The following is a 144,179-nucleotide window of genomic DNA, read 5'->3' as shown; positions in this document are numbered from 1 at the left end:
TTCTACTGTATGCATTTGTCAGTGCATGTTTTTGAAAAATGTAGGAAGAAAAATTACACTAGCTTTGTAAAATGTACTTTGAAGTTTGTAAGAAGACACTTCCTTGCTGTCACTGATCAACAGTGAAAAAGTGAAAAGACTGCAAGTAAATGAAATGAGTTAAAATTCCTCTTTCAATTTTATTTTTATGTACTTTCCATTATTAGATTACCTCCTAACTAAAAGAAATGTTAAAGGTGATATCTAAAAATAAGACTTAGTGGATTAGTGGATTTGACCCACTTTGCCAAGCTTAATTGAACCTTGCTTCCAAATTGCAGCTATCAACTCTGATCTTATCAGATCTCAGAAAGCAAGCAAACCTGAACCTAGTCAGTAGTCAGGTTGGAGACATGAAGGAAAATTAGACTGCTGCTTGATATCGATTTATTGGACCAGTTCATGGCTCTCTTCCCACTGGACCAGAAACCCTTCAACAATGCACAAATGCAGTGCCCTCCAAAAGCATCTGGACAAAAACTTTAAACTGGGAATTTCACTATGAACTCTCAAACAATTTTTTCTTATGAAAAATGAAGACTGATAAGTACAATTCCTATTTCAGTTTTTTGGTCAAATTACAATTTCAATTAAATGAGCTAACAAATATTGTATAAAAGGCTAGTGAACGTCATACTTTAGAGTTTAGTGTTAACTCATCTGACTGAAGGAACGACAGCCCTGAAAATAAGGTCAGAGCTGTCACTATCCCTCTCAGTTACAAGGAATGAACCACGAAATGTGCTGCAAGGGTGAAGATGCACAGGAAGGAGATATGCTAGAAAAGATGTGTGTTGAGTTGTGGACAGCAGGCAAATATTAATAGTTAATATATACAGAGCAGTAAAAGATTACAATTTGACGTCCCCTCAAACTTTGTTTAACAACACCAGTTAAGTAGTTTATTAATTACGATGGAAAATGCTGACATTCATAAAGGTAAAGTGTGTTTGGTGTTAACTTGCCTGGTTGAGGAAATGGCAGCTCTGTCCAGAATAAGAGCTCTAACAACTCCCAAACAGTATTAAAGGAGCCTCAAAACACTGATGCACTGGAACAGAATTCAGCAAATAGGTGGCAGTACAGCCACTTAACCGTAGATCACTTTGTTATGCTGTGGTGACTAGAAAAGAATAACCTGAACCTAATAAATCATTTTGTACTTCATTGCAATGCCGGCAGCTCAGCACCCTAAAGTGAAAAGTTTGCCTTTTTTACAGAGAAAAAAATATTACAAAAGCCACATTCTGTAAGACAGGAAAATTATTTTTTTTCTTCTGCTATGCACTATGTATGAGATAACACCTTTCTTGTCATCACTACTACATTTTACTAATGAAAATACTAGTGAAAATAGCTGAAATAGGTGAAAATATCATCACAAAAGTAAAATGTTGCCAAAATATATATAATCCAGTGCTTTACCTTAACTATGTTCAATTAATTCAAATAAAATCCAAATTACATTTGTAGTAGTCATTATACGACTACAAGGGTGTGGCATTATGTAGGGGACGTGCCCAGTGTGGAGGTAGATTCCTTATCTCTATCACTTTGCCTCCTACAAACTAGAATGGTTGTTTTTAAAGCCTAAACACCATATCATAAACACTCCAGCATTGCCAGAAGCTCAGTAATAATAGAATTAAAGGACCTTTAATTATTTTTTATAATTTAATTATAATTTTGTGATTTTATTTTGGAACATAACCATGTCAGGACCTGGCTTTACTTTACATCATGCAGATTTGTTTTATCATTGTTCTATCAGTTTTTAATCAAAAATAGTGGACATATTGGAGAACCACTGGACAAAATACTGGGTCTTTTCATGCACTAGTTTTTGCAAAAGTGACTTTTGAAGATGAAGTGCTTTGAAGATTTGTTGTTTTTGTTTCTGATTTTGTTTGGGATATTTCTTTCTAGTGTGAGTACTGAGTAAGAGATTAAATATCTGATGTTTCATATTTGAAACTCAAGCTTTTAAATTCTATTTAACCCCTGAACCAGGGCTCTACTGTCTATATTGCCCAAAATATTGCAAGGTGTTCAAGGGCACAACCATTCCAGGTGGAAATGGCATCTGCATTCCTGAAATATTAAAAGGAAGACAGGAATTATTGCTTGATGAGATTTGCTGGGATTGAATGGATAAGGATGGATTTTTCATGGAAACCTGAAACACTGACCCACTGACAATATCCCTGAAGTCAGTGACCAGTGGTGCCGCTACGGTGACAGCAAATTGGAGGATATGGAAAAGGTGAAAGAAAACAGAATGAAAATAGCCTCAGTTCATAGGTATATTGGGTCTCAACCAGAAACCTAGAACAATTGGAAGGTGGGGGGTGGGAGAGAGAGGGGGAAAGCTTAAATAACAGAAAAGAGATGGGGGGGGTAGTGGTAGCAATCGTTCCAGATTCCAGGGAGGGTTTAGGATATCAGGAGAACTGGTAAAAAAGAGTATACAGCAGGGCCTGGTTGTTTTTCATGGAGAAGTTGAGATTGAAGAGTTAATTGTTCAAAAAGAGGTGAGAAAGTGACTTGTATCCTGGTTGAAACAATGTAAATTGAGGTTGAATCCAGGAGTTAGATAAGTCTAAAGAGGTGATGATGCATAGAATTGTCAAAAGTAGGGTCCACCAGGGCTTAGTGTAAAAGATGTTTGTCTCAGACAAAACTTAAATGCTGAATGTGAAGAATGACATGGATAGAGTTGTGGCCAGCGGGCAGCTATTTATATGCAATTGCGCAGAAGTGCAAGTTTACAATGTTATCTCTTCCTGAACCTTCATTTAACAATGCTATTAATGCTAAAACTATAACTTAAATATGATGAAATAATTGCTACTGGGACTCTTGACAGGTACTCCTTTTCCTGTACATTGTGAGAACCCTATAGCATGTCAACCACTAACTTTCATTTAGCACTACTCTTTTAATTGACAGAAATGAGGGGAGTCTCCATGAGGTTATCAAGTGAATGCCCCCCCCCCCACCACCAGAATTTCAGGTGGGTAAATACCTTTGTTTCACAACACCTCAATAGATCACTTAGCTCAGCTCTGTCTCCCTAAAAGCCTGCTTTGGTTTGCCAATGCTCATTTCTCTTAATCCAAGTCCATCTGAATGGTCTCTCAGCTTGATTATTGACTATTATTTTCTGACACTCGAGGACGAATAACTGATATTTCCTGAGCTTCAACTCATGTGCTTCCTGTATCCTCTCTTCCAGGGGCATTTTCAATTACATGAGGGCTACCTGCTTTGTACATCTAGTGCAAAGGATGATGTCTGGCCTAAATTTCATGGTGGCTATTTCCTCTAGAAACTTGAGGTGCCTTTTAAGGTCTGCCCACATTTCCCAGTCTTTTGCTGTTGTGATGATCCCCTTGGCCTTTGCCATCTTTACCACAACCTCTTCTGACCTGACAAACTGGGTAAAACAAGGTCCATGGGTAAGATGTTTTAGATTTTTCTTTGCCATCTAGTCCAGTTGCTAACTGTGTCAGTATTTGGTCATGTTGCCACCTGAATCTTCTATCTGACAGACCTTCTTGACAGGAGGACAGCATGTGCTCCAGACTAGCTGGCCTTTCACACAGTGCGCAATTAGGGCTCTCTACCTCCTCATGTGTGGAGCTTTCTTTAAGGTACTGTAGTTCTGCTTCCATGCCACTTTCAACAGCTTCCAGAGTCTGTGCCTGAGCCTCTTGCAGGCTTTATAAACCTTGTACCTTAAACCTTGGCCCAAGCTTGTGCTTATCATGCTCTAGCCTGTTTCAGGAAATCGTTCATCTCCCATCAGGTAAGTTCTGTCACTTCAAATAGAGTGGTGGGTTCATCTGGCGTAATAAGTTTAGCCATTTCCTTTAGATCTTCCTCGAGTCTATGGTCACTGCGGTCTCTATACATATATTCTTCCACCTTCTCCTTTGTAGCCTCCAGCATTCCAGACCTTTTACTCCCCCAAAATATTGAAAGGATATCTTATAACTTAAAGCTCTCCCTCACCTTCATCCATTCTCTTCTACAGCGTATCTATATTGTGGTACTCAGCTCAGTGCAAGGTCTAGGTCAAAGTATATTAATATTAATAAAACCAATTCAGTTCCACCTTTTTGGGTTAATTAAACAAATTGATACTGTTGAATCTCTGTTTTCAGTGAGCAAAAGTATTTGAACAATTGACTGACACATGTCACTTGTTGACCAGGTGTTTGTTTTGTTTTTTGATAATGTTTAATGAGAAAGCAATAAATATCAGGTCAACCTGTTTTTGATTTTTATTTTTGTTGTCTATGACCTTCATTGTTTTCTCTGAAAGTGAAAATATTCAAATAAAATGTAATTATAAAGCTGAACAAAATAAAACAATATATAAATACCAATCAGATATATGAAGAAAAATATCTGCAGTTGATAACAGAAAACATGTTTGAGCTATCAAGGAATGACTTAAAATAACAGTGAAGGTATCAAAATATAGTCTGCAAAAGACTGAGACAGCAGAATTATTAAAGCTGCAAACTGCAATAACTAAAGTTCACAGCAGTACTAATAAGCCAGAGTTTGTTTCCATTTTATGACAAGATAACCATGATAGACCAAAGTAACAGAAAGTTTAATCTGTAGAAAGAAAGGATCTGCAGATGCTCTAAAAACACCACCTCATCTTTGAAGAGTACTGAAATAATGTCATCACTATGCATGGCTGTCTCTGCAATTAACCAGCTCATTCATCTTTTTTTTATTATGAACAAGTAAAGGTGTATTCCATGCTGAAAAGAGAAGAAAGGAAACACAATGTTTCGGCTGTGGAGCTTTCTTTGGATGTGAGCAGCTACTTATTTTAACTTTTTTCATCATGTAACTAATGATATAAGCAGCAGAAAGAATTCTGAAGTTTACAAAAATAGTTTGTCTGCTACGTACTGTAGAAGAATGTCCAGATTTAAATCAAATTGAGCTTGCCTTTTACATGCTGAAATAAAAAAAAAGATGAAAGAACTAAGCAACAAAATTAAGCAACAACTCAAAGTGACTGTAGCAAAAGCTTGGCAAAGCATCCTAAATGAATACACAAAGGCCTTGATGAGCTCAAGTGGTTGCAGACATCAACAAGTTATTACCTCACGGCTGTCGTAACCAAATGATGAAAAGTATTTGTATTTTAAATTGATGCTTACTTATAGTAAATTGACGCTTTTCAATTATGTTTCTGCCAGGGTATTTTCTGTTTTCATTATAAAACTTAATTTATCATTATTATTTAATAACATTATGATTTTAACCAAAAGTGTATACAAATAATGTGATATAAATTTCCAGATGAGAAATGCTCTAGGAAAAAAAAGCTCAAACAGCTCAAACAAAACCTCATGTCTCATGAGATTTTATAATGGAACACTTGCACTGAAAAATATAAAAAAAGTGTTTGAAAACTATCAATAACGCATCAGTGAGCATGTCTCATGGCAATACCCTTGAGAGTCCAAGGTGAGATACTCATAGGTGTCAAAAATGTCCTGCATGCTATTATAGTCTACAAATAAAGAAAGAGAACAATTTAAGTAAAATCCAAAGAAATCAAAGATTTTATTAAGTTATTTCAGAAAAGGTTTATCAATGTAAGGCTAAATATTTCAATAATGCATCATTATTTTGCGTTATGTTATTCATATCGAACCATTTTGAGGCTTTATTGGAAATACTACATTGAAACCTTCTTTAAAATGAATCCTCAAAACAGGCTTTTAAACCAAAGTAAAGTGTAAGTTCTTTTTCTGTGTATTTATCCAAGATGATAGCTTAAACTCAATCTGTATGCCAGAGATTTTCCAGTGCTATTGATTTTCTTGAAGAATTAAATATAGGATTTCATAAATTTAACAAAATAGCTTTAAGAAAAATCCAATTATCCCTTACAAGCTGCTGTAAAACTCATTAAAATCCAGCAATTTACTTCAGTCACTCTGACTATGCAAGCAAAAGCCTTTTGTGCAGTGTTAAAGACTAATACAAAAATCCAGGCCTTACAAAAAATCTTAGTGTTAAACCAATATGCTTTTTGTGTTAAGCTTGGAATCTTTGAAGCTGAGACAAGATGTAACAAACCTCCTACCTTTAATTGAAGGGCATCTTGGGGAAAAAAATGAAAACCCATTAGCAATTTCTTTTGGAAGTTTTTGTGGACAGTTATTTAATGGAAAAATCAATGAGAAAAGGCATAAGTAAAATGAAGCCTGTGCTTCTGATGAGGCTTTTGATGAGTAGATTGTATCTTTTATGAGGTGTGTGCCTATATAGGGATTGCACATCATGAATACGGTATTCTGTATTCTTTTTCTTATAAACATGCTAGTCTACAATATTATACTTAGTAGAAGGCTGCTTCAGTGCTACTTAAAGTGTTAAATATAAATAGATGAATACACTTGGATTATTACTTAAAATGTTAAAACAATACCATTAAGCCTTAAATGCACCTCATGATATTTGGTTTAGGAGGTTAAGCCTCAGTTATGCTTAATTCAACTGGTGAAGCATTTTCACACTTCTCTGCTTAATCTGCTGTGTAGTGAGACTACTGGTTTATAATGGCTTCCATGCATCACCTACAGTAGGTGGGTTCTGCACATCAGTGCTGGAGAAGTGAGTAAAGTGATGAGTAAAGTGATTCGGGATCCAATAAGATGAAAAGTTCTATATACATTCAATGAATTATAATAATAATTCTGATGTTTTTTTAATGCTAACTTTTGTTACGACTCCTAAAATACACCATCTAGCCTCCCACAACCAAAGCAGCATAAACAAAAGTGTTATATTCTCTGTGCTCCCTTTTTAGTTAATGTTAATGACTTTTGCATATCCACTAGGATTCATATAAAGGATATGTGTTATTACTCCAGAGAAATTGTAAGCCATCATCATCAGCCATCCATGTGCAGTGGAAAGATGGAAACTAAAGCGAGTTTAAGGAACTGGAATTAAAGTTATACTTGATGGTCACCCTTTGTTTTAAACTTTTACCTTTGTCGATGTTGTGAATTGTGTGCATATTCTGAGTTTTTCTTCAATCATTTTCTCATGGGAATATGTGTGAGGCTCTGTGTGGAGGACTGTTGTCTACTGCAAGGACATAATAAGATTCACTTCTGTCTTTTTTTATTTTTAATAAAAGAAAGTTGTATTGCTTTCTTATCTCTTTTTGTGACTGCCAGAAAAATATCAATTGTAAAATATTATTTTGTATTTAAAAATAAATTGAAAAGATAGTGTGTGTATGTAGTGACTTTTAAAAAGCAAATTTCAGACTATATTAATTCACTCTTTATTGTTTCCTAAACATATCAGAAGGTATACCTTCTAGAAATAAATTTATATTAGTTTGATAAATATTAGATGTAACTAATGTAGCTAACTTCCATAGGCTATAAACAAAAGTGAAGGTAAGTAATGGATGTGGTCCTAAGCACCTGCATTAGTGAACAGTGAAGAAATGAGCTAGGAAGACCCTGAAGCCTGTCACAATGAGCTTCCTATACTCATATAAACCCTTTCACAAAAATAAAACTTGGATTTAATACATTTTTAATCTGTATATATATGGTATTTACTATTCATTATATTCTAAAAGAACTGTGAGATACTCTATGTCAGTACAGAATTGTGTTACCAAAGAATGTACAGTTACTACTGTATGTGGGTGGAGAAATAATCAGCACAAAAGTACATTTTCCATAGTATAAATGATACCATGTTATCATGAAACAAAAATCTAACAAAAAACAAAAGATTCTTTAAAAGTAGTCTGCAATTTGTAACACGTGTACTACAAATGTAGAATCACCCAGCAGTTTGAAGAGAGAGCATTTGCAATCATTTCCTTACTCACACTCCAAAATGTTGCCATAAGAAGTGTCTTTATCATATAAATTGACCCATTGCTGTTTTTTGAGAATGGACAACAGGGGAAAATTAGGTGACACCATATATACTGATGGAAAAAAGAAACACCACAATCCTCCACACTCTGGCCCACACATCTGCGTGGAACAGGCTGAAGAGTGACTCATCTGTGAAGAGGATCTGATGCCACTGCTGACGAGTCCATCACAGCCTCTGTCTGGCCCAAACCAGTCGGGTGTTACATCTAGGAGGTGTGAGCTGAGGGATTCTGACAGATCGCCTTGATCTAAGGCCAGCAGCATGGAGCCTCACTGTCCTGTCACTGATGCGGGCATTGTGTCTTCCGGCAACTTCAGCAGCAGTATGGGTGGCAGATCTGAAACGATCTCTCAGATGGACTAGTCTGATGTGTCAGTCCTGCTCTGCTGTGGTCACTTGAGCTTGGACGGTCATCTGTCTGACCGCTCTGCTGTTACCTTCTCTGCAGTCTGCATCTGGAAACGCTGGCACATGACATGCCTGCCTGCAGCATACCACTGGCCCTCTCCCTTCTTCTGGTGACTTCCGAGGCATTATGGAATGCACAGTGTGGCCTTTTAATTACAGTGACCTAGGCTTTGAATTACGGGCTTTTTAAAGGTAACCTGATCAGGCATTGTTCCACCTGGATCTCGATGGGTAAAAGTGCACCTAACGAGCTTTCGTGTGATTGGCAAGTTGCAATGCCTCACTGCACAAGCTGTATTGCTGGTCAGATGGTTTAAAACAAATTGACAACTTTTTGTTTAAGTACATAAGCTATAACTATAGTATTCTCATTGCAGAAAATGTTGCATTTCTTTTTTCCATCAGTATATAAAAAAAGGCAGACAGACTAGTTTTCTTCAGAAATGTAACCTCTTTAAGAGGGTATTTTAACATTTAACTATTTTAACACTTTTCAAAAGTGTTTTAAAAATCTTTCTTACTTGTTGGTTTGGCAACTCCAGTTTAGTTAACTGTAATATTTTGGGAGAAATTATAGGCTCACTACACACCACTTTCTCAGAAGTAAAAAATAAAAAAAATATCATTTTAATGGCCCCCGTTCATTATATGATCAGGAAAAACGCCATTCTGAATAACATTTTGAGGTTATAATAAAAAGAGCTGGATTGTAATGATGAATTTTGAGATTTTACAATTTATCAATTTTCTATTTTTTAAATATTTTTTTACATGCATTTTTCAGATTTCACTCGTCAAATGTTTTACAGAGTACAGAAGTCCTGCATTTGACAATTGGGGAGAAATAAGAACAAGGTGCTGATGTCACCTCTTTAACCTACACTGCCTACTGCAGCACGTCTATGGACACCTTACGCATTATACAGTAGATGGCTTCATCTGTATGTGGTTAAGTGGTACGCGGAACAAGAAAGAGACAAAGGTTAAAGCTTTACTAAATATTTTAAGAAATACTGTTAGTGTAGAGTACATCGTACAGTAAAACAAATTCTTTTCACTTCTTCTGTACTCTGTAATTGTGTATGTCAATATACTGGATACTATGGGCTACATCAAAAATTTAAAAAAAAATCAGTTCTTCAGTTATTCAACAGGACTACACTGATCTCCTGAGAAAAGCTCTTAGATGCCTATCTAGTTCACTGGATCTGTCCATGATCAGGCTTAACAAACAATAAAAAATATTATGCAAGCTAAGAAAAAAATAGCAACAACTAAAAATTTCGAAGTTTTAAAAAAAATAACAAATCAAGAAAGAACAATGTAGAATGAAAAAACATTTTGTAAAAGTGAAACTTTGCATTGAATGGCAGCGATAAACTAATTAATTTTATTAGTTATTTAAAACAGACAATACATTATAACAGTAATACAAAAAAAATTAAAAAATGAATAAAATACATTTACATATCAAAATGGTTCTTCTCATGGTATTCTCATTTTCTTCTACTTTAGGCTGCATGAATACAATTGCTAGGACCTATTGCTTCACTCCACGAAAGGTCTGACCTGTTTTGTTTAAGTATTGTCCATTTAAATATGCTTTTCTATAAGCTAGTAAAGTCACATGGTTAATGTTTTTAATGTATTTTCTTGGTATCTTTTACTGTGTGTTTTAGCCTCAGAGGATGTTCAGACCCTCCAACCTCGTTAAGATGGCACAGTAGATGCATTTACAGGCACTGATGTACTGAATATTTCTGTCAGCTCATCAAGCTGGTGAAAAGAAGAGAGAATACATATACTATTATAAAGCATGTTACAATTATTTCATGTCATGTTACAATTAGGCAAGCATAATTGCCTTCACAAGAAACAAGCATTTGGCATTTAGGGAAAAATTGTCTAATAAAAAATCCAAGAAAATCATTAGACCTGATTAGGAAGAAGACATTAAATCCAACACTTCTAAAGTCAAAACATTTCAATCCATTTTCATTTCTGGTCCCAAAAGAAACAAAGCACTTCACTCACGGTGATGTGAACTTCACTCATGTGGGTGGTTGGCATGCTTCATGTTTCACCATAGTATCAGAAGACTGCACAAATCAGTAGAAAACAAAACCAAACAATCATGAAGCTGCTGAAAAACAGTGTGAAACTTTCCAAAAATTAGTGGATGAACATGACTTAATCCCAGACAGAATTTATAATGCTAATGAAGCGTGTCTATTTTAGATTTGTCCACCTGCATCTTTCCTGACAGGTGTAAATGAGACTTGTGCAGCAGGATTTAATACTGATCAGGTGATGGTTCTTATTTTTACCAATGAGTCACACAGATTTAGTCCTTTAGAGGCTGGAAAATACACACAACCTAGAGCACTCAAGGGCAATATGCATTTAGCTGTGCATTATATGGCACAATCAAATGCTTGAATGGATAAAAATCTTTATTTGCTTCATCACTTTTCTGTCTTCAGTAAAAAATAAAGTGTATAAAAGAGGAATTCCAGAGAACATCAACTTTATTGTAGTTCTTAATAATTACAAATATCTCCACTCCAAACCTGAAGAGAAACTCTTGCCTGTTATAGTTTTCACAGTGTTTTAACATATATTGTATATTCCTTAATTCAGAGGTTCTCAAACGTTTTCGATGACGGAACCCTTTTTCTGTCGAAGCTAATGTCGCGGATCCCCAGCAACCTTTTTTCTTACTTTTCATGATTAGCCAGAGGCAACTTACCCAATTATTAAAGAAGAAACTATCGATTGCTTTTGTTTTAATTGTAAGCATTGTATGAGCCCATTGAGTTTATTTCAGTCATTTATTAATCACATTAGGCTAGCAACCATATCACCCTGCAACTCACAACTGGCAACCCACTGAAGCTACGCAGGGCTGAGCCTGGTTGGGAGACCTCCTGAGAAAACCTGTGGTTGCTGCTGGAAGAGGTGTTAGTGGGACCAGCAGGGGGTGCCCACCCTGTGGTCTGTGTGGGTCCTAATGCCCCAGTATAGTGGCGGGGACACTATACTGCAGTGGGCGCTGTCTTTCGGATGAGACATTAAACCGAAGTCCTGACTCTCAGAGGTCATTAAAGGTCCCCAGGCATTTCCCGAGAGCAGTAGGGGGTTATCCCAATATCTGGGCCAAACTTTCCCCCTCAGCCCTTACTGTGGCCTCCAAATTGTTCCCATTTAATGATTGGCTTGCACTTGCCTTGCTATGGAGTGGCGCTCTGTCAAGGGTGTATCCTGCCTTGTGCTTGATGCTTGCCGGGTATGCTCTGGCTTCACCATGACCTTTACCAGGAAAAGTGGAAGTGAAAATGGATGGATTAATCACATGATAACTTGTCTACGATTAGCACCCCTAAAGTTCAATAAGGCTTAATTACTGAAATACTCATTGATAATAAAAGAATCAAAGTTCTAACCACCAGTTCGGCCAAGTTAGAAGAAAACCAGAAGGGGTTTTTTACAACAATTTTTTACATTGTTAACAAAGGAAAAAACGAATAGATTTTTAGAACCAGACAACACTTTCTGTGGTCTAACCGGGCGCAAATAGGAAAAGTTGGTAGAAAAATTACTAAGTAAAACACAGTGAGACAACAAAACACGAGACAGAAACAGAACAATCTCAGTGTGATGAGTGAGTTTGCCTCTTCTACAATTTTATTTTATATTTGGAGATATGGATGTGAGTTGCAGTCTCATGTTCAACTCTGCATTCAATCTGTTGTGATACTTCGTTTTTGTGAACATGTATGACGAAAATCTGGTTTCACACAGATAGGTGGTCACAGATGGGATAAGAACAGAAAGAGCTTTCTCTGATAATACTGGATATTTGTTTTTGGTGCTGCACCAAAACTCTGCCAAATGCACTTCATTAAAAGCTGTTTGTAAGGAAGAGTCTGCAATCAGGTAAATGAACTTCTCATGCTCTTGTGACGTGAAGTCTCAAAGTTTTTTTATTGTTTTTCATGTTTTCTTTTTCTTTGTTTTCCTCTTGCAGTTGCAGTAATTTCTAAGCGATCCTTCTACCTTCTACTTCTATTTTCTCTCATTAAGAGAGTTTTTGAGATGCGCCGGATGGCGAAATGGCAAACATTACCTTCAGGTTCTAGCAGTGAAAGTACAGAAAATTTAAAGATGACGTTTCAGAAAATATGCTTAATTTTTCTGACTTCTTGGAGCCATGCACAGCCATCATAACTCACATTTTTTATTGATAGCAAATTTTTATTTTTCTTGTAGCCTATGTGAGAGCTCACAGAACCCCTGAGGATGTTCTGTGGAACCCTTTGAGAACCACTGCCTTAATTTAACCATTGGTCGCAGAATTCTAAAACATGAAGGATATCTACAGGAGTTCATGAAGCAACATGTAAATAATGAAGACATTATGTAACATTTATCATGCAATATTGTACAATAAAGGATGTCCTTGTGAGTGCTGCACTTGTGCAGAAAATTCTGAAATGGAAAAAAAAAATATTATTGCTTAGGGAATAGTGATGAACATTGTGTAGGATATTTGTAGAATAATTTTCAACTGAAAGGGAATTTGAAGGTTTTATTGTGCAGCACAAGGAAAATGCAATGGCAAAATGATAAATCTGCTTAAGAATGTGACTACCCATACCCAGTAACAAAATTAGTAACGATGACATTGACAGGTGAGTTAATGTCAATGTACTGTGGAATTTGAGGTTTCCTGCTTGCTTACTGATGAGCTCTGGAAAAAAAACAGAAGACCGAAGACAAAATCCAAAAGAATAAAAATGGTAGCATCAGGTTTACTTCATACACTACGAACTGTGAAACATGCAGAATTTACTTTCACAAAGATAACTGAAGTTTTTTGTGCAGACATTTTCAAGTTATTCCAAATGATTCTACAGCTTAAGCTCATACCTGTGAACTAACACCTTCCTCCTTGGATGTTCTGCACACTGATCATCCAGAAATGTTTCCAGATGCAGTCAGGCAGTAGAGTATAGTTGCTGCAATATACTGCAAAGCTGCCATCCAATACTGAACCAATCTACTCAGGATCTACTGTGCACAGTGAGTAATGTTAAATAATATTCTTTTTTACAGTATGTGCTCAGTTAGATTATTCAATGTAGTTCTGTCTGATCCTAGTAATCTGTCTATTTCCATCATTCAGTAGCCAAGTGGTTTTCATTGCAATGCTTTTCATTTCAATGCTTTTCTTTTCAATGCTTCTCATTGCAACTACAATTTTATTTCATTGAAGTGTAGTGCTAGTGCCCTGGGTTCAATTCCCGAGGAGTCTCTTTTGTGTCTGTATCTTCTCCCCATGTTTGCATGGGTTTCCTCTGCTTCCACAGCCTAAAGACATACTGATAGCTTTGGCTTCTGGGAAAACAGGCCCTGGTCTGAGGGTGTGCATGTTTGTATATGCATGTGCCCTGCGATGGACTAGCGTCCTATCAAGATGAAAGAATAAATATCAATGATACTTTTAAAAAAATGCATACGATTCTGTAAGTGATAAATTCCTTGTTAATGTAATATTAATGTAATATAAATGTTGTTTATCATATCAGTTCAGTTTACTGGAGCTTTACTCCAATAATGGACTAGGCTGACCTGATCACACCCTGTAACACCTTTCGGTCAGACAGCAAGCCGCTGCCAAACCACTCTGTAATATGACACGTGAGCATGTTCTCAATAGGGCATTTGTAAAATGCAGTAAGGTTAGTTGATAGACCATTTTTTTTCAACTGTCTGAGGAAGTAAAAGCCCTGTTGTGCCTACTTTGTAGCTTCAGTTAAATGTTGGGACCACGTTAAATCGCTAGTAATGAAGATACCCAGGAACTTGAAGCTGCTAATTACAGATGCAGCCATTCAAAATGCGTGGGGTATTTCGAGGTACACCGCGGTGGGCGTGTCGCATGAAAACGCAGTATCACGCGGTATATCGCTTCATTTGACGTCATGCCGGAAAGTATCCGGAATCACCTTGTAAAACCGCCAGGAGGAGCCAATAAACCTTAACCTCTCATGTACAGCATTTGAGCTTTTAAATTTAAACTGTGTATTACAGCATGTTAATCATCAGTCAATCATTAAAAAGTTGGTATATTTTATGAAAGCAAGATTGCTCAGTTGGACAAAAGTACACAACCTACCTTTATCAGAAATATTTTAATTATGCAGAATTATTTTATGCATCAAAGCCTTTACTGAAGATATTACTAATAGTATTAATAATGAATGACTTTGGACAAGCTGTAAACTCAAAGTATTACGCTGGTCCACTTTCTTTCTAACCATCATTTTAAACGAAAATACTTTTAGTTTTTTCTTTGACAAACACCACAGCATTTCGTAGATCTAACTAACGAGGACAGGACATTAGCTAGCCAATACGATAAAGGAATGACTTTTTTTACTAATTTCTTTAGCACATTTGTACAAGCACTTGGAATCTGTCCAAGCCCTACTTTGTCAGGCATTTTCTTTTACTGCAACGGACATAAAAACTCCCTTGCTTTTAACAGAGCGTTTCATAATTTCTAACTACGAAAATTATTTAAACTGCAACACTTATCATTCAACCAGAGCTCAAAATATCACAAGGACATAGTCTGACAGAAAGTAACATCTAGGATGCTAGATTAAGAAAATTACTGTTTCTTCAGAAGATTCTGTATGAGTACTTTTGACCTTTACATCTAAAACAGCACTATAAATTCCAACATTTATCATTGTAGTGTAATGATAGATAGGAAATAAAAAAGAAAGGACCACGTGGTTAGTTTTTGACCAAATTCTCAAAAATCATCCCTATAATAGTGCTGTTCCTCAGAGTAATCATTAAATTTATTCAGCATGACCTTTGTAAGGTGTCACTCAGTACTTTTACAATGGTTAACCCAACTCTGATGTCAGAGGTGATGATTTCCAGACAATCAAGACAATTCAGTTTGCTGAAAAAATTAGATTTACATCCACAAGGCAGTAAAGAACAATTTCATTTTCAGAATATGTTTTCTTGACATTCAAGTCTTTCTTTTTAATACATTTACTAAATGTATTTAATTATATATTATATAAAATATATAATATAGCATATACTTGTACTTAAATTTATTTATATATTTACTGCCATTTGCAAATATATTTAAAATACTACATAATACCCCAAGATGTGTAATTTAAGCCTTAATACTCATAAATCTTGATAAAAACTGGGGATGTTCATACTGTATTTTAAAATAGGGAAGTTATATATTGTAAGCAATATAAAATCAGGTTTTGACACCAACTCACTAGTAAGTAAACAAACTGGATCCTACCTGAAGACAAAATCTCTAAAGTAAACTAAAAGTGGATTCTTACAAAAGAATGGGAACCAATTTCTCTATTCTAAACAAAGGCATCACTAAAATAAGAGAAATTGCAGAACCCGCAATAAAGGAAATGAAAACTACCTTATTTATAAGACAACATTCTCTCTTCTGTAATAACACTCAGAGCCTGGTACTCCTTTAGTGTTCAGTCAGGGCAGAATCTGGTTTCAAGTCAAATTCTCACAGAACAAGCTTTTGAGGATGATGAATGATGACTGCCTTTCAGTTCCTTTTGTTGTTGTATGTTTTTTTTTCTGCTTGTTCTTCTTCCTTTCTGTATATGTATTGCTATTTAAGATTTCTAATAAGCTTTCTGTAACCTTCACCAAGCAGGCAGTACAGGCAGTTTTTCTTCAGGGAAGTACTGTAGTTGTTATGGACATTCATAAAAACATACAGTGCTGTGAAAACGTATTTGCCCCCCTTCCTGATTTCCTCTCTTATTGAAGATTTTTGACACTGAATGTTTTCAGGTCTTCAACCAAAAACTAATATTAGATAAAGGGAACCTGAGTGAACAAATAACATTTTTTCTTTTTACGTATTTCATTTATTTAATGAACAAAGTTATCCAACACCAACTGGCACTGTGTGAAAAAGAATTGTTAAATCAACCCAATTAAAAGGATAATTTAGAGCCAGCTGATTGAACACAGCCAGGCTTGATTACAGCCAGTCCTGCTCAATATAAACCTCACTTATTTTGACCCTTACCATCAGAGTCAAGTTGCCAGCACAAAGATTCAACAAGCACATTATGCCATAATCAAAGGAAATTCCTGAATAGATCAGAAAAAAAGTTGTCGATATCTATCAGTCTGGAAAAGTTACAAAGCCATTTCTAGGGCCCTGGGATTCCACTGAACCAAAGTGAGAGCCATATTCTCCAAATGGAGCACACTTGGAACAGTAGTGAATCTTCCCAGGAGCAGCCGACCTGCCAAAATTTCTCCAAGGGCGCAACGTAAAATCATCTGGGAAGTCACAAAGGATCCTAAAAAAACATCCAAAGAACGACAGGCTTCTCTTGCCTCAGCTAAGGACAGTGTTCATGTCTCCACAATCAGAAAGAGACTGAGCAAAAATGGACTTCATGGGAGAGTAGCAAGGCAGAAACCACTGCTAACCAAGAAGAACATAAATGCTTGTCTCTCATTTGCCAAAAAGCACCTAGATGATCCCCAAGCATTTTGGGAGAATGTTCTATGGACAGATGAGTAAAAAATGGAACTTTTTGGACAACATGGGTCCCATTATGTCTGGCGTTAAGAAAACACAGCATTCCACAGTAAGAACATCATACCCACAGCCAAACATGGCAGTGGTAGTGTAATGGTGTGGGAATGCTTTGCTACCTCAGGACCTGGGCGACTTGCCATAATTGAAGGAACCATGAATTCTGCTCTGTATCAGAAAATTCTTAAGAAGAATGTCCAGTCATCTGTCCATGAGCTGAAGCTGAAATGTAGTCCAGCTGTTCTGTCCTCTGTGTAGTTTATGAGTGGTTTTTACGCATCTTCTCCAGTCCTGGCTGTCCCAAACAATGTGGTTCCCTCATGCTCTACCCCTACATTAATTTCTCCACATCCAATGTCAGGTAGGGGTGGAGAAGATTGTGCCGGAGTCTTGTCTGAGTCCTCTCTTGTGTTCAACCTCCCTAAAACCTCCTTCTACCAAAGGTCCAGCATTCTCCCTTGACTTAGGCTTTTGAAGCCTTCTTAACAATGGCTCTTTACTCTTCCTCTAGGGGTGTAAAAGCTTCCCTGTGATGCTTTGAGTTTGGGAAGAGCCAGCTGCTTAAGGCTTTTTCAGGAAATAGTTGTACACAGTTGGCCAGGTGTAACAAGGCATGGTATCCCTTGGTCATCATTAAAACAAAATTTGATTGGATAACTATGGAACTCTGATCTCACTGATCAGGATAGGTCATTTATGTCAAGAATGATGCAAGATCAGTGTACTCTGGTGCTAATGAAGAAGCTAAGAGCTTCAGTATAAGTTCTCTCCTTTCAAATTGCTGACATTCAAGAGCATTACTGGACATAGATAAAGAACAATAGGTACAGCAGCCCATACTACATTTTGATTGAGGGGGTAAGAGATCAGATCCAAACAGTAATGCCCATTGTGAAAAAAATTATGAAACAGCAAAGGAAGAACAAAGTGTTATTTAGTTGTTGCATAGTCACTGAAAAACAGTTAACTAAAGAATTATCTGATGCACTTTAGTTGATGGGATTAAATAATTTGTCTGGCTAATTTTATTTGCTGAAGTCAGGTCCATTAGGATTGCAACCCTGCATCCATAACCCTGTAAAACAAATTTTGTTGTCAAGAGTCACTGAAAAAAGTTACTAAAGAATTCTTAGATGCACTTTAGACGATGAGATTAAATAATTGTTCTGGCTCAATTTCTTTGCTTAAGTCAGTCCCCCTGTAGAGCTCATCAGTTTGATCACCAGCTTGATTCAAACAAACATTTAAACAAAGCATTTAAATAATTTATTTTAATAGAGCACTAATCATATCAATGATTTTTACAAGCTGACTTTAATTAACAAGTGGAAGTTAACTTGTTAATTAACAGTGAAAAGTAAAAAAAATACATCTTCTTTAGGTATCATTTGCTTAAAAATGGAATTCCAGTATGGAATGACAAAGCACTCCATTATAAAAAATGGATAAACGTTATCAATTTAACAATGTTTCAAAGCTGGCAGTACAACATCAGTAGCCTTGTTATAATTCATGTTTCAAAGCTTTCAGTCTTATCTCTTGAGAATTTAGTTGTCAACGATCTGTGTAATATAAATGCACAATTAAATGTTTCACTTAAAGATAGTATTTTTGTATAGATGGTTTTAAACAACTATTTCAAGTGAATCTCTTTGAAAATCAAATTAACCTTGCACTGTCATCTCTTTTCTGTAAGAATATTCCATGTCTCATATACTGTACTTTCAGCATGAGAAATTTCAAAGTCACAGGTTATAGTAAAATCTATTTCATCTTAGTCGTGTGTACAGTATAAAGAATTCCTCTCTCAGATGTTGCTAGATACATTACTTATTTCTGGGGGATTGGGCTTGGGACATTATAAACTGGGTCTAGGACTGAAATACAAGACATTAATTTTACCTAATTTTACCAAGGTAAACCCTTGCTCTTTAATGCATTCTGCTTAAACCATTTGATCTGAAAGTTAAGATCTGCTTTAATCATCTCGCCAATATTCATAAAATTGCTTGTAGAGGATTGTGATTAAGTTTCATGAGCTTTTTAAATAGATTGAAAAAGACAACAAAAAATTAAACAGCAAAACAAATAAATGTGATTTACAATGTACACAATTTTGGGGTTAAGTAAAAAATACGTAATTACTATTTTTCATTTTTTCTCAATTGTACTTAAGCAATAATAAATACTCCCTTGATTGTGAATACCGTAGTTTATTGTGCCCTTAAGAATCCTAAAATACTTCAAAAAGATGCATGGGAGACCCTCGTTTACCACTGCAGTGCAGCATCTTCTTGGGTGAGCTGCGGTAGCTATTACAGTATGTGTCTGCAGTCCCGGAGCTGATCAGGTAACAAGGTGGCAATGCCCCTGTCCAGTGTCTTTACCTGCTGTGTTAGCAAGGCTGGGATTTGACAGTGCTGAAGAGGGATATGTCCAAAGAAAACCAGGCTGCTGATGTCAGTGGTATTAACACACCAGTAGGTGGAACTCTTCCCTTCCCTTTGCCCCAGACATTCCAAATAGTTGCCCAAGAATGAGGACAGGGCAGTGTTGTAGGAGTTGTGCATAAGAGGAGGAATGTCAATCCTTGTGTCCACTTTATATTTGCATAATCTTGATTCCTTACATTCTCCCTTAAAACAACTGGTGAAACTCTTTCGTATATCTGATCTACAATGTAGTGGTGTTCCTGATGCATAGTAGTTATTACTGTACATGCTGTTCAGGTAGTAATGTATTCTTTATGTAAAGCACTTTGGGATCCTATGAGAAGAATAGCACTGTATAAATGCAATTATTATTAGTCTTAGTTTTGTCCCCTTCCGTATGGATTGTCATAACATTTTAAATTGTTAAAGCAGAGAATAAAGCTTTCATTCACTTCACAGTGACCACTTTGAACATTTTTTTTTGTGTGAATACTCCCAACATACACTAAAGCAATGAATATCATGGCTAGACTGTTCAAGAATGCCCCAGGGAAACTTTGGAATTTGAAAATAATCAGTACTTCTGACAGTGGCTACTATGTTTTATGCAGACAAGAGCTCTTGCTCAATTCAATGCACAACCAGAATAGATTTTTAAAAGTTGTTCCTGAATGTCCTTGCTGTCCTCCTCACTCCTGACCTATGCTGTGCTCTGCATTAATGAACACAAATTGATAGGTCTTAAATTCCAGCCACCAAAATAAGGCAGTGGAGGATTACATGAAGGACACATAATGATCAACAGTTTCCACATCGTACAAATTACAAATACATAAAAATTCTCCTTTGCTCAATCTAGCCAACATCAATGTTATCTCTCAGTTTAAGTGATGAAGACATTTCTGGCATGCTGCGTAGTGAGCTGTTTGCTGTGGAGGAACTGGGTTATTTGCTTCGGTAATCAATTTGGATCTTACCTTTCTATCTGTATAGTCTTTTCATGGGATTTTCATGGGATTCTTCTACATGAAAGTTTATACATAAAGGTCCAATTAATTAATGTAAGTATTCCTATTAAACTTGCCACAAAAAGGGTCGTTATTACAATCTTAGGGCTACAGCATCATCTACAGCTATACAGTATATCTCCCTTACGTGTTTTTTCCCTACCACAAGTTTGGGGGAAGAAAATCAAAACAATACTAGATGCTAATATAAATTATATATATATAATATAAGTTAACTTTATATATAGTTATAAACTATTACTAAGTTAAAGGATAAAATTAAAAAAAAATATAGGAAGTCTGTTTATTTCTTTACAGTTATTTCATCAGATGGATATCTGAATAATAAAGATTTAGTTCAGTTTTATTTCATCATTATGGCAATGTCCAGATCATCATGATTCATGATTCTAACTGATATAATAGCACAACACGTAACCCTCACCCTTCACCTCAAGTAAAATATACATTTTTGGATGTGTCTGACCAGGTCATGGGGAGCTCACCAGTGAACACAAACCACAATTCATGATTTTAGTCATGTTATACTCATGTTATACTCTTTTGCTTTGAGGATGCAGTGTCTCCTAGGCTTATTTTTTTAGCCACATTAAACCAAATGCATTTTTTTCACTACATTTAAACAACCCTCATATATCTGAAATGTAAAATGGTTAACATGCATTGAATTATTTGATTGTGCTTTTGTAGTTGTGGTAATAATTCAAAGCCTTCCTTAAAATAGTTCTTAACAGCAGCTCTGTCAGCATATTGCTAATAACCACTATATCACCAAAATGTTAAACTAGTATCTAAAAGTCACAACCTGAGTAAAATATACTGACTTGTATACTTTATATACACTACAGAAATATAAATAATATAGAAATATTCTGTATTATACAGAAAACGGGAATGCTGTTTTTCTTGTTGTCTCTATTCTCATAACCCTCTATAGATGAACTTCAATTACTCTTTTGTCGATTTGCATTTCTCAAAATTGTTACTAGGTCTTTCACTTGCAATCATTATGAAGGGGGAAATCGTGGGGCACAAGTTTTATTGTTATTGTTTATTATTATGTCTGGGAGATATCTTTGTGTTTAAAATTGCAATCAAAAGCATGTTACAGATACCCTATTGGATAAGGACATATCCACATTCTTCTTACTTATGTACTATATACAAAAGTAAGTAAAAAATGGGTTAAACATGAGTTTTCAATTGGCATCAAAATAAAATCTGGATCATTAATTGTAAAATTGAAAAACTGAAGAGAAGATCATGATTAAGGTTGTTTTTTAATGGAGAAATAAAAATGTCATCATAAACTTATTGTCTTGGTAAACTCCCTAAATTTAATTATGTTTGACCTTTTTTGTTGTTAGATATGCTATGCACTAGGCACAACTTTAACAAAGCTCCTCTCCTGTAATTATCTGTTTTGATATTATATCTACCACATCACTCCAGTTAAAAACAATAGATATGGACTGTTTATATTTACTGAACCTGAAGATACACTGGAGAACAAAGGAAATGAGCCCACATGATGACGTCTGCCTTCATCCCCTTAAAGTGATTCATACATTAGCTCTAGTAAGCAGGAATAATATTGATTTTGATGCACTCTTTCCAAAAGACAGAATTATTAAAAACTGCCAATCACTACACAATGATAAGATGTGGTCTGAGGAGGATTTCAATTCCTTTGCTTGTATTACTACATCATTTTGTCATTTGCTGCATAAATCTTCTGAGAGCTCTGTAGATATGTTTATCTCAGCAAAGGATGACTGTAATAGTATTCATTCTAGAGCATGACAATGGAATTAGTTTCATTTTATTTTTCTTTAAATATGGCATAGTTAATCCAGTGTGACATAAACAGGATAAGTTCCACCACATTAAATAATGTCCATATGGTTGCTTGCATCAGTTAATGGCTTGAATTGCTTGCCACGTGGAAAATTTTCATTAAGGTTTTTAACAGTCTGGATTTATGACAAGGCATTTCATAAATTGATTAAACTCTAGAGCTCCCCCACACAGTCTTTATTAAATGATTTTGGGAAGCAACGTTAATGTTCATGATTTTTTGTTTTTGCTCTCTTTTGGGAGGATGATGGGGTGCGGCATACAAATCATTCTTTCAGTCATCATACTGTATAGATTAAAATGATAGAATTAATGTGTGATACCAATACAGTGAAACATTAACATTCACAGTCATATGTGCATGCACAATTAAATGTTTCACTTAAAGATAGTATTTTTGTATAGATGGTTTTAAACAACTATTTCAAGTGAATCTCTTTGAAAATCAAATTAAAATCAAACACACTGGCTAAAATAATGAACACAGGAAAGTCAATTTAATCAGTCAAACTCTTCCCACTTGTGTGTTTCTTTTTTGAAGGACAACAAACCCACAGGTACTTCCTTACTTCCTTTCTGATCCAACCTTTCATCTACGCATTTATTCTTATGTTTTCTAACCACTTTATCCAATACAGGTTGCCGCTGGAACCTATCCCAGCAAGCAACAGGTGCAAGCCACCATGCAACTTGGATGGGACACCAGACCATTGCAGGGCACACACAGACACAAACATATAGTACAGACCCGCATACCAGGGCCAATTTTCCCAGAAGCCAATTAAGATACCTGTGGGAGGCTGTGGGAAGAAACCTGAGCATCCAGAGGGAACCCACTCGAACATGAGGAGAACATACAAACTCCACCCAGATAACACTGCAGGAATCAAGCCCAGGGCCCCAGTGCTGCGAGGCAGCAATGCTGTCCGCCGTGCCATCCTCATCCCATCCTTTATAAATTTTAAATGTACTTGCCATAATAAAATCAGAAAAAATAACCTTTCAAACAACCTGTTTGTGTGGTTATTTTTTCTAATGAGATGACCATCATATTATTACCATCATGATCATCAAACCAATTCATATTATTACACACAATCGCAGAGGTACAGAGTAGGGAGCATGCATGTAGGGTATTTATCCAACAGAAAAGTAATAGATATTCAGTTATATTTTGCAATTTCAACTATTTTATTATTAATGTGATTTTTTTTTATTTTAGCATTAAGATTTTGTAAAACCTAAATACAGATCATTGTTTCTAATACAAGAGTACCTGCTGAAGAGGAACCCAGTATATACAGTATCTCCACTTTGTATTTGTCTCTTTCTAAATGGCCACAGTAACAATTTTACAGCTTTACAGTGCCTCAGGGATCACATGCCATATCTCATAATGCATTGAATTTTTATCTTTAATTCAGTGTGATGCCAAACCCAATAGGGTATGCAATTTTAATACAGTCGGACAGAGTATATTCTATAAAATGCTTGCCTAGGAGAGACAGGATAGTGGCTAAATGCATGCTGCAAAAGAAAAGCCTTGAATGAATGTATCTCAGCATGAACATACCAGAGCTTGATAAAATCACACCAAATCATAGTGACAGACACCTGCTCCTCATGATTTTGGGAAACCTGTATGCTCTTTGGACATGTTTTACAATGTCTAACACCTTGCCTTACAGTAGTAATCTCTTTAGTGAGAAAGTCACATTCACAATCTGTAAAGCTGGTAAGAGAGTAATATAAGCAGTGGAAAATTAATGAAAATAGTGGTATTTCCATTACACATCTTACACATTGATAGAAATGTTATACTGAGATGTACAGTATACTGATACAGATAAAGTAACAGAACACAGTTGTTTTGCATTTTTGACATTGAGACAACATGTTAGATCTAATGATATCCAGTGCAGGATATGAAATTCCTGTAATAGTTATCTACGAGATTTAAAATTAACCTCTGCATCTACTTGTCACTGTTCCTTCATTTATTGCAGTTTCTCCTATTCCTGTGACATGGTGCAATATTAATTTTGTTATGAAGACATGATTAAATTCAGCCAGTTTCCATAATGCTGACAGACGTTTGTCTTGAGCTTTGAACTCATGAGCTTTCAATGATATTTGTCACATTTTTCCACTGTTTGATATCATTTGTCACAATATTTTTTAATTTACTGATTCTGAAGAGGTTTTTCGTTACTGATACTGTATGTAATGATTAAATATCAAATGCAGTACACTATTGTGATTTGATATATGAGCTCCTACCATGCAGCAACATTCTTAGGCTAAATACAAAAGAATAACAGAGACATTTCTAATCAGGATTTCTCAATCACCAGAACTTTTTGTCTACATTTTGTCTTGCTTATCTGATTCCTTTTTCATGTCATCTTCTTAACCGGTTTTGCAAGACCAAATGGATATCTCAACCGCAGTCATTTATTCACTTAGATTAGAATGCTCGAAAGCAGCAAATTCTAGGCTACAGAGTAAATTCTCTTTGAGAGGAGGCTTTTAGTAGATAAGAAGATTCTGTGCTTTAAAACTGCCTGGAGTACTTTCAATGACCAGTTTTAGCCCCTACTTATACTGAAGGTACACATGCATGAGCTCTAAAACCTATACACAAACCACCTTAGCCTGGGGAGCTACAGTATATGAGTGCCCTTGACAATCATGTTGTGCCATTTTTGTTATGCTTTTTTCCTTAGTCTATTATGGGGGAAATGTTTCTAGAGATCAAAGTACAAAAAAGAAAACATCACACCTGTGTTTTTTTTTATCTTTCAGTAACTTCTTGAGTAGGGAAAATAATTTCATATGTTTAAAATGTAAAGCAAAAAGGAACTTAAGGAGTATTAAAAATGCATTATGTTTGCATATGAAATACAGTAGTAATTCTTTTGCACATTTAGATTTTTACAAAAGCTTCTTCCTTTGTCATTGATCAATGGAAGTCTGAATAAAGTGCACTGAAAAACTTTAATCCAGTCCATAAAAGAAAGGAGGTACAGTATAATACAGTATAGTAAATGAATAAGATGGAATATCAAATGTCATGATATTCTTATTTGTGTATATGCCTTTCACAGTATTGACTGACAGTAACACTGTTGGGATTGTATTCTGTCACAAATCTCTTTCATATAATATTACAGAATGAATTTTGTTCTCTGATTTATATGAATAATTATTCTAACTATGCAAATATATTAGGTTTCATTTTTTTTAATGCATACAATCCCCAAATCCAGAAATTGCTGTATTCCTATTAAAAAAAAGTGTTTTGTATAGTGTACAGATGCAGGTGCTATTTACTAAACTCAGGAACTGAAAATGTCACCGCTGGAGAGGCAACAAAGCAACTATCAGCAAATAGTATTTCAGCAATTCCTGCATTAAGCAAAAGCTATTTATGATGACTTTGGCTTTAACCCACTGGCCCAAAAGGTGACATCTAGCTATGAAAAAACTCTATTCTGCCCCACCCAGTTCCCTTCCCTGAAGTAAGGTGATCTGAGGAGTTGCTGCAATCACAGTAGAATGCCAGTGGTGGAAACTGCTGAACAGTATTACAGAACAGGAAAGCCTGACTCCTGAAGCCTGTAATGTGCACCTCCAAAAATAGTGTTTCTTAGTTAATGGAATGCAGGAATTTTCTGAGCTTTACAGACTTTTTCAGATCTGTTATCCAGCTTTTAGAACAAAAAGAGACTTGAAAAACTGGCATAATCGAAAAGATCCAAATGATGATGAAGGGAAGTGTACTGTAATTCTGAAAGGAAGGAGGTAGTCAGAAAATTGAACTGTTTATTCATAATTTGTACTCATAAAGAGTAGGGTGAAATTGTAGGAAAATTTCATTCGCAAGGTCCAAATATGCACAATCACAATCAGATAATAAGAAAAAGTGTTTGAGGCAGCCTGGTTCTGATTTCAATACCACATTCATACTCAACATATCAAAATAAATGTAGAGATATCTCTGAAAACCTCAAATGAGTTGGAGAGCAGCAGCTTGAAAACTTTTGCTGAGACAAGGAAAATGTCAAGATTTTGTAGTGTAGGCATTAAACCATAAACAGTGATTAAATGTGTACTGTAGAAGAGTTTTAAGAACAATGTTTGACCTTTTCGATTTCAATAGTAGAGGTAAATTGTATAAATAGAAAAAACATACATGGCACATGTTATGTAGTGCCTGGAGTAAAACATTGATAAAGTGAAATAAACAAAATCTTATTACAAAACCCAATGTATTTGATTTTACAGCATATTACAATACTCTCAACTTGTAGTTAAAGGTTGCTTTTAAATGTGATGTTTGCCCTTAAATCACCCATAAACTTACACCAGGTTTTAAAACTAAAACATTACTATCAGTCACTTGGCCTCAACACCATAAAGTACAATGCTGGACAGAAGACAGGGGATAAAAAGGATTTCGACAAGCATAACATAAAAAAGTTAGGACTATCACAACTGAACTGATAACAAAAAGATAGGAATGTAGAAAGATTTAAAGAATCCCTGAATATGTACAGCTGTCAGAGATGCATTAACTTTCATGCTTTCATTCCTCTACTGCTGGTGATTGTCAGGCCATTGCATTTACCCCAAAGACATCTTGGCCACTGTGCCTTCTTCATTTAATTTTCAATATCATCAGCTGCAATTTACTTTTTCTCTGTTGTGTTCATTGGCCCTTGTGGCCTCTCCAACACCAGGTGCCTAACCCCCAGTCCTCTATCATGTCTACCTACTTTGCTAGAACCCCCTCTCACAGCATGCCATAGTTTTCCAGTACACACAAATTTTACACAAGCTCAGTCCCCTCTTTCTATTTTACTTGAAATTCTTGCCTTACACCCTTCAAAAACATTTTCAATGTCAGTCTGGCTTTAGGAATTCCTTCACCATAAAGCAGTAATACCTTAACTTCCTTTTTTAACAACAAATGTTATGGTATGTAGATATTCAATGAGTACTGACCCCCTGTTATTTAGGAATTATGACAGTTGTAAATTGCAGTGATTTAAAGTATTCATTATTTTTTATCTCTTTAGCTCTTATCTCTCCAACATGTTTTCTATATCTACAGTGTATGTCTATATTCACAAGGTGGCTCCACATATTTACTACCTCAATGGTTCTATGTTTTCTTAACTGGCAGTCAAGTTTCAACAATGGAATTAACAAAATGTTTTCATAATGTTTTCTTCATTGTCCTTAATTTCAATGATTCAGCCATTTTCTCCTGTCTGTCTCCTGACTCTCTCTAATCCATTAACTGTTATCTCCAGTACATCTTGGCATAAACCATCAAGTTTCTACTAAACAAATCTAAAAATACTTTCAGTTTTCCATTTTTACTTTATTGGACAGTAAAATATCGTAAAAATGAAAACATTGGAAGGTGATAGGACTCAAGCTGTAAAGGTACTCTCTCAGTGCAAGGTTTGAGATCTATGGTCCAGATATTACAATTTCCAGCTTATACCAGGTCACAAGGCAAATGTGACCAAGATTCCCCAAGAGGTGGCACATAATTGCCAGCATAACACTCTCTCCACTTCTAAGCAGTGATCCCTGTGACTTACCAAGTACCTACAGGCTTGTAGTCATGTCAGTGAGAGACAAGACAATCACCGTGCTACTCCTTTTTTTGAGGCTAACTCTCCTGTCAGGTGCTGTGAAGCGGCCTGCATGTGGGCATGTCAAAAGACCAGGTCCTCATTGTGTGTCTCATTCTTGTGTGTCTAATTAAGTTTCTCATTCTTATCCAAGTGGTATACAATTTGTTGATAGATGTGGTATACACTTGAGTCAAGTCTTCAAATATTTGGTGATATTATAAAAACTAGAATAAATAAAATTGTGCTTCTAAAAAACATTAAAAGCTAGAACCAATTAGCATGCATATGCTTTATAATCAGAGAGTCTTATGGTGCTACCCAATACATGAGAGTGAGTTGCCCTTGCTAATTAAGATCAAAATGTACTGGACATTATTTAAAGTCCCATAAGTACAGTAGAGGTACCTAAATTGTGAGTAAATCTGCAAAAGAAGTTTAAGTTTGAGAGACAAAATGCCTGGACTTATCAGGCCAAGGTTTAATCCTCCATCCAAGACAAATATAGCACATTGAACAAGAAGACATGCATTCTTGTATTATATTAACAAACAATCTGCCCTGCTTTGGAATCTGAAATGCTGACCATTTCACCTAGCCTGTACAGTTTTTAAGTACAATTAAATGATTTAGCCTAAATACAGACATGATATTGGTTTAGGCCATCCAAAATCCTCTATATCATGACTGTATATTAAATTCATACCCAGCAATAGGAAGGTACAGGTATCTTGTAAAAATACTTGAATTTAGTTGGACTGTTAGAATAAAAAGAAATATTTTGAGATATTTTTGCTATATATACTGTACAGTACATCATTCACAGTAAATGATGCCCTATAAAAAATATAGCCAATTAATATGTAAGATTTCCTAAATACGTATTATATTTGTAAGATTTAAAAACTTTTATTTTAAATATGTATTTTATTTTACCTGTTATGTTGTAAATTTATTAAAAGTAAAGTATTTTAAGAGGCTTTTCTAAAATGAAGAAAATGTCATATTTAGCAAATACATAAAGCAGATCTTCAGTTTTGTATGTCTTTGATAACCTTTGCAAAATTTATAACTTTTTTCAGACAGCATATGATATTTTATTTATATTGTACAGTGGTTCACCTTGAGAGTTTCTTTTAAAACCCTTTAAACTGCTTCCTTATGAGACTAGCACAGACAGATATATAAAATGTAATTTCTGTACCATTTTTCAAACACATTAGCCTATAACAAGCTCTCTGCTTCTGAATATCAATTTATGCAGCATTATTTTATAGAACAAATTCATTCAGTTTACTATTAGAACATAGAGTGGTTAGGAAATTATACTGAGCCTTTTATAGTTCTGGCAACTGAGTAATTGAATCAGTCAAACGTGTGTGACAGTGGGAAAGGAATTCCCCACTGTACGCCGCTAGAGGGCCCTCTAGCCGGTCCCCCTCTAATTAGTTCAGCGTGAGATTGTATATCAGCACCACCTAAGTCTTCATTAGAAACCCTATATAACATTCTTATGCAATGTCCCAGTGATAGCCTCAGAACCACTCAGACTGCAGATGTCTGTTTCCACCCTCTTATAGAGATTTTAACCATCACCTGAAATTCGTACAATTTCATCTTTGTTTTTGTGGGCTACAAGAACACTACTTAGTGACTTCCTGTCGGCTCTCTGCCTCAGCACTCACCAACGCCGGTGGAAAGGTAGCCACAAAACCCACACAAACACATAATTCTTTACAATGAATAACACACTCTATACTACATAAAACTTTGCACAATACAGTATACACCGGTTTGATTAAAAATCAAAAGGACTCTTCGATACATTTCAGAGACCTACGTTATACGGACCCGTAAACCCAGTATTCTAGCTCTTTTATTTGAATAGAATGTGCACCAAAACAGGCCAAAAAGAGAAAAACACTGCAACCTAATAAAAGAGTACGATCCAGAACAAATTCTCCCTTTTTACAACATGGATGCACAAAAGAGAAGGGGAACTGATTTCCCTTCTAGAAATGCCTTGTTTTAGTAATGCATTATCAGACTAGGAGAGAAGGACTGTACTCTAAGGTTTCCACAATATGGTAAATTTACAAAAATAAGTAAACTTTCTAAAATGTTCAAAGTAATTAGCTATCCGGCCTTCAAATCTAGTAAGAACAAGGTCCTCTTGCATGGTGCAAGATTTGAGGAAATGGAGGATGATGGCATTGTTTTCTTCTCCTCTGGTTCTTTTATTTGCAATAACCTGGTCTTCCCTCTCTTTTTCTTCCCTCTGGTTTCTATGGATGTTGAGTTCTTTAATGATTTATCATTAAGTAAATTAACCATAGTATACCGTCAGAAACCTCTTTGACCATGTATGTTTACCTGCCTCTTATCCTACATACACCTAAGCAGACAGCTGAAAGGATTTCAATTGTTTTTGGCTTTCTGAGTAAGGACTTCAATAGTGCAGTCAAAATGTTAACTACAATTGACGCACTCCCCTAGGTCATAACAATTCCTTTTGTCACAATTTTGTGTGTCAATGACCTTATGAGCTGGTCTCTCCCATCCCTTTATTCACTTTCATGTATAAGTAATTATTCTGATCTCATAATAGTTCACTAAAAACAGGTACTGTAGTTTCATTATATACAGTAAGCCAGACCCTAGTCCCATTAGGCGTGTTTGCTAGAATGGCTAAAGCAAGGCAGGTGGTTTGTAGTATGTTCTGTATAAGTACACGTTTCAAAAATTCAATTTTGAAGTTTTTATTTTTATTTTTCCAGGTGTATTATTGCAAATAAATCTGTAATTCAATCTTCCTGGTACTTTTAATAATGATGGGTCCTTGGTGAAATCTCAGGTAAGGGCTTGAATTAGTTGTGTGAGGAGTGGGATGAAAACTGACCATAGTGAAAACTTCCACATTTTATCTTTGGAAAGTGGCACCAGATCAAAAACGTGCTATGTAGTCAGTCAGAGAACAGACACACTCTTGGAGTCTCAGCAGGAAGAAGTGCCCCAAGGGTATGCAGTGAGGCCATGCAAGTCACGCAGTGCATGGTCAGACAGATCTAAAATTTAGTTACATTATTTTTCAATACGTCCATCATGTGTGGTTTATGCCTCATTGTGACAGTAATCTGGATAATGCTGGAAATCAATCTGCTCACTATAGTCAAATATAATCCAGTAATTCTGAAATGGTTTACATAAGCAAATGCCTGACAGTGGTGACAGTGATGCTAACATTAGCCATTTTTGCTCATGCTAAACAAATGCAAAAAGGCATTAGATTGTTATAATCATAGACAGTTTTGAAATAAGACACTGCAGTGTATAAGAGCTCATTTGAAAAGAATGGGAGTTAGCAAACTGTTATATTCTGAGAGGTTCTGAGAGGGAATTTATTTACATTGCAAATAAAGGATGAACTGTGTTCCATTCTGATGAATGGAAATCCAGTTTTTGGTTTTTGCCTTGTTGTATACTGGAAGTATCCCCCGAAATGGGCAAGTTCAACCTTATAACATTTTGTTCCACTGGTTGTTGATGGCTTAAATTATAACTGAGCACCCTCAGCATGCTTTACTTTTTCTGGTTACCTGTAGTGCACTTATTGTTTGTAGGCTGGCAGCACCTCTTATGCTATTGTTGTGATTGATTTGTTCTTGCAGAAGCATCACCTTGTTATGTACTTTAGTATGTTTTTACAGTCCATATTTATACCAAAGAGTGCTGGCCTTTACATAGCTGGTAATTATTAATAAGAAGCTGTACTGAGAAGGAAGCAATGTCAGCATGCTTGATTCTTCTTATCAATTAGATGTTATAAGAGGTAAAAAAACACACTCTTTTTTTCAATATTTTATTTTAGAACCTATTAAAAAATACTCCTGTTGGACAGTAGAATTCATTTGTTCCAAAAATATCCTTAAGCTCTTGACTCTTATCTCCCTCTTTCTTACCAACTTTAGAAAATATGGCTTATAAAAAGTGTAAAGAAGTGCTTTCTATTTTTAGTCTATTATTAATTTATTCTTAATACTCACTTGTGTCTACCAGTCCTTGCATTAATTTTGAGCGACAATAGAAAACATCAATAGAATACATTGTGTCAATGTCTTTAGTGATTTTCTAAACTTAAATACAATTTATTATAACTCTTTTTTCTCAGACAAAATTTATTTAGTTTTTTTAGATTGTTATTCTTCACACTGAGAATGCCAGTGGAGTTACAGTATGGCCATCTTTTCCTGACCTTCGACACTTCTAACCAGTGTATCACCTCAGTTGGAGACAATGACTAGGGCTATCAAACTGTTTTGGATATATTCAGATTGGCATGTTTTGAGATTGGCAGTCTGCTTAATATCCTTACCTTAAATCTTTCACTACGCATTGTTTTCTTAAACCAGGATTATTTTTTTTATTTTCAATCATGCAAAAAATTAAATAGCATGGCGTAATTCCCTTTTTCACATAGACCTGAAGTGCAGAAGAAAAAAATCCTCGAAATGGCCACTATGAAAAACTTGTTTAATTTCTAGGATAAAAGCAGGCTCAATACATGAAATACTGTATGTATATAACCTGGGGTCTCTTAGTTATGAACCCATATTAAGTCATATACTGTATATATATATCTATCTATCTTTATAGTTGATCTAATCAAAATATTACATATACTGTTAACAAATCTGCAATAAGATGACGTATGGCATAATAAATCACAGCAACTGTCCAGGATGGCTGGTAGTTTCAAACAAATACTTTTTTTTCTGACACAGAAGCTTTACTTCATTCAGTAGAATAGTTAGTCCTTACTGAACAATAATGATATAAAGTATGAAGCTAAGTGTGATCAGTTGGTTGAGTCCAGTGAAGCAACATGAGGTTAGTTTCTTAATAACCCCTTTGATACAAGAAAGATAAACACCAGATTGTATTTATCTCTGTTTAAATAGTTTTATAAAACAAAGTATAGTCAAATATTTTTTTTAATTCATGTCCACCTACAGTCTCACCCATCATTTGCACCAATCCAGTCACCTAGCATAGGATTTCTGCAGGTTCTACATAAGGGAGCACTCTTAATGGATAACTGCTGCAGGAACTTCTTAGCACTAGAATACTCTCTTACTCAGAACTTGCTGATGACCTGTGACTTGAAAGGTTCAACTACTGTAGGTAACAAATTGAAAAAGATTGATATTTAATTTAATATAAAATGACAAATATTAGAACAATGTGTTCTGATCATTTTAATGTTTTATTGTGTAATGTTATTTTGTTCTACATGAGGTTCGAAAACTTGACTGCTTTTTAACTTTAGGCTATTTTCTGAATGTTTTTATGAGATTTGTCATATGATTAGATTAGAGATTAGAGCATATGATACTGTATAGTTTTATTCACATTTTCATTATGTTAAGGTCATGATTAATGCTTAAAATGCAGGATGTTGGCACTGCAGGTGATATACATACTTGGATTAAAAATGTATTAATGCTGATATAATAGAGGATACACATAAAGGGTGAATTCTCACATTGAGATGATGTACAATAATTAGTTCTTCAGGCATCTGTATTAGGATGAATGCTGTACTTAATTTAGTACATAATTTATATCAGTAATTTAGATTCTGTTATAGTTAACAAACTAGTCAAATTATCAGAATTACAAAATAATGATTAGCAAAATAAGAAGCTGGAAAAAAAGACTGAAACCAAGTTCAGGACCAGGCAAACACTTGAAAAACATGTAGTTTTGCATGCAGGTAGAAAAAACATAAATACAAAAGGGTACTTTAGCCATAAATACAAAAGAGTACATTGTGCTTGAGTAATCTACAGTACATCTGAGCAAAAGTACACATTAAATAAAACTATAATTCACAAGTGCTTGAAATTTGAGAATTAATAATTTATGAGGGACTTTTTGCAAAAGCTTTCTGAACTATTAATATAACTTACTGTATAATATGCTGTGTGTCCATTACTGTTGTTGAACAACATGTTGATTACACAAGACATTCCTTTGCTTGAACCACACTGCAATTCCCAGATCTTATTTTCGTATAGATGATCCTATAGGTTTGCACTAATTATTACATAATTTTATTTGCATAACATTACATGTAACTGGTGTAAGACTTGTTGATCTATAAATGCTTGGTTCAGGTTAACTTTTTATGGATGGACAATAAATTAGCAATTTTCTAGTCCAGGTGTTGTAGTAATGGCCTATGATTAGTATATATAGTTTTTTTCCTTAAGTTCAAGTATAGCATTCAGTATACCTTAAGTATGAGTAGTATACCATCCGGACCTAGTGATTTGTCAATCTGAAGTGCTTCAAATGTTTAATCTTAAATTCTTAATATATTGATTTCTTACTCATTCATTAAAATAATGCCCAACATTGACAGTCTAGAACAACTATGTTTTATTCCGTCATGAACAGACAAGATTAAGAGAGAACCCAATTTAGGTATTCAAAATCCTCAAAGGCATTTGAAAAGATAACCTTATGGACTTCTTCATAATCAAAAGTGAAAAAAATGTGTAGAAAATCTTTTAACAATTTATGCAAATCAATGTGGTTATCTAATGTAGGCTACCCAGTCATGTTTTTCAAGCTAATATGCTAGATGTTTTTCAAGAAAACTATTCAGATGAATTAGCAACTACATCAAATTAACTAGATGTACCAAATGGCATTGTCTTCTTTTAAACCTTCTCAAGCTCTTATGTTGAAAAGTGGTGCTTGAACCACCATTAATGCTGAACCTTATATTTATTACTAATTATTAGAATAGGTATTGCTTTTAAAAAAACTGATGTACTGTATTAATCACACATCCCCCAATAAATGTATTGTATATACTTTTGTTCTTGCCCTACATATCCTTTACAGTTCATACATAAAATACATTTGTTGATTGACAAAGTATACTATGAAATTAAAATACATACTGGTTCTATAATGTATAGAATGTACAGTATGTATTGCATTAATAGTCAGTACTGTCCATACTGTATATAGTTTCAATTCTCATTATAATTAGGACCCAACTCAGTAGAAGCTGAGCAAGTTTGATAGTGAGGTTTTCAAGCCCATGCTGTAGATTTTCAAAAACTAATGGCAAATGAGCCACTATAAATTGCCCATAGTCAAACATGTACAGATCCAGCCTTCAGAATGCGCGAGGGATGCTGTAGTAGTTCGCAGACCAGCAGATGAGTGAGACTACGCCAATCTGCGGTAGATTGCGGTAGACCGCAGCATTTTAGAAATTTTCTGTTATGTGAATGCGCTACTTTGTAAAACCGCCAGGCGGAGCTGTGAAACCACTGATTGTGGTGTGTGGAGCATTTGGGCTGTCACTAAAAATGCCCGGTTTCAAATCCCGTTCAATGCTGGGGAAAATCCAATTATGGAATTTAAATTGTACACTTTTTAGACTTTTATTGATTTTAAACTGTTATTATACTGGAGTTTGTGAATGTGATGTGCCTATTTCATGTTTACATCCACATAGAGAAAATCCAAAGGTAAATAACAGTATTGTAATGTAATAAATACCTGTGCCTAATGTACACACAGTAGTGATAGCTAAATATGAAAACGTACACAACAGTATCCCACCCTCTTCATACATATTTTATTCATTAAAGTCTTTAACATGGTGACTTACTGTACGGTTCATTATGGTTTTAACGTGCTTATTCAGGCATTATATACAGTTTATATACTGCTAATAAAAAGTTACTGTATAATGTTTTATCCTTTTCTAAGAATACCTAGTAAGAACACCACTTGCTGTTATTGTAAAAAAAGGTTGCACTGATTTAATACCACTTGATAGTAAAATTAGTATGGAATCTAATACTAATGGAAACTAAATAGTAGTATGGAATTTATGCAGCTAAAATATCACAAGTGGTTGTTTCGGAAACATTTTAACATTTGTTTTTTTAACTAAAACTTTTATTGTCCTTATAGTGGCAATGAACAATGGACTGTAAAGTAGCATGCTGCACCCAGGCAGCTCAAAGCCTAATGGGCGCATTACTTTCGTTTTTTTGTTTCCTACATAGCCGAATATATAAAATTAGCCCACTATTATAGCGTGTTGTGAACGTGATGTGCCTCTTTCACTGGTTTACATCTGCATTAAGAACATCTTATATATTTCATATATTTTGTATTAATATAAATTTCAGCAAAGAGTAACTGAACTTTAAATTTGAATTAAAAAAATATTTCACACATACTGTATTGTTATAGTGGCTTTGAATCCATATGGTCTCATATATACATATATATACACATATATACAGTATATTTATACAGTATACACCACACCGTTCGTAGACGCGTGCACTACTATTACAGTATATCTGTGTATCTGATTTCCCGTGATTGACGTGTCTGGAACAACGGGAGGCGAGACCCACAGGCGTGTCGTCCAACTTTCGGAATTATAAAAATAAACCTTTGTTGAGTTTGCACTAGAGACAATAAGTACCTTTTGAGAAGTCGTGTACAGCTTGCAAAGTAGCTGATTTTGACAAAACAGCTAATTTTGTTTGAAGAATTAAACATCTGTCTGTTCTATAGCTTTATTTTTTTATTTAATTGAGCAGAAAGTCACCTTGCTCTTGTTTTTTATTATAAAGGGAGTGTGAAAATTGAGTGAGCACCAGGGCACAGTGAGATTACTAAGGTGGATAATTTTAGTAAATATGTCGATATGTCTGGATTTTGTTGATATGTCTGGATTTTCGGTTTCACGAGGCAAGATAAAATTGTATCTACATGACGTTGCCCCCATTAAGTCGCAGTGTAGTGCCCAGAGTGTTAGTTTTAATATAACAGTATATTACTGTGATCTTGCAAGTACATTTTTTAAACGCTTGTAATCACTATTCTTGCAAATCAATTTTCTATTATTATTTTGTGTGTCTGTGTGTTAGTTGGTGGGCAAACATTCGAAGTGAAAATTGTTCCACGAGGAGGATACCTTTAAAGCAGAGAAAATGGCACCAAACCTTTTTGGCTCTGTATTTTTCGGTTCTGTTCAGATTAAGGAATGCTTAAGCCATTCCTCTTTGGCACTTTAGTCATAGAGGTTACATTTACAATTATGTTACATTTTTTAGTTTTTTGAGAGACTTCAGAAGGCTTTAACTCATGCATAAAAAATGTAGTATAATGCGTTCTTGCATTATGAAGTCACTAACACCTGGGATCCACTTTATTCAAACTAAGGTTTATAAAAATGCAACCAGCTACTGGATATTGTTTAAATAAAAGCTGTGACAATTTTCACAAATCGTGGTTTGAAGGCTGTGGTTTGAAGGCTCTGTGTCATTTTTCGCAAAGTTATTGACATCTGAAAGATCATGGTCTCATAAATAGGCATTTTAATAAGCGAAGGTTATGAAAACCAGACAAAACAAATGTCTCTGAACTATAATAATGTATCTGATAATAAATTCATATTGTTAATAATTAATAACAGCTAATAATTTCAAACTGCTTCTATCTTTTTCAGTTTCAGGGGCCTTTTTAATACCGTTTTGTTATTCTCGATTATAATTCTACGAATACACGCTATTAATTATTGTTGTTGCTGCTGCTGCACCCACTGGGCTTCCAGCTTTGAGTCGCCTACTTCTTTGACTAGCTTGCAGAGAAAGTCATTGCCCTGCTTTTTGTCTATCACTTAATAAAAAGGTCAGTGTAGAACACGTTATGTATGACTATGTGTTTATTTTGGGTCTTTATATTTACATTTATAATGAAGAGTCCCCATTATTCAGTGTACTGTACTGATGAGCTATTATCTGGGAAAAGTTTCTTTCTTTGAATTGAACACACCAAAATACTGAAAACTGACACAATACACCAGGAAATGTGATAGATGCATTAGGAAGTCAATGCAATTCTATTTATCTCCTGTCCCAGCCTCAGGAGCAGACAGTGAGCACAAAGCAGGAACTCATCATAGCAAATCAACAGGTTCTGTTTTTCAGTGTGCTAATAAATACAAAAAACGATCATTTCTCTGCAAGCTAGTCGAAGTAGTAGGTGACTTAAAGCTCGAAACCCAGCAGCAGCAGCAACAATAATAATTTAACAATAATTTTATGAAACGATTGGCATTATTGTTAGAATTTGTCTGTTATTGTCAAATCCCTCAACTCAACTCATTCACCTGTGGTTATTTTGGAAACATTTTGACATGTTCCTTTAAACTACATTGCTGCTAATACTGTTGCAATAGGCAATGAAATGCCCAAAGTTTGTAGTGCTGTGCGCTGTGAACGAGTTAGACTTTGATACAATACAGTACATGTATTTCCCACAAGCTGTACTGTAGTGGTTTTAAAACTATACAGTATCACGCTGTATGCATGTGGCACATCTTTGTTCAAGTTTCAAAACTACAGTACAGAAAAACGAGTGTTTAGAAACAACAGGACATTTGTGTTAGGAATTAGTAGTGAGGACCCTATGCAGAAAACCAGGGCAAACTCCAAAAGGCATAGTTGAAAGAACAATCTGAGGTCAGAAAGCCGTAGGTAAACTAGCCGGTGCTAAAGTACAAATAACCAGAGGTGGAGCCGTAATCTGTAAGGGAGCCGAGAGTCAAAACCAGAACGAGAGCAAAAGTACCAAAACCAAAACCAGGAGACGTAGACGGAGAACAAACCAGGGTCAGGAAGCCAAAAACCAAGTAGTGAATAGCAGTAAGACTGGGAGTAGCTCTAGCCAGGAAAACCCTAATACTGAGCACGGGAAAGAGTGTGAGGCAGCATTAAATAGGCTGGGGAAAAGGGCTAATTGGGAACTGTGTTGGAATGTGAGGTGGAATGCCGATTACTCCGGGGGCGTGGCGTAACAATTTGATTGCTGATTGCCTTATGTTAAAGAGCTACAAACATAACAGAGGGCATGCTACTTTACTTTACTTCTTGAGGAGGCTCAGGTCCTTCAATGTGTGTAGTAAGATGCTACACATGTTCTATCAGTCGGTGGTAGCGAGTGCCATTTTCTACGCAGTGGTGTGCTGGGGCTCTGGGATTAGAGCAGTAGATTCCAAAAGGCTGAACAAGCTCATCAGGAGAGCAAGCTCTGTCATTGGGTCTGACCTGGACTCCTTGGAGGTAGTGGCTGAGAGGAGAATGATGTCCAAACTAGAGGCCATCATGGACAACTTCTCCCATCCCCTCTATGACAGGCTTGCAGGAATGAAGAGCACGTTCAGCAATAGACTGATTCATCCACGGTGCGACAGGGAGCGCTACAGGAGGTCATTCTTGCCGTCTGCCATAAGACTGTACAACGCATCCACCTTGCGTCTTGGCAGAGGCAACATCGACAGTGACCTGTTTCTGGACTAAACGCATCTACACATCTACTGCTACATCTGTTCTCTTTCTTTTTCTTTTTCTTTTTCCCGTTTACAACCACTTTTTGTGCAATATATGCCAGGGATCTGTGCAATACATTTATATTTATATCTATAGTTACATCTATATTTATATTCATATGTGTGATATGAGTGTGATACGTAAAATTTTACTATCAAGTGGTATTAAATCAGTGCAACCTTTTTTTACAATAACAGCAAGTGGTGTTCTTACTAGGTATTCTTAGAAAAGGATAAAACATTATACAGTAACTTTTTATTAGCAGTATATAAACTGTATATAATGCCTGAATAAGCACGTTAAAACCATAATGAACCGTACAGTAAGTCACCATGTTAAAGACTTTAATGAATAAAATATGTATGAAGAGGGTGGGATACTGTTGTGTACGTTTTCATATTTAGCTATCACTACTGTGTGTACATTAGGCACAGGTATTTATTACATTACAATACTGTTATTTACCTTTGGATTTTCTCTATGTGGATGTAAACATGAAATAGGCACATCACATTCACAAACTCCAGTATAATAACAGTTTAAAATCAATAAAAGTCTAAAAAGTGTACAATTTAAATTCCATAATTGGATTTTCCCCAGCATTGAGCGGGATTTGAAACCGGGCATTTTTAGTGACAGCCCAAATGCTCCACACACCACAATCAGTGGTTTCACAGCTCCGCCTGGCGGTTTTACAAAGTAGCGCATTCACATAACAGAAAATTTCTAAAATGCTGCGGTCTACCGCAATCTACCGCAGATTGGCGTAGTCTCACTCATCTGCTGGTCTGCGAACTACTACAGCATCCCTCGCGCATTCTGAAGGCTGGATCTGTACATGTTTGACTATGGGCATTTTCTGTGTACTGTTCTGTTCTAGTTTGTTCTTGTGTGTCCGGACTGTGAGTAACTCTTGTATTGTATTGTATGTATTGTACTATTATTATATAATTCGTTACACTGTGGCTGTGTTGTGTGTGTTAAGCTGCTGTTGCACTGCAATTTCCCTCACGGGATCAATAAAGTATCTATCTATCTACTGAAAATATATCCCCACCCCCAAGAACTGTCTATTCTACATAACAAACACAGCTGGGTGCAACACTCCTAGCCTTTGTGACAACTATTTGTTAATGGCTTACAGAACTGCATTACATAAAGAGGCTGCAATGGAATTCATTAAAGTTAATTCCAAGCTAAAAAGTGTAACCAAATACACTATTTGGTTATTTTTTTACGATTCTGACAGACTTGAGGATGTTTCGACTGATGCCTTAAAAAGTAACATAATGCATACTGTGAGGAAAGAGCTATTGAACACAGAACATTCTTATCTGTGTGAAAGCAGGAAATACAGAGGTAGCTTCACAAATTAAAGAGAGGTCTGGAACATCCTGTCTCAAAAAAAATAGGCATTTTAATCAACAAAGGTTGTGAAAACAGTGAGAAATCACCCTGAACAAAATACAATTTGAAACTAGAAGCAGTTAGAAATTATTCGTTATTAATAAATTAATATTGTTAATAAATATCAGATACGTTATTATAGTTCAGTTTTAGCTGTCTTTTTAATACCGTTCTATTATTCTCAATTCTAATTATAATATATATGATTTTATTTTAAGGCTTGTTGTAAAGGCTTGTCTTTAAATCCCCCACTTGAATTAATAAGCTATTTTGAATTGACTTGAATTAAACCGGTTGAACTGTTTATTACCGCAATGTTGACAGTCAATTCATTCATTCATGAATTGACCATTCATGTTGTTGATCTAATTTAACTTTGAACACGTTGTGATATTTAGAAATACCCCAAAAATCTATATTTTGTCAATAGTATTTTAGTATTTTTTAAAAGAAATGTGTATTTGTTAAAGGAGAACTTGCCGTGAGCAAGATTAGAACCCCAGCTTCCAGAATGCAAGTCACACACTGAAGCCATTATGCCAACAAAGCACTCGCCAGCTTAGGCTATAGCTGAAAAGGTCAGGCAAAATGTTTCCAAGTAATGAGTGAATGATTCATATTGATGCAGATGTTTACAAAGAAAGTGGACTATGGTAATACTTTGAGCTATATAAATATATTTAGATCCTTAAATTAATATTCTTTAGCAGTAAGTATTCTTTAGATATGCTATTCCATATTATATTTCCTATTAAGCAGATTATAAAAAGTATGCGTTTTTTTAACTGCGATAACGAGTGCAAGTACTCATAGCTTTTCAAAAAGTATATAAACTTAAAATAGTCAGAATGAGCACGTCAAAACTTTCCACAAAAATAACCACAGTAAGTGACTGAGTGAAAGACTTTGATGCTTAAAACGTGTATGTTTATGTTTATTAAGAAACTGGAATACTGTTGTGTATTTTTTAAACTACCACAATCAACCACATACAGTTTGATAATATATATTCCTAAATTAATATGGTTTATGACGTACAAAGATGTTATGCTCCTCTTATTTTTATGCTCAGCTACTGTACCAAAATTTCCCTTTAGTTGTAAAATTCCATATTAATATTCAGTATTAAGCAGATTTAAACATGCACAGTAAAGAGATTAAATGAAGCAATCGTTTCACTAACAACCAATGCACTACGAGTGCCGCCCGTCGGTCATTTTGGCCAACCAATCACGTACTGTGGTATCCTGCAGCATTCTGCAGATAATTTCCCAAGGGACGGGGTTTTACCACGCATTTTGAATGGCTACATCTGTAAATAGAATGAGGATGAGACTCATTGAAATGTAGCAGCAACATGAAATAGATTAAGAGAGTTGATCCTCAGGGCTCATATCATCTCATGACATGTAAAGTCATGATACTTACAATAGTTTTGATTAATATTGGTGCTTCAGTAGCCTGTCCTTCTCTATCACACAATCCAATTCCTCTCCATCCATCACTAAGCTACAAGTTAAATAGCCATTTGTTATATTTTGGCTCCAGTTTGATGCAATTTCTTGTGCTTTATAATACAAGAAGTAAGACTAAAGCTAGATACACATTTTATATGTTAAACTGTACTGTATATATAGCCGGATGCTACTGTAGGGTTTCTTTCCAAGGGTCTTGATATTATAGTATTTTAATATATTATGTATAAAAAAATGACACTAGTCTTTCAATTTTGGAATGCTCAGAATATCAATTATACAAGCCCAAAAGATTTAAAAGGGAAAATAGACAGAACTTTTTTGGTCATGTGGACAAGATCAAACTGAAGAGATGTTCCCGTTTTGTCTGGAAACTGACTTATGCTTATAAAACTCACAGAACCAGGCAGTTGTGGCTATGCAATAGCAAAGGAATCTGTGGTTGCTATTAGGAGCTTATTTAATTTATTCATTATTTGGGGGATTTTAAAGTCTTTTTCATTTTTATCATGTTTCTCCAATTTCCTTTCTTCAACTGACAGAGTCAGTTCCTCGGTCTTTAATTTAATCTATTTTCTAATTTTATTCTTCCACTTAAGGAGGTAAGGAGGAATACTTATTAATGAATAACAAGACATTCATTAAGGAAGCAGAAACTGTAATGTGTAAATCATAACAGATATAAAACAGACCTAAAAAAATCTAGGTAAGTTTTTTGTAGCTGAGGTAAATCATTTTGTTCATAGCCCTTCAAGGAACTACACAGTAATTGGAATTCATACAGTGTTTCATCTATTGTTTCTTGCTGACTACAGAGTACATCAATTCCTGTCATTACTTTATTGCATACTGATAAGGCAGTTTATATTGCAGTGGCAAAAAAGTCACAAAACCCAAACAGTGGAAAGAAAACCTGCTATTTTCTAAATTTCTTCTCCTCGCATAAGGATTTAAAACTAAAATTTGTAGTTACAGTATATATATTTTGATATCATTGTTTTGCAGAATGCTCTTGTATTAGTTACCACACACGAGTTGTCAACTTATTTATGCTGAAATGTGCAGAAAAATCTTCTATATCCAAGCCACAAAAATTGCTGTGTAGAAATCTACTTTTTGAATCTTGAATATAACATGTAGCATGTGATTGTCTAAACTAAGGACAGCATGTGCCAGCTGATTCATACTTATTACATGAATGTTTGTTGTGTTAAAATTAAAGTGGAAATAAAAAATAATATCCTAATATACTGTACCAATTAGTACAATACAGATAAGAATACATTTATATATACTAGTTTTGATCATTTCAAACTGCTGATGTAATTTTAGCTGTTCAAATTGATAAATATTTTACTTTATCAGCAAATAGGTTAAACAGTTAAACATTTTAGTAATTTTTGAGTTTATCACAATGATTCATTATTAGAAACAACCTATGAAAACCTTCCATACAAGCAGAGAATTCTAGATGGTTTAGTATCAGTATCAGTATCAGAACTGTACATCTCTTCACCAGCATCATGGCTTTTCTTTTACATTTTTTCCTATTTTTACATCCGTCTTTATTAATAATAAATTTGACTTTGAGACTTTACTATAAAGCAGCAGCAGTGTGGAGCAGTGGTGAGGCCCTGGGCCCAATTCATCGGGTGCTAGCTGCATGAAGTTTGTATGTTCTCCCCATGTCTGTGTGGGCTTCTATTGAGTGCTCCTGTTCCCCCCACAGTCTGAAAGACATATTTATAAGTTAATTGGCTCCATGGAAATTTGACCCTGTTGTGTATGTATGTTTGTGCCTATGTGTACCCTGCGATGGACTGGTATTGATAAAGGTATTGAAAAAAGATGGATGGACTTTAGGACAAACAGACAAAAACTCCATTCTATTTAAGTTTTACAATACTTATCCTACACAGCATTTATGAAAATGATTTTTTTTTCTTTGATACATTAAGAACCATGACATCCTCACTTATAGGTTTTAAAAACATGTAAATAATTAGACATCTGAACTATGGCACTCTTACCAAAATGTCTAATAACGGAGTAAGCAATTCAAAGGAGCTTTATATTCACTGAGTGAATACCATTTAAAATTACTTCTGTTGCTTTCTAAATTCCAAGCTACACATCCAATTCCATAGCTACCAACTCTATTCAGCTGAAAATCTCAAGGGAATAAAGCTTAATTAATTTACCAGAACTGCCCATTTTTCAAAATTATTTATTAGCTGTACACATTTTTGTTTTCTAACAAAAGTCAATAGTCAATATACAAAACAGTACAGTGTAATGCATTATCCGTTATCTCTCAGAACACTTAGCACATTAAGTAAGAAACTGATTTTGAAAAGAAGTACTATATATTTATACTGTTATCCCTGACATGGCAGCAGCCCATTTGTGGTTTTCTTCTCTCCATTCTTTGAGAGTGCATTCTTTTGTCCCCTGCAGGACGTGTATTATTTCTGAATGATGCTTGTTTGCTTTTTTCAAAATATGTTGGTACTTATAGAATATTTATTTTACTAATAAAAAAGGTTGCTAAATACTCCATTATTCCTTAAATTCAATTCCTCCTTTAGTCTTGCAGCTGCATAATATAAAACAAATGGCATCAAAATAACTTTTCTAGTGTTCTGCCCATATTCCCTAATGAGAAATGATGATTCTTCTTTTAGATATTTACTGTTTCTCGGTGATGGCTGGTATGAGAATGCTGCTCAGAAAATTTGCAAAAGCAACCCCCTGACTGTTTTAAACAGTTAGACATTACAGTAAAGAAGGAAGAATCTGGTTGATAATTCAACCACATTATCGATTTAATTTGCATTACAGTGGAGAAATTTAGCACTCTGAATTCCAGAACATAGAGTTATGGGTTAAGATTGCATCATTGGATCATTGTTATAGCTATTGTACTCTTTAGCAAGATGCATCACTCACATTGGTGCATCTTCCATTCATCATTTTAAAACTGGCATATTGTGAATGTCTCCCTATGAATCGTAATTATATCTTCCCTTGATAGCAGTGGAAATAACTTTCTCAGTCAATTCCAGTTGTCCAGGGGTGCTCATTAAACCTTTTCTTGCATACCAGCGCCCCAACACAGAAAACAACCAAGGCTGCTACCAGTTTTATCCCGCTATAAGCCTTCTCTGATTTGTTGAGCCAAACAAAAACCTTTACCTCCAAATTTTATATTTTTATTGATACAAAAACAACGACAATTACAAAATTCTACGTGGGGTCAAGAAAGGGAACAAATAATTAAATGAATAGATTAAAAAAATTGACATTCCTGGACTCCCATAGGGCTTCCCTCAGACAACAGATAACCCAAAAGGCTCTGCTTTCTTCTCTTTTTGTAAGTTGTTCTAGTTTAGGCTGTAGAGCACTTCCTGGGGTTCCTGTATGCCAGGGTTCAGGAAGCATCTTGTCAAGCTGCTGGATCTCATCCACACCGCTTGTGTTGCGTCACACTCCCACAGCACATGCTTGGCTGTTGTCCCCATGTTTTGTGAGTGCATCACGGCTCTTGTTGGTAGAGCCTCATGTGTGATCAACCAGGACATGTCCCGATGTCTGCTCAGCAGGTCAGGGTGGCTGACTGTTTCCTAGACTCTGTTATAGTTCTAATCTGCCAAGCCCCGAATCTGACACACTTGGTCCCCGTTTTGCATCACGAGTTCTAATTTTTTTTGCGTTTAGCAAGGTGTCCAGCCTCTTTTTTTAAATTCCATTTCCTAAAAAAACTATAATAAAATAGGGGTACAAAAGGTGAAACGCAACAGATTTTTTTTACATACCAAACACCAAGAACTGGATTTCTGTTTGTTAGAATTGGGATCATTAAGAAATTATCAAAAGTAAGTCATACAGGAACATACTGTAGCTCTTTATCCACAGATGTGTCCTAATTAAATTATTTAAATGTCACATAATAACCACAGCAAAAGTGATAGAAAATAAATGAAAAAAAAAACTTGTTGTCTTGTGATAAAAGGCATTTGCAGCACCCCTTCCCAGAATCATGACTCTCTCACCTTTATATGAGAAATCAGTCATGATCATTTTAAATCAACAAAGGTAACAATGTCTGCTGTTCTACTTGAATTGTATTGAAAATATGTCCATAAGTCTTTAAAACTTATTTGTTTCAAAATGTTTTTAAAGGCACTTGGTATTCTTTTACTAGTGGCTTGTTTCTTTTTAAGGCCTTTAGCTATGCAGTAAATGGAAGGATTGTGTGATTTCTAATTCTATTACGACAAATAAAATTCAGTAATGTATGCTATTGTAGCAGCAAGGCTTATTAATAATACAGGAATTAAGTTTGCTGCTCCCTTGCCAGTCCCCCTCTCCCTCATCTCAGTGGTGCTGGACACAGAGAGGCCATTCCATTTGGTTCAGATTTAAGGTATTTTTTTTAGCTGATAGAGTTTCTTAATAAGGAACAACTCCCAAGGCTGAGATTCTCCAGCCACCCCAATAAATGGCCATCTCTGGCACCTTACTGTCTGGGAGATTCCAAAGGAGAGTCTCATCCCAGGTTATTTACAACCTTAATGTCAGAGAGCATTGTTACTCATCCTCCACCTCGATCAGCCGATCAGGAACTGGTAGGGCAGGGTAACCCCACGTGGGTCTCGAATGCCCGCGGAACATTCAACCAATGAACAACCGTAGTTCCTACAGATAAAAGGGCCCAGAAGGTGCCCCTCCAGGACATTCTCAGACTCAGCTCGGACAATCACGTGACTACCAGTGTGTCAGAGTACCAGGAGATCCCCTGCTTGTAACCAAAGGGTCCACCCGAGGTTAGCCCAGCAGCAAGCCTCGTGAACTGCCGGTACCCCACTGCAAACGCTCACCTGATCAACGTGTGAACTACGGTCGGAACTGTCGACAGCTGAATCTCAGGATTCAGGACTAGCGCTACATCCAGAACGAACCGAGTGTGACTTGCTTGGACCCGCAGTCACTTTTCATTTGCACAAACTCTTGCTAGTTCAGCCAAGACTAACTAGCCGGTCTTCAGAGAGCCCACTGCCAGCGTGCCACAGCAGGAATCTCTCCCTCCTTCTCCCACACCTCACGCCGAACCAGGATTGCCTGGCACCGGGCCAGAGGATGCTGATTGGACGCAGCAACAGCCCGTCACTGTTCCCTTGTGTCCGCGGGAGATCTGAATCCACACAGATTGGATGCGTATTCAACATTCTGCATTACGGCTCGAGAATTCAATTGTTACCTCAACCCCAGTTGATATCAATTTAATTCCTATGAGTGATATACTTGCTTTGGAGTATCTAGTGTAGAAGTTGTAATCAAAGCTTATTAACGAAACGGTATAAATGAATGGTATACTGAATGTATGTCTCTCTTTTAACTCTTCATTATTGAATATATACCTTTTGTGTTCTGCTAACCTTCACCAAGATCTGTTATGTTTATATGCACATTTTGTATATTAATAAATGTATTCTCGTGTATTAGTATCCGTGTGTGTGCGTTGCTGAGTCATTCCGCAAGATCGGTTTTCTAATAGCCATCAAAGAATCATTTTGTGACTTACTGCTATAATTAATAATTGTCCCAGTAAATGCACAAAACCCCTACACTATCTACATATATAACTACAGTAAGTCTTTTCAAGCTTTGTATATCTGGACACTACAATTTTTGCCCATTCTTTGCAAAATTGCCCAAACTCCCTCATGTTGGATGGGGACCACCATCAATAAACATCAATTTTCAACTACTGCCGGCTGTGGATACACTACGGTAGCACATTGCTGCCGCCAAGGGAAAAAAAAGATTGCCCCTGTATGAATTATCTTGTAATTATGAGATAGCAATGCTGACGTCAGTGTATGTACAACCTGTTACGTTGTGCACTGAACGCATGAAGAAGCTACGGTGAACTTGGCTGGCACTATTGGTTTAATGATTGTGTCCAGTGCTGCAGCATTTGTACAGATTTCGACTGGGGTTTAGTCATAATGAAATCTTGCAATTTTTAGCAAATATGAATAGAATCAGTACAAGCATGAGGACCAGTTTTGTGGGATTTAGAGATCAAAGCAATGATGGTTCCGTTATGAACAGTTACACATGCAATCACTCCTTTCTGCTTAAAAGTGTAAGTCCGCACATAGCGATATAGGTATTGTAATGGATATGGCCGACATTACAGGTTGTGCAAACTAATTCCACACTGAAAAGTAAAAAGACAAAAATGGTTTGCCTGTGGAGCCTTCTTGAGGTGATCTATACACACTTCAAGAAAGCTTCCAGGAATTTTTTTGTTTATTTTTCTTTTCACTTCTGTTTGTGAAATTCACTTCTGCTTGTTCTGTGTACAGTCTATCTGCACAGAGATAAATATTGTAGTGCATACGGCCGACATTACAGGTTGTGCGAGCCGGCTTGCCAGTGCGGTGACGTCACCACCCTTCCCATGAATAGCAGGGTCATCAGCTCCCCGAGCTGTGGGAAGCTCTCCCTTTAGCTCAACTGGTTGGTTCCCTGTCGATCGATGCCATAGCCCCGGGTTTAAGCCCCAGCGATGGAGGGCCTACCTGAGGTGGGAGTGGCAAGGGCTCGAAAACCCATGAAAACCCACTACAGTATTAAAGGAATAAGTTAAAGGTTTATTCCATGTTGAGAAGAAAAGAAACTCAATGTTTTGGCTGTGAGGGCTTTTTTTTCTTTTCAGCATGGAATAAACTTTTAACTTGTTCCTTTGCAGCCTACGCATGCTGACGTAGCTACCTGCTTGATATAGGTATTATATGACAATTGTGCTATCGCGTGAGCACATAAAGTACACAAGAATTACGAAATCATAATTACGAGATAATTTTCTCGTAATTACGAGTTAATTTGCTAATTCGTAATTACGAGATAATTTTTTCTGTACTATGAGATACGTTTCTCATAATTACGAGATAAGGTTGAGGATTTATTTTTTTCCTTGGTGGAAGCAATGCGCTTCCATAATAAACCATGGGAGAACAAGAGATGGGAGTTGAGAGGAGGTGGGAGCAGGAGAGAAGGAGTATCAACACTCAGGTAGTGTATGGTCCAGTTGTACTGGTGTGGTAATGATCTGATCCTTTTGTACAGATGCTATAATAGTATGATCCAGTTTGGTTAATCTTCTCCTAAGTCCTAGGTCTTTTACAGACCAGCAGGTTTTCCACAACTTTTTCTCTATACATTGCTTTATTCATTTAGCATTCATACAGTATCTTTCGGGCCCTGATGCAGCGAAGCATAGCATGATAGGATGATGTTCTCAGGATGATGCATGGTTTTATACTTACACTAATGTAAGTTTTTTTCAACAATGGCTTTCATTTTGCTACTTTGATTTGTGAAGCACTTTTTTCAATTGTTGTTGCATGCACATTTTCTCTCATCTTGGCCATGGAAGACTTTTATATCCTTTTAAGTTGACTAGAGCTCTTATCACCTGTATAATTTGTATTTGAGGTTGCCCTGTGCTACAGATTTATAGTTGTGCTACATTTTCTCAATTGTTTTATAATGGTCTTTGCTGTGCTTTGGGGGATTTCCAATGCCTTAGACAATTGCTTATATCCTTCTCCTGATTGGTGCTTTTCAATACAATTTGTTTTAAATGTTCCTTTGTCTTCACGATGCAGTTTTGTTTTTTGGGGAGCTGTACTAATAAATTATTGGACTTCCCAGAGATAGGTGTATCTAACCTGACCTGATGTGAACCCCTTAATTTTACAAAGGTGGACTCCATTCAATTAATCTACACCTTAATCTAAGTCACACAAACCACCTAGTTATGAAATGCAGGGATTTTATATCATTCTGTTAATAAGAATTACTAAAGATTCAAAAGTCATAACTTCAGAGAGGAGAGTTAACTAGTTTTCAATGGGCTATTTGATCAATAAAAAGATATGCCAGACCTAAATATGCTTCACATTTGTACAGCTGTATTTAGTACCATGTACTGTTTTTTAAGTTTGTAAAATTAATAATTGTTATTATTTTATGTCTTATTGACAAATGGTTAAAATAGTTTAGGTTTCTCTGAATTTTAAAGTGCTTATTTGACAAATTTACCCAAATGTGTAAATGTCTGTCATTAAATGCATCTTGGAACACGTCTTAGAAAGTAAAGAAAAGTACATTATGCATCACTGCGTCACACTGCTTCAGAAAATTGTGCTGTTCTACAATGTACTGTATATAGTTTATATCTCATTCTCTTTCTGAGCTTTAGATTTTGAAAGGCAATTGTCTAATCACAATTCTGTTTCAAAACAAATAGACTTAGTGCATCTTCAAAATGTCAGCTTAGCCCAGAAACAGATAACTGATACAACTGGTTACCATGGCAACATTTGTATATTAGTACTTCCTTAGTTTGTACCAAGTATCTGATGACACAGCTTAGACATCCAGTAGACTGTGCAAAATAATATATATACGGTATATATGTTCTAACAAAAACAAATTAAGTCTCAATTTGTTATTATAAGAAAAAAATAACATTTAAAATTGAGAGCATAAATAACATTTAAAATTATTATTTTGTTAAAATCTGTAATAGTTTCTCTTTAGCTAAATGAGTTCTGCCAATAAATCACACCAATTTGAATCATGCCTTTTCTTTGGTTTAATTGATTTGTCCAAACTACTGAAATATGATTTGCATCATTGATGTAGCATTCTCTTGGGTTTTACAAACCCATTTAAAAGGAGAAACTGTCATGGATTCAAAACATAAATATCTTTATACTTTTACAGTCTATGAAGTTACCTTTATTATTATTATTATTATTATTATTATTATTATTATTATTATTATTATGATTTTATATCTATGTCAATACAAAAGATCTGGTCACTGTTAATATGGCAGACTTATTGATTTAAAAGAGAATATTTTTTGCCTAAATTATTTATTAGTACCAGTCTTTATATCATCTATATTTGTTGCCTAGATTATTTGTAACATGAACCAAAGACAGCTACAGAGTACCTAAAGACTTACAAAATAGTATTACATCTAGGAAGGACCATTGATCTAACCCTCATACCTACAGTCTAATAATGAATTTGGTTGTGAATATATATAATAAACAGAATAAATTAATTTGCCATGTTGTTGGTCACAGCTTTAAACTCAAGTTTGAAAAAGCCCAGCAATTTCACTACTATAGCTGTTTCATTTTCAAGTATTGGTGCTACAGTTTTCCAGCTATGAAATTGTATTCACTTCACTGAATGCATTTTGAAGTAACTACTAGGGTCAGTCTTACATACTCCCTTTAAAAATTTGAAAATTACATCTCCTGTTGGATGTCTTTTACTGAAATTGAAACATGTTTTTATGTGTCTTCACAACTCATCCTTTTAAGCTGTGGAATAATTGGTCTTCTTTGGACTTTCTCCAAGACATCTGCAATATACCTTTTATGATATAGAGATCACAAAGGCTGAATATTATTTCGTGTCCTGTTCTAAAGCACCCTTGTATTATGTGTTTTACCTAAGTATTGCCTATAATTGAAAAATATGATTGAAGCATTTGTCCTATTGTGTACTAACTCATCCATGATATATTTATGCCTTACATTAAAAAATAAAATATTTGATTTTAATTGCCACATTTCTGTCCATTTCTATATAATACCTTACATTGTTTTTTTATGCAGTAGACTAGGCACTTAAATACTTAAAACATTTGCCTCTCATATTCATAGATGATGAGTAAAGTAGACTGAAGCCAAGAGAGGCTAGGAACATGAACTTCTGTAGACCCAAGCTATTTGAGATACAGAAATAGGGATTACATACTGTATAGACTGCTTCAATCTACATTTCTGAATCAGGTTAAGATAAAATATTTTTCTTCATAGTTTTCAAATGATCCTGTTAAAATACCAAATCATATCAATTACAATCATTTTAACATTATTGTTATTATTTCTATGTACAGTATATCCTATATTATTTAATAAAAAATTGATATATTGGATTCTTTTTGTGTCTGGCAGAATTATGAACACTATTTATTGAGCAATTGATTATATAGCAAGACTAGCCCTTGGGCCTCATTCTTTGTGGTATTTATTCTGCCAAGCAACCCTTGAGATTAGCTTGCTTGGCTTGTTAATGAGGTTAAAGTTGGAACCGAGATGATAAATCCAAAACGTTGAGCTCTATTGATTACTAGAGGTAGCTTAAAATTGCCGTCCTTGATAATTCAAGAGATATATTTGTGTATTAATTAGAAAATAAGTGTTATTAACTTAAGTGGGATGTGATGATGTGTTGGAAAATATAAGTAGCATTGAGAGCTTTGTGTTCTGGCAGAATTTTTCCTTGTTAGAACCATTACTAAATTTGAACCACCACAAAACCAATACAAATAAAAAAATGTTTGTGTTTGTGAAAGCAAATTATATTAAAATGGGTCCAATTTTCTAGCATGTATGTCTCACTACATTTAAGGCAAAATGTATTTGAATTGAAAAAGTGAATATTTACAATTACAATTTTAAAAGAAATAATGTTTCCAGAAAGGAAGATGGCTCTGAATCTTAGCTCTAACATATTGACGAATGTGAATAATTACAGAAACTTTAGTAGACATGTAAGGCCGTACCTACAGTGTAGTGAGCACATACTGTAATTATCTTTTGTTCTGTATGTCTTAAATGATAGGATGTTATGCTGAAACATGCTCACATAATTTTTCAATTGTCTTTATGTATGGGTCTGATTTGAACATGTGGTTATTGAGAAATTTTAATAAATCTCTTTGCATGGGTATAAAAAAGAACTTCTTCAACCAAAGAGGTATTTTAGATTTTGTATGATCTTTTTTTCTTTTGTGAACAGTACTTATCCCAGTTGGTAGTGAACATCAAAAATTAATTGAGAGAATCAAAAAACATTAGTCTTCATTTTAACCTTTTTAATTCTCCCCTTCTTTGGTTCTGTGTTGTAGATTCATTACTTTAAAATGAACTATTCTCTGCTAAATACCTCTTTTGTTAATTCCAGTATTTTAATGTCCATTTTCTAAGTGTAGCTACATGGTTTGTTTTGTTTTTGGGAAGGATATAAAGAATTATCATAAATGAAATCTTCCAGCAGTCACCCACTTCAGCAACCCAACAGGTGTAATCATTTCAGAGCACTGAGAGTATTCAATTTTATCAACTCAATTTACAATATAATCTGGTACATTTTTTTGCTAGACATGACTTCATTGTAAGGATATTCTACAGAGGTTTTTGCTTACAAACACAATGTATTTGAATGTGAATGTGGCTGTAAGCTCTTTTTGGGTCTACTGGTACATCTTATTTTGTACTCTACAGAGCTAGGTCTTTGAAGAAGTCTGGTGGTACATCATTTTGTACAAAGTTATGACTTCAAAGTCATAACTTCTGTTTTTCAATATCTTCATAAGAATAATGATGGATCTATATACAGTAAGCACCACAGAATAGCACTACTATATTTTGACGTGTTGCTATTGCAAAAATTAGTGTTGAATTTCCGTACTTAATCAGATTTCGGAGAAGAGTCTTAAAACATTTCTACATTAGTAATGCAGTGTATGCAGTGGAATTTGCTGTGTGCACAGTGTATAATACCAAATTCTGTTTAATAATAAATGACAAATGCATTCTAGAAGCTGTGCTGTTTTTACTGTCAACAATACCTTTATCTTTAGCAGTTTGGTTTTGTATCAGATTAATTTGCTCAAAGCCATTGTTGCAACACCAAACAGACTTATTGTTTTTATTTTCTTTGACCAGACAGAAACAAGAATCTGAGGCACATCCTTGAGGCTTTTCTGTTTATAACACTAGGCAATATAAGATCTGTTACACTGCAGCAGGGTGCTGTAGACAACAGCAGAGAACTACAGGCTAGATCCTTCTATTAGCCAGAAGCCCAAATGCTTAAGCTCAAGGGTCTTTGGATATTTCCAAAAGGAATTAAGAGGAGCTCAGCTGAAGCTCTTCAATGAGACCGAAGGCACAGTGAGGAAAGTGATGGTTGAGATGGTGGAGGCACAGTGATGGTTGAGACACAGTGAAAAGAAAGTGGGGTCAGCTCTGGAAAACTGGGTGCTGTTTAGAGGCTTGACAGGCTGGAAGCATTCTGAGGTGTCTTGGTTCAGAGGAAAAAGTCCTCATCAGAGACTTCTGTGGAGTAGTTTAGGCCTGTCATCCACATTAATTGATTGGTATTTATACTGCAAGCAAGGAAGTACAGGGAAAATACTTCCACTATGTTTCAGGAAAGAATCATGACATCAGCCTGTGTATTTACCTGCCATATAGATAATGCATCATTTTAACATCACATACCATTTGCATATCAAGCAGGTCAGAAATCTACCTCAGCTGCAGATTACAGATGCAGCCATTCAAAATGCGCGGGCGATACCGCATTATTTTCCGGTACGCTGTACGCAGTCTACCGCAAGCTACCGGTAAATACCGCGAGTTACCGGTAAATACCGCTAGCAAAATAATAGTATCCGGAATTTCCGCAAGGTGGAGCTAATAAAGCTCAACCTCTCATGTTTGAGCTGTAGCCATCAAAGTCTTTAACGAAGATATTAATAATAGTATTAATAATAAATGACCTTGGACAAGCTGTAAACTCAAAGTATTGCCCTGGTCCACATTCTTTTTTTCATTGACCGTCTTTGTAAAAGTAACGCCACAGCATTTCGCAATCACGCATTTTTTTCCAATCATGCAAAGTACAGTGATTCACCATGCCTTTCACATGCTCATAAAAGAGATTGATTTAGGGACATAAACATATTACCGTATGCAAACTGTACTGTATACAGTATGTATATGTATATTTAATGTCTTAACTGTGCCCGTTTAAGTATTGAATATTCATATCTAATTTTACCACTGAAGGGAAATCTTAGTAGCTGAGCATAAAAACAATAGGAGCATACTGCAACGCGTGTGAAGGCCATAAACGATATTAATTTTGGAACATAAACATACAGTATATGGCTGGTCTCGGTACTTTAAAGAAAACATACACGAAACATGGTTTCATTATGACCAGAATCTTGAGATATTTTTAACTTGATTTACAGTATTTGAGAGGTATGTCTTAACACCGATACTACAGTGCTTAAGTACTACTCACGTATATGTTTCTAGGTTTATATTATGCATTTCATACGGTCAAATTACTTTTGAGCAACTAATAAGAAGCGCGAAACGGTATGCGTTTTACTTTCGTTTCGTGCTGGGACCCGTGGATTGATTAGAGATATCAAGTACATACAAGTCATTTTTTAAATGTTGTAGTTCGTCTTGAAAAAATGTTACGAGTACATCATCTATCAACAATTACACAGGTTCTGTTTCCATATTGCGGATTTTGGTTACGTAATATTATTTTCTAGATTTCACGTTGTGAATATATGATTTGGGCAAACAGAGCCGCAAAGAAGTACATTATGGGTTGTTGTTTTTTTTTGCAGTTTTATCTAGAACAAGCGATGCTTAAACCTTTGTCTGATTCTTGTGAAACTATCCACACGACAGTTACAGTACCTAGGAGTTGACTTCAGTGATGTCACTGATGGGATGTTTCTAAAAATCCATCCTCTGTAAAACGTCTTCTCTAGTTATCCTCCATATGTATTCGCTAATGAAGCTGTGTGTTCTGAGCCTGGATCTCTACATTTCTGTATGAACCACCTTAGAGGGCTAAAGACAGCTTGTGTTTAAATTGAGTGTAAGGCAATTTATGCTTCTAAAGTCATGGTCAGCATTTTTGTACTGTGCTGTAAACTTGTTCTGTGCCTAGTCACATTATTTTATAGCGTTTTCATAGCGTTATCAAATCTGGTGGCGCTGTGTTAGTTTCCTGACTCCCATGTCACATGGTCTGTGATTGTAACCTGTAATACCGGTTTAATTCGTCACAGCCAGCACTCCGGTTGTAAAGTAGAAGCAGGCGAGATTTCCAGCGAAAAACACCTCCCCCTTCTTCAGGTGTGAGGGTCTTCTGCTCAGAATGAAACGCTAAAATGTAATGTAGGCTCTGAATGGGTTCTGACTTGCTTTAACAAAATATGTTTACAAATCCTTTCACCTGGCATTTTCGTAGTTAGAAATTATGGAACGCTCTGTTAAAAGCAAGGGAGTTTTTATGTCCGTTGCAGTTCTTTTGCAACATGAATATAATTATATCGTTATTAATTTCTTGAGATACGCGATTCCATATTATATTCCCTTTTAATCAAATTCTAAAAGTATGCTTGTTGACTCCGGTATCGCGTTAGTTAAAGACTTCGATGCTTAAAATGTTTAGGAGAAATGGAATACTGGTGTGTATGTTTTCTTTAAAGTACCGAGACCAGCCATATACTGTATGTTTAAGTTCCAAAATTAATATCGTTTATGGACTTCACACGCGTTGCAGTATGCTCCTATTCTTTTTATGCTCAGGCACTAAGTAAAAGGAGATGCTTCATATTGCTTGACTAATTTTAAAAACTAAGTTAGAAATGCAGACGCTCCCTCGGTGCGCTGCTCTGGTGCGCCGGCTCTTACACAGTGCCTGTCTGCCGTAAGCGTTACAATATACATACCCAACACTGCTTGTACCCATCTGTCATGCAAATAAAACACCTTGAATTGAATTGAATTGAGGGGAGAGGGGGGAATACTAAAGGCAATACTGGCTCAATACCCTCGATGGGCTTTGACGTGCTAATGCGTTGGTTTAACAGTCCGGGTGTGGCAGGCTTCCAATGTCAACTCGACTCGATTGGAAGACAATGAACGTATTTTGTGATATTTAGAAATATAAATTTGTTTGGTGCGAGTGAGGTTTTATTTAATCTCTGACCAAGGGAAACGTTTCATTTTTTCAAAGAAATGTTTGTTAAAAAATAAAGTCATAGTTCTATGGGATTCAATCACAGACCATGTGACAAGGGAGTCAGGAAACTACTCTAACACACAGCGCCACCGGATTTAATAACGCAATAAAAACGCTATAAAATAATGTGACTAGGCACAGAAAAAGTTTACAGCACAGTACAATAATAAATGCTGACCATGACTTTAGAAGCATAAATTACCTTACACTCAATTTAAACACAAGCTGTCTTTCTGTATGAACCTCTAAGCTGGTTCATACAGAAAATGTAGAAATGCATTAGCCTGATTATGATTAAAAAACACATAATTAAACACGCGTTTGCGATTTAAATCAGAACACGATTTAAATCAATATAAATGTTTATATTGTAACGCATACTGTCCAGCCTCCATTTCTCTATAAAAATTTACTCTGTTGCACACACACACACAATAGAAGGAGGAACCGCTGTCAGAAGGGAAGATATGTTCAAAATATCGCAAATATCGTTCATGTTGCGATATTTTGAAATATAAAAGTCAATTTATTGTCCATAATATCGCTATTCTATTTTTTCGAAGAAATGTTTGTTAAAAGAAAAGTCCGGCACCAGCTGGATTCGATCACACAACCTCCCAGTTGCTAGTCACGCACCTAGACCAGTCGGCTAGAAGACAGCTCGCATGAACAGGCAGGCGAAAAAGCCCTACACAGCCCTGTCGCAGCACACGAATACCGTTATTAAATTCTTTAGATACGCGATTCCATATTATATTCCCTTTTAATCAAATTCTAAAAGTATGCTTGTTGACTCCGGTATCATGTTAGTTAAAGACTTCAAAGCTTAAAATGTTTAGGGAGAAATGGAATACTGGTGTGTATTTTTTTCTTTAAAGTACCAAGACCAGCTACAGTATATACTGTATGTTTATGTTCCAAAATTAATATCGTTTATGGCCTTCACACGCGTTACAGTATGCTCCTATTCTTTTTATGCTCAGCTACTAAGATTTCCCTTCAGTGGTAAAATTCAATATCTACAACGGGCACAGCAAAGACGTTTTTACTGTAAGTCTTTCTACGACAGACCAACGGACCACGAGTGCCCCTGTCGGTCAACCAATCACGTACTGCGGTGCCACGCGTCATCTTGCGTCATACTGAGCGACGTCACCTGCGGTACGTGTCTGTGACGCGCACTTTGAATGGCTGCATCTGTACTTCACTCCCTGATGAGGTATTAGTTCTACTAAAGTCTTCAAACTGTCTTAATGCATGTTTAGTTGAAGGCTCTTAAAGCATAAGTCATAGATGCCAATAAAGCATGTGCCATTCTGCTGCAGAAAGAGTTAAACATAGCAGCATCATTAACTAAAGCACTTTTCTAATTTTTTAGGTAGGTCATTTTTTTCTCAACTAAACATATATTGTAATGAACTATATTGCCAGTGATCCACAGTGTCATTAAATATACATCTGTCATTGATAACAGAGCTTCTTCACTTACTGTATGTCCTTAGCTTTGTCTATATGTCATTTGTTTTAATTTTAAAAAGAAACAGCATTTATTAAGCCTTAAGTGATCTGAGAATACGAATATGAAAAGCAAAGGGAAATTTCCAGAAATACATTTACATTTTACTCGTGTGATTCAAGCCATTCTTCTGAGCAACTTCATGCGTCAAAACAGTATTTGTAAACATGCAAACAAGACATCTAGTAAATTAGTTACTGTAGGTCAAGATATGTAACATATATATATATTTTGTGTCTTTTGTTTGAGAAATAATACTAGAATATAAACATATCAGATGAGGAAAAATATCTGTTTTCATTATCCACTTAGTTTAATGTGGAGCTGCAGAGAAACTGAACTCCAAGAAGGAGTCAATGGGCACAAGGACACATCTTGGATGCAATGCTAATCTTTGGACTGTGGAAGGAAACTGAAGAAAAAAAAGATGCTGACCAGACTCCATTCAGAAGACACCCCAGGGTGAAAACAAATTGAAGATGCTAGAGCAGTGTGGCAGCAAGATGGTAGAAAAATGGAATGTTGCTGATGTCTTTTTTAATTTTTAGCATTTTAGTGGTGGCACACAGAGCTCACAACTCTTACATTTAGTCTTTTTGGTTAAAAAGTAACATATCTTTCTGTAAATACTAGGGTATAGAAAATACAAACTCCAGCTCATGATCCAGCTTCCAGCTCTTGTAGCTATTGTTTTCTTTGTTTCTATTAACATGATATATTTCATGTTACAGCACAGAGCAAAGGATTTCAACATTGTTAACAATATGCTATTAAAAAGCACTTTTAAATTTAAAGTTGTCTTGAAAATAATATTATTTAGTTGGATTTCATATACAGGTCAAAGATAATATTTGTGTAATGCATATATTCAATAAATGTTTGCATAACTCTTATTGTGCTATTAGTCTTTCCTCTAACAAAAAATATTTGCACATATACAAATATACAAATTAGCATTGTTTTTTCTTTCTGGAAAGAGTGAACATGAAGGAATGCTTATCATACATTTTCTTAATTTTCTTTTGCTGTTTAAAATGATAGTGTTCTTTGATTATATATTGTATGTAAATGTTCTATGTAATTTCATTTTTTATCAGTCTGCTGAGGTGTAGCTAACAATAAAAGTAATTAACTGATAGGTAGTTTGTAAGCATCTTTCATTTATTTAAATTCATTAATTCAATTCTCTTTACTCGAGGCAGTGCTTGAGGCAATGTTGGTGAAGTATCACTCATGCCTGTTAGCTACCACCCTTGGTGACATTTCCCATATGAAGCCAATGCTTAAAGTTTCTGTCTCTGTTGTCCATTGCCACGTTCCTTTTTGTCTGCTTTTTTTATTTGCTTTGTTCAAAATATTTCTCTGGATAATTCAGGAAGCAACATTCTGTGCTCGTTACAGATATCTACACCATTTTAATCTCACCTGAAATGCAATGGTTTTCAATCTTTCTATTCCATTTACAATTCTTCCTTTTTGATGCCAAAAAGTCTTTGGGTTCTGCAGAGGCATTAGAGGCATTTCATTTGAAAGGTTTCTAAATTGTTTTTGATGGAAGTTTTTGGTGTTTCCTAGCACTCAGAACAATATAATAGGACATACAGGATATTCATTTTGGAGTTTCTTAACTTAGTCGCCATGCTTAAGTTATAAACTATAAGGTATGCTTAAGTCATATCTCTCTATCATTGCCGTTTGTTGACACCTTGATGCCATAGGATATGTTTCAGAGATGGAAGTGGTATACATTACCAGCATCATAAAAATGCTGCTTGAGCAGAATGGCCAAAGTGTAAATTTCAGATTACTTAGCATTTAGCATTGTTCTCTGATGTCAGCATCTGTAGTTGTCTAATGAATCTTATCAGCTGCCAGCCAGTGAATGTGTTGGTTGAAATTTATTTGCACTCTCACCTTTGCTAACTAATTACTGTAGCTGTTCTAATTGTATTTTAAATATAACTCACAATGGTGTCACCAATGCCTGTCATATTTAGCCCTTGAGGTTTATAAAGAATGTGGATTTATCTTTCTGCATAACGTTTTCCTAGCAGCTGAATTCTGTACCGGTACAAGCACATGATGACATTTTGGTCTGATCCATTGATATACTGCATCTATAAATCTGAATTGCTTAACCACCAAGTGAATTGTAAGAAACATTTGTTTTGCTATCTAATATGTGATCTTTGACTCTCCAGTCTGTTTGGCTTTAAAATAGCTAAATTGTGCCGAGGATCTCATCCAGCCATTTCCTGAAAAAAACTGTGCATTTTTCACTTTTTTATTACAAAGAAATCTACAGGATGTAAACTGTCCATGTGTTTGTAATCCTTTCTGATCAAGACTAAAAATATTCTTTTGTGAATTATGGTGTTAAATTGCATTGTACAATTTTTTATATAACATTTTCCTTGATTTAACCTTTTACACTTTTTACTATATATCCTTACATTCCATTTGCCTTTTTTATTGGAAAATAAAAATGTTCACTTAAATGTTAGTCAGGCCAATAGGCCCAAACCAAAAGAGAAAAGAATATTACAGTAGAGACCAAAAAATGATGGTCAAAGTCAACTGAATTTATTTTGGAGTGAATACAGGTACATTGCAATATTCCTTTCTATATAGGTTTTGGCCTTTCTCATATCCCCTTAACCTGTACTTCCAATTAATCATACATTCTTAAATGGAATATTCTTTCTTTCTTTTGTTTTATACAGTGTTCTTATCCTTATATATTTCTTAATTGATTTATTTAACCACTTGTGCTTGTCTGACTCTGATTTACTTTCTCAGGGGATAAATCTGCTTCATGCTTCAGGCAGAGTATCTTTAAATTGTTATCATTCATTTTCTATGATTTGATATCTATCCTGTTCCATTCTACTTATATTAATCTCTGTCTCATTGCTTCATATTCTCCTTTCCTGAAATTGTAAACCTTTGTTGTGGACTCTGTACAGTATACTTCAATGCATACCGTATTAGGGATCACATTTCTCTAATGGTTGTCTCACCTGTTTTCCTCAGGCTAGCTTGATTGTATGAAAAGACAAAATCAATATAAGCATGCACTCTCTTTGGTGCTCTGAGAAACTGAGTAATAAATCAATTGTTAGTCTACTATTTCACCCAATAGGGAAATGTTTAGGAGTGTTTATTGTGGAATTACACTACGAAGTTTTGACTTAAGCCCTTTGACAAAGGTCCAACCCACTGGCTTTAGGATGAGGAAACTAAGACACTCCTACTAAGAGAGGCGTTAAACAAAGTATGCGGTAACCGCAAAGGTGGAGATGGAGTGGAGGTGCAATGCAGAAAAATGCAAGCAAAAGCCAGAGGTTTCCTATGTTATTTAGGATTTTTTCAAGTAGTGACATCATAGAGAATTGAGTTAGCATCATAGTTCATCATAGAGAATTATGAGTTCAAGTAGCACAGTGAGGATGACCTTGGTGGCTGTCATGAGATGTCTCCTGAACTTCTGTTAAAAACTCAATTTTAAATTCAATATCTATATTAGGGAAATTTAATTTTTCATAAGAACCATTCCTTACTTTGCAAAGACATTCTTGATGCCATGACATGAAACTACAGTACAACCCATATCTGAACATTTCTGAACATTGTTCATTTCAGTGTTGTTTTATAAGATATATTCCTTGATAAATCTACCTGAAAACTATTTGTGATGTACAGTCCTACTTCTTTGCCTCTTTAATCTTATCTGTCTCTTCAGGATGCTGAGTAAACTCTAAAGTTGTATTTATGATCATCAGTCTCTGTTAGCCATGTATCTGTAATTCCAATCACGTCATAATTGCATGATAGAGAACTGTAGGGTTCCATTATTTTCTGACTGGAATAGATATTTGATTCTTCTATTCCCTTTCATCCAACCATTTTTATCCTTTAATCATTCCTGTCCTCTTTTTAAGCCAACTATTTTGTTAAGTTATTAAATGATACAGAGATGACAATGAAATCCAATGAAGACATGTCCTGTTCACCATCAGAGAAAAAGTTAAAGAAAAAGTCTGACAAATTCCCTGAAACTCAGCTATAGCTGTAGATGCCACCATTTCAGATATCTTAAATAAAAGCACCCGAATTTGCAGTCTCTCATGAGACAGTTGATACAGACGGAACTTCATGGATTAGTTTGACAACATGTTGATAACTATTTGGGTTATTAAATGGGAATTGTCAGAAACCAGAACCACCACTAATAAATTGCAGGAGAATGTGGCCCAATTGAGAACAAACAGTGGCAGAACAAACCGAGACTTGTTGGTGTAAAAAAGGGCAAAGTGAGGGATGAACCTAAAAAATTCTCCAGTCTAATCGATCAAATGGTTTCCATCTTTGGAGATAAGATCAATCAAGACAGAAAAAGCCCACCCTATTTACAACAGGAAAGACACCCTCAAATCCTGATTGTGCACTCCAATTTGTAAGCAGCTATGATACATTGATCGCCAGGTTCAACGTGCAGCTATTATACAGAGCGCCATGCTTTTCCAAGATTACAGACAGCAATTTCAAGCTCAGAAGAGATGAGACACGACACATACTGTATCCTAAAATGCCTTATTCAGATCTGAATTAGGTATTTTCTGATTTATATTGCTTGCATTAGGTTCTGTAATTGGAAGAAGCACATGCTATTTGAAAAGCACATGTCCATGAACACTAAAGATTTCACAATGTTTGTAGTATACAAATGTTGAATCAGCAAATGGCACAGATTAATGAGAGATAAAATACTATTCGCATTTTGACTATATCTGTAGAGAAAAAAGTTTGTTTACATGAACTTTATCATCAGGCCAAGAATTACTGTATTTAAATTCAAAATTACCTATTTGTTTGGTTATGTTGTACTATTCTGCTTACTAAATTTCTGGGCTAGAATTTTGATATGTACATTGCTGTGTTTAGGCTGTTTGTAGAATAGACTAGGAAAAGCAAAAAAAAAGATGAAACATTTTTTTCAGTTCTTTGTTTCAGATATAGGCAGGTGGTGCAAAAGAAAATTTGGGGGTGAAATTAAAATTTTACTCTAAACTTCTAAAACATCTGCGGCTATTTCAGAAATTCCATTGGATCCTAATGAATGCAATAATAGGATGAAGGACGTCTAAAATATTTGGTGAGACTTGCCTTGCTGGGGAAATAAGACCCAAGCTGTAAGAATAGGCTGCTCAAACCACTTCCCCTAACCTCCCTTCCGATTTTCTTGAATAAACTCCATATGTTGAAAGTTGTGGAGTTAATGGCTACCTTTAAACAACCCAGACAACAATCCTTACAGAATCAAATTACAAAACCCTTAGAAAACCTAACCAACTGCTTGGTAACTGCATTAACCTCACAGAAACATCACAAAGTGATGAAGAACTACATTGATTTTATCTAAGAAGTGTTCTGACAACATACAGATCTACTCCATGAAACTGTTACATAAATAACAGATATTCAGTCACTGAAAGGCTACAATACTTACATATGTTTTAGTATTGAAAAGAATAGCTTACAAGGGGATTCAATAATCCAGAATCTTAATCTTTAAAGACTTTGACAAAGGCAATCCTATAGACTTTGGTAGAATCAATAGTGACATATGAATTCAAGAACACAAGAGGAAACTGTGTGGAGGTGTTTCTTGAAACTAAGAACATGAGGCATGATTTTAAGCAATACAAACAAACTGAACGTGCCAAGTTGTTGATAAAACTTTACTGGCGAAAAAAAATATTGTTATGGTTAGGGAAAACATACTGTATGTCAAGCTAAAAAATATGTGAGGTATTTAAAGATCTTCAAATTGAGTTGAAATCAGTATTGACAGACATCAGCATAACATAAAGGGCACTTTTGTAATTATATCTTAGCATAATATAAAGGGCACTGTTGCAACTGGATCTGCTGACTACCTTACAGCACATGCACTAAAAAACATTTTGTAATAGCAGAGCATATTGATTTTGTCTGTGCCACTATGATACCTTATCAGAGAATATTACTGAAAAATGAATTAAATAGGAATCTCAGAAGTCTGCAGTATAGTTGGAATGACTCACCAGGCAAACTAGTTTGAATTCCTGAATGAATAATTACAGAGGGAGATATTTCTGGAAAGTCCACAGAAGAGTTTAGGTGTGTTGTTTAGGACTGAATTCTTGAAGACAATGAACCATGGAGATTACTTTTAGTTTTTTGTGTGAGATCATCTTTGATCCTTCTATAAAATGGTATTAGCCTTATTTGATATTTTCTTTCAAATTTCACATACTGTACGTTAAAACCTTGGTTTAACAGTCTTTGCTTAAACACCCTTGGGATTTACTGGACAAAATCTGGTATTTTGTGGAATTTTTTACTATAAAATCAAATATACTTTCCCTGCAATAACAAATTGCTTATGATGGGTATTATTTGTGTTTTGTATGCTTTAGCAAATTTTATAAAGTATATTTACAAACATGAAAGAAAAAACTCTTATACCTTTTATAATAAAAAGGCACAGGAACAATTGTCATTGACAGTGTTGATTGCAATTGTTAAAAAAATTAAGTCAAAAGATCCGCAAGGCATACTGTATATACAGTATATACAGGTATATATTTTTGCCAATACAATAGTTTGGTTTAGGGGTGAAAACCATCAATCATGCTTTAAATGACGATCAGCAATAACAGACACCCCTTCCCCCTTATGTTACACTGAGGGTTTACTTTCACTTTTTTCAATAATTCTAAGAAATACATTTCATTGAGGAACACTGAGCATTACAATCTTAATGAAGCATATGACTTCAAGCTTAATGCCTGTACTTCACAAAATTGGCAAATGTTAAGATCAGTTTTACATGAAGTATAATTTTAGGTTATGTTCTGCTAAGGACTCTGTATTGGACTAAGTGCTCGTTGAAAACGGATGTACAGATAGATACTACTCTTTCAGAAAATGAAACAATGTGTCAGTGCTGCAATCAGCTGTCAGGCAATTATAATGGAAATTATATAGTTGAGTTTAATTTTTATAATTTCTTATTTAAATTGTCTCAGTAGGAATTCACCATTCATTTGCAGTGACCCGAAGCAGAATAGAGTAAATAGTAATATGACAGTGTCGGGATTATGAAGAGTATGTGTTTCCCAGGCACACCATTTCCACCTGCACTACTCACTGCATTACAAAATTTAGATCCACAACTGAAGCACTGATCAGAAGACCATGTTAAACACAGTCTTTTCTCAGTCACTTCCAAGCAACCATGCAAATCATCACAAAATGATGGAATTGTACTCATAATCCTGAGTAAACACATAATATTTACTCATAAACAAGCATAATCTGTATACTGTACGTATGTGTTGCAATGATGTTAAAGAATTTATGTACATCTCTAAGTACTGTGACGTACAATCAACTAATTGAGTTTTGTAAGGGAGAAAGTTGGATCTGGATATGTGAGTGTTTTTAATTTATTGATTTATTTCATTTATAGATAACTTATAAAATGCCAAGGTGCATTTTAACCCTGACCTTTGAGAATTATTTCAATTTCAATCAATCAATTAAGACGATGTGTAGCAGAATAAAAAATATTGAGTCATAGTTACACTATTTATTACAGGATACATTAAATAACCCTTTGAAGAAGAAAGAGACTCATTACTATGTCTGAATAGGTAGAGGGCAAAACCCTCTAAGTTCTTGGTATCTTATCATGTCACACAAATCACCAGCTGCTCCATACAGAACATTAATAAAACCTATTCTTCTTGCATGCTTAAATTCAATTCAGTTCTGAAGGCCATTGCAAGGGAGAATACAATATCACATGTCTAGTTTAAAACTAAAAAAAAACTTGTGTAATTTACCAACTTCATCAGAAGACATAGCACAATACATTGAGGTCCTCAAAAGTGACTGTTCCAACAAAGTCATAGCAATCAGAAAAACATGTAATTTAACTAGTTTAATTCCTAACGTCTCATACACAAACAATTGCTAATGTACACTGTAGCAACTGCTTAAATGACCTTGACAAGAAAGTGATTGACAAGTGTGTGGTGTCAGTGTATTGAGGGAAATCCCATGCACTTAAGACAATTGAGAGTTAAAATTCATATCCAAATTGTGCTTTGTCATCAAATTATGTTAAATGATGACACATTTGAAGTTTCTTTTGCTTTCAGATTGTTTTCGACCTTCATCACAGTTGCGGATTTTAATATCAAAGGAAAGTAAAGAAAATACAGGTGTTTCTAGAGGAATTTGTTTACAACTAAAGATCTTCCAAAACAATGCCAATGTCCCTGAAAGACAATTCAGCTATTTTTTTTATTAAAGAATAAATCATGAAGCACTCCTTATTTGCAGAACAACTAGTTGTTGTTACTTAAATTACTTTTATCTGCTGTACCATTAATCCCTTTTAGCTGCAACAAATTTAACAACTGTACATGCAGTGTATAATAACCATAATGCATGTGACTGTGACTACATGGAAAGCTTTCACCTGCTGTCTCTCTGTAACCTACTGCTGAATGAAAAAGAGTGCATGCTCAGAAGTTGACAATTAAGAAATGTAAATGGGTTTTTCAACTAATAGAAAATCTTGGAGTCTTTTATTAACTGGTTCAAAGACAATAGTGAGGATACATTTTGGTTACTATTATTTCATCAATTCATCAATTTCCCTTCGGGATCAGTAAAGTCTTATCTACAGTATCTATTACGTTGCTGTGTAGTTCAAGCCAACTGGTGGAGTTATGGAGGTATTAAGATGTGGAATGAATTGTGTTTTTTATTATTTTATTGTTTTTTTTAAATTAAAATCTGTGGTAGAAACTGAAGTCCATGGTTATTCCACGTTATAGTACTTTACAGGTCCTGCTGTTTTTTTTTTAATAAATCAGATAATTCAAACAAAATAGCAAACATAATCTCCTCTCAGATGCCCGGACAATAAATATTATTTGGCCTCCCAATTGTTACGCTATTAGTAAGAATCCAGCTTTTTTTAATTACACATTAAAATGGCTGTACATCACTTCATATGTTTTGTTAATGTTATAAAATATCACTAAATAACAGTAGATTAAAAGCAGAAAGTTAAAGATAGGTAAAAAATGAAAAAGGTGTGAATATGCCATTTGCAGATATAGTATGGTGTGACAAGCTGTAATGCAAGCAATTACAAACGACCATATCTGTGTAAGAACTGGCTGTGATACTGTTGTGTTTAGAAGTCCAGGTTTTAGTGAAATATGTTTCATCTGATAGACCGCAGGAGCTGTATGCACATTGACATGCAAAATCTGTCCTGTTAATAATAAAAGAGATTGAGCAAGGAGTGGTGTGGCAGATGTAAACAACAACAACAACAACAACAACAATAATAGACTCCCCTCCACCATCACCAATGTGCAGCATCTTCTGCTGCGACGGCAGCCAAAGTGATCAAGAATGCTCACCACACATCATAAATAGATAGGATATACAGTTATAAAAGAGTCCAATTTAAATCAAGGGGTGTTACGTTAATATTATTCAGTGTACTAGTTGCACATTGTTTATAATGTTATACAGTACACAATTATTGTAGCTAGTCTACTAAAATAATTGCTGCTTTAATATTAGATTGACCATGAACATTCCCAGGATTACTAACAGAAAAGAGAATGGATTATCTTCCATTTGAACAGAAAATACTACAAGCGGACCTGATTCAAATCATTTAAATCCTCAAAAGGTCTTAAAAAAGGCTTGACATTTTCAGAAAACAGTGGATTGTAAAACAGAAATCAAGTGGAAACTACCGATTCTTCAAGAAATGGTTCTGTATGAGATTTTCAGATCATTTTGCTGCTAGAAACACAACAAAAAAATAAAAAATGGCCTCCTCTGATTTCCATACTTTCTTACATCGTTATGACTTTGTATTTAACAAGTCTTTCAGAAACTGAGTATTAAGATTATTAATATACAGATGCAATATCTGGATCCCAAATACAACTTTTCAGAAAGTGACTATGACTCTGAGAAAGAAGAATGATTTTATGCTTTGAATTATAATGAAGAGACAGAAAAATAAAATTAATGGATGAATACACATACAAGATAATGTACAAACTGTGCATTTTTATCAGACTCTAGGGACTAAAATGGTAATTGCCTGGACATATAGTATTGCTGCACTAAATAAATTCAAAACTAGATTCCCAGAGGCCAAAGCAACAATGAGGATGACATTAATAGGAATAAAATGAGATTTGAAGGTGAGATGGAGTCTTTAAAGTTGCAGAAGCTCCTGTAGGTGGATAAATGCAGACAGATACAGGAGTTCATAGAAGGTCTTCATTCAGATAAGAGCTGCATTTTCCCTACAATTTTTTTAAAAAAAACGTAACACAGATGCAATGATGCAAACTCAGTTGAATTCGATTTTGGACTATAGTGAACTATACGCTTGAAGTAAATCCGAATCTATATTGATCTGCAATAGATATTTATAAATGATTTCAACAGTTTCAGTTTTTGATATCAAAGAACTGGTGTTATGTTCATTGTTTTGAAGATCTTTTGAACTAAAGTTACATTTTCTTTATCAGATACTCCCTTATCAAATATCAAATTATTCTGTCTCAAATAATAAAGACAGGAAATTATTATGTAAAACAGACAAAGCTGATTTTTAAAGTGCATATCACTAAGATTTGTCATATTATACTGTGGTGTTAAATGAGGCGTGTAAGACTTTGCATTCCTTCAATATATGTAAGTCAGTTATATAGAATATAATACAAAAGGCCTTTCATATTTATTTTGTAAAATGATTATGTAAATAAACTGTTTTTTTTAGAGAAAAGGTATTTACTGCAGATATCTGAGTGAATCACCTTGCCCAAGGATACAACCAGCAGCATTCAAAGTAGTGTTTGAATCCACTACCCACTGTTCCAATGTCCATAGCTCTACAAACAATGCACTGGACTGCTGTAAGTAAAAAGCTGTCATAGCCCAGGGATACACACAGAAACAATATTATTTTTAAGGGAGCTAAGAAATGGAATTGGAGACTTTTATTTACATATACTGTATTACACCGGCTGTAAAATGAACCATAGTTATAGTCCTTAAAAATTCAGTTATATACTGTATACAGTAATTATTTACCATATCTTTCCCTTTCCCACTTTTCTCAGATTGCAAAATAAACAAATCATATTTGCATTTCTGCACTATGTACTGATGAGATATACATCCCCATCCCATGTATTCTTCTTATATACAAAACAAACAAAAACATAACCCCCCTTTCAACTTTACAGTGTGCATGTTTAGACCAAAAGGGGAAAAGGTGATTGCCTTTTAATATCTCCATAGTTTAACATGCTATGATGTTGTATCAAATCTATTAGGTTGCTAACTTTAAGCTGTTATAAAATGCAATAGAATACAGCTTAATTATTTGTGTTACACTAGATATATTCACATGTGCTGTGAAACAGTGAAAATTCTATAGGTAGCAGAAAAAAGTTCAAGCATATTGTTCTGTTGAGCAAAAGTAACATTGAAGTTTAAGCAGTTAATCAGCAATACAGACAGTAGGCTTCAAATGCCTTGTAAACAGAAAGTACTAGGAGCCCTGTTTACACTCGTGTTTTCTCTTCTTGTTTTGTACTACAGTATATCTTTTTTCTTCAGTCAAAATATTTACAGGCCTTTGAAATCTTTTTTTCTTAATTTGTCACCTCTTTACAGTCTACCGGCTGGGTAAAATAATGAGAGCAAGACCTCTACCCTTCAGTCAGCATGAAAGAGTCTTCCAGATTATTACCATCACCAAAGCTGCTAATAAGCAATCAATGGCATGAACAGTATAGGGGGAAGGGAAAGAAACAAAGACACATGGTAAGTAAAACCAAATGTAATTTGTTTTTATCTGCTTAAACAGGCAATAGAACCTACAGTGAAATACTAAGGATGTTTTATAAAAAAAAAGTGGTTTGTTTTGTTTTTTTTTCTGATTTTGCTTTAAATATTACAGACAAACCTGAGTGAGAGGAGGTGTGGTCTTGGTGTTCCATCTGAATGGGAGGATCTGGCATTTCCCTATGTTAGATCTGTCGAGCTGTCACGGGGCATCCTTGCAGTCTCTCACACAGGTTTTGTCCTGTGGTTTGACTGTTTGTTCCCATTAATGGACTGACTACCTCTGTTGTTTTTTGATATATGTTGACAGTGCCTTTTTGTTTGATTTTCTCTTTTTCTCGTTTTGTATATACTGTAGTTATTTTTTGTTATTTTGTTTTACAGGTATATGCTGTAAATAAGGAAGTGTGAGAGAAGTAAGAGGAAGACTTTTCTTTGGTAGAAGTGTGTTTTTCTTTCACGTTAGTGTGTTGGGGTATGTTTGGATAGAAGAGAGTAGTTTTTTGTTTAGTTCCTGTTTGGAGAAAAAAAGGAAATGAATGTTTGTTGTTTCATACATCAAACTATTTGTTGTTTCTTTTATGTTTTGGCCTTTGTTATATTTATGATATAATAACAGAAACTGGGGCATAGGCCATAACAGGTTCCTCTCAGTGAATGACTAATATATTTTCACATTTGTATCACATTATTTTATCTCATGAAATAAAAAAAAATTACTCCTTAATTATGAAAGTACCTAGATCTAGAAAAGTGTAAATTCATTTTTCAAAATATCAGAAAAGTTCTTTTACATAGATCCTTTTTTATGCAACTAAGTTTTTGAGTTGGCAGGTGGTCTGTCCAGGTTAGAGGCATTGCCACAGAAGCTGTGGAGTACCCAGTACCCAGCTGAGACCCTAATAGGCCTATAGCGGTATGGTTTCTTACATTTCTTGTGAGCACTAGGGATGTTACTATTGTGAGTTGGAGTATATTTACATAACAAACTAGTTGTCTTATTAATAGCAAACTATTTTAATAGCTTTTTGCTTTGTGTATAGTGCCTGTGTGAGCAATATGAAACAACATGTAAAAATGTAAAAGTTTAAAATATAACTCTGATGATCATACAGGAGAGAATGAAGAACCATAGGCAGATCCCTTTGATCCACTAACCTCATAGCTTTTAACACCTCACAAAGTACAAGCCCAATTGGAGGAGGGTTACATCCCTAACTGACACCATTGCAAACCTGTATTCCTGTTACGGAGGCCGGAGGCTAGCCGTGAATAGAGACCGGCAAGACGAGAAGACCCTATGCGAAGTGACAGAATGGAGCAAACACGAGGGTTCGCTCCAGGTTCAGGGTATGGGGTGGAGTCGGGCAATGAGACATAAGCTCTCAGGTAGCGGACATGGGGTGACCTGGTGAGGCGAGCCTCTCGACAACCGATCCCAATCGAGTGAAGAGGAAAGGTGGAGTGCCCTCTAGGGGTAGGAAGAGGATAATCACAATTACATGCACACAGTAGGTGAAATACATCGCTGTGTTATATCGAGTGATGACAGAGACCTGGCCAACTAGCCCAATTCTTGGCAGCACTGAACCATTTATGCACCATTCCTTGGGGAGTCAGTTAGTGACATAACACTGGCCGGAAACTGTGACACCAGTATCACAGACCTCAATTTGTGTTCTTGCAAAAGTGTTTACTAGTTGAGCCACTTTGATGGCCTGTTTTTCTTTTTTTTAGTTTCATTTCCTTTTTTGAAGTGTGAATTACTGGTATGTGGATCTGTCACCCTGGTCAGGAACTGGGACACACTGGGTGTACACTCTTAGACATAGAAAACTCCTAATTCAATCCTAATATTACAATCTTCCTCAGTATTGAATCTAAACATGCAGACCCAAAGCAGAAAAATTCCTGGCAAAGAATGCCTCTCTTACCTGACTTTGGGAGACAGGAGAATAAAAGATGGTGAGAAAAAGCATTCCATTTATAATTCGATCTTTGGCTTTCAATACACTTTTCACTTGTGCTCTTAATTCATTATACTCCTTTTCATCAACTGTATCCTGTTCATTTCATAAAGTGCTTCATTTTTTGTATTTTTTTTAAGAGTACATTACATTTTTTTAATTGTTATGTTGGCTCTGGTGTTTTGACGGGGATTCAGAAAGATTTTCATCATCTTTTGTAATTCTTCCAACTAAACAATGAACTGTTCCTGCTTTCATGTCTACAGTATGTACTTGTTATAGTACAGTATCTGCAAGTTCAGTACATTGCAATGCTTCCTAAGGCACCCATAATGGCTCACCTTGAAAGCTTTTGGAATTGATTAGGGTGTTGAATACAGTGTAGTTTGATTGCTACAAAATATTTGGCAACTAGCTGCTCTTCTTGTCAAGCAGTTAAAAATATCCCACTGGCATTTGCTCAGACACTCATTTGATCAATGAGACTGTGCCATAAGCCAGTGTTGTTGTCAGCAAGTGTTACAACACATTATGAGGCTAAGAAAACTACCACCATAATTTTGAGATAATCTTCAGTAAAGATTAGTGTTGTTTAACTGTTTGGTCAATAATTTTCTAAAAGATGCATTATTACTAGATATTCCATTCATGTATAGTTCATTACAAATTCACTGACATAAAAATATTTGAGGTGTTGTTAACAAAATGCTGGTGTATAAAGATCCTTGTATAAAAATACAATACAATACAAATACATATTTATGGATCACACAAAGATCACAATCTTATGTAAACCAACCATTACTAGATACATCTGCAGAGGAAAGTAAAACATTTCTGCTTTTGAACCTAAGAGCTGTTCCAGCTTTGTTGATGGTGATACACTGTTAATAAAACAGAAATCATGACTCATACCAAGGATACCCTATGGTTTCAAAGTGAAATCTATATTTTTTTATAATATTGGTAATATCTTGCCTGCTCTCGTTTATATATGTTCTTATTGTTTTTCTTGTTTGTGCTTGTTGGGGTTGTTTCGTCTACCTCTAGATAATCTCTTCTTTAATTTTTTTATTTTTAAAATCTCTATTTTAACTTTACATTAATCTGTTTTCAATTGTTATTAGTTAATAATTTGTAAATATTCACAATTCTTCAAAAAGAACATCAACACACAGCTGCTGTTTAACAGTCATTGTCCAGAAATGATAACACTCCTGGGTGTTTTCACTTTGCATGATGTTGTTTTTTTTTCTACTTTTGAAATGTATGAGCAATTCCTCAGTATTTAACTTTCAGTTTTAAAATTGCTTGTTTTTTTCTTAACATTTATTATTTTCAAATTATTTTATTATTCATTCTGTTATTTTACTGTGCACTCCATACACCGACGTCACAATGTCTCACTGCCCAGTTACATTTGAAAATTATCCTGTCCCAATACATTTCTAGGGAATATATGGAGAATTTAGAACATTCATATTCCTGGACTTCCCCATGCACATACTAATCTCAAGCATATGTCTAGTGTTAACTAGAAGATAGCTTCACCAAAATCTTGGCCAGCAGATTCAACCACATTTCGAACTTGGGCCAACACAATCTTCCCATTAATCTAGGCCATGACCTCATAGAGACCCACAGTAATTACCTATCTCTCATTGGCGTCAGGATATAAAATAAACTCCCTTGTCTGCCTCACTTTGTTGATACATGGCAATATTACCCTCAGGTATAAAAGCAATAAACTGTCTTTCTTCTCCCTTCACAAATACAGATGGATATGATATGGACTCATTTGTCCCTTCCTGTCATTTTGTCATGGAGATCTCAGAAGCCGTGGCCAGTGTTGCCCCCTTCTGTTATGGAATTTTCTCTGATTCCTTATAATCTTCTTTGCAGTTACACTACTCGTTTCTCTACTAAAACCATCTACAGTCTGTGGGTGTTCCCTACTATGTTGTAACACTGGAGGATGACACTCTAACTATTGAATACTGTGATTTCAATGATGCCCACTGCACAGTCGGCCTTGGCCTGCAACCTCTTTCTACTCAAATGTATGAGGTCAAGCATTTTTGAGCACACTAGCACTCTGGGTCTGCATCTCTAAGAGTTTGAGATGAATACAAGAATGAATTACTACATGTGGTGCCCCCTCATTATAATATAAACAAAGTAATATTAAAACTAAAAGAAAATAATAATAACAATATTGAATGGCTCCTCCAAATATTGAGATAATCTCTGCATAATCTCTGAAAGGGCATTTATTTTAATTCACTGTCAAATCAAATGTGAAAATTAGGCTACTGCATTAGTTTAAGTTATTCATCTTGCTTGACATTTAAAAAAAAACATGTGACACTAGCAATATAAAACAATTCACTAGATTTTTACTGTGTCTTTGTGTCATTCAAAAAAAAGCATGTCCTGAAGTTTGTCTGGTTGCCACTGGTACTGTATTTGGATCATGGTGACAATAGATTTTGTCTCCTTAACTTTGAAAAAAATATCCCATGAGATCAAGCATTAATTGCCCAGTGGTTTACAAGTACATGGTATTTAGTGCCTAGCAAAAATGTAGAAAAGCTTAAAAAGCTGTGTCATTTAAAATTATATAAGTTAATTTAAATCATTTCACATGCAGAGGTTTCTAAAGGATGTCATTTTAAGACTCAGAAAATCCATTGTATTAAAAAAGAACACAAAATGATCTTGCTCTTAGAAGACAGTTGACTCTGACAGAAGGAATACAGCTTAAGACAAGATGAGGTGCAGTGTCAGGTAATTAAGACATTCTGTGAGAAGAAAAGAAAAAAATAAGTACACACAAGCTTACAGATACGTTTTGACATACTGACCTTGGTTTTCAGACAGACAGTTTTAACAAGTTATCAGACTGACCTGAATCTTAAATTGCGGAGAGAAGTCATTCTTTTCTTTGAGTGCATTATTGCGTCTAAACTGAGGCTGAATCTAGAACTGTTTGGTTGACGTAGAGACTATTTGCTTTTTTGTTCTATGCTCCACATTCTAAATATCTTCCATAAACAAGATGGAATTCTAAATCAGTTAATGGCTTTCCCATTGCATAGCACTCATGTCCCATAGAAATTAATTTTGCTGTAATGCAATGACATTGCAATAAATAAAAATTAAATTCTTCTTTAAGGTAACAATTTTTATATTTACATTCCTATTTAAAAACGTCAAATGTATTGCATTTTTAAACCCACCCTGTAGCAGTCTTATTCAGCCAATGCGCTTTACTTTTAAATTTGGATTATGATTGAGCCAAATTCTTATCTCTTATTTCAGGAGCATAAATTAAGTGGATGATGGTTCCTTGAGAACAAAAACGCTTTACGATTGACAATAAGAGAATAGTTATGTAGGTATATTCGGACCTGGTTTCACATGTACCTAAAGTTTTTTTAAGTACTGGGCTGAGGGGCTACATGCATTTCTGCTGAAAAGTTGGTGTGATTTAACTATAAATTACTTAAGTTAAGCCACTAAACACATATTATCATTATCACTATTAAAACAGAAAATGTCTACCCTGCATAGGTAGTGTGGTTTAAAAGGAAAAAAAGGACACATGGCAATGATCAACAGTAAAAACACATCAAAGCTTTGCTTGTCAATTATTAGCAAAGTAAATCTGTGAATATACTGAAAAAATGTATCAACATACAGTATTTACCAAAAATGGTATATGTTCATTCACATTTATATTTGTACATTCCTTAACTACATATCTATGACATATAATGGATATTTTATTCACATTCATTTCTGCAACTTTGCTCAGATTTCAGTGTGAAGAGAAAACCATACTTCAATCTTAAACTCCTGAGAATGTAGACTACCAAAAATAATTGTGGCAAATCGAGCAGTATGTAAAACTTCAATGTTACAAAATGTTTTCTTTGTTTTGTAGGCAATACACGCGTACGTATTTTTATTAATTTTCTTTTTATGAAAATTCAACACAACAAAGCCTGTGAATTGTTACCGGCGTTTCAAATAACGAAAGCTAACATTGAAACTAAAAAGAAGCAATATGAAGAAACATTTCAAAACCTCTGCCAGACGTAGAAAGCGAAGAGGAAGCCATCATACAACCCATTTCATATTACTGTATGTGTACGCATCACATTCCACTAACTAGTATAGGTGAGAGCTAGCACAGAGCCTATGGAGTGGCACGAGAAACGTGCAATACAGTTCACCGCATTTTACTTTGTGTGTTGTTCACTATTGTGTTTGCTCTTACTTTTTGTAAGAATATCTGTGGCTTAGACTTTATCATGAACCCTGTCTGAGAATATAAATGTGATTTAGTTATATGAGACTGATAGAACCTACGAGCTAAACTGTACACATTATATTCTATGTGTATCTGAGTGAACAATCAGCAATTTGCATCACATAAGATTGCTTCACAAATATATTCCACTACGTTTGTTGTTTGTTATGCATGGTTTGGTAATATCAATAAATTGTATATTGAGCATTTAGAATTTGTGTGTGAGACTGTAAATTTTTATGTTTGACTGGTGAACCACAAGATATGATGATAGAATAAAGAATTTATGATGATCCACCATCAGCTGGATTGGGTTGGTCATGTAATTTCAATGTCGGACTCCATGTATCTGTTGTAAAAGACAAATAAATTCTGGATCCCGAGATGAAGTTTAAACAGATGAGTTTTATTGCATGCAAGGAACAATAAAACCGAAGTATTGTTCGAAATACCGGTACAAAACGTCCAGTTTATATAGCACTTTTCATCTGCTTCTGACATAGCTCCTTACCATGGTAACGGGGAGAGGTCACAGTGTTCGGACAGTCCCCCAGGCTTTGACCACTCTTACTGGTCAGTTTTAGATTTCCTTCCTTGGTGGGGGGGGGGTTGGTTCTAGCTGGCATCTGGAATCCTTATCGTTATCCCCCTTTCCTGCCATAACTCTAAGCCTGGAATGTCTTGTGTTACAAGAAGTCCAGTCCTTGTGCAGAAAGGAATCAGTTAACCCCTTCTTCACATCTTATATCTTTCTTCATATCTAAAGAAGGTTCTATTCTACCACCTAAGGTAGTCACAACAAAGGAGGACAGATGATGTTTTTCAAAGATATTATAAAAACATACATGAAAAAAGTTTACATGAATATCAACTTCTGAAAGGTTATGTCTGAGAAGGAGCCAAGTAATTTTACTTCCACTGCCCTATGGTTATTCCTCAAGATATATTTGATATATATTTCATTTGCTTTTATTTTTTAAAAGGTCATATTGAATGTGTACCAATTTCTGTGTTTCAGAACTACCTTCACTCAGGTATGTTGCCTGGACATTCATTGTGGGAGTATCCAGTTGTGACAGGTGGCCAGTGATGATCACTGCTTGAGAGGATCCAGCTGAGAGAAACAGAACCTAGACAAATAAGCTTAAAGCTAAAGGCCAAATCTGTTAAGATATCACTTGATGGCAGACAGCTGGAGAAAGGCAAAGAGACGGACATACAAACCAAACTGAATCGCCACTGCAGGGAGAAGCAAATGTCCTAGAGTAGCCAAAGAAAAAAGAAAAAATATTTGTTGTTGTTACTGAATTGGACACTTCCCTTCACTGTGGAAAATTAATAACAGTGCAGTGGCACAGTCTCCCTCTGTCTACTCTTACCAGCATAATACAATGTCATTCTCACATGTGTCTGTTCATCATGTAAAACTATGTAAAGGTCTGTACACTGAAGAAGGAGCCATCATTGAAAGAAGGTATTTTTTGACACACAGGACGGACAGAAGAAACAAGTTAAATAAAAGTCAAAACAAGCAAACTGATCAATAAGGCAGGGGCAGGCAATTCTGGTCCTGGCTTGCCTGTTCTTCTGAGATTAAGAGTTTAGTTGAAGCTGTTGTTAAATTGTTCCCTGCTTCCCTTTAAAAAGACAGTCAGGAGTCTGTCTCAGAAGTTAAAAAAGTTTATATTTCATGTGCATGGGAGCAAGAAAACACAGAGATGCTTTTTCTCTAGGTAATTTAACTAGAACAGTCCTTAAATACTGTTACGTCCCAGTGTGTGTTCTGTGTGCGTTTTTTCTGTTATGTCCACACTGTTGACACTTGATTGTTCTCCCTTCCCCATTGGCCCACCATTACACCACACTTTCAGTTGACGTCATCATCAATTAGCTCTCAGCCAATCAGAATCTTATCAGCATATTAAGCATATAACATGGAGGTTTTTAGCAAGAAGAGGCCTTTCGTTTGACTTCGGTCCCGTTTGACTTCGGTCCCGCTTCGCTTCGCTTCGCTTCTGGTTATTGCTTCGGCTTCGTTTGTTGGTTTATTTTGCTTTGTGTGTGTGTATTTTCGTATAGCTTCGGCTTTGTTGTTTTGTTGTTTTTTTGTTAGTTTCTTTGTACTTTCGTTTGTTTATGTGTTCATCCTTGTTTTGCCATTACCTTGCCCCAGTGTTACATGTTCAACTTTTGTGTTCTTTTGTACCCTGCTCCTGTTTATTACTCTTGTTTTCCCTTATTTGTCTTCCTGGTTCACTTGTGTTTTTGTGTGAACTTTTGTATATAAGGTTAGTTTAGGTTGTTGGGTACACTTACACACTTAGTTGATTTTGTATTAGTACACTAGACTAGTATGGGTGAGTGCCATTTGTCTTTTATGGTTTTGGGTAGTCAGTGCAGGTTAGCTAGGGTGTTGAAGACGCCGAAGACCGTGTGTTTCGGGTTTTCTTTTGTAGTCAGATTAGCTTTCCCTCACTGTCCTAGCCAGCTCCATTTTGTTTGTTATTTTCTTTCATTTGGCACCACTCTAGTTCCTTACCCTTCTTATCACGCTTCCTAGTCCCTCACCAAAACCCCCCTGCTTCCAAAAGAATTATCCTAAATGTTACACCCCTTTTCCCCTAGACACTTGGGGTCGTAACAAATACTTTTCTGTTATCTATCACACTTCCCTGTCCTTACAAGATTGGCAGTGTTCCAAAATCACAAACATCTTCCTACCTCCCTATTTTCTAAAGAGAACTTATTTTAATACAATTGCTTACTTACAGTAGATTCGTAACACACATTCCTATATAACGGTATAGAATTACACAGTAGCCCTTGTGTCCAGCATTCTTCCAATCCAATCCAGTTCAAACCAGTTTTGAATGTCTGAATGTCTTGTAAAATATTACATCTTCTGCAGGAAAAGTTTGAAATTTGAAAGTTTTTTTATATTTATTGATGGGCTTAATGCAAACTATACATACAATATTGTTCTAATCAAAAGGTGATATAATCAATTTAGCATTGAAATACATTTTAATTTTTTATTCAGTTTTATTTTTAAATTAAAATTTTGACAGGTTTTTGATGGTTTTGGCTTGATGCAGACTATATGTGCATTATTGGAATGAATATCATTGTTAGTATTAAGACCATTTTTGTGTGATTTTCTAATGTACGGTGCATTTACCCGGTGGTGTAATTCAAGTGAAGAGGTGAGTAATAATAGTGAATAAAAGTGAATAATACTGAGCTTAATACTATACAAGTCTTTTGTTGTATTGGCATCGTTAATATTGAGGTATGCAACTACTATAGAAGTTAAATCATACATTTATGGTTATGTTTCTCCTTGTTATTTAAACATATTTTTCTCTGCTTTGGGTTTATATTTAAATTCAAAATGTAGACATATTTTGTAAAAGTTGCTAGTGACAGGTTAAATACAAACTGTACCTGCTTTATTAGTGTGAAAAAAGAGGCAAGAATATATTTCTGTCAATATTAACACAAGCTCATCAATTTTATAATAAGCTAAAGTTGAAAACCGTGGTGATCCTGTAGTCTTATGACAAAACTTAATCAGCCTGCCTAATTGGAAAAACACTGTGATTTTGTTTTATATGTGAATTGGTTTTATTTTAAAACTTACTGAAAATATATACAGATGCAGCCATTCAAAGTGCACGTTACAGACACGTACCGCAGGTGGCGTCGCGCATTGTGACGCAAGATGACGCTCGGTACCGCGGTACGTGATTGGTTGACCGACAGGGGCACTAGTGGTTCGTTGGTCTGTCGTAGAAAGACTTACAGTAAACGTCTTTGCTGTGCCCGTTGTAGCGGCGAGGCTTATTAATAAGGCAGAATTAAGTGTTCTGAGCTTTCCCAAATGGTCCCATCTCTGTTCATCTCTGTGGTGCAGCCACAGAGAAACTATTCATGCAGGCTGATTTAAGGTTTCTTTTGATAAGGTTTCCTAGGACAGCTCCCAAAGGGGGATGCACTTAGCTAAGCCTGGCTATCATGATCAATGGTCATCCATTGGCGCCTATCTGTCTAGGGAGTGCCAGATGGACATCTGGACTGCATTCCTAAGTGTCAGGAGTAAGTGACTCATATCTCACCTTGATCAACCAATCAGGGACTGGTAGGGCCGAGTAACCCACGTGGGACTCTGATGCCCATGGAACTTTCAGCCAATGAACGAGCTGAAGTTCCTCCAGGTAAAAACAGGCAACACAGAGATTCAGGAGATTCGGGAGACTTCTGTGGACTTTTCTAAAGGGAATTCTAAAGGAGAATTCCAGGGCAGGACAGCCCAGGAGCAGAAGGCTCCCAAGGGCAGGACATTCTCGCAGCGCGCCTCCTGACCATCCTGAGACTCAGCCCGGACCACCACGGAACGGCCAGTGTGTCCGAGTGCCAGAACTTTCCTTTGTTCTAAGAGTCTAGAGCGGAGGTTGCCAGAGAGTAACCAGAGGATCCACCCGAGGTTAGCACCAGCAGCAGGCCTCGTGAACAGGTCGGAACTGTGGACAGCTGAATCACTATTCAGAACTAGCGCTTCATCAGGAACGAACCGGTCCTCTTCCTGACTTGCTGGGATCCACAGTCATCTTTTCTCCTGTGCACAAACTTTGCTAGTTAAAGCCAACACTAACTAGCCGGTCAGTGAACAATCAGCAGCGCACCGTCGCAAGCCGCACAGCACAGCCTGGCACGGAGCCAGAGAGCGCGGATTGGACAGCAACAAGCCTGCAGCTGATTGTTTGTGCCTGCAGGAGATATGAATCCCCAGAAATTGGATGAGTATTCAACTTCAATGCATTACAGCTCGAGAATTCAATTGTTATCCCAACCAGTTGATATCAATTTAATTCCTAAGAGTTATGTACTTGTTTCAAGTATCTAATGTAGAAGTTATAACCAAGTTCATTTATGAAATAGTCTTAATGAATGATATACTGAACGTATGTCCTCTTGATATGTGTAACTCTTTGTAACTGAATGAATATATATCTTTTGTATTCTGATAACCCTCTCGATAAGATCTGTTAGGTTTATATGCATATTCTATGTATTAATAAATGTATCCTCGTGTATTAGTACCTGTGTGTGTGCGTTGTTTGAGTTATGTCGCATGGTTGGATTCTAAAGCCATCGCAAGAATCAACTTTGTGATTTACTGCTACAATTAATAATTGTCACAGTAAATGCCCAAACCCTACAGAACTGGTGCCTTCAGAGAGCCACTACATTTACATTTTGGCTATGGCAACGTTACACCGTTGTAGATATTGAATTTTACCACTGAAGGGAAATCTTAGTAGCTGAGCATAAAAAGAATAGGAGCATACTGTAACGCGTGTGAAGGCCATAAAAGATATTAATTTTGGAACATAAACATACAGTATATGGCTGGTCTTGGTACTTTAAAGAAAAAATACACACCAGTATTCCATTTCTCCCTAAACATTTTAAGCATCGAAGTCTTTAACTAAAGAGATACCGGAGTCAACAAGCATACTTTTAGAATTTGATTAAAAGGGAATATAATATGGAATCGCGTATCTAACTAAATTAATAACGATATGATTATATTCGTGTATATTTTGATATTTACACCCGGCGCGGCACCGAGGGAGCGTCTGCATTTATAACTTAGTTTTTAAAATTAGTCAAGCAATATGAAGCATCTCCTTTTACTTTTAAGTCCCTTAAATACATTGAGCACAGCTTTCTCACCACTTTTTGATACCATCCTTACACAAAGCAGAAACTTTCCGATGACATACAGTACAAGTGGAAAGATTACAGATTTTAATCATCTTTAATTTTGTTATGTTATACGTTTTAGGAACATTTCATCTAAACAAACACCACAAGACTATTCTCGATTGTATTTCTGAATGTTATGTTACACCTACAGTAGTTCACTGCTTTAAATACATCGAATTAAGAAAGTAAGGTGTAGCACTTTAGATCTTTTTTTCTGAACCAGGGAAAATCTGATCATGTTTCTCTATAACAATAATAAAAAACTTTATTTTACATATCACCTTTAAAAGTGGCATCTCAAAGCAATACAGTAGATCGAAAAACAGTTAAAAGGGACCAAAGTAAATACCAGACAAACGCAAACGCGTTTTAAATAAAATGCTTTTATTCATTCAGCATTCAGATTTTCCCTGGTTCAGAAAAAAGATGATTAAAATCTGTAATCTTTCCACTTGTATGTCATCGGACATTAACGAGTACAACCCCCCTCTCTGCGGGAGTGCTGGCTGTGACGAATTAAACCGGTTTCACAGGTATTTTCAAAGTAGGAAGTACAGTACTTACTAGTTAAAAAGCTAGGCTCCTCAATGAAATCGCTTTAACATGCTAATGCGTTGGTGTAACAGTCAGGGCGTGGCAAGCTTCCAATGTCAACTCGACTCGATTGGAAGACAATGAACGTATTTTAGCCCTAAATGAATTAATAGCAAACATGGTTTACATAAAAGACATTTTTCCAAGAAAGTTTATAATAATACGATCTATAGTTGAAATCTGAGCCTAAATATAAAGGAAAAGCATTTTCAGAGAACAATCATGCTGTGTTTATGTAGAAAAAGCGATTAGGTTTATGAGCAATCTAATTACCTATTCGCTTAAAACACTATATAAAATTAAGTTTATTTAAAGATGAATGATAAGTGTCGCAGTTTAAATAATTTTCGTAGTAGGGCTTGGACAGATTCCAAGTGCATTTTTGCAATTTACGTTGCATTGTCCAATGTGCTGTTGTAATACAGTTTAGAATACAGTAAGTCTAAACTGTATCAGCTTTATTTATGGGTTGCAATTTAGAAAAAAAAAGTCAAAAACCGCACTCAAAATGCAATTTAGAGCTTTCTGGCAAGAGGAGACACCCAAATTATAATGTAACATGCCACTGTTTGTGCATGAACAAAGTTATACTGCAATTTTCCTTAGATACGCGATTAAAAAAAATAAATTTTTTGAATCCCCGGTGGAACACATTCCATAAGAATCAGCGCTTTTATACAGTATATCGCCTTTAAACACATATATTTAAACACGCGTTTATGATTTAAATCAAAACACGATTCAAATCAATATAAATGTTTATTTCGTAACGCATAGGTGACTATTCATTGTTATCAAAAATACTTAAATTCGATCATGTTGTGATATTTAGAAATATAAATTTGTTTGGTGCGAGTGAGGTTTTATTTAATCTCTGACCAAGGGAAATGTTTCATTTTTTCAAAGAAATGTTTGTTAAAAAATAAAGTTATAGTTCCATGGGATTCAATCACAGACCGTGTGACATGGGAGTCAGGAAACTAACACACAGCGCCACCAGCGCGGTCACATGCTGAGGGCTGAAAAAGCACTACAGAAACATCATTGACAGACAATGTACAGATTTGATAAAGCTATAAAATAATATAATTAGGCACAGAACAAGTTTACAGCAAAGTACAATAATAAATGCTGACCATGACTTTAGAAGCATAAATTACCTTACACTCAATTTAAACACAAGCTGTCTTTAGCCCTCTAAGCTGGTTCATACAGAAATGTAGAGAACCAGGCTCAGAACACACAGCTTCATTAGCGAATACATATGCAGGACAACTAGAGAAGATGTTTTACAGAGGATGGATTTTTAGAAACATCCCATCAGTGACATCACTGAAGTCAACTCCTACTGTAGGTAACTGTCGTGTGGATAGTTTCACAAGAATCAGACAAAGGTTTAAGCATCGCTTGTTCTAGATAAAACTGCAAAAAAAAACAACAACCCATAATGTACTTCTTTGCGGCTCTGTTTGCCCAAATCATATATTCACAACGTGAAATTAGAAAATAATATTACGTAACCAAAATCCGCAATATGGAAACAGAACCTGTGTAATTGTTGACAGATGATGTTCTCGTAACATTTTTACAAGACGAACTACAACATTTAAAAAATGACTTGTATGTACTTGATATCTCTAATCAATCCACGGCGATATAGTTAAAGCAGTCCCCGCACAAAACGAAACTAAAACGCCCTGGGCATACCGTTTTGCGCTTCTTATCAGTTGCTCAAGAGTAATTTGACCGTATGAAATGCATAATATAAACCTAGAAACATATACAGTACGTGAGCAGTATTTACGTAGTATCGGTGTCAAGACATACCTCTCAAATACTGTAAATCAAGTAAAAAATATCTCAAGACCGATTCTGGTCATAATGAAACCATGTTTCGTGTATGTTTTCTTTAAAGTACCGAGACCAGCCATATACTGTATGTTTATGTTCCAAAATTAATATCGTTTATGGCCTTCACACGCGTTGCAGTATGCTCCTATTCTTTTTATGCTCAGGCACTAAGATTTCCCTTCAGTGGTAAAATTCCACATAAATATTCAATACTTAAACGGGCACAGTTAAGACATTAAATATACATATACATACTGTATACAGTACAGTTTGCATACGGTAATATGTTTATGTTCCTAAATCAATCTCTTTTATGAGCATGTGAAAGGCATGGTGAATCGATTCTCAAAAATTACTGTACTTTGCATGATTGGAAAAAAATGCGTGATTGCGAAATGCTGTAGTGTTACTTTTACAAAGACGGTCAATGAAAAAAAGAATGTGGACCAGGGCAATACTTTGAGTTTACAGCTTGTCCAAGGTCATTTATTATTAATACTATTAGTAATATCTTCGTTAAAGACTTTGATGGCTACAGCTCAAACATGAGAGGTTGAGCTTTATTAGCTCCACCTTGCGGAAAATCCGGATACTATTATTTTGCTAGCGGTATTTACCGGTAACTTGCGGTATTTACCGGTAACTCGCGGTAGACTGCGTACAGCGTACCGGAAAATAATGCGGTATTGCCCGCGCATTTTGAATGGCTGCATCTGTAATGTTACATCACTCATGTGGCATTTACTTTTGTTTCCTGGAGACTATAGCCATATCTTACTAATCATATAAGATTTTAAAGTAAAAGTAGTATAAGCCACTTAAACCATAAGACATGGAAATATTTTCACATAGAAAATGTAGGATAGAAGGAAAAGAAACTGATCAAGATGTACTGTAGTTTGAACTCATAACATGACTTTCATTACAAAAGATAAATCTGCCTTTTTTCTGAAGTCAGGAGTTCAGGAAGGACTTGGACTCTGAAATGCAATTTTAATTGTGGTCAAATTAAAAGGCAAACTTACAGCAACAACTCATATCACTGTGTGACATACCACTGATCCTAGACATATATCAAGTATTGAGCTCACAAAGGTTTTCTCTTCTAACATAAACCTTGGTAGATCAGTTCCTTATGCATAAAGAACTTGAAATTTCATGTTTTATGCATGCAAATAATTTGGTCCCTAATATGCACTATTAGAACCCTAGTGACTACACAGGATGTGAAAGAGACTGCTCTTTTTTGCTTGCACTTCCATATTAGAACTGAGCTTGGTAAGTGTGATCCTTCAGCATTATTAGAAAGGGATCCCTAGCCTGACTTCATTAGTGCTATCCAAAATAGATAGGTGCTCCTCAAGAGTAATAGGGAGAAGGGGGTGACGTTATTATCAGGCATAATAAGTGATCATTTGCACTTCAGTAACAGAGGCTCTCCTTGCCCAACTAGCGCTGACAATGTAATAAATTAGTGACATACAGTATGAAAGCAGCTGAGCCCCCTGTCTTAAAGATTTAGACAATGAGAATATATGGCTAAGTAACAGAGGCAAGATCACAAAACATTTCACAGAAAAAAAATGCAAAGAAATAAAATGCCTTTAGATAGTATATTGGAAGAGAACACGACTGAACTCTTTCTCAAATGAAAAAACTAATAGTAATAATACAATAATAATTCAAAATTACATTAACAACACAAACATACAAGCTATTGTTTACATTTTTATTTTACACAGACTGAGTCCACGGATCTAGGACTTTTACATTCTATACAGTAACCATCCACACTTAAAGGGGAACTGCAACACTATTTATATATTGGGATTAGAAAGAACTGGTATTGATGAAAGTAAAATGTATGTGGTAATGTCTAAAACCTCCAATTTACATAAAAAAATAGACAAAATTTCTAGGTATGGACAGCACCATGTTGCCGTCATTGTCTGTGATTCAGAATGAGGCAACAAAACTTCCTGTGACGTGAATTGGCACTATTACAGTGTAAATAAAATAGCTTGTGAATACATCTCTTTTAATCCAGTAGAAAAAATTGCTCTTAGTCATAAAACCATATTTAATGCACTTCTTAAATTAGGTCTTAAACATAATTAAGGATCACTTAAATTGTGAATATAGATTTTTTTCTATTTTTCTATCAAGCACTGACATCACCCTCTCATTGTGTTTTCCTTTTATTGATTGTTTTTTATGTGCAAAAATGGTAGAAATGCAACCTGGTTTGAGAAGACGTTTTGGTTCAGTATTTGAAAATATATTTTGTATTATGAACTGTCAGGCTTCAAAACTCCAAAGCAGAGTGAATTTCAATACACATGTCCTATCCCAAGTTAACAATATTTGAAATAAATCTATTTCTGTTGCAATAAAGCACATGCTTTAGACCCAAAAATGTTTTTGCCATTGCATTAATTTTTATATGTTATATAACCAAAACATACAATGCAACATGTTTTTAGATACTTTAACTAGACTGCCGAATGAGTGCAATTGAATTCAACATATCAACTTGATGACAAATACTACTTACTTGTTAACATTTCTGCGGTGTACAGTCTGTACTTATACGTTCTTACATCGCATTACATTATTTACATTACAGTATTTATTACAGTTATTACAGTGACTAGTGAGTAGGAAGGGCCTGTTACCTAGATTCAATAATTGGTCTGAGAAATTGGGACTGCATTAAAGATGGGCCAAAACGACTGCAAATTAACAAAGACATTTCCTTTGCAGTGATGTCTCGTTTGGTTGGTGGAGACACCTTTGGAAGAAAATACAACTGCAAGTCTGTTTAGATAAGCTTCTACTTTACGCAATTATGTTGTGTATTTTACACAAATTCATTCTGATCTGGGATGTTAGTTAGGAATCACTGATTATCAATTTTCAAGACTTTAACTGGGCCACATAAGGACATTTCCTTTCATCTTAAGTCACTCCAGTGCAGATTTAGCTTTATTCATTCATTCAGTCATTTTCCTGCTGGTGAAAAGGTGATATTTTCATGATAGTTTATGTCTTTAGGAGAATGAAAGAAGTTTTCCTATCAGGACATTCCTGCATTTTGCTCTGTCCATTTTCTATGAATCTTGAAAAATGTTATAGTCCCTGCTGATGAGAAGCAGCCTCATAACACAATGCTGACTCAACAATGCTTGACAGTAGAGATATTGTGACTAGAAGAATATGCTGCTGTATTGGGTTTGTCAAGACATGTTCTTGTAGGTTTCACATTGTCATCACATTATCATACAGCCTTTAATAAATGTGTTTATATTTATATTGTTACAGCTGTAGGTGACTACTGAAATGTTTCTGAGAATCTAGATACAATGGGCAACACGAGGCTACTGTCAACATTTCTAGCTTCAAAGCAAAGGGATGATTGGCTAAGATGCAGTAATCAAAGCAATCATAAAATCTACCTTGGTTTTTCAATAATTAAGTTCTGGGTAGATGATTACGTATAAGAAGATGATAAAGAAGAGAGGGTAAAGAGGGTAAAAGGAAGAGGAAGTGGAAGAGCTTCTCGCTCCAGATCACCTGGAAAGACCAGATTGGAACTAAGTATTTGAACCTAAATCAGCAGAATATGACCTACATTTAAACCTCTCTCTCAGTAAACTTGGATGCTACAAAATGAATGAGTACCTATTCTAAAAATTCTCCCTATTCTAAAAATGCATTCACTAACCGGGAGAGGTGTTATTTTTTACCGAGGGATACTTCATACAAGAAATCAGAGATTCCTAAAAAAGCAGAATGGCAAGCTCTCTTAACAAGGTTCAAATATTTAACTCAAATATGGTCTTTATGTATAATCTGGACAAAGAGCTCTCATCTGGCACTTTCTTCTTCCACTATGTCCACCTTTCTCCTCTCCCCCACACTGTCTGCCTGCCTTTTTATTTTGTGCTCCTGGATTGTTGCTGGCACTTAATCATGTATCCAAAATTTAATTAACCAAAGTAAACCCAATGATTCCTTTGATCGGTGTGTCTCGGACCAATAAGCACCCAGTTCCTTTCTTGCTTTGCAGCTTCTGCAGTTTCTTAAGAATGGTAAATGATGAAATAGCTAGGAGTTAATTATTGTTATAGTATACTTAAGATATTTCTACAATCAGTTCTGACAATCTAACCAAAACAATACTAAATCTTGATATTGCTCTCACTAAATGAGTAAAGGCATACCCCATCAATTTCTGATCATACAGACTCTGTAGTAGCTAAAGATTATGCAGTAATGAATACTGTTCCAAAAAAGATTCTTCCCAGAAATACTGATCCATTGGCATGTAAAATTTCAATTTCTCATTATCTTATGAAGAGTTTTGATTACAGTTCACTTCTCACATAAGCATTTGATTCACTTTCAGGAAATGTCCTGGGTATAAAATAGTATCTTGAAATCTTATTTAAAGAAGAGTTTAGATCACTTAAGATTTCACAATAGATAAAATATAGATCACTTATAATATACAGTTGTGTGAGTTACATATTCAATTTCACAAGGTATCAGTAATGTTCTAAATAACCCCAAATCTTACATTTTTATTGCTCTATATTAGTCTTTTACCCAATACCCAATATTACCCAATATTCTGTTACTTTAAGATCTCAAATGAAATGAAAAAGTGGACTTTATATTTTTCTTGAAAATCAGAATTTGAAACAGGTTCTTGAAAAATATTTGTCAATGATACTAAAAGAGGGGGAGTGACAAGCACAGAAACAATAGGGGAGATACAAAAAGATTTAAACAAAATAATGAGTAAGGCTGATATTTGCCAAGTAAAACTTAATATTAATAAGTGCAAAGCAATCCACACTGCTAGGTGGAAAATACATTATACTGTACATAACACATGCGTGATTCTGAGCTGCAGAAAATTATATGTGAAAGGGATCTGTATGTTCATGTATTTTCTTCTATATCATCATAAAGACAATTTGGAGAAGAAATAAAGAAATCAAACTGAAACTGTAGGGATATAGCAAAAAGAAGTGTAGAAATTAAATCCAGGGAGGTTAAGATCTACATTATACTAGTAAGAACTCATATAGAATACTGAATTCAAAGAAGAGCAGCCACATTTTTGTCTGGTCTCAAGGACATGTCATATACAGACAGGTTGACAGAGCTAAATCACTTCAGTCTAGAACAGAGGAAAGTGGCCATGAGTAGTTGAAAACAAAAAAAAACTAAGTAATATTTCCTTATGTGTAAAAAATGTCTAAATGTTGGATTACCTGGTTTATGTCTTTTTGTGTTCAATTATTAAAGTCTAACAGAAAGAATAATAGAGTAACTTTGAGAGTCTGTCCTTCAAACTACTCATGGCTTAGTAGGGCACCAATGTGAAAACAGAAATAATTTTGAACAGCCAAGAAAATACAGACCTTGTTCAAAAAGACCTTGAGATAACTTTAATTAGAATCTGAAAAGAATATCAAAGATCTTTCTTTTGATTTTCTTTTTACCTGGGAGTCTTAAAACTGGAACATTATTAAAGTCAAGAGCCTTTCAGAACTGCCGCTTCACTAAACCCAGCTATATGGTAATTTTAGATTTTACATCAAGACCAGAATCTCATTGGGTTGGCCAGGAATCCATTGGGTTGTTTCTGCTGTTATTATATATATGTATAGTGTTCAGGTTGAGAATACAAGGAACAAACAAAAAGATTGGCTTTTAAAATCGCAGAATTTAATTAAACATTAATAAAAATAAATATTTTATTTTTTAATATATTATGTATATTTTTACTTAAAATAACACATACAGATTCATGACACTTTGAAGGAAAAGCAAAATAAAAATGGATGTATAGAACACAACACCATCAGTACATATATTTTTTACTATTTCAATATGAATTCAGTCACAAATATTAGCATGCAAATATCTAGACAGTTTTGGTTTTGGGAGATAAGTGTGGTATCCCAAGAAAATGCACACAATACTCCGGGCCTGTGAATGTTTCCTGTTTTGGCATACATACAAAATATAGTTTTCCTAGTGAAATTACTTTTGATTAAATTAATTGTAGCCAAGAGCAAGTAAAGGTATGAAGAAACATGGGACAAACAATGTACTGTACCTACTTAACTAGAATCTTACAACGCAATTCAAAAGTGCTCCCTGTTGTCTCAAAGCTAAAATAACAAAAGCTAATAACAAAGCAATGGTTCTGGTCCGGGTCTGGGCAATATACTGCATTTTCCTTCAAATTACTATTTGTAATTTTTCAAATAATATCTTAAATCAACACTATGCGAGTCTTCTTTGAAGTGTTTGTGTTAGGAATTAGTTGTGTTGCATTGTGTTTGTGACCGAGATACAAGACGGATGCTAGAAACATGAGATTACATTATCCACATGCTTCCTTTGTAACACTAATTATTGCAATTCTAGCAGTCATGCACCCAGGCCTGGACAATTGTAACAGACTGGTAACTTGTATTGTAGGTTTTAAAATGTAGAAGAAAGTATGCTTCTTGAAATGTTTCATTTCTTGAGGAAAGAGTTTTGACATCCATCTGATGCATGAAGAAATTCTTTAAGTCATCTTTCATTATCCACTAGTGGAGTTTCTATAAAAATGGGGCCGCCCTGGGTTGTTCTTTTTTCACAGTCTACAGTCTTTTTGTTGCTGTGTACCTTTATTCAATTCATTTTTGTTGCTGGTTTCTTTTTTCTTCCTCCATTTTACTATATCTTGAGCTTAGATGTTATTGCTTGACTTAGTTTACCTCACTATCCCGAGAAAACACTGAAAACCACTAATTTCAACAAACTATTGTCAAAAATACTGGTAATAATAGAATAAAGATTTCTAAATGTGTAGAAATGTCCTCAGCTAATATTTTAAACTTTTATAACAGATTGTAGCTGACATCGTATGGTGACGTACTGTATATCAGTATTTATAAAAGTCTGAATCTACAATGAATGCAATATAATACTTAAATGAACTAAATGACAAAGACGATTTATAAATAAGATATTAATTGCTATAAAATTGCAGTAATGGAAAGAAACTGTATGTCTAATTTTCCTTTTTTAATCAGATAATAACTTACCTTCTATTTATGTTTAACAAAGACTGTATTACTGTCAAACCTACCACCTGTAAGTTTGCTAGACTTTCACTTCAATGTATGTAAGCCTATATTTCTGGTGATCAGAAAAAAAACTTCCAGAAATCCACAAATTCATATGATTGTTGCCCTAAAGCTAAACATTTTTTGTGAATATTTTATTTGCATTTTGTCAACTGAACAAACAACAAAATAAAACAAAAATGCACACATAAACACACAAAATAAACAAGGAGAAAAGAATGGTAAATCAAATAAGATTTAAAGATTAGAGAAAGCTCCTCTCCACTGTAAGCATTTTTGCAGTAAGATTAATCCAATCATACTTTACATAAAACTTTCTGCAAAAGAATGCAACCAAGTGTGATTTAAGGTCTCTACCCAACCTCATAAATACAAAACATTGTGCTCAAATACATTTTTTGATTATAGTGCAACGAGTTATGAAAGTAGTTCATGGCTCTATTTCCTTTTCTTTATAAAGAAGATTATCCTGCATTGAAACCATGAAGTTCATATCAACTAGTCAATTCATAGGGGCAGCAGTGGAAAGGAATGTATCACATTAATACAAAGCAGCAGACCTGAACTATAGTAAACATTACATCCTTCTTTTGTGATTTTACTGTATTAATGAATAAAATAACAAATAGTACATATACACCCTCTGGAAATGTAAGATACATTCAAAAATGTTTCTATTTTTCAAAAAGCAGTGGCTTCCTTTTAAAAAAGAATAATTTTTTACTGTCACTTATAGGATACACATATCTGAATCAATTCTTACCTTCAATATATGAGAAAATGTTGAAGAAATATTTTTAAGGGGGGGGGCAGAAGTCCTTTGATTTCAGTTGGGGAGGGGCGGTATTTTGATTTTCCTGTGCGAACCGTATTCGCTACAATAATATAATGATTCCCTAAGGCATATTGTTTTGGAATTATAAATTATTGCACGAGAGACAAAAGGTACCTTCTGAGACGTCATGTACTGCTTGCAAAGTAGCTGCTTTTGACAAACAGCTAATTTTGCTTGAAGAATTTAAAATCTGTCTGTACTGTAGCTTTATTTAAATGAGCATAAAGTCACCTTGCTCTTACAAGCGGCTCTGTTAAGCAGAGTTTGTGTTAACACACCCCACCCTTTTGAATGAGTTTTAATCAACTTTGTCCAGTGGGGTTGAGCAGAGTGAAATAAATTACTGCCGGCACTTTTCCTTCCCCCTGGTGCGAGGTGATAATGCAGAAAATGTTTTTTTTGATTTTACTGGGAGCGTGAACCTAGAGTGAGCACCGGGGCGCACAGTGAGATTAACACAGTGTGATTCCTCAGATGGTTAATTTTAGTAAATATATTGACAAATGTCTTGCTTTATCTCTACGAATTTTATCTCTACGATATGCGTGTTGTGTTTAGGAAATCAAAAAGTTAAATTAAAAGTTAAAAATACATCTTACACAAAGATTCTAAGATGATCGTGCATAAACAGTGTCAATAACTAAACCCATAAATAACTATCTAACATAGTTTTTTCATGGATTTTAAAGTCATGCAATTTTAGGTAGGGACACTCTATTTCTTATTCTTAATTTTATTTAAATTTAAAACAATTAGTTGCCCATCATGCCAAACAAAATAATGTTACATTTTTATGTTTTTAAAGGACTTCAGAAGGCTTTGACTGAAAAAATATAGCATAAAGCCTTCTCGCGTTATAAAAGTCACTTGTACCTGGGATTTGCTTTATTCAAACTAAGGTTTCTAAACGTGCAACCAGGTATTATACATTGTTTAAATAAAAGCTGTGAAATTTTTCACAAAATGTAATCTTTAAAACTGTAGGTTGCAGGCCCTGTGTCATTTGTTCACAACGTTATTGACAACTGAAACATCGTGTCTTATGAAAATGCGTTTTAATAAGTGAAGGTTATGAAAACCGAAGAAAAAAATGAATGAAAAAGATACAAGAAGCTTGAAATTATTATAATTAAATTAATACTGTTAATAATGAAAAGACACATTATTATAATTTCAGTGGTATTTTTAATAACTCTTTGTTATTCTGGATTCTATTTACAATATATACAATTTCATATTAAGGCTTAAGGCGTCTCTTAAATTGCCCAACTGAATAAAGTGTTTTGAATTAAACTGGTTGAAATAGCTTATATTCCAACTGTTGAAAGTGTTCAAATTTGCTAATTCACATTTGTATTTTATTGTTAATCCAACTTGAAATTAAATATGTTATAATAAATAAACAAAAAGTTAATATAGTGTACATAATATGTACTATTTTCAGTTTTAAAAGGTTAACCCCATTCTTTCAAATTTTTATTTTAAAGGCAATTTAGTCAACATTGAGATTTAGGGCAATGCAGAGTATAGAACCATATATGCAAGAAAAAAAAATGTGAAGATAGCATTGAAATATCACTTTTCCTGAATTTCTTTTCTGTCCTAGAACACAACCATGCCATTAGACATCCTCTTTGTTTTCTAAAAATCCTAACCCTAACCCTAGCTAAGGGTTTGGGCAGGTTAGGGTTAGCGTTAGGGTTCAACTTGTCTCCACAGAATCGATGCAACCTTCCACTGATTTGAGTGGAAAATATAGCTCAGGTCTTCAGGAAATTAGCTTAAAATCACTCAAGAACTTTGCCAAACCAAAGACAATGTATCAACTCTGGTACAATTTTATTATTTGACAAGTATTGTGCTAGAAATTTCATGTTGAATGGTGTTCTCAATGAGTATGGTTTAGGGGTTAAATATTTTAAGAGTCAGGAAAACCCAATACATTTTAGCTGTATTTGTTAAAATGTAACTGTATTAAATGTCAAATGCAACAGTTTCAAACACTTAACGCTTTCCTTCCAAACTTTTGGTTTGAGGCCAGAATAGTCAACATTGCCATTTAGGGCAATGTAGTGTCAAGCCCTTAGCTAGGGTTAGGGTTAGGATTTTTAGAAAACATAGAGGATGTCTGATGGCATGGTTGTGTTAAGATTGTCTCCACAGAATCGATTAAACCTTCCACTCATTTGAATAGAAAATATACCTCAGGGCATTAAAATTTTAGATTTAAAATCACTAAAGAACCTTGACAAACCAAAGAATATGTATCAACTATAGTACAATTGTATTATTTAAGAAGTATTGTGTTGTTAGAAATTTCGTGTTGAATGGTGTTCTCAATGAGCATGGTTTTGATGTTAAATAGTTTACGAGTCAGGAATACCAAATACATTTTAGCTGTATTTGTTAAAGTGCAACTGTATTAAATGTCAAATGCAACAGTTTCAAACACTTAACCCTTTCCTTCCAAACTTTTGGTTTGAGGCCAGAATAGTCAACATTGCCATTTAGGGCAATGTAGTGTATAGAACCAAATATGCAAGAAAGAAAATGTGAAGATAGCATTGAAATATCACTTTTCCTGCATTTCATTTCTGTCCTAGTACAGAACCATGCCTTCAGACATCCTCTATGTTTTCTAAAAATTCTAACAATAACCCTTGCTAAGGATTTGACAAGGTTAGGGTTAAGATTGTCTCCACAGAATCGATGCAACCTTCCACTTATTTTAATAGAAAATATACCTCAGGGCATCAATATATTAGCTTAAAATCACTAAGGAACCTTGCCAAACCAAAGAAAATATTTTAACTAATGTACAATTTTATCATTTGACAAGTATTCTGTTATTATAAATTGTTGAGTGTTGAGTGGTGTTCTTATTGAGCACGGTTTTGGGGTTAAATAGGTTGAGTCAGGAATACCCAGTACATTTTCACTGTATCTGTTAAAATGCCAGTGCATTAAATGCCAAATTGCAACAGTTTCAAGAGTTTAACCCCTTTCTTTCAAACTTTTGCTTTTAGGGCAATTTAGTCATATTTCCCATTTAGAGTAATTCAGTGTATAGAGCCATATATAGATTCAGCCATTGAAAAGGAGCGAAGTACACTACATTAAAATGTGGTGGACATAGCACAACATACTGCATGTTTTTTTTTAACTTGGATAACGGTATCCGTAAGTACCTTGTAAAACCACCATGTGGACCTAATAAAGCTTAACGTGTCGAGCACAGCATTTGAACTGTCGCCAGAAAACGTCCGTTTTCGAATCACGGTAACTGCTGAGGACCAGTCTTTTCCCAATTAATATTTTAAGTTGTACAGTGTTTAGACTTTTAAATATTTTAAACTGTGTATCACAGCATGTTAATCATTAAACATTAAAAAGTCAGTATATTTTTTAAAAGCAAGATTGCTCAGTTGGACAAAAGTAAACAACCTTCCACCTTCATCATAAATATTTTAATGATGCATAAATATTTTATGCATCAAAGTCTTTAACTGGGTAACTTACAGTAGGTTCTGGTTTTAACTTGCTTGTTCTAACATTATTAAGCTTATATTCTGTACTTCATAAAATGTTATAACATTTTATCCTTTTCTAAGAATACATAGTAAGAACACAACTTGCTGTTATGGTAGAAATAAATGTTGTAGTGATTTAACATCGCTTGATATGGATAACATGGAATCTTGTAACTAAGCTGCTATAGTATCACAAGTGGACGTTTTGGAAACATTTTGACATTCATTTCTTTTTAAAGAAAAACTTTTATTGTCCTTTTTAGTGGTAATGAGCACTGTAATGTAGTGAGCTGCACCCAGGCGGTTCAAAGCTCGATCAGAGCTTTACTTTCGGTTTGTTCTCAAATAGCCAAATGCTTACAAATATTCCACTATTATAGCTTATTGTGAACATGATGTGTCTCTTTCAGGTTTACACCCAAATTGAGAAAATCTATACTTTGTCTTAATCCAAACGTCAGCAGCCAGTAATCAGCCATTAATTTAACTTGGAATTTAAAAAAAGGTTTAAACTGTACTATATAGTACACCGCCTGGACTTGAACCCAGTCCATCAGCGTCATTCAACAGGGAACCAGCTGGATGACTTATTATACATGATGGTTTTGTTTTTAAGGATTTCTTCACGGAAATTAAATGAGGGAGGGGGGAAGGGTTATTTTTTACACCTGCCAGTAGTTGGGGAACAGCTTATTAACACAATGGGCAAACGATTTTTAAATGAAATTAAAAATAAGATACCATGACGAGTTCCTTCTTAAATCTTTGTGTACGCTGTAAGATTTTAACTTGTTAATTAAATGTTTAAAATACTTGAATTTAATAAAAGTTGTACTGATTTAATACATCTTGATGGTAATATTAATATGGAGTCATGTAATTAAGCAGCTGAAATATTACAAGGGGACATTTTTTTATTATTGTACTTATAGTGGTAATGGACTGTCATGTAGTGCGCTGCACCCAGGTGGTTCAAAGCCCGATCAAAGAATTACTTTGTTTCTTACTGTACATAGCCGAATATATAAAAATAGTCCACTATTATAGCTTGTTGTTGGCTACGGTGTTTCTGGATGAATTATTATAAGTGATGGTTTCATGATTAAGGATTTCTTTAAGTTAAAGGAGGGAAAAGGGTTATATTTACACATTGTGAATCGCTTCTTCTTATATTTGTAAAACCAGTCCGATTTAAATGCAATACGAAATAAATTATTTATAATATTGTAACGAATTCAGGTTCTTGGACTTGTGCTCTTGCTGCTCCTTTCACCACATGAGCTTGAACCCAGGTCTCCTGCGTCACTTAACAGAGGTTTTGCCAGCTGAGCTACAGAAGACCCTCTTCAACCCAGGCAGCCAACATCCCTGTTATGGGCAGGGGAGTAGAAGGCTGTACTGTCACCGCGCTGCAACCGGCTTGTACCATCTGTATGCCTGCCATTCGTTACAATATTAATAACGAATTACCATTCATCGATAACACAATATTAACGCATTGCTACTGTACATCTCAGGTCAAGAACAGAAATTTGCATTTTTAAGTATACAATAATCAGCCCTAGTAGTAGCGCTTAATTAAATAGATGTCAAGAGAATGTATAGATGTTGTATTAAATATGGTGTATGACTGGACGATGAGAATATCCTCTACAAAACTGATTCCCTGAAACAATTAAGCATATGCATATACAGATGCAGCCATTCAAAATGCGCGGGCGATACCGCATTATTTTCCGGTATGCTGTACGCAGTCTACCGCAAGTTACCGGTAAATACCGCTAGCAAAATAATAGTATCCGGAATTTCCGCAAGGTGGAGCTAATAAAGCTCAACCTCTCATGTTTGAGCTGTAGCCATCAAAGTCTTTAACGAAGATATTAATAATAGTATTAATAATAAATGACCTTGGACAAGCTGTAAACTCAAAGTATTGCCCTGGTCCACATTCTTTTTTTCATTGACCGTCTTTGTAAAAGTAACACCACAGCATTTCGCAATCACGCATTTTTTTCCAATCATGCAAAGTACAGTAATTTTTGAGAATCGATTCACCATGCCTTACACATGCTCATAAAAGAGATTGATTTAGGAACATAAACATATTACCGTATGCAAACTGTACTGTATACAGTATGTATATGTATATTTAATGTCTTAACTGTGCCCGTTTAAGTATTGACTATTCATATCTAATTTTACCACTGAAGGGAAATCTTAGTAGCTGAGCATAAAAAGAATAGGAGCATACTGCAACGCGTGTGAAGGCCATAAACGATATTAATTTTGAAACATAAACATACAGTATATGGCTGGTCTCGGTACTTTAAAGAAAACATACACGAAACATGGTTTCATTATGACCAGAATCTGTCTTGAGATATTTTTAACTTGATTTACAGTATTTGAGAGGTATGTCTTAACACCGATACTACAGTGCTTAAGTACTGCTCACGTATATGTTTCTAGGTTTATATTATGCATTTCATACGGTCAAATTACTTTTGAGCAACTAATAAGAAGCGCGAAACGGTATGCGTTTTAGTTTCGTTTCGTGCTGGGACTGTGCTGTTAGTTTCCTGACTCCCATGTCACATGGTCTGTGATTGAAACCTGTAATACCGGTTTAATTCGTCACAGCCAGCACTCCGGTTGTAAAGTAGAAGCAGGCGAGATTTCCAGCGAAAAACACCTCCCCCTTCTTCAGGTGTGAGGGTCTTCTGCTCAGAATGAAACGCTAAAATGTAATGTAGGCTCTGAATGGGTTCAATTGTGATTTGGGCTTGATTAAGGTCGCTGCCTTTCATCTAAAACCCTACTTGAATCCTTCTAAACTAAAAATCAGTGTTTGTGAGTTCTAAATAAAGAGGTATCCAGGTAACAGTGAAACGGGCGGACAGTCTGGGGAGATCGCCCGTTTTCCATGTAAATAGTTCCCTGGTTCCGCACCCCTTGGTGTTTCTCTCGCTCTCTCTCGGGTCACCTGATCATTAGCTCGAAAGATTTGAGTGCTTTGTGTATATTCTAATGGTAGTGGGGGCAGGGTGTGTGGGAACAGGTTTGGTTGAAATTGCATTGGAGATCTATGTTCTTCACACCTGAAACATTTTCTCTGAAAGCATTTTCTTCGCAGTTTAACCGATCTTGTTACAGCATGTTACAGTTTACTATTATTAACCATATTAATTTTAAGTGCTTAATGTAAAATCTTGTAAAAATATATTTTCATTGTTCAAATATACATTAAGTCTGACTATCATATAATAAGTTAAATACAAAACTAAAGAAAAAATAGGGTTAAATATAATTCAAAATATTTTGCTAACAATGTTAACTGTTTATGAATAATAAAATGTATTAGCTAAGGAGTAGGATGGCACAGTTGTTAGTATGTTTTTTGTTTTGTTTCTTTTTCATAAATACAACAGTAGTACCTGATGTCTCAGTGGCTTTCAAAATTAAATTATGCATGCAAACCTGTGAACTAGAAAGATAACTAAGATATCCATCCATTTATAATGGTGGCAAAGTGGTTAGCATTGCTATCTTGCAGCACTGGGGTCCTAGGTTCAATTCCTGCCATCCTGTGTGTGTGGGGTTTACATGTTCTCTCTGGGTTACATGGTTTTTCTCCATATGTGTGATATGACTCCCTCTCGCACTCCAAAACATACTGGTAAGTTAATTGGTTTATGGGAAAACTGGCCCTGGTGTGTGTGTGTTTGTGTCTGTCTGTCCTGTGATGGACTGGCGCTATGTCCAGGGTGTATTCTGCCTTGTGTCCGTTGCTTACTGGGATAGGCTCCAAATCCTCTGTACTGGATAAAGAGATTAGAAATGGAAGTAAAGGCACTGTGTGGATGGAACTATACACAGTGTTAGAAACCCACTATGAAATGGCAGCATCTCACTGAGAATAAAATATTTTATACTGCTGGCTTAAGGAAACAGCCTTTCCACCTCTCTTGCACATCAGTATCCATACCTAGTTATTTAAACAACTTGCCTCTAATTATAAACATCTTAATATGCTGGCTCTGTGGATCCGCATCAGCTATGTTTGCCCATTCCTTCAATTCATGTGCATCCAACACACAGTTCAATGCCAGCAACTACACATAATCTAAAATACAATCCTTATTTCAGTATCTATGTAAACATATAGTCTGTTAACTTCATCATCTTCATCAAAAGTATGCCTAACCCCATTAGGAAGTGTTCTTGTTATAAGTGTATTCCTCAGCTTTCCCCAAACTATCTTCTTCTTGCCAACATCTCTAGTCTTTTATCCTGCAATAACTCAGCCAACACTTAAATCTCCAAAAGCTGCTTGTGTTAATTTCTTTAAATCACAAATATCATGTGTAAATACTGGCCATGTAATACTCTGCATTGTGGAATAATAGTTTATTTTAAAGGGAACTAGAGAAACTAAGAACTAGAGAAATCTAGTTTTTTTCTAGAATTAATAAATGCACATCCTGTTCACTGGGGAAATTAAATCCACACTGAGCAATCTTCAATATGTTCAGAATATGACAGCAAGAATCCTATCAGGGATGCATTACACCTGTTTTCAAGTCCTTGCACTGGTTACCTATCAGATTTCGAGTCAACTTCAAAATCCTTATCCTCCTTATATACTGTCCTACAACTGTTATTATTGATCTCCGTATTATTGTACTTGACATGACTTCATTCAGCCTTTCCTGAACGTCTATGACAGGCAGAGAGAGTGCTGTTTCTGGTGCGATCTTTTACAGCTGACATTTCACTGTTTTAAACGAACAAGAAATTAGATTGCTCATAAATCACTTATTCTATATAAACACAGCGTGATTGCCCTCCGAAAATCTTCTTTTTCTTGTTCGTTTTAGAGACCTTGATCGAAACTGATTTTAGATGTCAGAAAGGATTTATTTTCTCTGTATTTCCTACATTGCTTTGTCGATATTTTAACTTTATATCTAACTTTATATCTAGGCTCAGATTTCAACTATAAATTGTACAGTAATTAATAGCAGTAAATACTGATGTTTATACATAAAAAAGTCATGCCTTGGAGTATAGACCCCCAAAGGAATGCCATAGACTCAAACTGCAAAATAAACACATACAGAAAGAAAGTATTTGTATTGTAATTGCAAATCCTGGTACTGTATGAGTGATTGGTATGACTTTCCTCATTACAAATCTCTTATTAGAATTTAAATTTCTCTGTAACTCCAGGTCAGAACAGAGAAAATGTAACTGCCTTAAGGAGTTTACGATTATGAAAAATAGAAGGATAAGCATGATACGTATGTCTTCTGTCATTTTCTAAGTCATGTTACTGAGCACCAAATCTTATTGAGAATATGAATCCATTTAAGGTTTATACCATTAAAGTAACGGTTTATTCCATGCTGAAAATGTTTGTACCAGACTTTTTTGAGGCCTGTTTAATTGTGTCTGAAGTCTGATGTTGTAAATTTTATTGTTAAAAAGATCCATGAAAATGTCACTACTAAAGTTAGCTGGTACTGTTGGTACTGTAAGTGGCAAGTAGAGCTCATATTTTAGATTTTGTGTAGTTGCTAGCGTTGAACTGTGTGTTGGATGCACATGAATTGAAGGAATGGGCAAACATAGCTGATGCGGATCCACAGAGCCAGCATATTAAGATGTTTATAATTAGAGGCAATTTGTTTAAATAACTAGGTATGGATACTGATGTGCAAGAGAGGTGGAAAGGCTGTTTCCTTAAGCCAGCAGTATAAAATGTTTTATTCTCAGTGAGATGCTGCCATTTCATAGTGGGTTTCTAACACTGTGTATAGTTCCATCCACACAGTGCCTTTACTTCCATCCATTTCTAATCTCTTTATCCAGTACAGAGGATTTGGAGCCTATCCCAGTAAGCGACGGACACAAGGCAGAATACACCCTGGACATAGCGCCAGTCCATCACAGGACAGACAGACACAAACACACACACACCAAGGCCAGTTTAAATCTAACCTCAGAACCTTTCTTTTCAGAAGACTTAGTGTCTGTATCTGCTTCATTTTTTAATTTTGGTAGCACCTCTAACTGCTTGTCTTTCTTATATGCATTTACTTTGTAATCTGTGGTCCTTTTATCTGTTTTTACATCTACTGTATTGCTTTGAGATGCCACCTTTAATGGTGATATATCAAATAAAGTTTTTTATTATTGTTATAGGGAAACATGATCAGATTGTCCCTGGTTCAGAAAAAAAGATCTAAAGTATACTAGTTTGTCACTCTTCTAATTCCCTTTGCTAAATGACTTTTCATACTAATCTGATCAATCTAACTGCCAGTTTTCTGTGCTTTCTCTATCCTGCTAGATTTGCAATTATTCTGAAAATTTTCATCTTGAAATAACTCATTTCTAAATACCTTTTTCACTGTTAACATCTTGCAGCAACACTGCGACAAAATATACACTCTGACAGTTCATCCTGCTACCAACATTAAATAGAACAAATCTTAAGATTTCTATATTTATGTCTTTATTTAGTGGTTTCATTAGTGACAAAGGCTAAACTTTCTTGGAAAAATGTCTTTTATGTGTTGTGGAAAAAACTGACTTGCTTTAACAAAATATGTTTACAAATCCTTTCACCTGGCATTTTCGTAGTTAGAAATTATGGAACGCTCTGTTAAAAGCAAGGGAGTTTTTATGTCCGTTGCAGTTCTTTTGCAACATGAATATAATTATATCGTTATTAATTTCTTGAGATACGCGATTCCATATTATATTCCCTTTTAATCAAATTCTAAAAGTATGCTTGTTGACTCCGGTATCGTGTTAGTTAAAGACTTCGATGCTTAAAATGTTTAGGGAGAAATGGAATACTGGTGTGTATTTTTTTCTTTAAAGTACCAAGACCAGCCATATACTGTATGTTTATGTTCCAAAATTAATATCGTTTATGGCCTTCACACGCGTTGCAGTATGCTCCTATTCTTTTTATGCTCAGGCACTAAGTAAAAGGAGTTGCTTCATATTGCTTGACTAATTTTGAAAACTAAGTTAGAAATGCAGACGCTCCCTCGGTGCGCTGCTCTGGTGCGCCGGCTCTTACACAGTGCCTGTCTGCCGTAAGCGTTACAATATACATACCCAACACTGCTTGTACCCATCTGTCATGCAAATAAAACACCTTGAATTGAATTGAATTGAGGGGAGAAGGGGGGGATACTAAAGCCAATACTGGCTCAATGGGCTTTGACGTGCTAATGCGTTGGTTTAACAGTCCGGGTGTGGCAGGCTTCCAATGTCAACTCGACTCGATTGGAAGACAATGAACGTATTTTAGCCCTAAATGAATTAATAGCAAACATGGTTTACATAAAATACATTTTTCCAAGAAAGTTTATAATAATACGATCTATAGTTGAAATCTGAGCCTACTTTAAAAATAAAGGAAAAGCATTTTCAGAGAGCAATCATGCTGTGTTTATGTAGAAAAAGCGATTAGGTTTATGAGCAATCTAATTACCTAATCGCTTAAAACGCTATATAAAATAAAGTTTATTTAGAGATGAATGATCAATGTGGTAGTTTAAATAATGTGAGTCAGGAAACTAACACAGCGCCACCGGATTTAATAACGCAATAAAAACGCTATAAAATAATGTGACACAGTACAGCACAGTACAATAATACTGACCATGACTTTAGAAGCATAAATTACCTTACACTCAATTTAAACACAAGCTGTCTTTCTGTATGAACCTCTAAGCTGGTTCATACAGAAAATGTAGAAATGCATTAGCCTGATTATGATTAAAAACACATAATTAAACACGCATTTGCGATTTAAATCAGAACACGATTTAAATCAATATAAATGTTTATATTGTAACGCATACTGTCCAGCCTCCATTTCTCTATAAAAATTTACTGTTGCACACACACACACAATAGAAGCAGGAACCGCTGTCAGAAGGGAAGATATGTTCAAAATATCGCAAATATCGATCATGTTGCGATATTTTGAAATATAAAAGTCAACTGATTGTCCATAATATCGCTTACCTATTTTTTCGAAGAAATGTTTGTTAAAATAAAAGTTCAGCACCAGCTGGATTCGAACACACAACCTGCCAGTTGGTAGTCACGCACCTAGACCAGTAGGCTACAAGAGAGCTTGCATGATCAGATAGGTGAAACAGCCCTACACAGCCCTGCTGCAGTACACGGATATAATCATACCGTTATTAAATTCTTTAGATACGCGATTCCATATTATATTCCCTTTTAATCAAATTCTAAAAGTATGCTTGTTGACTCCGGTATCACGTTAGTTAAAGACTTCGAAGCTTACAATGTTTAGGGAGAAATGGAATACCGGTGTGTATTTTTTTCTTTAAAGTACCAAGACCAGCTATATACTGTATGTTTACGTTCCAAAATTAATATCGTTTATGGCCTTCACACGCGTTACAGTATGCTCCTATTTTTTTTATGCTCAGCTACTAAGATTTCCCTTCAGTGGTAAAATTCAATATCTACAACGGGCACAGTAAAGACGTTTACAGTAAGTCTTTCTACGACAGACCAACGGACCACGAGTGCCCCTGTCGGTCAACCAATCACGCACCGCGGTATCCCGTGTCATCATACCTGCGGTATCTGTACCGCGGTGTCTGTACCGCGCACTTTGAATGGCTGCATCTGTATTACTTCAAAATGGCAGAGCAGTTAGAAGAAAGAGAGTGAAGACTTTTGTCAGTTTCATTTGTGCAATACTTCCACAAGCACACTACAAGGTATTTTTCAGAAACTCAGACATATTTCGGAGTAAACAGTGATAATTCAGACAAGCAATATACTGTATGTCTAGTCTTCCTACATCAGCTTGATAAAGTACAGCATCTTCTTGAAAGGTTTCCAAAAACAGCAAAATGACTCATCCAAGACGTCAAGGATGTATCAAAAACTATGTCTAACATTTTTGGAGGAAAAAATAATGACTTATGCAGTCGCAAAAAGTTAAAGTATGCATGTGTGAACGTCCTAGAAATCTTTGTGGTTTTACTGTATACAAATACTCAATAGTAAGCTTAGTACATTCCTTTAAAGGAATTCTTTAGCTGGTCTTCAGCTGGTTTACTCTTTGGTAACATGCATCACTGAATATTTTCAAACACAATTAATAAGTTTACTCTTTGGTAACTTTAAGAAGGTAAATTTACTTAAACCTACTGTAAGTTTAATAGCAGAATTGAATAGAAAAATGACTGCCAGTCTATAATTTGTCCTTGATGTGAACTTACACTGTCTTAAGAAAATGTAATTGAAATATAATTCATTCATCGATAACAACCTATTTGTTGATTTGTAATTCACAAAGAAATGTATAATTGTAAACTTTTCTATGCTTCAGTTAATCCAATATATTTTTTTTTGTGAATGGTCTCATTTTTTACATTGCGCCATTAAGAAAATTTTAATAACTGATGAAGTTAGATTTAATCTCAACTGATGAGATTTAATAAATATTACTTCCTGACATTTCACCTTCATTAATGTAATTCATTGCATGCTTTTTTCTTTTTTTTTCATTTCAGCCCCAAAATAGTCTTTAAATTTTAAAGAACACAATTGCAAGGGGTTTAAATTTGTTTTAAGGAAGTAAACACTGCTATTTCTCCTCTTACTGAAAGTTAAATTAACTTTCAGCTAGAGATTGAATTTGTGTTAAGATTCTTTGATTTGTTTTTATTCTTTTAACAAGCTCAATGTTGCCTACAGTTTATTGTTGGAATTATTTTTACTCTTAACTGCCTCTACACTTGGATACATTCATCCATTTTCTAACTGCTTCTTCCAATTCAGGATGGCAGGTGAGCTGGAGCCTATCTTGGCAAACAACAGGTGCAGGGAAGAGTACAACCTGCATGGGATACCAGAAGCCAACTAACATACCAGTATAATTTTAGACTGTGGGAGGAAACCATAGCACTTGGAGGAAATGCACATAAAAATGCAGGGAGAACATACAAACTCCATATAGATAGCACTGCAGTTCTGGGATTGAACCAAGGGCCCCAGCTCTATAAGGCAGTAATGCTAACTACCATGGCTCCATGCTGCCTCAGCAGAATACAGCTGCACAATATCTAGTTTCACATAAGGAAGCAATTGTGAAGCATATAAACATTTTTATCTTGAAGTTCATGTATTTAATTTTTTTTAGATTTCATAAAGTTTATGGTTTTAGCACTTTATCATTTCAAACTTATTCACCACTCATGTGAATGTAAAGATTTTTTTTCTTTTTTTAGTCAAGGACTAAGTTACTTAAGGATGTTCATGTAATCAGTTCAATTAATACAGTACCTCTTAAGAGCTGTAGCATATTTGAAAGGCAACTCTACATTGAACTCAATGAATTTTTTCAGTGAACTGTAAAAGACCTTGATAGTGTTTTAATATGTCCTATTGAGAAGACAAATTAGAAGACCATGTAGACATCAAGGACTAAAACTTTAAATTCCTGACCTAAGGAGTTTTTTTTTATTCACATTTGATACATTATTGACCAAAATTCACTTGCTGTCCTTTCAAAAGCCTGCTTTTGGCCTACCATACTGTACATTTACCACAGTGCAACAGATTTTTTAAAGGTAAGTGAATCAAATAATGCTATTGTGAAGTTAATATAATTCCAAAAGTAAGGTAAAAGTTTAATGAAATCATCAGATAAATGCTAATAGACCACAAGAGTGTCAAGCAGAAAAGTCTGCCAATATATGAACCAAAGTAAACTAAGTTAACATTTACTGAGAGAACAACAGTGGACTTGATATAATGCTCTGGCTCAACAAAGGTGCTGGATGAGTAAATACCAAAGTAAAGGCCAGATAAAGGGGTGTGGGTAACTCAACTTACATTTGTGATGTACTGCTTTGCATAAGGCATGTACACATTTAATGTGGTAGTTACTAGGAGGAATTTTTAGACAGTGGTTTTAAAATGCAGTAAATGAGTACTAGAAATAAAAAAAATGAATAGACTCATGGAAACAGGCAAATTTTAGCTCATATTCAACACAAACATACTGCAAAGATGGTGAGGTACAATAACTACTTCACCTTTTTTTAAACATTCAGTACAAACTATATTAAATCAAAAGGAGATTAACAGCCATCTTAAAACTGAGGTCTATCCTTTCATCTGCTTTCTAAGCCATACCATCTAATACAGAGTTTCAGGGGAACTGTAGCCTAACCAGGCAAGCAACAAGTACAAAGCAGAACTGGATAGAAAACCAGTCCAGGACCAATCCCAGAAGCCAATTAACCTAGCAGTATGTATTTGGACTGTAAGAGGAAACCAGAAGCCCCAGGAGGAAACCCACCTGAATGCAGGGAGAACATACAAACTCCATGCAGAAAGCATCCCTATCATGCAGAAAGTGTTGCGCTGCAATGAAATGCTAACCACTGTACCATTATGGCCCCTAGCTTTTTTAGCTTTTTAGCAATTCATTTCTCTTGAAATCAACAAAACTTATGTCAATGATTGTCTTCCTTATATGATCATCAAAAACTATGATTAATTAGTCTCAATGTAACCTTAATATATAGACATAGGCTCTATTTTGCCACACCAAAAATATTGCCCACACATTTGCTGAAATATAATTTATTTAATTCATAAACATGTTCCATTTGAGCATTCAGATGAAAAATATTTACTTTCTTACAATGTATATGCAGCACATCTTAAATAATGTGTGTAATTATTATTATTATTATTATTATTATTGTTACAGCTTTAGGTGACAGAGAAGTGTCTCTTAGATTTTAGAGGGTAAACACTTCTAACTTCAAAGGAGAGAGGATGTTTGCTGAGGTCTGGGGAGTCCCTTGAGCAGAAACAATTGTAAAGTTTATCTTAGGATACAGTACCTAGGTAAGGTGTGGGTTAATGATTGCAAAGTAGCAGGACATTATTATTATTATTATTATTATTATTATTATTATTATTATTTTATTATTATTATTAGACAAAATGGGACATTAATGGAAGGTGGTGATACATATGCACTGTACATTATTTAAATGCTTCCTGAACATGTTTGTTATATGGAAAACGGTACAATGATTGAGTCAAAAGTCTGAAATACTTTTAAACAACCCAAAATACATTCAATGCTGGAAATGTACTGAATTCTGTCATTGAGTCAGTAAAATATCTATCATACAAAGACATCTCTGCAGTTATCTTATACATATAAATTTGATCACTTTGGATGAAAGTAATGTATGTTTGGTTTAATCTCCAAACATAAAGACTTTGGATGTTCTTTAAATCAACTTAGAGTGAAAGGTGATATTTGGAAACATAAAAATAGAATAATCTAAAGACATTCAACTGCAGGACAATAGATAGCAAATATTTTCTTATCTCAACAGTTTCTCTCATGGAAATACAATTATTCATTGTATACATATACAGTGTTATTTCCAATATTACATAGACATACATTTGTTTTCACAGCTACTGTATATACAGTATAGTATAATGTCCTTCTCTCAGTTAACAGGTCTGTTGCTCAAAATAACACTCAATGGGGGAATGAGACACTGTCATGAGTTAAAATGTTAAGGAGTGCCTAAACAGTGTATAAATTAGAAACATTAGGGAAAAGACTGAGGGTGAAACTGAATCTTTAATGAATATGATAGATTGCAGTTAGAAAGAAATAAATGAAGGGTAAAGAAAGTAAAATAGACCCTTGGGCAGTTTTTTTTGGTTTCAAATAAGCCTGCATTCTGTAATTATAAGCATTATTTCTTTTTTGATGTTTATTATTTTTACATTTCAATGCACTTTGACATTCCTATGAGAATTAGATTATCTTAAACATGTATTATCTCCATTTTTGTAGTAGTTTTCACTTCAGTTTCTAGTCTTGGATATGGAAACAGTTTTCTTTTATAAAAGTATTTTATAAAAGGATCCTGATTTCTTTTGCATTTTTATTTGTCTGTTTATCTTACAAATATGCTTTAGCAAGAATCACTGCGTTTGAAACATGTAGGTTATATGCACACTTTGCTCACATTCTCTTTAAAAGTATTATAATGTTTTGTATATTATAATTAAAATGAAATGTGTTAATTCTTACAGCATTAATGATAATCTTGTTGCTTTAAGTGTTGGCATATTGATAGTGAAACTGTAATGTCATTAAGAAACAAACAAACTTAATTTGTAAACCTGGAAAATCATTGCAAAATAATTTAATTAGATAGTCTTGCTTGCACCTGTGTCTTGGGGGGAAAAGTCAACATTTTAGCAACAATAATAAGCAATTCTTGAAACTATTTGTGACGTTAGAATCCCTTTTTTCTCTCCCTCTTTCACATCCTCTCTTGGCCTCTTTATCTGTCTTTTTATTATTCCAGGTTAATAGCTAGGCAATAGGAGTAAATGATCTAGCTATTCATTTCTTTGGTCCATTTCATCCTTTGACCTTTTACTCATTGGGGAATTTGAAGAGGGATAAAAGGAGTTGGTATACTTAGAGGCACCTGATTTCTTTGTTCTCTGGCATGGCTTTGGTAAAAAGAATAATAAATAAGGCACACTGGGTTGAACAAATATTTATAAATAGTAATCACACAACATGAACTAAACAATGCACAACATAAACATACAACATACAAGTAAGGCTATTTACAAACAAGGCATCAAGGAGACCTGCATCCTGACCTATAATGTATGGCTTTAAAGCCAATACAATAAAAGGACCACAAAAGCAAGGTGTGCCATCATAAAGAAAACAAGAAGAAAAAGGGAAGCAGAAACAAAAACAAATATATATTTTATTGTAAAAATAATGTAATCATTATATAATATTTTTTAAAGTTAAAAGGAAGTATACACATATAAGCCTCGATTGCAATTTTCTGTTCAGGGGCATCTTTAAATTCCCTTGCTCTCTTTGAATGTCCTGGAGATTATTGGTTTGGTGGTTAAATGACCACTAGAACTAGTTTTTGTTTACCTTCACTATGGTAATAGTCACACATTTGCTAACTCTACACTATGGAGGTTCACTCATGTTATTACTTTATTATAAATTTTATTTAATATTTAACATTCTGTGGTATATAAAATTAATAAAAATGTCAATATAGTATATATATATAAATTATAATTATTAGAGAAATAATCATTATTATCCCCAAAGGTCAATTTATTCAAAAACAATTTGTACAAGGGCTGGGAATCAAATTGAGAATTCTACCACTGAACCACCAATGAGTCAGTCTAATAAGCATTTCCATTACATTGAAAAGAAACATAATATACTGTATGTATGTACAGTAAATGTACATAACCAACAGATAATTAAAATTACTATTGTTTCTCATTTCACCTCTGACGTCCATGATCACACTAATCTCTTCGTTTGTGTTCTTAAAGCTGGTTTTCCTAACTCCAACATCAGAAAGACTACAGAATGTATAGTACACACACATTAGGGGATGTACACAGTTTTACGGTGGTAACCCTTTAAGAGACTCTACACACAAAACTTATGGGACACCAAGCTTCAGAGAACACCTTAGCTAACAGGTCTATTTACATGAGCAGGGTCAGTTGCTAGTTATCCTGTGGACCCCGGACTCCCTCCGACTACAACTCCCAGCCTGCTTTGCGGTGCCCTCAATGACTAGGAGCACTTCCTCCTCAACAATAGGCGAGGGCACTACAATATGCAAGTGTGGAGTAGAGAACATACAAATTTTAGACTAAAGGGATCTGGATTTGAAACCTAGGCAGCATGCTGCCATCATGCCTTTGAGTAAAGCACATTCTTTGAGATAATTTTCATTAAATGCTCTATACAAAGAATCTCCAGCTCATCAGTGTAAATCTGATTCTGTTTTCAATTTACCTACCTACTGTAGTAAAACACTTAACCAAACTTTTAATAGCCATTTACTGTAATATGAAAATGGGAAATATTATCAATTCAAACTCTGACACCCGAAAGTTTAAAAGATGAAAGGAATGAATGCAGTAGAACTAAATGTTTTTTGCTATAAAATAAAAATAAATCTTCAAATGACCTTTAAATATCCATTTAATTCAATAAATATTCTTATTCATCAAACCCCCTGCAGCTTTCATGATGTAGCTTGTAAGGAGATAATTACACACATACTGTAATGCAACTAAGTGAAAACAACATAATAATGTGTCAACTTTTAAAATACCTGCTCAATCTAAGGTTGATTAGGCAGATTTTTAAACATTCAGCATCTTTTAGTGACATTATGCACATAATATCTTCCCTATGTGAAACTCTGGAAAAGGCATTTAAAAACTAGTTCTGAAGTTTTTCCAACAGTATTATTTTGTGCTCATACTACAGTGGAATAAATACAGTTCTTGTCTCTTTTTATACATGACAGCTTAGTGTCAGCACTGTAACAGATATTGCTAGAAAGTAGCAGGTGAACTTGTGCCTTGATGACTAAGTACTGGGCGTCTGAAACACAATAACACTCTACACTCTTCAAAGCCAAAACAAAATTTGAACTGATGTGGCATATTTTTTTAGGAACATCTGAATTCAGATAAACTGTCTTTGAGTGGGTTTTACAATTAACAGGCAGAATTAAAGGTCAGTGATCCATTAAATCATAATGTGATACATCCTTTTATAAAATATCTATAAAAAGTCACACTAAACCAAACCCTGTAAATCATCCAAAGGATACATACAACTAATAAAGATGAGGAGCACAACAAAGAACTTAACAAAAAGCTTGCAGAAACTGAGAATACTATAGTTCAGAATATTATAGCTTAGAATGCTATACAGTAACTTCGTAGTTATACTGTATGTTAATTAATGGTTGTTGTGCTAATGGGGCCTATGTTTTAAGCAACAACTTCCAAATTAGTGTAGCATTGCAATGTCACTGTATATTAACTTAAGTTAATTGGATACATTACAGGAGTATTTGCAGAAATAAGAATATAAAGAGTTTCCTGAGCTTATTTGTGCAAGCCAACTAATCAGGTTTGCTCATTCTGGGGAGAGGGATTTCTGTTGTTTTGAAATTAAACAAAATATATTTCTGCATGTTATTTTTTACATAATGGAATATAAACTATTCTCCATTAGGATTAATATAATATAATTAATCCCCAGCATATTTCTTGGACTGAAGAATCAAATATCCCTGAAATTAACAAAAAGATAATTATGTCATGAGAAGAAACACAGTTCCTTAGACAAATGTAAGATTTAACAATGTCTATTCAATTTTCTAACTTTTTAAAGTCAATAAATAATTATATAATTTTAAACTGGCCAGTGAATGAGAAATAAAAGACAAATGTAGAAAGCACTTTTCAAAGTCTTGAAGTAAACTAAAATATTAGGCTAAATTTGGTGAATATATTTTGTTGTGTAAAAACCCACAGGTTGCTTGAAAATTGTTTTTTATTAGAAACTATCTGATCGGATATGCCTTTAGACACAGGCATTTCCAGTTCAGCACTTACATTATTTTTTCGCTGAGTATCCTCTATTCTTCTCCAGTCAAAGGGTACCTTACCTTCTAAAAAAGACACAGTTGCAGGGGTTTGTATATACAGTAGTTGCACAAAACTTGATCCAACACCCATTGTTGTGATAATACAATGTAGTACACACAATATGCACACATTCCTCACACCACAGGAAATAAGAGCAACAAATTTTGTGTGTCAAAAGAGGGAAGACAAAAACACTTTCTTGAGCTTAAAGAATGTGCAGGAAACCTAAAAAGTATGGATTTTGTGTATGGAAACAACTACTAGAGCAGCACTGAAGACTCACAATACTTCTAAAGAAGTCTGCTTCAAACATTGAAATACTGTACTTTATAGCAATAAAGTTTTTTTCTAAGTGAAACGCTGTGTCTCAACTTAGAAATGGCTCAGCGTTCCCCTGTGTACCAAAACCTAGGCAGAAACATGTTCACTGTCAATCATTGGCTCTGCATTGGTATTATCTTTGTGTAGGTGCAATGTTCGTGGAAAGGTGCCAGAGAGGAAAAGAACAGAGAACAAGCAAAACTTGTGTAGGTAGTGATTTACAACAGACTTGTGGACTATGACTATGACAGTACTGTGCTCTACTGACAAATGGTATTAGCTAAGAAGATTGCACAATACTATTTTCTGCATTGGTACAGATAGGTATCACTGGTCATTCCACATCTGTCCTAACAAGTTCTACAAGACATACACATGCACCTCTGCTGACCCTAGTCGTTTCGTCTATCGTTAATATAGTGATAGACAGATAAAGCACAACCTCCCAATACAAAATGTGAAGAATACAGTATCAATATTAATTTGTCTTACTATTTTGAGAGCACCTACAAGATGAAAAGATGTATCAATTAATACAATTACCAAATTCTGCATCAAAGTTGCAAGACAGTTTGATTTTGATTTTGATTTTTTTAAACTTTTATTGTAAACATGTCATCATTAATAACTCATTTGTATTGCTCATCTCAAGAACTACAGGCACACACTGCTCAGACATTAAACTGTGCTACTTATTATTTGACATGCTGAAAGCTTCACTTTGCAGAGTCAGCCAACACCAATTGGAGTAATGACATGTCCCTCTTTGATTTCATTGATTGATTACATATGCCTGACAGGTCCCAGGAATTAGTGACACACTTTGATCCAGTGAAACCTCAATCTTTTTAAGGTCACTTAAATCATAACTGAGGAAATCCAGTTATATTCATTTAGTGATGCTTGAACTGGTAACTTTGTGCCAGTATTCATCAACCTATGTATAAAACAAAGAAGCGCCATTATTTGTTAAGAAACTAATTTTTGTTCAGTTTTCTTATTATTTATAATAATATTATATTTTTATGCAAATGTACCAATTACCTATGTAGAAGAAAGATTATTCTTGTTACTTGCATACTGGTGAAAAACAGTGTTTTCAAATCTAGGTTTCAGAGATAGATTAAGTACACTTCAGAGATGTTTTTCCCATAATGCAGATTAGTTCCACTTGTTGATGGAACTCCTCACTGAAACACATATGATAAAAAAGAATAGTTGTTATGCACAGCTGACTACTAGCAATGCAAAACTTTCCCTTACATTTTAATATTCTATGACTATTGTGCAGGGATCGTAAACAAAGTGAAAAAAAACACATTTAATCTTTCATTAAATATTACCAAATGAACACCAAATTCTACCATCCACCCATCCATTTTCTAACCACTTCTGTAGTGTTGGCTATCAAATTCAAAAACAAAAATTTGGAAATTATTTTTTAATTATATTGAACAGACTACAAAGACTTTCTTTTATATTCTGCTTATTAAGTGTAAGATTCCTAGGAATTTAAAGTTGCTTCTTTTTATAGAAAGGATTTCTAATAAACAAAGCATAAACAGAATAAATATTACAATATCAAAAATCTGTAATTATTTATATACCTCTTTAAATAAAATTCCTTTCATTTAAAAAAATTCCTATACTATAGTTTTCCACCCCGTATGTCATTGCATATCAGACCCACCACGACTATGGCCACATACTCATTCAAATAAGCTCAAGCCTTCATTAATTTTGCTTCTCATTTATTACATATTTCAATCTACGGAATCCACATAGTCAAGTCTGCATTCATTCTGTGCTACACACATGTTCTGCTCAGTTCCTGTCAAGCTGTACCCAAATCGACTTGCTTTTAGCTCAGTGTTCGAAATCTGTGTGGGTGTTTCGGGGATTCTTTTGGGGAGAATGTGACAGGGTTGTCATTTCCTCAGCCCAGTAAGTTATCGTCAAAGTATTAAGTATGCTATGTTCGTTTATATTCATTGGTTCATTTATTCATTAGAATTTAACCAAACTACAGAAAGGAAGTTTTGAGGGGCTGTGGGTACATTCTTATGGATTACCTGCCCACCAATAATGCTGTTGTACGTCAGTACGTTTATTAGCGAACCATATATTTTTACACAAAGCTATTCATTTATAATACATCATTTGCATTGTATACCATATTTTTCCTTTATCCCAAACCGCACATTTACTGTTAGATTCTTTAACATTAATTATGCCGTTCCATTTTGACTGACTAATTCATTAAGCTCTGTGTTCAAAATTAATGTTTTTCTATTTAATAATGTTACTGAGTGTTATCAGTGGTTTCATTTCAGAATGCTACATTTCCTTGTTTTACAATGATATGAGAGCTCTGTAAGAAGTAACATTTACATATTCTTTGTATGGAATCAATAAGAGTAATTGTATTAATTAACTAAATAAGATATTCTAACAAGAGTCAAAGCTTTTACTTCAATAAAAATCTGAAATTTCAATTAGAATATGATTTTCTAATTTAATCTGAGCAATAAGTGATGTAGCTATTTCAAACTTGAATGAGTTCATATGCAAAATCCTGTTGTTTCTCAGGAGGCTGCAGACATTAAACTTTGCTGATTATACCTGTACTTCCTCTGCATTATTCATGAATTGGGGACTAGAACATCTTCAAATAGCCTGTCATTTTCTATTACCTTCCTTCAGAGCAACCATATGCTGTTTCAACAGTGCAGTGATAGCAGGGCAGCCTCATAGTAAGCAAACACATACAGCGAGACACTCTACCTTGGGATTGCTGAAGCACTTTTGAGGGAATATGAGGCAACGCTCCAAATGCCTGTTTCTCTGTAAAGTGTCTGCAGGAACATTGTGTATCCTAGGGATATTGAAAGAGTGCAAAGCAGTCAGCTACTGGAATCAAAACAGCTAAGGACTTGGAGAAAGAGTTATATAAATAGAGATGAGATTTTGCAGTTCATTTTTTTATCTTTAGTGGATCAGATTTTAAGAGTGGCTATAGCAGTCTCTCATTGTGTATCATGTAGTTGATATGGTGTTTAGGTGTATTAAATTTGCTTTATTGTAAAATCTTGATTGGCAAATTGAGGTTTGGGGGCTAAAATGTAGGTTTAGTATGTATTTTCTTATTTACTTATAAACTCTGCAGGACATACCCATGTTCTCTTCTGTATTGTTAAGATTTAGAATTACTCTTGGAGAGACAGAGAGGCCACTCAGGAAGTGCAAAGTGGAGAGGGGTGAAGAAAGGTGTGAAGTTAAAACCAGCATGAGATTAGAGAATATGACACAAAAATAAATCTGTCTGTCATTGAGAGAAGGGGGAAGGTGTGAACCTAGTTTCACGATGAGTTTAGTTTCTGTAGTCTTTCTGCTATGGGAGTTGAGAAACCTTTCTTTGAGAACAGAGACAGAGAGATCAGTGTGATCATGGCCTTCTGAGGTGAAATGAGAAACTATGGGTTTGGAGAAATGTTTAATCTTCACAGTCCTAACATGTTCTCTGAAGCGGTCTCCTAGTCTCCTTCCGGTTTCCCCAATGTAGATAGCTGATATTTTTTTGCAAGAGATGATTAAATGAGGTTGCTGGAGGTACAGGATGTCATCTGGGTGATCCAGAATTGACCTGAGGAGCCCTGAATGAGCATGTTGTTAGATGTGCATTTGCAGGTGATGCAATGAGGTCTGTTGCAGGGGAAGGTGCCTGGTGGGGATGATTGCTGAGTACAGTCAAGGGAGCTGTGAAAAAGATGTTTATGTAGATTGGGTGGTTGGCTGTAAGAGATGATTGGGCGGTCAAAAAAAGGGAACTGATTGAGGGATCATCCTGTAAAATGGAGTAATTGTTAATAATGGTCCTGGGGGTAGAAAGTGTGTTAGAGTGGTAGGGAAGCACCAAAGGAATGTGGTTGAGAGAAGGAGAGTTCCTGATTGAGTTGATGATCCGAAGGCTGTTTTGGGCTTGGGTGAGGGCCCTGTCGATAGCATGGGTGGGGTATCCTCTGTTGATAAAAAAAGAATGCATGTTGAGTGCTTGGTTCTGGAAATCCATGTCATCACTGCAGAGTCGACATAGCCTGAGGAACTGTTAAAAAGGGAGAGAGTTTTTGGGGTGAGTGGTGCGAAAAGAGCTGTACAGGAGACAGCTGTGTGAATCTGTGGGTTTGTAATAGACCGAGGTGGAGAGTCGTGGATGATTAATAGATAAATTTATGTCTAGAAACGGAAGAGTGGTGGAAGATTTATTCACTGTATATTTGAGGGATGGGTGAGAGTTAGTAAATTGATGCAGAAAGTGCTCTAGCTTTTCATTAGAGCATGTACAGTAGCAGCACCGTCGCAGTCATCGATGTATCGCTTGTAGAGGTCAGGGACAAAGCCAGTGTAGGGAGCAAAGAAGCATTCTTCTACCCAGCTGACAAAAATATTGGCATTGCTAGGTCCCATCTTGTTGCCTGTAAAATATATTTATATTAATCATTTTCACTTCTTTAGTTAAGAAGATGAATGCCTAGTTTTTGTGTGGGAATAAAGTGTGAATGAGTTCCTGTGGAAGAAAAGGAGTGACAATCGTCTCTCAGTGTTAAAAAGTTACTTTGTTAATAAGAATGACTTACTTTTCAATGGTGTCAGTTTTAATACATCAGTCAGCAGATCTGGTGATGAATTTTAAAAGGCCCATAATTTGCACTTTGGAAATATGCACAAATGAAACAACACTCTGAGGTAATGGATTTAATAATGAAATATTCTAAAAAAAAAATCAAATATAATCACAGAAAATTGAAACATAAATCACAGATGCAGATCAAAGAATCATAAAATGTGACACTGTCAAAATTAAAAGCCACTACAAAATTTGTATCAGCTGTGATCTTCCTGAATAACATTGATGTGGAACAGTGTGGGATTGCCGACCCCTGGGCCACAAACTGTAGCCCTGAGCCAGAATGTTACCAGATTATGTTTGCATGTGATGGTGGTCTGTCACTGTTGGCTTTCAGAACTCCTCCAGGATCCTGGGATATACTGGGATCCCCTTTTGGATAAGGCTACTGTCCAACTATTAACAAAACCATCTTCATTTCCTCTCAGTCCTGTGAAATAACCCTACAGTCCTCTTTTTCACTGGAAAACCCAGAAAAGACAAGTTCCTGTCAAACTCCTGTTAACTCTATGCTTCTCTTCTTTGCAAAATATAAACTCTTAATTTCCTGGAACCACTGGCACACTAAAGTGGGCTCTTCAATTCAAGGCCAGTCTTCCCTTTAACTAGAAGATAAATGTTCTCTGTCTCCTCAGAAACCTACTGGTACATCATATCCAGCTTAACTACTGGCACCTAGTTTTCAACTATAAACAACAATAATCTATTATTCCATCAAGGCTATGGAGAATGCAAAGTAACCCAGGAATACATAGTAGAAAAACAAAGATTACATTAATTCTGGATCCATCTTTCTTTACTTAATCCAATCCATAACAAAGTCCTTGCAAGTCTTTATCATATCTATAAAGATTTCAAACCTAAACTGATGTTAGGACTGTTGCCTGGCTGCTAATGTTAAAGCATGGGAGATATATCAACATTCCTGTGCTATTATATCTCAACTCTCTACAGTTCAGAAAGCCACTAACAAACACACCTTCCCTGAACTGCAGGAGCTTATATGCTGTTCCTTGCCCTTTTCACCAGACTGGTGCTTTACTGCCTTCTGCTGCTCCTGAGGAATGTCCAATTATGCACTGGGCCAATCAGATGTACCTTTTTCTACTTAAGTCCAATCAATGCAGGTGCATGCAATTTACTCCCTAGAAGGGGGATGCTTTAACTGGTCCTCCCCTTGCTCCATCACATTAGTCTGTACTTCTTAGTTCACTCAAGCACCACCTCTGTTATGGTACAGGCATCCAACACCGGAGAGCGCCTACACGCTTTGCTTCACCTACTCTGGTTAGGCGTGGGTTAACCATGTCCCATTATCCCATGACCACACCTCCTTCTCTCTCTATTTATGGCCAGCTGTCTGCATTTACCTTCGCTCAGTATTAGGTTGTACCTCTTGGTATTCACTTCAGAGCCTTCTTTTGTGATTCAGCCTGCCTCCTGTTTTTGTGGATTTCTGCATTGCCTACTCGATCTTGCCTTCTGGAGTTTGACTTTGGCTTTTATGAATTGAGTGTTTTCCTGGTTTTTTGACTCCAAGTTATTCCTTTGACTACGATTCCTGACAACCCCTTTTACGGCTACATGGTCTCCTCCTCACTCGCATAAGGTCCATCACCAAATACTCGCTGAAACCAGCATAACAACCTCTGAGCAAAGGGAAGTGTAAATTGCATATGCAGGCTTAACAGACCACCAGTGTACACACAGTCCCCACTTCTCCCACCAAATGTGGGAATGAAGATGCCCAAACCAAAAACTGTAGGCTTGAGTCCAAATGTTACCATATGATGCATGCACATGTGGGTCGTCTGGCTTGCTCAATCCCTCTAGGCTCCTAGGATGGTTACTGTATATGTTTACCAACTGCTCTCATATCATGTTGGCCAGCCCAACACGGATACATTTTCCCGGTTTCTTTAGATTCGTTGTCGAAGCAGAGAATTTCATTCCCTGGGTACCTTTTCTCACAGACCAGGCTGCCTTCAATCATATTGATAGCAAATAAACAATCATCATTAAAGATACTAATGAAGTACTGAAGTAAAACTGTAATGTACTGTATACATGCAGTACATATCTCCGGTATGCAAGCGTATTAAAGACCTGTAGAAAAACATGATGGCTGCCCAGAGGTCCACTACCCACACCATAAAATAATTTTGAATCAAACATTTATATTAGGAAAACATGTGCCATTACAACGTTCTTTTGCTAGAAATATGATGTGCCGACTGCAGTGGACTGGCATCCTGTCCAGGATGTACCCTGCCTTGCACTCATTGCTTTCTAGGATAGGCTCCAGCTCTCCCATTACCCTGCATTCAATAAAGCAGTTAGAAAATAATTGGATGGATTATGTGCTGAACTGTGTACTGATAAATAATGAGGGACATTGTGAAACACACTCCTGAAATATTCTAAGAAAATTACCAATGCAAGCCTCAAATCTGACCACAAACCTATTAAATAATTTGTGCAATTGTTTCTGCCAATAATAAAAGCCATAGCAAAGCAGAGAAAGGTTTGGGACAATTGAATATTCCCAGAATTTGCAGGTATAGGATATGGGGTATTCATTAGCTCTATAATTGTACTTAATTTTACTTAATTGAACTTAATTGTGTACCTTTATCTCATGTTTTCACTTAATAGAAACATAACTAAAATGTGTTATTTTTATTCTTAGTTTCATTATTAGCTTATTATTAAGTTACATTTTATTGAAAAAACTGACATTGTTACAGAAATGGCTCAATTCAATGTAATCAGCCAGAATTTTACAGTATATCGTTCACGTATTAACACTGATTCATTTCATCTTCTTTTGAGCGACCTAAGTAGTATAAATTAAATACTAGTGGAGGTGAAGTTCCACAGCTAAAGCATTCGGTTTGGGTTTTTTTTAATTTTTGCAGTGTGTAATTAACTTCTACATTTTTTTGCTGTCCACAGATGCTCACTATAGCCTCATAGAAAGACGATAGAATGTTCCCTATTATTTTGTGTTTTTTGATGTATTGTAGCTACAGTTAGTTACACATTACAGAAAAAAAAGAAAGAACACTAATAATAAACTGGGTATTTATTTTCTCTGTAATCATGTTAAGAGGACTTTTTGTTAATATGAAAAATATACTCTGAAATATTCAAAGCTACTGAGGCTTTGTTGCTGTCCAGGAAATAAATGGCAAGTATAATCAGGATAGCAAAGTATGTCATTATACTAAGCATTATGTGTTAATGAGTTGTCCAACATCAGTATTTCTGAGTCTGCTCCATCAAAAGAAACCATCTTGAATAAGACCCTGAGTCATGGTCAATTGCACACATGATGAACCAATGAGGAACCATCACGTGAAAAAAACTACACAACCAATGTCACAACCATGTCACAACCAATATTCAATTTGTGATCTTCAGGTTTAAAAGGACACAACACACTTTCTTGGCTCTGCTCTCTCATTTGATCCTTGGCAAACTGACAGTATCACCAACCCATGACTGAAATCATTGTTGTCTGAGTCAGGACTTTAACTTTAGTTCAGGTTGCCAGGCCAAGAGAGATAGAGACAGTAGGTCCATACTTAAAGAGAAGTATACTCAAGATTCTCTGTGCAATAGAAGAAATCTGTTTTTCTAGCCAGCAGCCATGTCATCCTACAACTCACACCTGGTAACCCACTGAAGCTAAGCAGGTGTGAGCCTGGTCAGTACCTGGACAAGAGACCTCCTTGGAAAAACTAAGGATGCTGCTGGAAGGGCTATTAGAGTAGACAGTAGGGGGTGTCCACCCAATGGTCAGTGTGGGTTCTAATTCTTCAGTATAGTGACAGGGACACTATACTGTAAAAAGGCACTGTGCTTCAGATGAGACGTAAAACTGAGGTCCTGACTCTCTGTGATCATTAAAAATCCCAGGGCATTTCTTGAAAAGAGTAGCAATGTTACCCCCACATCCTAGCCAAATTTCCCATTATCCTTTACCAATCATGGCATCTTAAAAAAAACAGCTTCATCAGTCTTTTCTCCTCCCTACTGATAGCTGATGCGTGGTGAGCGTACTGGCGTGCTATGGCTGCCATCGCATCATCCAGGTGGATGCTGCACATTTTTGGTGGTGGAGGGGAGTCCCCATTACCTGTAAAGCGCTTGAGTGGAGTGTTCAGAAAAGTGTTATATAAGTCTAAGGAATTATTATTAAATTCTATGTCACATAGCTGTATTCTACAGTATGTCTCATAGCTCATAACACCAGCTGTAAATTTTGCCTGATTAATGGAATTAATTAATAGATATGAATATAAGAAACATATTCAGTAACAGCTCTAAAGCCCTTGACAAATCAAGTTCTCTCCACCCATCTCTATTGCAGCTGGACCCACGTCAGATGCTGCACACAGGCTATTTGAAAAAGCAAAGATTATTGAAACACTAATATCCCTGTGTAGACAATTTCAGCAACAAACTAAGTTAAGACTCTTCTTCTACCTGTGCCATGGAACATCCTTAATGCAGAGCCTTCTGAAGGAGTATGGACAGATCCAACGAACCTAACCTAGCTCTGTCTTCAGCTGGAAATTTAAGCTCTATAAATATATGTGGCTAGCTGTCTTATATATATAATTCAATATTCACATTATAATCTCAAAAAATATAATTCCAAACATATAAAGTTTAGTTCATGACACTAAATGAATTTGTAGTTCTCTTTGAAAATATCAATGTGATTAATTATATGAGACGTATTTGACTTAGGAGTTATATTAAAACACATTTTAGTCAATATATGTTTAACCGTAATAATACTAATTCCTGCATTTGTTATCCCTGACTGAATGATCAGCCATTTGTACAGCAAATTGATGTATACTGTTATAGCTTTAGGTGACTAAGTGTCTCTAAGAGCCTAGATAACATTTGTGGCACCTATCAGTGTAAACACGTCTAGCTTCAAAGCAGAGGGGATGTTTGCTGAGATGTGGGAGTGGGAGGTCCCCTGATCAAAAACAATTGTAAAGTTTATCTTGGTATACACTACCTTGGTAATTAAGTAGTGGGTAAATGTTTGTCAACGAGCAGTACAGAAACAAGCCACATAAGATCAAATTTAGATCACAGGGAGACAACGAGAAGAGGATACAAGAATAGAGTGAAGAGAGAGGAGTTTGGAGCAGTTGGAACTTGAAGATTGCGCAGGCAAGAGCCCCTACTTCATGATCATCCAAACAAAACCTGATTGGAGTTAAGTATCTGAATCTTGTGAGGGAGAACTATTCTGTGGTTTTAGGGAACTTAGGTTTCCTGGCTAAAAAATACCTCTGTTAGAGACGTCTTTCCTGCTCAGGGTGCATTTTTCGAATAGGGAGATAGGCTTCCATTTATTTTGTGGCATCAGAGGTGCAGAGAGATTCAACTGCAGGTGGTATTGCATTTATTTAGAAAGGCATCTTATCTCTTATTTGACCACTGTAGGCATTAAGATATGTAGAAGTGTGGGTGTTTTCTGAGTGATTAGGATGTTAGGCCTCTGCAACACTTCGTACATAGTGTAAACATAGTAAGCTGTATAGGAACAAGTAATAGGTTTATTCCATGCTGAAAAAAAGAAGAAAGAGAACACAACGTTTGTTTTGGCCGTGGAGCCTTCTTCAGGTGTCAGTAAGCTGTATGTTTATTTTGTGTGTAGTGTAGTTTGTGTCCTGTCATTGTTAATAAATATTTTTTTAACCAAGTGTGCCTTGATTATTACTCCTTTCACCAAAGCTGTGCCAGAGAACAAATAATTCTTGTGCCTCTAATTATACCAACTGCTTGGGTAGATTCTGAAAAAATCACTTACAAGTTGGGGGTCATGAATAATTATTTTACTTATTAACTAAACTGCTCCATCAATTCCTCATTTTCACTATTTCTGTAACCCTCCATTTGTAACTATATATATTATTACTCTTGTTGCTTTGCTCTGCATGTTTTGGTATTGCACTTATAAAATGTATACTGCAAATATGTGTATAGCGATTACTTTGTCTGATTGATTTGTAATAACCTTAAAGCACTCCCACAATTTACTGTGCCAGTTTCTAGTTGTTTCAATTAATTGAAAACCTCACATCACTATAACAACATTTATTATTTTTAAGAAAACACTATCTTAAAGTCAAATTTACATCTCTGCTTACAACTGAATAATATAAGTTTGGCTGGAAATCATGTAAACAGATCTTTTGGACAATATTGAGAAAACTATAAAAGGCTAAAAAAGGCTAATCAAAATAATGCTGTTTTTTTTCTCCTCTGATACACTCACAAATTAATTTTATCATTACATGTGGATCTAAGAGATTTTTTTTCTTTTCTCTGTTCTCTTTTATGTGTTTGTTTTAACTGGTTTATTGTCAAGGTTCCATGGCTTGTCAACTACTTTTAACAGTTACCAATTCACAAAGCTGTCCTTGGAATTATTTGTATTTATGGAATTTAGTTTCTGTAAACATGCATTTGTTCACTGCAGTAATTGTGATTGCTGTCTCTTAGCATCCCCAGTGTGAAAAAGATATTACCCAATAATTATTACTCTTGTCTAATTTTCACAAGCGGTTTCAGAAATCTTTCATACAGAAAATTAGTAGTCTCAAGTGCTTTCAGTTTCTGCCAGCTCAAACCACAAACAATCTGCACTCCAAAAACACAGCATTGACTTATCCTTATCTTAAACAAACACACTGAAAATAAAACTATTTCCATTTTCCAGAAGTGCAACATGGAAAGTTAAAGAAGCTCAAGAGTTTAAAAGAGATATTAATTTCAATTGCTGGAAAATGTACAGTACAAAATACTTGACTTGGATAAGCTTTCTAATATAAATAATATGTTTATTACAATTTGTAATTCCAACATCATCCACTGTCGAAGTCTTCTGTATTTACATCAATATGAAATATGCTAAGAGTGTATACAAAGCATTTGCATCATTGTTTCCGTTTTTCATTAAAAATTGCATCAGTCATTTGTCAAGGTACATAGCTTTTTGGGGAAAAAATATGTTTTAATTGCTATACAAATCTGTCAGACGAGGTGACGATAATAAATAAGATTAAAGACATTGAAGGAGATTAATAATGGTCAACTGAGTTTTCTGTAAATTTTTGAGAATTATCAGTGACATAGTTATCACTTCAATATAAAGTGTAAGTCATTGAACAGTTGAACAGGGTGTCAACACAGGGTGTAATAATGAAAGGAGCATATTTAAAATAAAAATAAACATTTCCTGACATTTAAGATTTCTACATCTATCTGTTCATAAAGCATGGACATAGTATAAACTGTAGTATTTCAGGTGGGTAGCTACGTCAGCATGCATAAGCTGCAAAGGAACAAGTAATAGGTTTATTCCATGCTGAAAAGAGAAGAAAGAAAACACAATGTTTCGACTGTGGAGCCTTCTTCGAGTGTAAGAAAGATATATTTTTTCTCACTACAATATTCTTTCAAGTTGTGTCTGTACCAAACATTCAAGTCCCCATTCTTTACAAAAGAAAACTGTTGATGGAGTTTGAAATGACTAAACATTTTATTTCCTTGAGACTTTGATTCCTTTGTGCATTCAGAGTATCGAACAAAAGCCACCTTGACCCTAATCAACTAAAGGGTGAAAATAATACGCTTCTGGTATCAGGTTTGACAAGTCTGAGTGATCTGAATCACTAGACTGAATGGAAGTCAAACACATTAACATATGCCTAGCTTGTAACGAATTGCTTTGGAACATGGTGGGAATCTTATACAAGAAATATGTGATACACATACAGAATATACTTGATTTAGTTTACATAATTGACTGAGAAACTAATCACACATTCCTGACAGCAATGTGGGTAAATCATGCTTTTTCTTCCATTTATTTTCATTGTATTTCATTTAAAAATGGTTCAGCTCTGCTAAATGGTCCTATACAAGGAATACACAATACAAAATTAACCATAAAAAGTAAGACTGAGAATGCTACAAAGTGAAAAGGTTAAATACAGCATTTCAGAACTTAAGCAATTGTCATTACATTAGGACTATACGCAGGTCCTTGCAAAAATATCCAGGCCCTTCCTGTAGCCTTGTTTTGTGCAATTATAAAATGATAAAATGATGTGTTCACATTTTACAAACTTTATATTTTTTTCAAAGCATGAGTGCTCAGTCTTCAAATTTTTAAGGGTACAATAAACTACAGTAAATGTCAGCAAAAACTAAAAAGAAAAAAATGAAAATGATTTAATAAATGTTGAGACCATTAAACACAATATTTGGTGGAAATACCTTTGAGATAATTACTCCTGGCAGATTTGCTCAATTCCTTTCAAGTTATTTGGGGATCACTTACTATATGGTGGTTTTCAAGACTTTCCACAGTTTATCAATGGGATTTAAGTTAGAACTCTGACTCTGCCACTCAAGGACACTGTATTTCATCGTTATAAACCACTACAGTGTAGCCTTGGCCTTGTGCTGTGAGTCACTGTAATGATGAAAGGTGAATGTTTGCCAGTTTTAAAATCTTTAGCCCATAGAATCAGTATTTTCCAGTAGTTTGCTCCACTTATGATCCCATCAGTCTTCACAAGCTTCCCAGTCCATACTGATGAGATGAAAAACTTACATAATGCTGCCACCACCATGCTGGAATGAACTGATACATTATTTTGGATTTGCATCAGATGTAACATACTGAATTTGGACCAAAAATTATTAATTTTGTCTCAATATAAAACATTGTGTTAAACGTTTGCAGAATCACTTAGGTACATTGTAGCAAACCCCATGCAGGATTTGAGATGGCTTTTCAGTTTTATATACAGTATGGAGTGACTGAGATACTGTTGACCAATGGACAATTAATCCATCTCAACCACCAAACTCTGCAACATTTTAAAAGTCGACATTGGCCTCATGGTGGCATCCATAAACTGCTCCCTTCTTGCCTGGATGTTTGGAGGGACAGTAATATAGGGTACTGTACATCTTTCCCTGGATTATATGGACCTTGAATTCCATTAGAGAAAGGGGGTGTTTAAGGTTAAAAATATATTAAGGGTTTTGTAAATGTTTATAAAACTTTATTCTTGTTTTAAAAAAGTACCTTGCTCTTCATGGTGGAAGTGGTTCTTTGCTTGAAATGGACTGTGACTTAGAGACCCTGCTAAGATAGTTTGTATTTATGCAGACGTTGTGTAAACTACAATTATTGGTCATAGACAGAGGCAATTCACCTTATTGTGTGGATTTTTAAGACACTTCTAAGCACTATGATTTGTTTTGTTTTATTTGTTTACCACAGCAACCCATCATTTTTATATAAAAATCGTATATCCCCATAATTCAAGTGGTAAATGTAATCAATTACCAAATATGGTTTATACAGCCATATGGAATATTTTCTGTTATAAGATGAGGTATTTGTATCTGCACGTTAAAATGGCAAGACAGTGTCATTTATCATTGTATGATTAATTAATTTATTTTTAAATTTAATGATGGTCTTTTGAGGAATGACAGACAAGCAATGAGACAGTTGGAACCCATATACTGCAGAGGCAAAGCCTGACTGCATTATTGGTGAGAGTGACTTAAGCAAAGAATTCTGAGAAGGAAAGCCTGAATTCCCCTATGTACTCTTATTGAACCGGTGATTGGAAGGATTTAGGGTATTGTGCATCCATCCCACAAGACTGCTTTACCTAGTACAGGGTCATGAGGGTCTTGAGGGAAGCTGGAGCCTAATCCAGCAAGCAATGGGCTCAAGGTGAGGATGTCAGTGCATTGCAAAGCACACAAAAACACAAACATTCACACATTCATGACATGGCAAATTTTTACAGAAGACAACTAACCTATCAACCTGGGAAGAAACTCAAAAGGAACCTCAGAGAACACAAGGAGAATATACTAATTCCATGTAAACAATGCATTGATCTCAGGGTCCCAGCTCTGTAAAGCAGCAATGCTAACCACTGCAAAACCATGCTGCCTACTTGAGGTATTGTCTTTCAAATTTTCATTATATGTTCTATTAAAAAAGTAATGGATTACTAACCATTGTCTTTTAACATAAGATTCTTCTTTCAAGAAAGGACAGGAGAAATAAACCTTTCCAAGAAGCAAGACATGTCTTTGGCTGGATCTGAAAACTTGGTATGGCACCTCACATACAGTAGGTCCCTCTTTTTTCTGTCATATTAACATCTTATTCTTCCACTTAGAAATGTAAGGGCAACCTTTTGCACTAAATGAGCACAGCATACATTATTGTTAATTGAACAGCTGTTTTAAACCTAATTTAAAGGCAAACTGTAGGAGCGGTCAAGGTTACACCGCATTCTGTATTAAAATCCCAAACATTTTATGCAGGGCTACCATATGGCTGCATGCTTCGAAGCTTCTGAGGTGTAAATGAACATATTTCTATCCATAAATGGACAACTATTTAAAAAGAGTAGATAAGCATTTCAAGTATTTCTTTGTCATTGACATTTAAAAGTTAAATACATTATTTTTGAAAAGTTAGTGATGTTTGTGTGAGGTAAACAATAAAATTTAATTTATTCATATTGAAATCGCATTTTAAAGAGCACGTTTGTTTTATTTTTAGCTTCTTACTGTAGATGTACATTTAATATATTATTTTGATACCTTAATCACAATTATAATAGCTATTAGAGCATTGTGACTTACCTGAACTTGAATGAAATGATTACTTTTAAATATAAAGAGACAATATTACTGTACTGTAGTTTACAAGTGCCTACATGTGTATTCCATTTTACTTGCACTTTTTAACACAATGTAAAGCATTCATTCCATTTAAAACACACTTACAATATTTCTTGGTTGAGCTCAAAGGAATTATCCCTTGTACAAATGCAACATTTTCCATAAATCAGCTCCTTCCAATCATCTTGTTCAACTATCATTGTGGAGTCTAGAAGTGCATGCAACACGGTGGGCATAATAGGAACAGTAAGCATAAGCCAAGCACTGACAACACATTTATTAGTTATTAAATGAACCAAAAAAAGTACAAATTAATGACAAGTACAAAGTAAAAAAGTACACGATATCATATCACTATTCTACTACGTTTGTACCGATTAATACATGAAATATGATGTATTTAAATGTATGACCTTTTATTATTTCATATTTATCTAATAACTGCATGTCAGAAAGCTCACACTATTTGGAAAAAAAAATCATCAAACCTTAATATAATTTTTTACAAACCTTAATATAGTTTTTAGATTCAGGTTATATTTTTGTATGTTTATAAATACTGTACTATAGTTAATTACATTGTAAGCATGCAGAGAATCATCATCCAAAAAATCTTTAAAATTTAAATTAAGCATTTTATTTTTATTATTGGTTTACAATTGTCTTATCTATCCACCTATTTTCAAACTGCTTCATCCAATTCAGTCACAGGGGACCCAGAAATGGTGAAAGGCCAATATTGCACAAATATATTATTTTTTGAGAAACCCTAATTTTCTTAAATTATATCTAAGAAGAATTGCAAAGATGTTTTCAACACTTACTGTAAATTTACAGTGTACATATCACACCAACCGGATAGGCCCTTAACAAATGATGTTTTCAGATATTCCCATTCCTACTCCTGATTTATTCTATGGAACTGCCAACTGTTTTCTTGGTGTCACTTAAACATACTAAGCACCTCACTAATTTGCAAAGGTCTTCCCATTCTAGAACGGAGTCTTTTTCTGATGTCCTGCATGATGACTGCAAGAAATCAATAATATTCTAATTCACTGTTGAAATAGCCCTCTAGATCACAAGAGTTGTCTGGTGGTTTTTATTTTCAGATGCTTATTGTCTGGTGAAAAGCATTAAGCTTTGACAGACGAAGTAATGCAATAATGTGTAGCCAAGAAATAAACAAGAACTTATCATAAGAATACAGTGCAAGTATGGGTAGGATTTGTTTAAGCAGCATTTTGTATGCCAAACCAATTTTCTGATTATTTGGAGACAGGAGAGGAAAAAATGAAATGTCATTCTCTATTGGTGAATATATCAAAGGGTTCAGTTCCCATTACATGTGTTCCTTTCTGTAACTGTAGTAAATTAACCTTCAAATGAAAACTTACTTAGATAACAGTTTTGGTTAAAAATTATATTTAGCAACTGCACAATATAGAATAAAAATGTCAAGTTATTTGCAAATTTATAAAAAAAAACATATACCCTCAACAAAGTGATTGACTAAGTAGAATCTGCTTTAGGAAACACAGAAGAACCAAATGGGATAGATGAGCTGAATGGTCTAATTCTTCTGAGAACTGTTTTACAGAAAGTATGTTTTTATGTGCTTCCTGGGATTAAGGAATGCTGTTCAAGAATACTAAAAACCTATTGCTTTCACCAGAGGAAACCCCATTTTCGAAGCAGAAAGAGGGATCCTAATAATTTGCTTTTAAAAATTAGACTTTGTTTCGTGGAGGAAATATCCATCCATTTCCTAATTTCAGTATGTAATTATGGTACACCCTTGATGGGATGTGGGTCCATCACAGGGCACACACAGAGAAACACAGATACAGACAAACCAACACCAGGGTCACATGCCAATTAGTAATTAGTAATATTTATACTAATATAGTATAGTACTATACTAACAGTAGTCTTTGAACTATGGAAGGAAACCACATTTCATCAATTTCCCTACGGGATTAATAAAGTATTATCTATCTACAGATGCAGCCATTCAAAATGCGTGAGGTATTTCGCGGCATACCCCGGTGGGCGTGTCACAGTATCACGCGGTATGACGCAGTTAACGTGGTGTCACGTGGTTAACTATCCGGCGTCGCCTTGTAAAACCGCCAGGGGGAGCTTAACCTCTCATGTACAGCATTTGAGCCTTTAATTTTGAACTGTGTATTACAGCATGTTAATCATCAGTCATTAAAATGTTGGTATATTTTATGAAAGCAAGATTGCTCAGTTGGACAAAAGTACACAGCCTACCTTTATCATAAATATTTATGCATCAAAGCCTTTACTGAAGATATTACTAATAGTATTAATAATGGATGACTTTAGACAAGCTGTATACTCAAAGTATAATTTCTTTAGCACATTTGTACAAGCACTTGGAATCTGTCCAAGCCATACTTTGTCAGGCATTTTGTTTTACTTCAACGGGCATAAAAACTTCCTTGCTTTTAACAGGGCGTTTCATAATTTCTAACTACGAAAATGATTTAAAATGCGACACTTATCATTCAACTAGAGCTTAAAATATCACAAGGATCCTCAAGAGCACAGCAAAGAGTGTATTAAAAGACACTTGTATTTATCAACGCTTTCTTTTCCGTATACCAGATTTTATGGAACCACTTCAGAGGGGTGTCAGCCAGTCAGATTCCAGGATTCGGCACTTTAAAGGAAAAATACACACCGGTATTCCATTTCTCCCTAACGATTTTAAGCATCGAAGTATTTAACTAGCATGTGAAATAGCGTGTGAAAAAGTGGTAGTTTTAAGCTTTTCTGCTAATATAATATGGAATCGATATTGATTTAAATCGTGTTCTGATTTAAATCGCAAACGCGTGTTTAATTATATGTGTTTTTTAATCATAATCAGGCTAATGCAACATAAATTGATACAGTATCTTTGTCTTCTAAGCATCTTAATAAACTTTCAGCATAGCTTTCTACCCGTCAAGATTTATATTTCTTGGGATTTTGGGATCAAACGTGGAAGGATTAGATTATAATCGTTTTTATTTGTCAAATACGTGATTGTATTTCTGAATGTTATGTGACACCTACAGTAGTTCACTGCTTTAAATACATCGAATTAAGAAAGTTATGTGTAGCACTTTAGATCTTTTTTCTGAACCAGGGAAAATCTGATCATGTTTCTCTATAACAATAATAAAAAAAACTTTATTTTACATATCGCCTTTAAAAGTGGCATCTCAAAGCAATACAGTAGATCGAAAAACAGTTAAAAGGGACCAGATTAAATACCAGACAATCGCAAACGCATTTTCAATAAAATTATTTTATTCATTCAGCAGTTTGTGAGAGGAACATCCAGCAGGGAGAGACACACACACCGGTTTTCATTGACAAAATTGTTTTTTTTTCAATTCCTTTTGTCTAACAGGAATGTTTTGTTTGTGGACAAACTGTTAGACAAGAGGAAAAGACCGCCTCCTCCTACGAAGCATTAATCGCGTATCTAAGGAAAATTGCAGTATACCTTTGTTCATGCACATCATTATACAGTACAGTATCTCAATTTGTATTTCGATAAAAAAAATCGTTTGCCCAGCCACTACTGTTGTTATTGTTTTTATCCTGTAAAGCGTTTTCTTTTTCTGCGTTTTCCATTTCCTTTTTCTGATCACTCGCTTTCTGGATACACATCTCACCTGTCCTGTTCTTTGTTTTCCTGGTTTGCTGATTATGCCTGCTGCGGTCCACTCCTACCCTCACACCTAAAGAATACTATTTTAAATTTCTTGGCGCAGTTCATTAACCCTTGTATGTGCTGTCCGCGCCCAAAATGCAATTAAAAAAAAGTAAAAAACCGCGCTCAAAATGCAATTTAGAGCTTAATAAGATACACTCCACAGGCAAAATTAAAGACAAAATTAAAGACGATTAAAATCTGTAATCTTTCCACTTGTACTGTGAGTCATCGGACAGTTTCTGCTTTGTGTAAGGATGGTGAGAAAGCTGTGTTCAATGTATTTAAGGGACTCAGAAGTAAAAGAAGATGCTTCATATTGCTTGACTAATTTTAAAAACCAAGTTATAAATGCAGACGCTCCCTCGGTGCCGCGCCGGGTGTAAATATCAAAGTATACATTCCCAACAAGAATTGTACCCATCTGTCATGCAAATAAAACACCTTGAATTGAATTGAGGGAGAGATGGGGGTAGTGGGACAGAGATACTGTAGACAGACTCAAGGCAAATAAGATACTTATGGGTACGCAGACATTCACGACAGCAACATACGAAACGTTTGCACGTACTGTATAGTTAAGTTATTACTTGGTTTTCAAAGTGCAACGAAATACAATATTGTTGTTGCTGCTGTTCTGGTTGTTTTTATCCCGTAAAGCGTTTTGAGAAGCCACCTTTAAAGGCGATATATACTGTAAAACCACTGATTCTTATGGAATGTGTTCCGCGGGAGATTCAAATTTTTATTTATTTATTTTTTAATCGCGTATCTTAGGAAATCTCAGTATAACTTTGTTCATGAACAGTGGCATGTTACATTATCATTCGTTTTTTTAACAAGGCTCGCCAGCTAATGTGAATCGAAACCTGTCTTGCTAGCTTTTAAAGTCGTGCATGTGTAAACTGTACTAGAGGGCATGCAAGTTACTCTGCCCCTTTCAGCGGCAGGGAGTCCCTCTGCTGCAACACACAGCAGACAGAACGGGAGACTATTGCCTTTCATATCTGACACCAGTGAAGTAAAAGGGGTGTCTAAAGGGGTGATTTTAGACCACATTTTAGTTACTTTATTTTGTTTACTTTTAACATTTCTGTAATTTACAGTAGATGTCACAATAGAAGCCCGAAGCCTATTATACTCAGTCTAGCCTTGGATCCTCTGAGTCCCTTGACTCAGTTATTGCATATTAATTTCTTGAGATACGCGATTCCATATTATATTCCCTTTTAATCAAATTCTAAAAGTATGCTTGTTGACTCCGGTATCGCGTTACTTAAAGACTTCGATGCTTAAAATGTTTAGGGAGAAATGGAATACTGGTGTGTATGTTTTCTTTAAAGTACCGAGACCAGCCATATACTGAACGTTTAAGTTCCAAAATTAATATCGTTTATGGACTTCACACGCGTTGCAGTATGCTCCTATTCTTTTTATGCTCAGGCACTAAAATCTCCCTTCTGCTTTGTGTAAGGATGGTATCAAGAGCAATCTTAAGTGGTGAGAAAGCTGTGTTCAGTGTATTTAAGGGACTCAAAAGTAAAAGAAGATGCTTCATATTGCTTGACTAATTTTAAAAACCAAGTTATAAATGCAGACGCTCCCTCGGTGCGCTGCTCTGGTGCGCCGGCTGTTACACAGTGCCTGTCTGCCGTAAGCGTTACAATATACATACCCAACACTGCTTGTACCCATCTGTCATGCAAATAAAACACCTTGAATTGAATTGAATTGAGGGGAGAGGGGGGGAATACTAAAGCCAATACTGGCTCAATACCCTCAATGGGCTTTGACGTGCTAATGCGTTGGTTTAACAGTCCGGGTGTGGCAGGCTTCCAATGTCAACTCGACTCGATTGGAAGACAATGAACGTATTTTAGCCCTAAATGAATTAATAGCAAACATGGTTTACATAAAATACATTTTTCCAAGAAAGTTTATAATAATACGATCTATAGTTGAAATCTGAGCCTACTTTAAAAATAAAGGAAAAGCATTTTCAGAGAGTAATCATGCTGTGTTTATGTAGAAAAAGCGATTAGGTTTACGAGCAATCTAATTACCTATTCGCTTAAAACGCTATTAAAAATTTACTCTGTTGCACACACACACACAATAGAAGCAGGCACCGCTGTCAGAAGGGAAGATATGTTCAAAATATCGCAAATATCGATCATGTTGCGATATTTTGAAATATAAAAGTCAATTGATTGTCCATAATATCGCTATTCTATTTTTTCGAAGAAATGTTTGTTAAAAGAAAAGACCAGCACCAGCTGGATTCGAAAACACAACCTGTCAGCTGGTAGTCACGTCTACAAGACAGCTCACATGAACAGGCAGGCGAAACAGCCCTACACAGCCCTGTCGCAGCACACGAATACCATTATTAAATTCTTTAGATACGCGATTCCATATTATATTCCCTTTTAATCAAATTCTAAAAGTATGCTTGTTGACTCCGGTATCGCGTTAGTTAAAGACTTCGAAGCTTAAAATGTTTAGGGAGAAATGGAATACTGGTGTGTATTTTTTTCTTTAAAGTACCAAGACCAGCTATACACTGTATGTTTATGTTCCAAAATTAATATCGTTTATGACCTTCACACGCGTTACAGTATGCTCCTATTCTTTTTATGCTCAGCTACTAAGATTTCCCTTCAGTGGTAAAATTCAATACCTACAACGGGCACAGCAAAGACGTTTACTGTCTTTCTACGACAGACCAACGGACCACGAGTGCCCCTGTCGGTCAACCAATCACGTACTGCGGTGCCACGCGTCATCTTGCGTCATACTGAGCGACGTCACCTGCGGTACGTGTCTGTAACGCGCACTTTGAATGGCTGCATCTGTATCTATTACCTGAAGGAAAATCATGCAAACATTGTGAGGTGAGAACATACAAACTCAATGCAGTTAGCACCCCAGGTCTGGAATTTAATTTAAACCAGGGCTCCAGCAAGGCAGCACTGCTAACTGCTGTGTCACTGTGACACCCTTGAGGAAATATGCTACATTTAAAGTATTTTATTTATATTGTGCAAAATGAATCTGAACACCTTTTGGTGTCACATATATTTTATGATTCTTTTTTTTTTTGCTTTTCAACAACAGCTATAATTTCTATCCTGCTGCTGGCATAAAGCACTTCTAAATCTGCAAAATCTGCAGGCAAGTGCAATGTTAACAGATTGTAGCATGTAAATGTATAGATGGCCTGAAGCACTGAAATAAATTATATTAACCCTATTTGGAAGATCCCTATTTGTGATAGCATGGCTGAGGGGAGATCTGCACAACAACAGTACCTGACGTTTGACGTTTTTCTTCTTTTTGTAAGGTATTGAAAAGTTAACCTGCTGGACTTCTGTTTGTGTGGTTTGTGTTTGTTTTTTCACTGTAACATTGTGATAATGATATCAACAAAGTTAATATTAACCTATGAAACAATCTGTGCTTCAAATTAGGTAGATTGTTGATATTAATACTGATCACTGAACAATGTTACATAAACAAAACTGGGTGTCCCTTATAACAGATAAACGTGTAGAAAGTCAAAAGCTAATGAACTTGCTGCTTTTTTATCACTCGATAATTACTTTTTCCACATACATGGTGAAATTTGACCAATGGTAGAGGAGGCAGAAATTCATATGTTATCCATTATTTGCAGATGTAAATACCCTATTAAGAAACATTTTTTCTTATCTACCAGGTAAATATGATCATTTTCTATGCTTTATCATACTGTACTGTATGTGGATTAGATATGGTTTTCATTCTTGTATGCTTCTGTTTTATGAGTAAACTTGCCTAAGGAAAATTAATTTATTAAATCCTATTTCTTGGAAGTCAACTCTCTTTCACTGTATGTTCTTTGACAGAGTATCCTGTATTTACACAAAATAAATTTGTGGGATATTATGATTTCCATTGTCAGTTCTGGTTAACCCTAAAATGAGTGAGGCCTCTCATACTCCTGGACACTGGTTCTCAGCTCTTACTGTGATTTCAATTGCCAGTAAATGTTGTAATATTGAAAGTATTTTCCTCACATTTAATATAAATCATTCACATAAATAATATATCTTTATTTCCTTTAATTTGTCATGTTTTATTATTCAAACACAAACAATAACAAAAAAAGAACATGAATTTAATTCAGAATATATCTGGTTGGAATTGAAGGGATGAAATATGTACTGTATACAGCATTTGGCATAGCTCACCTAAGTGAGGGAATGACATTTTGTGGATAGGCTGCCCAAACTGACCCCCCCTCAGTATTGCGAGGATTGTGCTAGGGAGTTGACTAGTTTGCTGCAAGGGTGGTGCAGATGGGGTGGAGGCTGTGTGGTAGGAGGCAAGAGATATTCAAACTGGAAGACCTGGATGCAATATTTATATACGAATGAAAACAAAGTGTGATTAGGACTTAACATTCCTCCCACACTTTAGTTATAACCTCCATTAATAATGGAGTACTATTCCACTCATCACTTTACAAAGAGTTTCAGATTAAAATGAGATCTGTTCAATGTACTCTATTAAGAAAACAATGGACAAGGCAAAACAGTACGTCTTTCACTTCCTTCTCAAGCAGCTTTCTCTTCATTCTCAACCCCTCGAGCAGTGCCTCTTAAAGTGATTCCTCCAGTCAGGGGTTATTTCTCTTCCCCCTTGAGGGATTCGTTCCCAATCGTGAGGCAGCGCCTCTCATGTGACTCTCAGCGAGTCAGTTTTCATGCCCCAAAGGCTGTTGAGTCAGCCAACCTGGCAGCACCTCTCAAAGCGATCTTCAAGGAGTCAGAGGAGTCTTCGTCTTCCCTTTCTATCTCCTGAGGGCATAGCCTGGTGGTGAGGCAGAGCCTCTCAAAGCAACTCTTGACGAGTCGGGGGAGTCTTCCTCTTCCTTCCCTACCCCTGAGGGTCTAGCTCCCAGTCGTGAGGCAGCGCCTCTCTACCGACTCTCCGCGAGTCAAGGGTGTTCATGTTTTCATGCCTGCTGAGTCAGTCAACCCAGTTGGCCACCTGCATTCCCCATCCGGACCAGGTGCTCTTTTCTGCATATATTAAACACTGTATTTCTCAATGGTCTGTGACTCATCAAGAATGGAATGATATTCAAAATCAACAACTCGTTCAAGGTAGATATTACCCAATATATACCTCATTCTACAGTATGTTGTTTTGTTTTCTTATTTCACTGGAGGATGAAACAATCTGGAGGGGCACTGTTTACAATGCTGGAGCACATATTCTCTGCAGAAATTTAATACTATGGTATCACAGGTGAATCCAACAAGATTAGCATGAACCATATCTCCTTTGCTTATCAGAGTCTCAAGAGTTAAGAGAGCTCCTGATTTTTTTAAAAGTTGTGCAAGCAATATTCCTGATAGACATTTTAGCACCATCATCAGTTTTTATTAATCACTGACAGCCAGCATGCCCTCTCTTCCAACTAAACATTCAGGTTTGTTAATGAAATGCAAAGATAAAAAGCAGGATAGGTCTTTCATGTGTGAGTAGAAAAATATACCCTTGATCAATAACATTTTCTAACACTAAAAGATGAGCCTGAAAAAGTCAATGATTGGGCCAATACTATTTCTTTGATTCTGCTTTTTCTTATAAGGCTCCTAAAGTAACCAATTAATGCATTGTCTAAAACTGTCAAATGAATATTGGTGTTTTCATTGAGCTGTAGTTTTTCATCTTAATTTCAATGAGGATAAACAGAATGAGCATCTTAAAGCGTATTTGTTCCCATTAGCACCAATGTTGGTTTGGGATAAATAGGAGGGCAGAGGTATGTTTTTCTTGTCTGGTATAAAAGTTTGACAACGCTGCAGTATAGTATGACAAGAAACCTGTATGCTGCCTCTTTCAACACTCAATACATGCACCCAACTGAACTGCAGTGAGTCAGTTCTTTCCAAAATAAGCAGAAATTAAATATCTGTATCTCTAATAATTTTAGTATAAATTTAAATTCTGCACACATGACATTTGGGATAGACTACTGTGCCTGGCAGTATAACATTGTCTTCCATTATTTTGGACCCAACATATTTACTACATGAAAAAATCCTATTACACTGCAACAGCATGCTGGGCATGCTGTAATAGAATATTTTTAATAGACAGGTCCAAGATGACAAACATTACATAGACAGCCAAGAGGTTGAAAACAGCCCTCTTTATACTGTATTACAATGAGGGAAAAATAAAACAGCTATCAGAAAATAAACAAAAGGCCTATCTCATTTTTGAGGTCTTAGCTAAACTTATGTGTTTCTTACTATGGAAGCTAAGCTGTTTACAGATGTCCAACAGGTGTAGCCACAATTCAGTTTCTCACTGAGATGCAGTTCTGAAATACAGAAAAAGAAATAATGATAACTTTTAATTAAGAAATATCTGTAAAAATTAAACATTACAGGATTAGCATTAGGTATGATTTCATTGAGAATTAACACAATCCTGAATCACTGACACAGACCTAACCAGCCCCTGGTTAGACTTCTGTAGGGTTTCCCAACACTAATCTTTGTGAGTGAAGCCACCAGGCAAAGACTGGTCTGTATATCTGGTTTCCTGTTTGAATATTTTGTGGGATTGGTCACTTAGATACTCTGTTGTATGCAAATGAGGAAAAAGGGCTGGTTGTTGCAAGACCTCGACATAGTTTTCTTGAAGTTGTGCCATCGTAAACCAAGCAATTTATAGTCTTTCATTGTCCTTGTAGAAAACTAATGCTTCAGGATATGTCTGAAACAAGAGAAAAGCTTTTGTCATCTTTCAGGTCTGTCAAGACAAAACTAATTCATTACTAAAAATAACACTCTCTCTCTGTTACCACGTCAGATGTTTTCTGATGCCTAAAGAAAGTGATTTCATCTCTTAGCAGTCAACATGTAATAGCATGCAAAATATGTTCTTGCAGATAACAAGCTATAATCCTTTCAACTGATACACAAGTACTATATTTTTGCAATTTCTAATGTTGTAACCACTACAGTCTGAAAAAAGGGAATGCATATGGATGAAAATGACTCTCTTGGGCCAATGTGGTAACTCTGTTTTCCAAGATGTGGCCTGTCTCTCACAGATCCAGTATCTTGTTCCTCTGGATTCGTCTGCTGAAGCAGAACATTTCTCTCCCCTAGCAACTTCTATCAAAGACTACCCATCTAGTTACTAAGGCACGATTTTTTTATCAACTGTGACATGATCATATCTTTCACCTTTTTGCCTTTAATTTAAATTAAATGGTTATAAAGAACTAAATACATGGATTCTTAACTAAATACATGGATTCTTAAGCAGTTCCCCTTGACAATGTTACTAAAGTTAAATCCCAAACACTGAATATGTTTTATGGAATCCATTTACCTGATCTCAGTATTTCATATTCCCTCCACATAAAAAGACAATACTGCTTAAATGACAACAACAAGCCTCTGCCCACTCCTGTTGAGCATAATTTACTCACTGTTTAAAATATAAATAACATCATAGAAGTGATCAAAGTGGCATAGCGGTACAGTGGTTAGCAGTGCTGCCTCACAGCACTGGAGTCATGAGTTCAATTCCTGGGGTGCATAAAGTATGTTCTCTCTGTATTCATGTACTGTAGGTTTCCTTTGAGTGGTCCAGTTTCCACCTACAGTATAAAGACATACTGGCAGGTTAATTAGATGGCTTTTGGGAAATTGGCCCTGGTGTGAATATGTGTACTGTATGTTTATGGCTGTGTGCGCAGGTGTATCCTGTCCTTTGCCCATTGCTTGCCCCTGCAAGCCTGCAAAGGACAAAACGGTTAGAAAATGGATGTGATCAAGGAGGTATTTATATAAAACTTGACAATTTTTTTTTATTTAATCAGTTTGTTGCTGTTTTCTTGATGTTTGGTCACTCACTTATCTAATGATACACACCACAATGAATTAGAAAACATTATTTTCCCAGAGATTTAAATTAAAATCATCATGCTCTATTTCAGTAAGGCAAATTAAACATTTCTTCTAAACATCTCATCGAAGTCTTATTAAGGTTTTAGGAGATATGTTCCCCTTTACACTGTCCACTTTTAATACTTTTCAATAGGGATGTTCTTGCAAAACCATGGGGAAAAATGCTATCGTCTTATTTGTTAAAAGTTGAGAGCAGTACTCTAAAGAGATAATATCTATATGTAAAGGAACAAGTAATAGGTTTATTCCATGTTGAAAAGAGAAGAAAAAAAACACAATATTTCGGCTGTGGAGCCTTCTTCAGGTGTCAAGAAGAAGGAACAAGTAATACTGTAGATTTATTCCATGCTGAAAAGAGAAGAAAGAAAACACAACATTTCGGCCGTGGAGCCTTCTTCAAGTGTCAAGCCTTCTTGACACCTAAAGAAGGCTCTGCAGCCGAAATGTTGCCTTTTCAGCATGGAATAAACCTATTGTTCCTTTGCATCCTACGCATGCTGACGCAGCTACCCACCTGAATATCTATATGTATATATTATTATACATGTGTATTTCCGTTATAAAATATTTCTGTTTAGGTTATTTCATATGATAATTCTAAAACTAAAAAATGAAGAAGTGATGTTGATTTAAAATAATATATTGATACTGTACAAATATGGATGGTTCAGCAATTTCTATGGTTTCAATCAGTAGTGGTACAGTATGTATAATATGCTATAAAACAAGAAGAAAAATATACTGTGCTTCCGGGATATCCTCAATTCTTGGAACCCTCACCAGGACAAATGGTTTTCTGAAGATGGAGGAATAGATGAATTGATTAGCAAAACATTAAAACTAATTTTATTTTATTTATTTAATTGATTTAGTACATGTTTGCCAACAAAGTAACGTAGAAACAGTTCATTTTTATCTTTTCTAATATTGTAGCAATATTTTGTAGCAATATTGTAGTGTATATTCAACCAAAGTTACGAATAGTGAAAGTATTGACTAAGAAGTAATAAATGTCTTTAATAGAAGATTTTTCATTTTGAATCTATGATAATGAGCCCGAAGCTGTGATTTTATGACTTCAGTTATGACTCTGGAACATACTGTAATAATAGCTTGACAGCATCTATAAAACCAATATATTCAAGTATTCTTTGCATTCACAATTTTATTATATTGTAACTTGCTGCCAGCTCAGGTCTGTAGGTTCACTATCAGGCCATCTTGGGGCTATTCACTCTGTAAACCAAGCTGATTGTTGGAGAGTTACAGGAAATTCAAAGATATATCAGATCTTTGCTGTGACAGTGATGCGTAGTTAAAGGCAATTTTATAGAGAGAAACACACTTGATCAGACAGTTTATCTTATCTTCAAAACCTGCTTAACCTAATTAATCTTACCCCATTTCCCCCCTTTTTTTCTTAAAGGAAGAAGTTTCCAACATTCATTTGTTTTTATATTTATATCTGTCTCACTGTGCATACTCTATCATTATATTCTTGAATCATTTTTGTTCTCGTCCATCTTTCTTGAACAATTAAAATATCAAAAATGAACAGCTCCCAAGTGTAAAAAAAAACATTTAGAGTAAAAAGTATATAACAACAAAAAGATGGAAAAAAATAGCTTAGAAGTGATTTAAAAATAACACTTTTTTTATTTTTGCACATTTTAGACAACTACCTTTATTTAGAGGAAAATGTGAACTGGACTTTTACCTAGCAAAATGTGATCTGAATTTTAAAATGTCTGGTTTGCTTTGTCTGATTTATGTATGCAGATGTCTAGTTTAGCAATCCAGCCTCATACAATAGAACACAAAACATTAGCTAGCACTCTGTAGAAAGACTTACTTTGTTTTTTGTTTGCCCTGTCTGCACCTATGTAAGTATTAAAGAAGCCAGAGAATTCTAGCTACTGTATATACACTCTGCCTTTAAAATATACCCCAGCAAACAACTTCCAGTGTGTCACAGTATTTATTATTAATGTCAGACAAACAACTGATGAACAGGTGATTTTGAAGATAAATAATTCCTTGGTTAACAATTCATGCTTTGCTCATGGGGTTCATGGTTAATTTTTATACTGTACATGCTAAGCATCACCAGGAGTTTATACCTTTTAATGTGTTTAAGTTATTAAAAAAATACACCTTGTTATTTTGTAAATTCATTATATGCTTATGTCATTTTAATTGATTTTCTAAGACTAACATTGATACTCTCAACTGACTTTGAAAGTTGCATGTGCATGAAATCACCTCATTAGTGAAAGAATGTACAGTATACTGTAGGTGATGGGGTGATTTAACATGTTGAATGTTGAATGTCAAGTCTTGTGAAAATTACAAAAGGAATACACAGGAAGGAACATATAGCTTGCTTATCAAGAGAAAAATGCCCTCATGAAGTTGGTATTCTGACATAAGATGGTGGTATAACATTTTTAATGGAACAAGTAATAGGTTTATTCCATGCTGAAAAAAAGAAGAAAGAGAACACAACGTTTCGGCCGTGGAGCCTTCTTCAGGTGTGAGAGAGACAGGGCAGTAGGCAAAGGTAAAGTAGCGGGAGAACAAAGGTTGGGAGGGAGGAGGAGTGAGAGGCGGGAGCAGGGGACAGAAAGAGAGGCCAATCAAGAGGTGTGAAGTCAGAATGGGTGCAGAGAGGTGTGAAATGAAACTTCCAATGAATGGAGAAAATTTAAAAGAACAGTAGTCTGTCGTTAAGGGAAGGGAGAAGGTGTGATCCTAGCTGCAGAATAATTTTAGTTTCGGTGGTCTTTCTGATGTATGAGTTTGGAAAACCGTCTTTGAGAACACAGACGGAGAGATTAGAGTGGTCGTGGCCGTCAGAGGTGAAATGAGAAACAATGGGCTTGGAGAGATCTTTAATCTTTACAGCCCTGACGTGTTCTCTGAAACGGTCTCCGAGTCTCCTTCCTGTTTCTCCAATGTAGATGGCTGGGCATTTACTGCAAGAGATACAGTAAACAAGGTTGCTGGAGGTACAAGATGCTGTCTGGGTGATCCGGAATTGTCCTGAGGGGCCTTGAATGAGTGTGGTGGTGGCTGTGTATTTGCAGGTGATACAGCGAGCTCTGTTGCAAGGGAAAGTGCCTGGTGTGGATGGTTGTTGAGGGCGGTCAAGGGAGCTGTGAACAAGGAGGTTACGCAGATTAGGTGGTCGGCGATATGAGATAATAGGGCGATCAGAAAAGAGGGCCCCAATGGAGGGATCATCCTGTAGGATGGAAAAGTTGTGGTTAATGGTCCTGGGGATAGGAAGTGTGTTAGGGTGGTAAGGAAGCACCAGAGGAATGCGGTTGTTACGGCGGGAGTTCCTG

This window comes from Atractosteus spatula, chromosome 6 (assembly GCF_055471065.1).
Source record: "Atractosteus spatula isolate fAtrSpa1 chromosome 6, fAtrSpa1.hap1, whole genome shotgun sequence".
In the NCBI taxonomy this organism is placed as follows: Eukaryota; Metazoa; Chordata; class Actinopteri; order Semionotiformes; family Lepisosteidae; genus Atractosteus; species Atractosteus spatula.
The sequence above is the reverse complement of the archived record's forward strand: the minus strand, read 5'-3'. Positions refer to the sequence as shown.